Source organism: Danio rerio, chromosome 21 (assembly GCF_052040795.2).
Source record: "Danio rerio strain M-AB ecotype USA chromosome 21, GRCz13ab, whole genome shotgun sequence".
NCBI lineage: Eukaryota > Metazoa > Chordata > Actinopteri > Cypriniformes > Danionidae > Danio > Danio rerio.
Genome location: NC_141041.1, coordinates 14,844,071 through 14,988,249, shown reverse-complemented (window position 1 = coordinate 14,988,249; position 144,179 = coordinate 14,844,071). Strand labels below are relative to the sequence as shown.

Sequence of the window (144,179 nt, the reverse complement as noted above, 5' to 3'; positions counted from 1 at the left end):
GATGGAAGCATCAACATGTATTTAATGAAATACACCAATGCAACCAGACATTTTTTACACGGGAGAGTACTAATGGAAACGTCTAGACCAAATGCAATTGTGTGTGTGTTTTGAACAGTTGTTAAACAAACTGGACGAGTTTGAGGAAGCTGTGAAAAAGATCATGAGAGACGTCAGACTGGACAATGACATCGTCGTCTCTGTTTTTGAGACCAATATCCGTGTGCTCGGGTGAGGCTCATGATGTTTTTGTTTCTTCAATCTTTTTTTAAAATCACACTGCAAATTTTTAAATAATTTAGATGTTGGGCACTAGTTTTTCAGACTATATTGTTCAAGTTGATTGTTTTCAAGGGTATCCATTGAGAAGCGCATCACTGATTAAAGCTCTCCCTGTTCTTGTAGCGGTTTGTTGGGTGCACATGTGATGGCTGATGTTTTGAAGCAGCGTGGACAGAGAATGCAGTGGTACAGAGATGAACTGTTACACATGGCCAAAGAGCTAGGATACCGCCTGCTGCCTGCCTTTAACACCACCAGTGGCCTTCCTTATCCTCGGGTAACATTATGATTATTATTATTATTATTATTATATTTTTTATTATTATTATTAGAAGGTAAAATTCACTGAGATTCAGAGTATTTGACAAACTGATTAAAATAGCGTTTAAACTTCTTTATCTTTACTTTGAATTTTTATTTCAATGACATATTAAAATTATTGTTTTAAAAAGAATTTTTATTGAATAATTAAAAACTAAGGCAAATATAAAACATGTCACACAAGGGTTTTATGGGAGTGCATTGAATTAAATAAAAACATTTGGCATGTACATTTGATCACAAATGCACCTAAAACAATATTGATGTAAAATATTATTACAAGATATAAAAATTATTCATTTTAATATATTCTATTATCTAATCCATTAATTTAATGATTAGGCTGAATATTCAATATCATTACTCTAGACTTGTGTGGTTATTCTACAGAAGTTGTTTTTGTGTGTTCCTTTGGTTTCAGAAGTTGATCTAGTATGTTCAGTTGGTGCCAAAGAAACATTTGTTATTACCCAGGTTGCAAACAATTCTGCCATTTACTTTTTTTTTTTTTCAACATTGTTTATTTGGGATTATACAGTGAATAGAAATTTAAAACAAACTGATTTTATTTGAAACAAAATGCATTATAAATGTTTTACTGTCACTTTTGATTAGCTTAATGCAGGGGTGCCCAAACTCTGTCCTGGAGAGCCAGTGTCCTGCAAAGTTTAGTTACACCCCAATCAGACCCACCTGGGCTAGCTAATCAAGCTCTTACTAGGCTTTCTAGAAACATACATGCAGGTGTGTTGAGGCAAGTTGGAGCTAAAATCTGCAGGACACCGGCTTTCCAGGACCGAGTTCAAGCATCCCTGGCATAATGCATTTTTGTTAAATGAAATTTTATATATTTTTTTTATCTGTCCATCTTTGCACATACTATATACTTAAAATAATTGTAATAACTAGGTACTTACCCCTAACATACCTGAAACCTAACCAGAATAATGACTTTTTATTATTAAGTTCTTTCTCAGGTAGGAACACTGTAAGTTGAACACAAGTGCACTTACTGAAAGAAAAAATACATTTATTATTTTTATTAATATCATTTTGCAGTGAGATCCAATTTTTTATAGGAAAGTTTTCTTCAATTACTTTTACTTTCATTTTTTAAAAACATTTTTCTCCCATATCAGGTAAACTTGCGTTATGGAGTTGTGAACCCACTTTCGCGTACGGGCACCGAGTCTGACACTTGCACTGCTTGTGCCGGGACCTTGATTTTAGAGTTTGCAGCACTTAGTCGAATGTCTGGGGACACGATATTTGAGGTAAACATCCAGCATATTTTTTTAAATTCCTTTTTTAAAGACTTCAGCAGTGAAAGATCTACGCTAAGAAGTTGCTCGACCTTCATCCATTGTAGGAACATGCTAGGAAAGCTATGGACGTCCTCTGGGAAAAGAGACAAAGAGGAAGTGATCTTGTTGGTACTGTGATAAACATCCACAATGGAGACTGGGTTCGCAGAGGTGAGGCCTTGCATTGGCAACATTGCCGTTGCTTTATTTACACAAACAAATCCCACAAAGCTGTTGCACCACATCCAATCCTTTTATTGACACCTATCCACCTTTTTCTACATTTCTTGCATTTCATGATACTTTTTTTCTAGTTATAAATTGCTCTACCAGTCTAGGGAAAGTACTTACAAAATAACTGAAAAAATTACATCAAGATCCAAAACAATGCATAATTTGACTAGTACGCAATTTAGTAGCACCATTGCATTTTACAGAACAATAAGAAGAATTAAGATTCAGGAAAAAAGTGCAAAGAAACAAGTGTCAATGGAAAAAAAAATTAGCCATTTATAAACCACTTCCTAAAATCTCACCTAGTTCTTTTGTTAAAGGTTCTCCTTGCTCATCAAACACACTCGCTCTGTACGCTTGATATTTTAACATTTCATTAGTATCATGGACATATCTGTTGCCAAAGCTCTAATTTAATTTGTTTCTGCAGATTATGCTTCTTTTTGTATTTTCAACACGTCTGTAATATCACTGCAGAAAGACTCCAAAGTTTTGTGGTTATTTATTTGTTCATTCTATAAAAAAAAGTGTAGTTTTAAAGAGGACCTATTATGACCCTTTTTACAAGATGTAAAACAAGTCTCCAAATTCCCTAGTGTGTTTATGTGAAGTTTTAGCTCAAAGTACCCCACTAATAAACTCTTTGAATATGCCCTTTTTAGGCTTTGAGCCTAGTTGGCCATTTTGTTGACTTGCTTTCTTAACCAGCACATTAACCTGCACTATATGCTTTCATAACCAGCGCTATCTCATAACCAGAACATAACCAGCATAATAAACTGCTTATGTTCACAGACTGTTGCCACACAACTGTATTTAAACCTTTTATAAAAGGGATTTTTGCATAATGGGTCATTTTTAATATTGAACGGAGGTATCGTGAGGGAATTAATAAAACATCATTGTACCTAGTAAAAAAAAAAACTCTTTACTGATTGTTTAATATTGTGTTATTTTCTCTCATAAATCTCACAAGCATTATGGGATGTAGAAAAAAGGTAGACTGAGATGATGTTCTGCGTTTCTCATGACAGATAGCGGTGTTGGTGCTGGAATCGACTCTTATTATGAATACTTGATGAAAGCTTATATTCTTCTTGGGGACAAGGTGTACCTTGAGAGATTCAACACAGTACGTGTTCTTTATCTTTCAGAAATAATCAATCCTCTCATTGGTCAAACAGAGCTTGCTTTTACATCTGTTATCTGCTCTCGTGACTTTGACTTTGTCTATTGTGACAGCACTATAGTGCCATTATGAAGTACATCAGCCAACCTCCTTTGCTGCTCAACGTCCACATGCACAATCCCACAGTAAATGTGCGCAGCTGGATGGATTCCTTGCTCGCCTTCTTCCCTGGATTACAGGTTCACTTTTTTGCATCTAAATATAGACACTTTTTAAAAAAAATGTACATGGTGTTAGCAAGGATTTGTTTTGGAGTGTTTATTAGCACACATCCTAAAACTTGACCTCAGTTTAGCTAAGAACTTAAATATGGTTTGTTTTTCCTCCTTTTAGTCAAGCCACCAAGATGAAAATATGTGGGATTGATCTCAACAAGCATGTATAATTAAGATAGTTTTCAAAATAAACTATAAAAGGGATAGCTTACCAAATTCCCACCTAAAATCCACCAATTTTTTTTTTTGCTTACTATTTACTGGGGTTTCCAAACCATATTAAGTTTCTTTTTTGTTCTTAAAAGAGGAAAATACATTTTAAAGAATGTTGTAAACTGGTAGCCACTGATATCCATAGTAGGAAAGGGATACTATGGATGTCAGTGGTTAATTAGAAACGATGCCCTGCCTTGTCAACTCACCAGAAATTGAAATGGTAAAATTGGCAAACGGGAAAATAATAAATACATTTAAAGCCGAATAGAAATAAAAATTAACTAATAAATATTATTAAGACACATACTGTAAGTTAAACTAAAATTAAACTAAAAAAATATATAAAACAAATTCAAAAATATTTACAAAAAAAATATATAACCAATATTAAAAATAACACCACTCATAATATTTCATAAAGGTCCAAAAACTTAAATCAAAAGTTAAGTTTGTAGTCAAATTCAACCTAATACAGTTTTTGTGATTTGTTCTTAAAAATGTACTCATGAAATGTTTTTAAAGCAATAGCTGGCATGGCAGAAAGTTGCATTAGACTCCATTTACTACTTAATGCAAAGAAAATAGCATTAGTAACTCAAAATTCAATGTGAAATTCAAAGTAATTAATCAACTACGTCAAAAATGTCTTTCAGGTTCTGAGAGGAGACTTGAAACCTGCCATCGAGACGCATGAAATGCTTTATCAAGTGACGAAGCAGCACAACTTCCTCCCTGAGGTAATAAACAGACAACTACATCTGCATAAACAACTTTAAACCTAAAAATCTGAGACTATTTTTCAGTACTAATTCTGTATATCCCTTCTGTACGCCCACATAACTGATCCAACAGGCCTTTACCACAGAGTTCAGAGTTCACTGGGGACAGCACCCATTGAGACCAGAGTTTGCTGAGAGCACATACTTTCTTTACAAAGTAAGTTTACTACCAGAAACAGCAGATTAAAAACACCTAATAGGTGTTTTTAACAACCAACAACAGCACATAGATGTGTTTATTGTCACTGACTACGTTTACATGGACATCAGTAATCTAACCATTTGATTTTATCTAAATAAGCAGTAATATTGAGGTGTGGTTATTTGAATGTTCCTTTAATGTTCCCGTTTTATATGTTATAGTACATAGTTCGATTGACGTCATTATGTTACCATTCAGCGATAGTTTTCTCTGGGGTTTCATGCAACAACAGTTCATGTTTGTCAACTTTTCATTCATGCCCCCACGACAGACACTTCAGAGTCAAGGCACTTCATAATTTCTTTCATTTTTATTTCTTCTAGAATCTTTAGCTTAGTCATCGTTTCCTGTTCGCAACCAAAATGTGCTTACTTGCTTGAAGCCATTCTCATTTGTTTATCAAAGAAGTTCTGACAACCCCTGTGTGTGCGTCCTGTTGCAAAATGTAGCAAAAAAGTACAGCAAAACGGTAACAGTTTGATTAGGTGTTTACATATCTATACTGCACTTGAATTTTGTGACTAAAAATGAATTATTAAATAAATATATTAAATATATAGTTTAATTAAGACTTTAGTTGGATTAAGGTCATCAAAAATCTCAGTTTATATGGTAGACCCTTAATCAGACGATTGTCTTATTAAAATCAGAGTATTGGTGTCTATATACTCATTGTGAACGAGCTTAAGGGTCAGAGTTGACTTGTCAAACCAGTTCAAATGTCTACATTCATTATTTTTAAATACCATTTCTGGCCTTGTTTTCTAGGCTACAGGTGATCCGTACTACTTGAAAGTGGGCCAGTCTATAGTGGAGAAGCTGAACGCTCATGCTCGGGTCCCCTGTGGTTTTGCCGCTGTGCAAGATGTGAGAACAGGAACTCATGAGGACAGGTAAGAGTCTGTTATTTGGTCTTATTTTCCCTAATTTCTGTTTAATAAAGAGAAGATTTTTTTTCAACACGTTTCTAAATATAACAGTTTTAATAACTAATTTCTGATATCTTATTTCTTTTATCTTTGCCATGATGACAGTAAATAATATTTTATTAGATATTTTTCAAGATACTACGTGACATTTAAATGCTTAACTAGGTTAATTTGGTTAACTAAGCAGGTTAGGGTAATTAGGCAAGATATTGTATAACGATGGTTTGTTCTGTAGACTATCTAAAAAAATTGCTTAAAGGGGCTAATTTTGACCTTAAAATAGTTTTTAAAAAACTAAACACTGCTTTGTTTCTAGCTAAAATAAAACAAATAGAAAATAGAAAGGAAAAATGTTATAGGAAATACTATGAAAATGCCTTGCTCTGTTCAACATTAGACAATATTTAAAACGATATTTAATAGAAGAGAAATAAATTCACAGAAGGGCTAATAGTTTTGACTTAACTGTACATTAATTAAGGCAAATTCTGTACCGAGACTCAACTACCACAATGTTGCCTGCTGGATCCCTAAACTTTTACACTAGTGCCATTTACACTGCTGCATTTTTGTAGTAAATCAACACTTTTTCTGATCCACTGGTGCTTTTATTGCATTTTATTACTATATAGCTTAAGATGCATGATACGTGACCATTCACGCTCACTGGGTATGCGTATATTTTGCTGACATACAACCTTACAGTCTACCTCTTGTGTGATGGTCATATGATCAGGGCTTGACGAATCAGGAAACGATATAATACAGAAACCCAGAGGTTATGGATAGCCGGGCCTCTGTTTTCACAAGTTTGCATTTCAATACTGAAATTAAACCCCAATGTGTCCAGTCTAAAAACTGAGTGTTTATCGTTTTCAAAACCACCATTTTTGTGGATCGAAGATGTTGGAGTAATGTGGACACAAGATGTAACAAAACGTAGGTCTTTTAAAAAGAAAACCTGTTAGTGTAAACGGTACTTTAGTGGAATTTCTGGTAATTTCAAGTAGTGGTGATTGCAAAACAAATGCCAAATTCCACTTTAGGATATTAAGCCCCTAATTAAACAATATTTATTAAATAAATAGCAAACGAAATGTATAGTATCTTTTATACATGTTTTTATGGATCCAGAAAAATAGTTTTTTATTTTTTTTTTTGTCGAAGGTACATTTAAACAATCTTTTAAAAAGCTCTTTTTAAAATGTAATTAAAATTAAAATGTAAAATTTTTAATCAATTTAAATTGTTCTGAAATATTAGATTTTGGTTAAAGTTGACAGTTAAACGATTGTTTTAATGTATTGCATTTTTCTGAATATAACATTTAAAATGGTAGATTAATTTTAAAGTGCTGCAGTAGTCCAATTGTTTTTGATCTTTGTTTATTTCAAGGATGGACTCTTTCTTCCTGGCTGAGATGTTTAAGTATCTCTACCTGCTGTTCTCAGAGAAGAGTCAGTTGCCTATAGACATTGATGACTATATTTTCACTACTGAGGCTCATTTGCTCCCAGTATCCCTGTCTACAACCCAGCCTTCCTGTCTTACCAATGGCACGGTAAGAGCTCATCATCCCAATTGCTACTAACCTTAAGCAAAGGGAAAAATTAGTATAGTTTTGTTTGTGCTGACATTGTAAATGTTAATTGTCTGTCAAAGCAGTACTGTGAATATTCTACTTCATAGCATCACAAGCAACTGACTTAGTACGGCCGCATGGTAAATTACTCCCAAAATGCCAGTATTGAAGTAGAAACCAAACAGTTAAACATACACTTGTGGAATGCCCTATTTCTAATGTTATCAGACAACAATTTTTATCTGGAGAGACTTTAAATGAAATATTTTTAAACGTGAATCCTTCTAAAATTGCACAATATTTATCAAAAGTAAACCTTAGTTTTAGATTTTTATCTTCTGAATTATCATCATCATTATTATTTATGTATTTTTTTATTTTGTGTATTTTTTGCTGTTGATGACTTAACTTTTTTTTTTTTTTTTTTTTTTACACATTTTTGTTTTTTTTTGGAAAAGTGGTATTTATAAAATGTGGTAAACCTGATCTTTAATTGTTTTTGCCATGACATAGCCATAAAAGCTGATATGGCAATAAGCTTAAAATGCTCTCTCTCTTTCTCTGCACGGTAATCATAATTTAGCAAAATTTGCAATCATATTTGTGAATATAATGTAATGCAATTTTAATAAAATACAATTAATGGGTAATTTGTCAGGGAAGCATGTCTGAGCAGTAGTAAAGCTATTCCAAAAGCCAGGGGGTGCTCTCTCGCAGAAATTGTAAATATGAGATACGAAGAATAGACCTAGAAAATCAAAAATAGAATGGATACAGCTGTGGATATTCTCATCAATATAGCATTGTTGTTACTCTGTTCACCTATAATTATTATTTTTGCATTACTATGAGAGGTAGGTTTAGGATTGGGGTAGGGGTAGACATTAATAAAATTCAATGGGTTATTTAATAAAGTGTAAATAATGTGTCAACTTCCAGCTGCAGCTGTATCCCTTCTAACAACTGATTTTACTGCTTTTATTGATTCAAAGCCACACAACTACAGAATCATCTCACAGATGGATTTGTTTCACACACTCAACTGAGGTTATGAAGCAAGTTTGGAATAAAACCATTAGTTTTGATGTTTAAATGTGATCATCTTTGCATATTTTTAATAATAGCATTGTTTAAATTCAAAATTGAAGGTTTAACATTGGGCTTGTCCTTGTTTAAGGTATTTTGCAACAAGTAGCTACAGGAACTGAAGCTACAGTGGTTATAGGAACTAACCACCATGCCCAGGAATTTCTCGGCACAATTCCTCCAAACTGCACTCTTAGAATTATGACCCAATTCATGCAGTGCAAACATGTAATAAGTAGATTTTTTCCAAATAGTTCTAGGAACTATGACAAAAGTAGTTCCTGTGGTCCAAAAGACAATGAAGAGCTGCTTTAAAGTAGAAAATAAAGAGTCATTCTAAATATTTGAAGGCAACACTGACACATTCATGTTTATCAAACAGGAACCCCAAGCACATCAGGACGATTTGTTTTCATACTCCTGCCCCAGTGCTCAAACCCTGTTTCCCAACAACCCCACGTTCGCCAAGACAATCAGAGATGGATATAAATACCTCACAGGTGTGGGAAGAGCGCAGCAGGCCTCATCTGTCAGGTGGGTCAGATGACACAGAGTCACTGTAGAGAAGCTTGTGCATGAAATAAAGGCTTTATTTCCTCTATTTCTTGAACACAGGGGGATTGAGCTGCCTCTTCATGACACAGGCCTGGAGCCAGTGGAGTTTCTGAAGAGCATGGGCATCTCTCTAACACCCCTTACTGAGCTGGTCTCCGCAAGTCAAGGCTCAGTGCCTCAGGTGACTCTAAAAGAGAATGATGTGTTCGACTAAAGCAGCTAGAAATATTTATATTGACTGTAATATTTACAGGACTAAATGTAGATTTGTCCTCCGATTTAAAGAAAACTCACTGTAATAAATCAAATAAAATAGTTGTTGTTTTCATTATTTTTGAGCCATACAGTAATTTTGATTTGTTTTTTAAAGTGCTTAAAGTCTATTCTTCTCATAAAAAGCTTATTTATTTAATCTAAAATATAGTAAAAACTAAAATATATATTAGTAAATATATATTTTAATGAAATATATTCCTGTGATCCAAAGCTGAGTTCTTTCACATCATTACTCCAGTTTTAAGTGTTGTTTCGAGCACAGGGGCTCTTTATCAGACTCGAAACGTTACACATGTTGTGAGAGCTTTTTAAAGTAATAAATATATATTTTTGGAGCTTTAGTGTTGCATTTTGTGTGCTTTTTTGCATTTTTACAGTTTTAAGTGACACATTATCCTTAAATGTAATTTTTTTTGTAATATGATAATTTACTGAAGAATTAACAACTAAAAAGCCATTAAACAAATAAATATAGTTGAACAAAGGTGCATAAAAAACAGGGATTTGAGTACCTTTTTCTATGATGGATTTATAAATATTTGAATTAGCTTGAATTATTATTATATTTTTTTCAGTTTATTTTAATCTCAGCTTTTGCTTTTAGTAGAGTTGCGTTTTTTGTTGTTGTAATTTTAATACTTTTTAATTATTTAATATATTTATTTGTTTACTAGATTTATAATTCATCTTTTTGGTTTTGTTTTATTTTTATATTAGTTTTAGTAATTTCAGTACTTAAATAATATTTAAAATATATTATTATATTCAGGGTGTCCACAGGGACTTAAATTCTTAGAAATATAGTGTTGTAGGTCTTAAATCATTTTAAACATGTCTTAATTTCCCTTTGTCCAAGTAAAACTACTCAGTCTGGCTGATGCCCAATCACCAATAATCCATCTCTATCTTTTTTTATATTTAAGTTTATTATTTCAAAGAAATACAATTTACAATAGCTGTTTGACATTTTTCAGCAAATGCTCCTAATTAAATTCCCTAATAAGGGAAAGAAAACTAAAGCAACACATCTCTTTACATGATCTACATTAATACAACAACTATTTACAAAAGTAACTGGGCCATTAGAAAAAAATCCTTAGTGTTTAGCCCTGTATAAGTCTAAATTTTATTCACAAGGGTCTTAAAGGAGTCTTAAAAAGTCTTAACTTTGATTTAATGAAACTTGCAGAAACCCCGTATATTATAACTGATTATATTTTGCCTAACTTTAATCTAATATTTATCAGCTTAATTTGAAATGACTAAATTAAAATTGAATAGCTTTAGTTGCCACTAAGAGCAATGGGAACAACTGTTGTCTGTCTGTTGTAGGGATAGTTTACAGTTTAACCCAAAGAATGACCAGTCTGGTAGATGAAGAAGAGCCGGAGTCAGAGATTTAAATAAATAAATCAAGTTTACTGAAGATAGTTTGCAGTTTCATCCGCAGAAGCCAGCTTCAACACTCGCAATCAGTTCCTAGGCCGCTCTGCTTACAATCACCAATCAATAACAATTATACTCTCACATAACATCATTAACTGCGTCATACATATAGGTGTTCAAACCTGATTGGTTAAAACACAGATAAACTAGGAACATTTCTACGTGGGGTTCGTGCGTACAATTCTGAACAATATCTAAACATAAACGTCAGACATCCTTTAGACTGATTAGAGCTGACTTCAGACCTGTGAAATGGATCAACAATCAAATAGAACACACACACACACACAAAGTATAATCTGTTTCTTATCCAAGGCTGACTGTACTGTCAGCCGTCTTTATCGAAACACTGGTTAAAAACTGGTATAATCTACATTCAGGCAGTTATATTCTTACTACACAAAGTCTATCTTGAATAAAAAGTAGAATCACTTTAAAAGATTTAACAGTAAAAATAGCAATGTCACTTTAGACATTTTAGACAGTATTAACTCCTAGAAATAACAATAGAAACAGCTGTTTCCAGTACTCAGCCCTCAGCTCCACTCAAGGTCTCCATGACCTCTGACCTAGTTTGCTGGCTCCTGAAAATAGGTATAAAGAGACAGGCAAATGCACTGAACATTCTTATATTAAGCAATGTGTTAACTTATTCATTAATTAAAATCAATTCACAGTTAAATACTGAGAAACAGGATGATGAAAAGGATAAACGTTGGTCCATGATGAAATGGACTGGAAAACAGAAATCCGAATCCTTCACTGTGATGATCTGTCCTTCTGTATGTCAGTTTATTTATTAATTTATTTCCCAATAGGATTCTCAGAAGGGTGTGTTCAAGCTGAAGCTGGTAGCAGAGGTCAGCCAAACCCCTGAGCACGAGGAAGTGGTGCCACTCATTGTCCAACTCATTTCCCCTCCATTTTTAGGCCGAACTGTCCTTATGGCTGGTCCAGCAAAGTTTGGACTGGATCTCACCAAACAAGAGCACGGGGTAAGCAAGCGTACGGCCACTTCTGATTGCAGGGCACATCAACTTTTTAAACACAATCCTTTTTAGGTGAAAGGACGCATCATGAAGAGTGTTCCCTATACCGCATGTGGACCCATAGAGAACACAGTGGAGCTGCAAGGACATATAGCGCTGGCGTTAAGAGGAGACTGCATGTTTGCTGCTAAAGCACGACGCCTACAGGAAGCAGGAGCCATCGGTGTCATATTCATCGGTGAGATCTAGTAGAGATGCATATTTTGAAACCAGACTTTTTTTTGTTGTTGTTGTTTGTTTTTTTGTTTTGTTTTTTGTAGCGGGGAAAATAAGTATTGAACACATCATGTTTTTTTGGGGGAGCTGATATTTCTAAAGGAGCTGTTGACATAGAATTGAACCGTATTTTGGTAAAAACCCAAACAATACAAATAAAAAAAGAAAACAAAAACAGAAAACAATTTGAAGAATGAGTTATATATAATAACAGTCGAATGACACAAGGAGAAACTACTGAAATGTATGTAACACTTCATATTAAAGGCTTTTTTAATTATGTCAGCTTAAAAACGCCTCTCATAAGGAGAATGAAGTCACATGCATTGCTCAGGTGTGAGGTTTTTTTTTTCCACTGACCCCAACAGAGTGTAAAAATCTTTATGGTTTTTTTGGGTCTCGTCTATTAAATCTGACCTATATTTTGTATTTTCTATTGGATTCAAGTCAGGTGATTTTTCTTTCCCTGAAAGCATTTGAGAGTTTCCTTGGCTGTGTTTTGGATCATTGTCTTGCTGAAATGTCCACTCTGGTTTCATCTTCATCATCCTGCTAATGTAGATGTTGGACTAAAGCAGCTAATGTTCATTTACAATGAGGAAGGGCAGAGAGTTGCTGAAGAACTACTGAGAGATTTAAGCTGCTGTCTGGGCTTTCTTTGCTTTTCTACACCGTCCTTTTTTCATGTGTTCAAAACTTTTTCCCTGCTTCATTTCATTATGCATAACTTAATTTGTAAACTAATTAAATTAGTTTTATATAAATGTATACATATGAAATGTATTTACCTATATATAATGTGTATTTGTGGATTTCTCTGGTTGTTACCAACATCTGGTGAAAATTTTAAGTTAACAGCACCTTTGGAAATGGTGATGTGTTCAATACTTATTTTCCTCGCTGTATATTTGGCTGATCCCTTTCTAGACCTGCACACATTTTTGTAGTACAAAGTGTGTAAACGGAGCATTAAAAGAAGACTGATATACTAACAGACATACTGTACTGGCGGCACAGGCAGAACACAAATAGAAACCCATGATAGATTCTGCAACAGTTTGACAAATTTAACAGTATTGGTCTTTGTTAATTTTATAAAAAATTTAATCAAAAGACTGTATGGATGAGATTTGGGCAGATACAATGGATCCAATTTTATTTATTTATTTTTTTACAAGTTTTCTTATTGCTTAAGTTTAGGCCATCGCTGTGATTTTTTTTTTTTTTTTTATGTTAAAGTCTAAAAAAAATTTAAGAATATAGAGTTGAAAACCAAATTCTTAATCCTTCTTTGAATTTTTTTTCCCAAAAAAAAGTATTAAATTATTTTTTACAGTATTTCTTGTTCTATTTTTCCTCTTTAAAAAAGTCATCTTTATTTAAATTTAGCAAAAAGCATATAATAAACTAGTAAACATGCACTGTCATCATCTCAAATATAAATTGGTATATAGCATATTAAAGCCCTGAGTGTTTGGTTGTGTTTGGTTTTTATACCTCACTTCACTGCGCTTTCATTGACAACATCAGGGTAAAAAAGCTCAAGGAAATGCTGTGAATGCGCCACCTACTGGAAGAAAAAGAATTAATGTTTTTATTGAGCACGTTATTTTTGTTTACACTTACATTTACATTCTTCTTAATGTGTTCCTTACTGTATATTCTGTTTCTCTTAATTATTTATAGGTTTACTTGGTTTACATTGTACTTTAATATTGCTACAAATGCATAAGAATTAGCCAAATTAACCATGGTTTTATTATTTATCCCTAGGCAGATCTTAAAATATTTTGCCTAAAGATGAACAAAGCAATTATAAAATAGACATGCCTATACACAACCAGATTAATATAGGGTGTAAAGACTGGTAGTAGATTAGCATAGACTACTGCCAACATTGTATGTAATGTGACTGCAGTGTTCTAATCTGAATGTGTGTGTTGTTATTGTCCTCATAGATCACAGAGAGGGCAGCAGCAGCGCTGAGACTCCTCTGTTTCAGATGGTTGGAGATGGAGAACCCACTGATGACATCACCGTTCCTCTAGTGTTCCTCTTCAGCAAAGAGGGAGCAACACTTACTGCCGCTCTGCAGGAACATCGCAATGTGGACGTCCTCCTGCTGCCCAAAGAGAGACAACTGGGAAAAGGTGATTTGATCAAACCTCAACTAATCATGATTATAATTTATTTTATTTAATTTTTTTGCAGGAAGCCTATGCTGGCACTTATTAGCAAACATTCATTTATTCATTTTCGTTTCGGCTTAGTCTCTTTATTAATCTGGGGTCACCACAGCGGAATGAACCGTCAACTTATCCAGCATATGTTTTACGCAGTGGATGTCCCTCCAGCTGCAACCCTTTACTGAGTAACACCCATACTCACTCATTTACACATACACTACGGCCAGTTAAGCTTATTCAATTCACCTATAGCGCATGTCTTTGGGCGTGTGGGGGAAACCGGAGCACCCGGAGGAAACCCACACGAACATGGGGAGAACATACAAACTCCACACAGAAATGCCAACTGACCCAATCGAGGCTCGAACCAGCCACCTTTTTGCTGTGAGGCGACAGAGCTACCCATTGCGCTTCTTTTTTTGATTGTAAATGTCCTTACATTAAATTTTTTGTAGAAATATGTAATGAGTAATCATAATGTAAATATGTTTATTGTTATTAATAAGAAGAAGAAATTTACCAATACAAAATGAATGCACTTTAGAATAAACATTTAGCGTTTTTGCCTTTTAATTTCTTTTTGTATTTCCTTATTTTATAATTTAAATTCAATTATAATAATAATAAGAATACAGTCATTTTTGATTTAATAAAAATATTTAATGTTTTAATCATTTTAAAAATAATTTTAGTGTAATTTTATATTGAGATGTGAAGAGATCAGATGCAAAACCCTCTAAATCCATCAGACCTCTTTTCTTGTAAATGATTATTTTCTCTCAGGCTCCTCTGATAAGGTTCAGAAGTTTCATTTTATATGTAATAATATGGTTATTAGCTAGATAATAAAATACCTTTTTTCAAAAATGTCACTTTAGACAATTCTTTGTCTAAAGTGTTTTTAATTCATCCTGTTTTTAAGAAGATATATTTTCTTTTGCGTCAAATCCACGTCTGCTTTTTATGCAAAACCCTCTAAATCCACCTATTGGGACAAGACAGTGTAATTAGTTAAAAAATCAATAAAGATGCAATAAGAATTTTTATTTACCAAACATAAAACACATTGCACAAACCACCTAGAATACATAAATCTGTCAAGCAAGTGGCGGTTCATTCCACTGTGATTAAACCAGGGGAAACGCAGAAGGAAAATGAATGAATGAAATCTGTCAGGTTAATGCATTAATCAATAACATTAAAACAGACATTAATTAAATCCAAAAAACTGTTGTCATTTCTGATATTTGGGATTTGGATTTATTGTAAGTAGAACAATGTAAACATTGTAAACTAAGCTTGGTAGATTCAAATAATGTAGTGTGAAACATTATAAAACATCAATATCATTGCATTGTCCATTAGTACAAAAAGCTTATCAGGCATATAGGTATTATGACGTAATATAAATAATTTATAGTTTTGTACATTTATGTTTATCTTTTAAAAAATAGCTTAAATTGGCAAATAAAACACAAGGTAGGCCTCCTGGGCAAAAATGGATGTCTATGTTAATATTTTAGAAGCTGTCATTCATTCAGTCTCACCATACTTAAGGTCTTGATCCCTTGTTTTTCCTTATAGCATCCATGTGGGATTAAAGAACAGCACCTTTACTCTGTCATGAAACACAGTTGCCGTTTAATATATTGTAAATCGGACTCATTCAAAGTAGTGTCGCTGCGCAAAAAAACGTTATGAATGCATGCTACACTTTGTACAGTGTGTTTTCGATTTCTTATAATGCACCGAGTTTTTTGGTAAGGAATGTTTTCATTTGCCATTCACTGACAGTCGGACAGGCACATGCAGTTCATCAAACTCCATGTTTTAAAATTGAAAGCGGAATAAAGCTTATCAAAGCAGTCGTATCAGTGCACTTTTAGATTGAACACATATGATTCGATTCACGCCTTCTAATTGGTTCTCGGGATGTAAATTTTGCAATCAAAGGCAAGTGGCGTTTAGCAGCTTTTGCCAACAAACTGTTATTTCTGAATAAGCTGACGCTGGGATTGAGATGATTTGAAGCAAATCTATTTGTTGATGGTGTACTACGTGCCTGAAGCATTCACTCAATGTCATTATCTCAGTTTTGGCAGAACTTTTCCATCTGAACTCTTCATATTTAAATAGTAATAATAATAACAATAATAATAAATAATGACACATTTTATCATAATAAATTTTAGCATGTAATTCTTATTTAATGGAACAATTTTATGTATGAATATTATCAATTAAACAAAAGTAATAATATTGATAATTATCATGGTCAAGTGAGGCAGTGGCGCAGTAGGTAGCTCACAGCAAGAAGGTCGCTGGGTCGCTGGTTCGAACCTCGGCTCAGTTAGCGTTTCTGTGTGGAGCTTGCATGTTCTCCCTGCCTTCGCGTGGGTTTCCTCCGGGTGCTCCGGTTTCCCCCACAGTCCAAAGACATGCGGTACAGGTGAATTGGGTTGGCTAAATTGTCCGTAGTGAACCCAGAGATGGGTTGCGGCTGGAAGGGCATCCGCTGCGTAAAAAACTTGCTGGATAAGTTGGCGGTTCATTATGCTGTGGTGACCCCGGATTAATAAAGGGACCAAGCCGACAAGAAAATGAATGAATTATCATGGTCAAATTGAAAATATACAGTAAAATTCCATTTTTAGAATTTACATTTCTCATTTTAATCTAATTTTATTCATTCATTTTCCTTCGGTTTAGTCTCTTCTTTATCAGGGGTCACCACAGCGGAATAAACCGCCAACTATTCTGACATATGTTGGATGCTCTTTTCAGCTGCAACATAATTTTGTTTAAATGTAATAATAATAATAATCATCATAATACTAAACATAATAACAGTTGAAATGATCCTGAATAAAATAAAAGTTGAATAAAAGTTCATTATAAATGTTTGCTTTTAATTTTTCCTGCCATTTTTTTTCCATTTGAACATGTTAATTGCTTAACATATTTGTCTTGTATATTTTACAGAATAATGATACAGGCCCATTTTTGGAGGTGAACTTCAAGTGTTTGTTAACTTTTTACTTCCTCATAGAAAAACCTGAGAAGTTAAACATCAAGTTCCGTTTGGCCAAAGAAGGAGAGCTTGAAGATAGTGAGATGGAAAGCACTACTATCCAGCTCGTCCTGGAGCAAAGCGAAACTGCCACATCTTTACCAGCAGACAACCAGGAGACTTGCACCTTTCCACACAAAGACCCCGAGAGCAGCCCCTGACAGCGGCTCAGACCTGATCACAGTCCTCTTCACACAACACAGGGCTTCGCTCCCTGTCTCTGACCTCAGATCAGCTCTGATCACTTAGCAAAATCTCTGCCAGGCCTGGACTGCACCATCTTAAGTGGGGAACAGAAGTCTTCCTCTGGTAAAGATGGTCTGATCTTGCGGAGCTGGAGCTACACCACAGGTCACAAGTTTGTGATCAGTAGGATTTGTTCACTTTTTAATAATAATCCTATTCTGCTCACCATTTATCTGATCACAAATACAGTAAAATATTATTATAATGTAAAATAAAAGTTGTCTTATTGAATGCTGATTAAAATTTTATTTATTCCTCTGATCCAATGCTGAATTTTCAGTATCATTACTACAGTCTTCAGTGTCACATGATCCCTCAGAAATCATATTATGACCAATTGTTATTGTTACTCATTAAAAATCAGTCATTAAAATTTTTTTTTTTTAATTTTCGGTGTTAAAAACCTTATTTCATGCTTCATTTTTGTTTTGTGGAGACGTCTTTAGAATCTTTTCTGCATATATTTATTTTATGTATTTAACTTTTACTCTTGACCAGTTTAATGATCGCTTAATTAGTAAAGTGTATACATTTCTAAAGATTCTTTTAAATAGTACTGGGTCAGTTTCCACATATAAATATGAAGTGGCCCAACAGTGTTAAACACTAATAATAATAATAATAATAAATGTGGCTAAATTAGGTGGACTTAATTAATTAGGTGAATTTTGATTGGAAATTCCTTTACATTTTAAATATTTTGTAGATAAATTAATGTGTAATCATAATGTAAAGTCTTATATTTATTATTTATTATTGATAATAATAAGAAATTTACCAATAAAAAAAATTCATACAATTTAAAGTAAATGAACATTTTGCTTTTTATTTGGGAATTTACTTGATGTATAATTTTATTATGCGCTATTATTATTATTATTATTATTGGTGCACATTAAAATTAATAATTAGTAATGATGTTTATGATCATCAATGTGGAAAACATTTCATGCTTCATTTTTGTTTTGCGGAAGCTGGGATACATTTTACTTTGTGGAACCTTTTATTTTGGAAAAAAACTGTGCACGTGTGCATATTTATTTTATGTCTTTAACTTTTACTCTTGACCAGTTTAATGTGCGCTTGACTAATAAAGTTAATACATCTCTGATGGTACTTTTAAATAGTACTGGATCAGTTTCCACATATAAATACGAAGCTGCCCAACAGTTTTCAACACTAATGGTAATAATAAATTTGGCGAAATTAGGTGAACTTAAATTTTGATTGTAAAGTTCCTAACATTTTAAATATTTTGTAGATAAATTAAATGTGTAATCATAAGGTAAAGTCTTTTATTTATTATTATTATTAATGATAATAATAACAATAAATTTGCCAATAAAAAAATATACAATTTAAAATAAATTAATATTTTGCTTTTTATTTTTGCATTTGTTTATATTAATGTATCATTTTAATATCAATTATTAATATTGGTGCACATTAAAATTAATTATTAATAAGGTTTTTTAAGATCAAGGTTGCAAACATTTCATGCTTTATTTTTGTTTTGTGGAAACTGGGATACATTTGACTTTTTTAGAACTTTTTATTTTGAAAAAAATCCTGTGTGTGCGCATATTTATTTTGTCTTGAATTTTCACTGTTGAACACTTTAATGAGCGCTTGATTGATAAAGTTAATACATTTCTTACAGTGCTTTTAAATAGTACTGGATCAGTTTCTACAAAAATATGAAGTGGCCCAACTGTTTTTTACACTAATGATAATAATAATAAATGTTTATTGAGCAGCAGATCAGCATATTATAATAATTTCTGAGGGATTTTCTGACGCTGAAGACTGCAGTAATAATGCTGAAAATTCTAATTTAATTACAGAAACTAATAACATTTTTGAAGCAATTTTTTACCATATTTTTAATATAATTAATTGCCTTGGTGACCAAAATAGGTTTATTATAAAAACTTTGAGAACAAAAAAAGAATCATACCAGTCCCAAACGTTTGACCAATAGTGTATATTGATCTACACAGAGTGAGATGGTCATTGCAAGAGATTCTTCTCAATCGTCTACAATTGAAATGCAGTCGCTTTGGGAATTTAAAGTGGTAAACGAAACGCTCACACCAGACTTTTCTTTCATGACTGAACACAAGATCGGTGCATTATTACTATTGTTATTTTTAATTCATCCTCAGAATCTAAGTGGCTTGAAGTCTTAAAACAGGGCTCCCAAGACCAACCCCCACCCTCCCAAAAAACAGTGTTGTAGTCAATACACGGATGTTTAAATGAGAGTGAATGGACCAGAGTTTCAGTGCAGAAACATCAGGGAAATCAGTGATTTATGACTTGAACATGTCTGCATGTGTGCGTGTGTGTGTGTGTGTGTGGAAGGCATATACAGTGGCCTTTATCATTATGTCACAGACTGTGTTTGTTTTATCACGTGCCAATGCTAAATCTGTATGTTTATGTATGTGTATATACAGTTGAAGTCAGAATTATTAGCCCCCCTGAATTATTCACCGCCCTGTTTAATTTTTTCCCTAATTTCTGTTTAACGGAGAGCATATTTTTTCAACACATTTCTAAACATAATTACTCATCTCTAATAACTGATTTATTTTTATCTTTACCATCATGACGACACATAATATTTGACTGGATATTTTTAAGACACTTCTACACAGCTTAAAGTGACATTTAAAGCTTAACTAGGTTAGTTAGGTTAACTAGGCAGGTTAGGGTAATTAGGCAAGTTATTATATAATGATGGTTTGTTCTGGAGACTATTGAAAAAAAAATTAGCCTAAAGGGGCTAATTATTTTGTCCTGAAAATGGTTTTAAAAAATTCTAAACTGCTTTAATTTTAGCCGAAATAAAACAAATAAGACTTTCTCCTGAAGAAAAAATATCAGACATACTGTAAAAATTTCCTTGCTCTGTTAAACATCATTTAATAAATAATAAAAAAAAGAAAAAAAATCAAAGGGGGCTAATAATTCTGACTTCAGCTGTATGTGTGCGCGTTTATTTACAGTCATTGCTTAAAATCAATATTTGGGAAGGTTCATCCAGAAATGAACCTCTATTTTTTGCCAATTTGCTCCAAAACACGAAAAAGAAGATATTTTGAAGAATGTTGAGGGGGAAAAACATGCATTTACTTCTATAGTAGGAACAAAAATGTACTACAGACGTTAATAGCTGTTTTTTCAACATTAGTAAGTAAAATGATGAAAGAATTATCATTTTTGGGGTGAACTATCCCTTTAAGGAAGATTTCTGAGAGACAAACATGAATTGAGATGCATCTGTCATGACAGAAAGACTATATAGGGATATTTACATGTTTTGTGCAATGAGAAGTTGAAAGAATTACAATTAGTCTTGTATGTTTTTCAGTTTTTCTGTTCCACATGCAGCACTTTCACACTGTATGTACATTTTACACAAAATTCATCACTTAATATGGGAATATTTGCATTAATGTTATAATACTAGGAATGTTTGCATTGATTGTTGATTCCAGTGCAAGTTCTCACACAGCCATACTGTAGCTCGGAATTGCAGAAGAGTATTAAATGGTTAAGTCACGTATATGAATGCTTATACCTTCTCCTTATAAGTCTTAATCACGACGAATTACGTTCAAACCTGTGTACCTCTTGTTTCTCAAAGGGCTTTATGACTGATTCACTTCGACGTGTGGCATAATACAGATCAGATAGGATTATATTTATTTCTTAAGATATTTTCTATAGATTACTTGATAAGGTGATGTTTGTTTTAAAGGTCGGGGAAAGCATTTATCGAGGACCAGAGTGATGGAACATGCTGTTGCTGTGACGAGATTTTTTTAATAGTGTCTTTTTAAATTGCTGTTTTGTATTGACTGATGAAATGTTAGTACTTGCCATTAAAATCAACCAAATTGTGACCCTTTTTGGTCTAATATTGTGTTGTGTAAATCACAGATAAAGTCTGTGGACTGAGTACACGCTAAAATTTATTGTTGTGTCTATATTAAAAGTCCCCATACTACTAAGTTCAGTGCGGACAAAGAATGAAAGAGTTTGTGCCCCTCAGTTTTTATAAAGGATTGTTCACTCAAACTGAAAATTCTTTCTGTCATTAATTATTAACACTCCCGTCGTTCCAACCTTCAGAACACACATTTAAATATTTTAAAATATATGACATAGCAAATGTATTGTGAGAATGGCTATATCATGATGAACAGTAATAACAATAATAATTCCTTACATTTCTATAGCACTTTTCTTGGCACTCAAAGCGCTTTACACATAGGGGGAATCTTCTCATCTTCTCATTTTTATGCAAGAAAGAACATTACAAAGATATAATATGAACAAAGAGACAAAGGGTTACATAAATAGAATTCCAACAAATTAAACAAGTTTAAATGATTTACACCAAGAAAGCGTTTTAAATGCAGTGTAATTGTTAGAGTCTTTTAAAGAGTTCACATAAATTTCAAAGTCTTTTCTGAAAATAAAAAGTAAGGGTGTTTCTTTGAAAATTTACATTTATGGATGTAAAATTTTGTTTTAAAAAAAAGCAATAAATCAATAATAAATTTACAATGAGAAGGATCTTCACTCAGAGAGTAACCAAAGAATACAATTTTTTGGGGAAACACAGAAGTTTGGAAATAAGAATTTTTTATGAAATTGGAAAAGTCAATCCAAAACACTTTACAGTAAGTACACTCCCAAAATAAATGGTTTAGAGTTTCATCATATTGAGTACAAAATTAGCATTTAGGGGAAATATTGTTATTAAATTTAACTAGTTTGGTATTTATTGGGTAGCAATCTCCTCATCTACCACCAGTGTAGCATCCACCTGGATGAAGCGACAGCAGCCATTTTCCACCAGACCGCACACCACAGAGAGAGAAGACAGAGTAATGAAGCCAATTATAAATAATATGGGGATGGTTAGGAGGCCATGATGATGGAAAGGGGCCAGTGGGCAAATTTGGCCAGGATGCCGGGGTTAAACCCGTACGCATGCTAATAGGACTTTTAATTTGCCAGTAACCTGGGTTAAGCGCTTCCGGCGAACTGTATGCCAAAGGAAAAATCTGCACGTTTTTAAGGTCTATTTTCTTTAAAAATCAGCGATCTCAACTGGCTGAGTGATATCCGATATGATGTGGGTCTCAGATTGTACTAGAAGCCGTGCATTAAATTACATTTCCCCGCCATGTCTTTATAATATGAGCATTTATTTTACCCCAGTATATAGCGTCTGCGCTATCCTGCCGATTCTGACGGGCGAGTGCGAGTAAAAGGCCATTTGTCTCGTTTTACGCTTGAACAACTAAATGAATGCCAAAGTTTATTTAACTGAATGTATTTTAATTACATTACATAAATGCTGTGAAAGGAACCGTATACAATGGAAAAAACTCACAATAACCGGTCACCGGAAGTTTATAATTATATGTGAACAACACTAGCTCGGCACATACCCAATTATATTCATCTGTCTCCATATTCTACTGCATCCCAGAATATTACACAGCACCAAAAATGTAAAAAAATATATATATTGAATATATTTAATATATTTTTGTGTATGGCCGACGGCTACTCGCCGTGACGCAGATTCCTGAATCTGTGTACTCCAATCAGGTGAGCCCTCTTCAGCGCTCGCCATGACAACGAGACAGCAGTGACGTGCCTTGTAAACATTTGCATCTGCGCTTCTATAAAGCTCGTGTGCTCTCTATCAGCCCTGTCAGTTCGCTCGGTGTTGCTGTTGTACTTGACCAAGGTGAGTTCAATACCGACGGTACGAGTGGAGCCACGCCAATCTCACGAAGTCCGCTTCGTGAAGCTTCACTCGGGCCCGTCTGTGCTGTAGTTCCTTGTGGTTTACGTACATAAACGTAACATCGCAAGGAATATTACGTGTTTGTTGCTCGAAATGTGCCGCCGAGCAACATCCAGTGAATACTGGCACGGCCTGGCGCCCGGTCTTCTCGTGCACTCCCTGGGGCGAGGCGGCCTTTGAGCCCTAGGCAGGGAACAAACAACCCCCGAGGACCCTCAGGGAAACACGGGGGGCCGGTAGTGGGACCTCGCTGCGAGGGTTATGGTGGGTGGGAGTAGCGAGGCCCACTCATCGTCTATTTTAAACTATAGTTTTAAACTTTAGTTTACTATAGTTTGAAATAGACACCATGGTAACTGTTATGATTTAACTTTATGCAAAGAGCTTAGAATGATCAAGAGCAACAGCCCCGGATTCCGCCATTTTGAAGTGAAAGCGATCGGCCGTCCATTGGATCTCATTGCTGTCGCGATGGAAAGCAGCTGCTTTGTTTTTATTTAATTTATTCAAAAGCGTGTTATTGTTTCCCAAATTGTAGAGTGTCGCCTCTTGGTGATTCTATGCTCTTTGCTCTTTGTCTGACTGTTGTAATGTTTTGCTTTGTTTTTCAGCTAAGCTGTTGAGCAAAGAATTACTATTGAAGACAACAGTTGAAGACAACTGCGGGTTATATTCACGAGCACGCGCATTATAATGTTTCCGGGTTGTTTTCTGAAAGTTTTTTCTTGTTTGCATGTCAAACTAAATAAACTAAACTCTTTCTAAACACGTCTCGTGTTTTATTTGTCCTCTACAGCAATGCACTGTCATGTAAGTCTGTTGAATGCATTTGTATGCAACATGGTTTGACAATACAGTAGTCTAACATATAAATGGTTGTTATAAAAGTACCTTCATTAGTCAGGTTTTTATGGTTGTTTCATAACTATATTTATTATTATTATGTATGTTTAAAACCAGCAAATTATACTATATATTTAACATGTCATGAACTTACTGTTATTTTAAAAATTGCTTAATAAAATGTCCTAAGACAAGAATAAGTGTTGTTTTGGTTGTATGTCAACCTACAGTAGGATTTAGGTTGACTACAGCAAGTATAGGCTACACACATCATAGGGAGTTTTTTTAATGTAAAACATCTCTTACTCAAGTACTTTTAGCATGCAAAAGTCAAATTTAAGCATATAAAATACAGTTTCCAACAACAAATTTTTTTTTCTTGTGAAAAAGACCAGTGTGGTGGCAAGGAAAAAAAAAATAATGTCAAGTTATATATATTTATAAAAGAAGTTGAACAAGTTGTCATAATATTTAGTCATTAGATTATGTGACCGCTAGATGGCGCTCAATAAAAAGGAGCGTTCATTTCAAAGGAGCGCTACCCTGTACTAAAATGGCTGTACTAAAATGCTCTGTACTAAAAGGGGGGCATTGCCCCCTCACAAAGAGTTTGTGCCCCCCAGTTTTTATGAAAGATTGTTCACTCAAACTGAAAATTCTTTCTGTCATTAATTATTAACACCCCCGTCGTTCCAACCTTAAATATTTTAAAATATATGACATTGCAATTGAATTATGAGAATGGTGAGATTAAAGCTAGTCCTATAGTCCAGAGATCCGGTCCCGCGTCAGGTTAGGTGCGCCCGTAAATAAAACGCGCACACGGCGATGTAGGCGCACTCAACTCACAAGGGAGAAAAGTGGGTGACATGATAGGAGTAGCTTAATTCATTACATGTTTTGGTTAACTAATTATTTAAACACAACTCTCTTGAGCTCTAAAAGGAAAAAACACATAAGAAATTTGCTGTGAACTTTCTTCCTGGAAAATTTTACTTTCACAAAAATAGGTTCCTTACAAAAATCCATCCTTCCTATGTGAATTAGAACATTTAATTAAACCACTTAGATTAATTGATAATAAGAAATGTGAGCAAATATGATTTCTTGAGCAAAATGATGAGATCTTTCATGCTACTTGAATACTTATCTCTTTTTTTACAGCATTATTTCTTTTAACTTTATAAGTATTTTATTTTGGTTTTGCTCTGTATCGTATGTAATGTGATTATTGTGTGAAAGAACTGTTATTTTTAGTTGTATTATACAGTTTCATGAAATAAAAAAGATAAAAAAAATTTACAGGATTTTAAAAATACAAAAATACAAGACACTGAAGTATTAGAAAATATTAAGCCATTTTTATAAACCCCATCAAATACACGACAACAAATATTTTTAAGTTACTTTAACTTATAAGTTAATTTGTTTTTTTGCATACAAACTTTAACCTGGTATTTTAGTCAGTTTTAATGATGTAAATTGAGATTATTTGAAAAGTTCAACTAAAAACTAACTAATAATGTCAATTAAAGGCAACAATCATTTGTGTTTACAGTGTAGTCGTTTTTATAGCTAGCTTCAGCTAATCCTTTTTAATGATATACTGAAATAAATACCCACCCACATCTTATATGGTCTAAAGTTGAGTAAATTTACAGCAAACTTAAATTGTTTTGGTGAACTTTAACATAATAACGACCCTAGTAGTCTCATTAAAATGACCTGGTATCCCTAATTACAATGAAATTATGCACCTTTAACATTTACGTCAATCATTTTATTTTGAAACCTTTTATTTTGTTACTAACAGAACGCGTCCCTTCACCTGAGCGAAGAAGCACCACGTCAGCGTCATTGCGTCACGAGCTCATTCATCCTTCCGCTGCCGCAGGGATCTCCGCTAATCTGTCCTGTCAATCAACGGAGGTGCCGCTCCTCCTCCTTTTTCCTCCTCCTAAATCTCTCTCCTCTATCTTTAGCTCTGTACCACGGCGGCTTAACGCTCTTTCAGAGTTGACGCTCCCATCTTCATTCGGGCCGGTTTGTTCTCTGTCAGTCGCGTACGTCCAACCGACCTACATCCAGATTTGGGAATGACACCCCGCGGCGTTTATCTGCTGTCCTGGACTTGAAAAGCTCCGTGAAGGATGTTGTTTTCTCCGACCCGGAGCACACGGCGAGCCCGGGCCTCCCTTCTGCTGCCCGGGGTGCTGATCTGCGTTATCCTCGCCGCCGTCGGTGCGAGTGTGCCGGGTAAGTAAGAGTCTGTCTGAGTGACATATGGTGCTCACACAACATCTTTTCTCAGCTGTTTAGTTTGTCATAGCATTTAGGTAAAATATTTAATGTTATTAATACACATTATCTAACTATTTTAAGTAGTTGAAGTGACATTTTAACATATGCTTGATTTAAAAAAAAACTTAAATGGATAGTTCACTCAAAACTGAATGTTTACTATTTAGTCACCTTCAAGTGGTTCCAAACCCTGATGAGCTGTTTCTTCTGTTGAACTTAAAAGAAGATGTTTTAATGAAAGCTGAAAACCTGTAGCCATTGACTTCCATAGTAGGAAAAACAAACATTGGGGTTAAGTTGGTTTTATATTCAAACATTGGGATTTTCACGTTCAATAAAATAGTAAAGTAGAATTTAAATAGGCTGATACAGATGAATTATCACGACATGCTGTTGTGCACACATTGTATTTGTAACTGTAACTAAAAAAACTGATAAACACACTTATCTCTATAGAAGTTCTCTATTAGGGCTGCACAATATATCCTTTCAGCATCGATATTGCAATGTTTAGTCACATCGCAGAATATGCAATGTTGAGTTTGGATTATTATAGTTGATCAGCACCACAATTCAGAATACATAAGATTTGTGGTCACAAAACAGAGTGAAACATTATCCTTTGCATGTGTTTAAAGGCACTTCACAAGAGTTTAAAGCATTCGACTGAAATAATTTCAACTGAATTATTAATATAATGAAGTCTATGCAGTGCTATTTAACATTTTACATTACGTTTGACTATTTAATTTCTGTACATGATGAAAATTGGGTTGACGTCAGAACCCAATGTCCGACGTCAATGTCAAACGTCAGACAAATGTTGTAGTTTTTGTTGCTTTCCAACACAACCTAAGTCTAATGATGTTACAGCTTGACGTTGTGTGGACGTTACAATGATGTCTATTTAACGTTAGATTTTAGTTGCCATACCTGGCAAATAAATGTCAGTATTTGACGTCTATATGACGTTGGATTTTGGTCAATGTCCAACACAACCTAAAATCAGCCAAATATTCACGTCGTTTGATGTTGTTATTGGACATCAAAATAACATTGTCCTCAAATTCCGGCCACCTAAATCGAACATAATATATTTACATATTTACATTTAGTCATTTAGCAGACGCTTTTCTCCAAAGCGACTTACAAATGAGGACAAGGAAGCAATTTACACAACTATACGAGCAACAATGAATAATTGCTATAGGCAAGTTTCAGGTCTGTAAAGTCTAAGAAGGAAAGTATTAGTAGTATTATTATTTTTTTTTTTTTTGGGGTACAGTTAGTGTGATATTCAGAGAGGCAATTGCAGATTAGGAAGTGAAGTGGAGACTAAATAGTTGAGTTTTTAGTCGTTTATTGAAAATAGCGAGTGACTCTGCTGTTCTGATGCAGTTAGGGAGTTCATTATCAATCATCAATATTAATGTCTTATGACGTTGTATGCCTGCTGGGCTGTTTTCATCTCCGGAAAACCATAGCATTTTTGATTTACATTTTTCATTGCTCTATTGCATTTATTTTTGCTTGCAATTTGTTTATTATTTTTCATCCTTGATTCATGATTTTTTCCCTCCATTTTTTTTTTAACGGAGAGATTTTTGTCAACACATTACTAAATTTAAAAGCTAGACCTACATTTCTCAGTAGCGTGGTGATAGCATCGCTATAACTGATTTATTTTATCTTTGCCATGATGACAGTAAATGATATTTTACTAGATATTTTTCAAGACACTTCTATACAGCTTAAAGTGACATTTAAAGGCTTAACTAGGTTAATTAGGTTAACTAGGTTAAGGTAATTTGGCAAGTTATTGTATAACGATGGTTTATTCTGTAGTCTATCGGGAAAAAAATTAGCTTAAAGGGGCTAATAATTTTGTCCTTAAAATGGTGTTTAAAAAATTAAAAACTGCTTTTGTTCCAGCCGAAATAAAACAAATAAGACTTTCTCCTGAAGAAAAAATATTATCAGACATACTGTGAACATTTCCTTGCTCTGTTAAACATAATTTCTCAAATATTTAAAAAAGAAAAAAATGACTCAAAGGGGGCGAATAATTCTGACTTCAAATATACACATAGAATATGTATAAAAATCTCTATTGTTGCTATTCTATTAATATCTATGAGTATATTCTATTAATATCTATGAGTATAGTATACTAGTATGCTAGTTTGAATATTCGGTGTGACTCAAAAATCTATGACTTCAAAAAGTAAGACTTCAAATCAACATTAGCACTATTTAATTAACTGTGAACAATGTTTGATAGTGATCGGCTGCTAATATGATCTCTCTATTTGGAATTTTCAAACAATACTTTTCTGAAATTGTATTAAGAAGGTGAATTTTAAATTTGTGAATATAAAACTAACTAACAGATATGAAAGTCAATGTTTCCAGCTTTCATAATATCATCTTTTGTGTTTAACTGAGAAAGGAAGGAAGGTTTGGAAGAAGTAAAGGGTGAGTAAATGATGATAATTTTTAGTTTTGCGTGAACTATTCATTTCTATACTTGTAGAGTGCTTTAGTTCAGACATGTGGGTTATTTACACTATTGTAGTTGTGCGTGTGATCATGTTTGACAATTAAAATAAACCGGATTCAGACTGTCTGTAAACTTTAATCCGGTTGAACAAGTGGAGAAACAAACACTGAGAATGAAAGGAAAATGTTCCGGAATTCCATTGTTTTCCAAGCTTTTCTGATTTTTATCTATCCAAGTGTTGGTTTAAGGTCAGTGCATCCTTAGGAAATATACTGTATGCTTAAAAGATCTGAATTTTAGATCTGATCTGTATATGAATGTGTTTGCGTACTTTTTTGTTATGATTTGCATTGTAACATACATACACATGGGCGAATCAGTGGCGCAGTAGGTTGTGCCATCGCCTCACAGCAAGAAGGTGCTGGTTCGAGCCTCGGCTCAGTTGGCGTTTCTGTGTGGAGTTTGCATGTTCTCCCTGTGTTCGCGTGGGTTTTCTCCGGGTGCTCCGGTTTCCCCCACAGTCCAAAGTTTGAGTGTGTATGAGTGTGTGTGTGTGAATATGTGTGTGGATGTTTCCCAGAGATGGGTTGCGGCTGGAAGGGCATCCGCTGTGTAAAAACTTGCTGCATAAGTTGGCGGTTCATTCAGCTGTGGCGACCCCAGATTAATAAAGAGACTAAGCCGACAAGAAAATGAATAAATGAATGAATGAATGAATGAATGAACGGATGGATACATACACATTTTGATTTTACACAAGTTAATGTGACAGGGAGAGTGAAAGTTTGACACAAACCATCATTTTTGTTTGGTGGAAGTTTAATATATAATCTTTGCATTTTTCAGCATTTTTTTTTCTCTAAAATTGGTTTTAAATCAATAATTTCTTTTCTTATTAACTTAAAGGTGCAATATCTTACAATAATTTCCAGGGGAAAATGGGGTCTCAGGCAAAAAAGGGTTGGGAACCACTGTGTTAAGGAATTTGTTATGGAAACTAGTCAAGTGATTGAATTGTTCTTTTTCTTCTTTCAAAAGGAAAAAGCTAATAATGCTATTGTTCACTTAAAAAATTAAACATTTGAAATTGGGAGCATTCATTTAAAGCATTTTTCACTAAATCCGTCCATCCATCCATCCATCTATTTATAATTAGAAAATGGCCTTAAGTCAGTCTTTATTGATATTTTTATACTGTAGATGTATTTATTCAAAGCACTCTTATTCAGAATTTGTCCTTTATCAGAAAAACAGCAAGAAAATCCTTATATTTGAACTTAGTGATTGGTCTGTGCCTCAAATGTGTATTGTAGTAGCTGAAGAGGTTCATATAGTGAGCTTGCTTGTGGGATGTGAGTATATAATTATGGAAAACATGAGTAGAAATCATCTGTCCAAACTGGATTTCAGACACCCCCGTGGGAATTACAACAGCTGGACAAAACACTTCCACAATCTCTTTCTCACTCACACACATCCACACTAATTTGATCTTTTCTTATCTCAAGTTTTCCACACGTCTAGAAGCTGACCATGGTGATTTTGTGTCCCTCTTTTACTTCCTTTCTCTTATCTCATCTTCCAGCAACTGGTGTTTACGCATATTTTCCATTGTAAAGTAGATTGTGTTTTTTGTTTTCCAGCATGTGGCTTCTGAAAAGAGCTGCCATGTTTAGCGCGAACTGCCCCTTGGGCTGTTGATTATCTGATTGTGGCAGAATAGCATGTCTTTTTTCACAAAGAAAGAAAGAAAGAAAGATCTGTGGTTAGAGCCGCTAGCCATGCAGTCATTTCACAGCCGGTGACCATAGTGTGTGTTTTTGTTTGTTTGTTTGTTTGTTTGTTTGTGTGTGTGTGTGTGTGTGTGGATAATCAAGCCTGTTTTGCTCAGGTGAACAAAGCAACCTGCAAAGCGGACAAAATTGTTTGTCAAAAAGTAATCTTATATATCTGTGTTTTTTATTATACTTATTTAAGTGTTTGATACTCCTTTCACATTATGAAATCAAGTCACTATAACAGTTTCATCATATTGTATTTGTTTTGAAATGTTATTATACATCGTTTCCTAAAATAATATCAACAGTAATGCATGCTGTAAGAACCCAGGAGGCCCAGGACGTCAACATGACGTCAGATTGACGTTGTACCCCAACGTCGTGGAATATTGTGTAGACGCTACCACTGTGACGTCTATAAGATGTTGGATTTTGGTTGCCATGCCTGATAAATAAATGTCAGCATTTGATGTCAATATGATTCTGGTCACTTTCCAACACAACCTAAAATCAGCCAAATATCAACATCGTTTGACGTTGTTATTGGACGTCAAAATAACGTTGTCCTTAGATGCTGGCTAGATATTGAATTTTGGTCACCTGACGTCACAACCTAAATCTAACCCAATAATAAACGTCTTATGATTGTGTGCCTGCTGGGAAGAGTAATACAATTCAATGCAATATTTAATTAATATATTGTGTTTTTGTAATTTTTATTTTCTGTCAGTCCAATTTGTGTACATCACATTCAGTTTATATGTAACAATACTAGTGGTTTTGAATAATATGTAAAGTTATATTTGTGTGTATATATATATATATATATATGTATATATATATATATATATGTGTGTGTGTATATATATATATATATATATGTATATATATATATATATATATATATATATATATATATATATATATATATATATATATATATATATATATATATATAATTTCTATATTTTTATTTACTTTTATCTTTATTGTCATTTAAGTGATTTTGATTTCAACTTTAACCTTTTTCTTTTGCTTTATAATGTAACTTTTTTTAAAATTTTATAATAAATTAGTTTTATATTCTTAAGTAATTTAATTTTTATTCTACATATTACCAAGATGATTTTGCTTTGCTAACAGTAACAGCTCATCACATTTACTGGTAATCAGCAAATAATTATCCTATAATAGGAAAAATGGCTCATCAAAACAGTTCATCTAGACTCAAGGACTATTTTTATTATTATTTTTTTTTTTGTATATTCAACTCATACAACTTGCACAGAAAACTGAAGTGTATTATGTTTTATCTGTACAGCATGGCTATGTCCTGAGCCCTCTTTTACTTCAATATTATATATTGAATAATTAATTAACTGTTGCCTTCTAATTCTGCTATGGCACAGTCAAATGTTAGGCTGCACTGTAAAAAATGGCCGTGATTTCAACGGTAAAAAATTGTAGAAATGTTACAGTTAAATTTCGTAACCTGGTTAACTGTATGTTTCCTTAATACAGTTGAAGTCGGAATTATTAGCCCCCTTTTGATTTTATTTTATTTTTTTTAATATTTCCCAAATTATTTTTAACAGAGCAAGGAACTTTTCACAGTATGTCTGATAATATTTTTTCTTCTGGAGAAAGTCTTATTTGTTTTATTTCGGCTAGAATAAAAGCAGTTATTAATTTTTTAAACACCATTTTTGGGACACAATTATTAGCCCCTTTAAGCAAATTTTTTTTTCGATAGTCTACAGAACAAACCATCGTTATACAATAACTTGCCTAATTACCCTAACCTGCCTAGTTGACCTTATTAACCTAGTTAAGTCTTTTTATGTCACTTTAAGCTGTATAGAAGTGTCTTGAAAAATATCAAGTAAAATATTATTTACTGTCATCTTGTCAAAGATAAAATAAATCCGTTATTAGAAATAAGTTTTTAAAACTATTATGCTTAGAAATGTGCTGAAACAATCTTCCCTCCATTAAACAGACATTGGTGAAAAAAATAAACAGGGGCGGTAATAATTCAGGGGGCTAATAATTCTGACTTCAACTGTATATACAGCGAATAACCATAAACAGACTTTCCCAGAATTCCCTGCATGGCACATCACTTTTTATCCTTTTTGTTGACATTAATATGGATCTTTTTAGTTGTTTTCCTATCAATATGTACTTTAGAGATTTATGTTACATCTTATGTCGATAAACAATGTTTATTTCATGACTTTAATTTTATGCGTGTTTTCATACTGGTGTTTAGTAGCTGTGTGAATGACACTGAGCGCCTTCTATACACTGATACACTTTTCTGCTAGTGGGGTAAAGTAGTTTGTGATGAGCATTGGATCATTTTGTAACTTTCTCATCACCACCTGCATATGGCTGTGTTAACGTGTCTATCTGTGTAACAAAAGATGTGTAGATGTTGGTAATTCAAAATACAGACATATTACATCTATAAATGAATGAAATACGGTAATTTACTGTAAAAATAAGAAATTACTTTTACGGCTTGTACCGTATTTTTAATGGTAAAATACTGGCAACCACAGCTGCCGTTTTTTACCGTAAATTTTACAGATTTATTTTATATGGTGTAGAAAATAGGCCTTTTAGTTTGTACACAATAACACACCAATCAAAAAAACACTTGAGTGCATTGTTAGGCACTCAAACGTGAAATCCGAAACTTAAAATGCCAGTCCTCTTAAAGGGATAGTTCACCCACTTATTCCAAACCGGTTTGAGGTTGTTGTTTGTGTTTTTTTTTTTTTTTTTTTTTTTTTTTGGTTGAACAAAAGCTATTTTGAGTAATGTTAATTACTAAAACTAACCATTGACTTCCATAGTAACCCCCCCCCATTTTTGTTATCAATGGCTACTGGCTTCAAATATTTTTCAAAATATATCTTGAGAGTGAGTCAATAATAAATACATTTTCAAATTGTGTTTACAGGTACAGCATGACCTGTACAGCATGGATATGTCCTGAGCACTCTTTTATTTCAATATTAAAGCTTGGTTAATTGTTACTTTTTAATTCTCAACACTGAAATGTTAGGCTGGAAAATAGGCCTTTTAGTTTACACAATAACACGCCAATCAAAAAAAACAAACACTTTTGCGCTTGGTTAGGCACTCAAACGTGAAATCCGAAACTTCCTCTTAGTCCTCTTAAAGTTATAGTTTACCCACTTGTTCTAAACTGGTTGGAGTTTTTTATTTTTTTATTTTTTATTTTTTGGAAATCTACAATGGATTTTAGTGGCTACTGGCTTCAAATATTTTTTTAAATAAATCTTCAGAGTGACTTAATTATAAATTCATTTTCAAATTGTGTTGTTTTTATTCAAAGTAGGTCATTAGGCATGAAACTTACACAAAACATGGAAATGTTTTACTTTTTATGTCTCACCTTGAGGTACAGCATGGCTATGTCCTGAGCCTTCCTTTATTTTAATATTAAAGCTTGGTTAATTGTTGCTTTTGGTTATACCATGGTGCAATCAAATGTTAGGCTGAAAAATAGGCCTTTTAGTTTACACAATAACACACCAATCTAAAAAGAAAAAACACTTGAGTGCTTGGTTAGGCACTCAAGAAATCCAAAACTTCCTCTTAAAGGGATCGTTCACCCACTTGTTCTAAACCGGTTTGAGTTTTTTTTTTTTTTTTGTCTTGTTGAGCAGGATATTTTGAATATTATTACTAATACTAACCCTGACTTCCATAGTATTGCCCCCCTATTATGGATATCAATGGCTAGCTTCAAATATTCTTTAAAATGTATCTTCAGAGAGAGCTAATAATGAGTAAATGTTCCAATTTTGGCGAACAGGCTAAAAGCGATATAAGAAAGGGTCCCTGTCATGTCACATAAGTGATAGTCTGTTTTGATTACGCTGCAGTTCTGGCCATGCACAGCTTACTTCATAATGCACTTACATAAGAAGTGTTTGGGTGGTGTGAGGTGTCTCAGCATTGCTCTCTTCGGAGGTGATGGAGTGGATGGAGAAAAGGTTAGCTGTGTTGCTGTGGAAACCGCACAATTGGACCCTGTGCTTGCTGTCCCAGGGGACCGTGAGGATTTGAAGCTCCACACAGATCTGGAAACAGCTTGTTGTTGCCACAATGATGATTTGCAGAGAGCACCAGCTTATCTCTGCGGCAGATCCCTGAATAAGGCCACGTACGGTTAAGAACGAAGCAGCTGTGTCCATTTTATCTGCTAATGGCTTACTGCCTTTACACTTTTTCCACAGCTTCATGGATTTCACTATAGGTTTTTTTAAAGTTTATTTTTTTAAAGTTGAAGTACTTTAGGAATATTACAAACTTTTATTTTGTATTGTTTGTAACTACAATCCCGTAAAACATTGACACAGGCATTGAATTAAATATGATACAAAACTATTTGTTAAAATTTATTAGACTAGATTATTTGGCTATATTTGTAGAGGCAAGTTTAGTTATATAGCACATTTCATACACAATGGTAATTCAAAGTGCTTTACATAAACAAGAATAAAAGAAACAAGAAAATAAAAAAAGATTTAAAGAATTAACATTTTTTTAAAACAGATTAAAATGTGTTTTAAACAGGTTTTAAGGGAATGAAAAAGAAAAGAAAGACATAATAGTGTGATCTGTCGGACACAGCATAGTGCTCATTCAGTAAAGGCACAGCTAAACAGATGTGTTTTCAGTCTGGATTTGAATTTGCCCAATGTTGGAGCACATCTGATCATTTTTGGAAGTTGATTCCAGCAGCGAGGGGCATAGTAGCTGAAGCCCGATTCACCCTGCTTTGACTGAACTCTTGGAATTTTTTAATTGTCCTGATCCTAATGATCTGAGTGATCTATTAGGTTTGTATGTTTAGCATATCTGTAATGTATTGAGGTCACATTTGGTCATTTATAGACGAGTAGTAATACTTTGAAATGTATTCTGAATGTAACTGGGATCCAGTGTAAAGACCTGAGGACAGGTGCCATGTGCTTTTGATTTTTCTGGTTCTGGTCAGAATTCTGACAGCAGCGTTCTGAATGAGCTGCAACTGTCTGACTGTCTTTTTTGGAAGGCCAGTGAAGAGTCCATTACAGTACTACAGTAATCCACCCTGCTGCTGATAAAAGCATAAACAAGTTCTCAGTGGAAACAAAGCATCTAATTCTTGCAATGTTTTTTTTGAGATGATAGTATGCTGATTTACTTACTGCTTTGTTATGATTATTAAAACTCAGATCTGATTCCAGAATCACAAAAAAATTGTTGACCTTATTTTTTGTTGTTTGACCTTTAGAGCCAAGGTACACAGTATATATTAACTTTATAGCAAAATTATCTTGAGTAAGCAGAGATATTTTACTTTGAGACAAACTTGGTAATGTAATTTGCTGTGCATTTTGAAATTGTTATCCATCCAGAACTTTTTTTATGTGATGTTTTTTTTCCCTGTGACACTTTGATTATTACAATTTTCCCAAAGCATCATGGGTAAATTCAATTGGTGTTTATTTTTAAGGTAACTTAGGTGGAAATAGTGCTAACTGAAAGCTTCATCAAAAGCACAAGCCCTCGATTACAGTGTCTTATTGGTGGAATTGCCCTGCTGCATCTTGGGAAATGTAGTTTTCATCACAAATTCCACTCTTAAATACAATTATTTTTAAATTGTTGAAATGATAGCTTGAACAAACATACAATTAACCAAAAACCTCTGAACTCTGTAAACAATAATAATTAAAACAAAGCATATACCACTGATTAACAGCTTTCAGTCTCTGATTGGTGGAATCTGCTTTCACCGGTATATTAATGTAGTTTTTGAAGCACAAATTCCACTGTTTAAGACTGTAATAAGTAAAAAAAAGTTATAGATTTAGCTATAGATTTAAATTATTAGACTTAAATTTAAAGATCAAGCTTTTCAACAATCATTTAATAACCAAAAACGTAACTTTTGAAAGTCTGTAATTGAGTCAATTGAGAAATTGAATGGACTTTTAACCTCCCAAACCTGTCTTTTGCACTGTTTTCTGGTAGGTGAGACATTGTCAGAATGTGTATTTGTAATTCAGGTAAGGCGTGAGTAAACGAACATGAATGTGAACATATTTAAATACATGATGTAAAATCCAAACACACCTTTGAGTGTTCAGTTTCATACAGCAAACATACAGCCTTAAGTCTGAGTACACACTGTGGTTGCCCACTTGATTGCGGAAGGTACATTTAGATCAGCTTAGGCTTTGATCTGTGTACTGTGTTGTACTACTAGGATCCAATGGGTGGTTTTTAATCGCAGAGCTCTTTGATCTTAATGTGGCTATTGAAGGATGTGGTTGTAAATCAGTGGTCAGCTGCACTTCTCTCACTAATGAGGGTGTGTGTGGGACATTATTGTGTTTTTGTTAGTGAAAGTTAGAGACCGGCTTGAAGAAGAGCTTAGATGCTTATCATGAAGCACAATTTGTTGACTTCTGTTTTGCATTTAGATCTGTTTACACTAGGCTTGCACGATATATGATATTGTTGTTGAGTAACTGGTATTCCTTGCAATATATAATTTCCCGTGAGAATTTTTTTGTTAATAAGCCATTTTTAAAATATGATTAAAGGTCCTGTAAAATTAAAATAAAGTTGTTTAGATATCAATATGATATTTTTAAGCTAGTGTGCTCCAAAACAGTGTCAAAATTAGAGTTTAGAAAATGTAAAACTGATGTTAACAGGGGTGGACTGGGACTAAAAATCAGCTCTGGCACTGTAGCCACACTAGACCATATTACCACACTGACACAGCCCTGTCCACACTGGCCCACATATAAAAAAAAAAAGGTCCGGCCCTTCTGGCATTTGCCAGAATTGCCAGATGGCCAGTCCACCCCTGGATGTTAACATGCAAAGCTTTGCAGTTTGTGAGATCATTCATACTTTTCTCATCAAATATTGTCCAATCAAATGCTTTCTAGTATCTGAAATAGGGCTGCATTATATATATAATATCGTTTCAGCATCGATATCGCAATATGTGTGTCCAAAATAGTAACATTGCAGGGTATGTAATGTTAAGGGATTATGGTTGATCAGTACAACAGTTGAGAATACATGAGATTCGTGGAGTCATTGCAAAGTATAACCCTAACAAAGTGAAGCTTGGTCATTTGTGTGTGTTAAAGGCATTTCAAGTGAGTTTAAAGCATTCGGGAACAAAAATTACACTTGCTTGCAATTATTTTTTTATACATGATCCACATCCCAATTTTCTAAACTAAATTCAAGATTTTCTTTGGTCAAATAGAGATATTCAAGTCATCTGGTGAAACTGTATTCATATAACAATATAATGCTGAAAAACAAAATATAACAATATCAGATTTTTCCAATATCATGCAGCCCTAATCTAAAATGTCCTGCACCCTTCAATATACTTCTAGTGCTTTTCATTAGATCTTTCACTGGCAGAGCTGTGAAAAAATGGTAACTCTGTTGGCTGTTTTTTATAAAGGGGAGGAGCTACTATATGCTCCGCCTTGTCTTTAATGTTTAATAAATAAAGCACATTTCAAAGCACCTCACGAGACATTTAATGTGATGATCATACTACAATAAACTTTTTTTTTCTGCTCGTATTGTTATTGGATGAAGATAGAAAAGCCTAATCTGTCCAATATGGATAAACAATGCTTGCAATACTGTAAATGCTTGGTGCATAAAAAAGATTATTACACCTCAATTTGGATATTGCATGCACTCAAAAAGCTTGCTGCTAGATCAAAATACTTACTTAAAATGAGCTTAATCGTTTCATGTTCAATCAACTTAAAATTGTAAAAAAAAAAAAAAAAAAAAAAGTAAGTTAACTTAATCGATTTGCATTGAGACACATGAAGGGATTGTGTGGAACCCAGCATTTTTTACAGTGTATGTATCATTGCGATGATGATCCTTTTTTAATATGTTGTGCAGCCCTAGTTTACATTCCTGTTTATTTTATAATTTTGTATGGAAAATAAATAGTAGGATGGAACAAATATTTATCAAAATGTAGTTAAAATGCTGCCTGTGTGTAATATTTATTACAATATTATATAAACACATTGTAAGTCCAAAAACACTCCAAAAATTTGCTACATTTTCAAACTATTTATTTTAAATGAGTTAAAACAACAGAATTCTTATGTTTTTTTGGGAGTGAACTTCATTGTTTTATGTTCAATCCACTTAAATTTGTACAAATGATTAAGTTAAATTACTTAATTTGTGTTGGGACAACATGTAGGAATGTTATTGTTTTTTTAATACTATGGTAAACTCTAGTCACTTTCTTTCACATGCTACTTCTTTCCTCCCTGTCTTACTCTGCATGCTTTGTACCTAGAAATTCCCACAATCGAATATTTAATTGCTGTAGTATTGAAGTATTCAAATGATCTTACAATCAGCCATTATCAGTTACTCTGTGGAAATGAGCTGCATGCATATTGCATACATATTTTTACTCTCACACATTTATTCAAATGATTAATTAAAAATAGATTGCAAGTATGTCAATGTTAAATTCCATCTCCGTTTAGCACGTTCTATTTGATGAATCCTAAAAGAACAACAAAGCTGTTTTCAGCCAAAAAATAAATGTTTCTTGAAGAGCAAATCCTGACATTAGAATGATTTCTAGTCACATTATGGCACCTACAAATCAGTAAAATAGATTACAGTTTAAAATATAACTGAAATGCATTCTACACTACTATTGTACACTGTAATATTTCACATATTTTGCATTTTTCTTTATCTTACATGAAATAAACGTAGCCTTGTTAATTTCTTGTGAAAATATATACATATTTTATTTACATTTGATCCTTGAGAGTTCCAGCATGTGTGTGTAATATGCAGTCTATTTGCAATGACATATTTCTTCAGCATAGTGGTTTTCAGCCAGACAACGTTGTTTCCATAGTAGCAGAACAGTTGCCCATTCCCATGAAGTTAATAAATACTAAGAGTGAGAAGGAACCAAATGGATGAAAACAGGTGAGTCTATAACTTGCATAACTAGGAGTGCCTTTAAACTAAGACAAAGTATTTTTCAGATAAGGCTGTTGTATTGTAAATTTAAATGCATTTGTTTATGCACAGTGCTGTGGACAAAATATTAAAACCACAAACTATGTCTAAGTTCTTTTTAAGTGATTAAAACAGGTGCAAAAACCTCATAGAATTACACTTAGGGAGAAAAACAAGCTACGTCTAGAGCCTTGAATGTCATCGAAACTTGGCAGCGAGTTTGTTTAACTTGGACCAAGAAGCAGCCAGCCAGAACACTTACTGCATATAAAACTACTGTGAGCCACCTTAGAAAAATTGATAATGGTGTCTATAGACTTAATGTGTTATGGATGCAATTTTTGCATTTTTTAAATGCGTTTAAATGTTCAATAAATGTAAGATCTGAAGTACCTGTATGTTTATCTGCAGCGGTGGAAGAGAGCCAGTTTAAACAGGCAACAGAAGGAGCCCTTAGCTTGACTTTAAGCAGAGCAACAGGAAATCCATACAATGGGAGCTTCCCTTTATCCATCCACACTCTCCTGTTCATGGCATCTCCTGTCACACTGCAAAATTAATCTCACTGGCCACTTTATTAGGTTTGGAACTGCTTAAATGAACTAGGTGAGATATAGGGAAGAATTTTATAACCTATTAAGAGTCAACTGGTTAACTCTGTCACAGTTTTTATTTATTATTGAATCTACTAAATTGTGTACTAGTCAAAATTCAAAAAGTACATGTTGCATGATGGGTCAAAAAAATAATAGAAGAGGTGTTGATTCAGTAAGGTTCTGGAAGACATAACTGAGCAAAGTTTATCTGATTTAAAACTTACACACATTAGTGTAAATGGGGCCTGAAATACTCAAACTAGCCAACAAACACTACACTCGAAAAATTGAATTTGCTGTTTGTTCAAATACTTATTTAAAATGAGTGTTTTTTTTTTTTTTTTTGGGGGGGGGGAAATAACTATTTTATGTTCAATCCACTTAAATTTGCAAAAAACTAACAAGTTAACTCAATTCTTTCATGTTGTCCCAACACAATTCAATTATGTGGAACCCAGTGTTTTTTACAGTGTACGTTCAAATCAAATGTTTTACTTTCTGGTTGAGTTGCTACCATGTGATTGGTTGAAAAAATATTTGTGTTAATGAGCAGTTGTACAGGTGTAACAAAGTGGGCAGTAAATATATCATCCAGTTTTAAAAAACAAAGTGTGCTATACTTTTATTGCTGTTTGACAGGTTTTTTAACATTTGTGGCCACTTGTGATTCACATCCTACCCTATAAAGTAAATGGAAACTGTCAATATTGCCACGTAAGTGTGTCCCTGTTGTCGTGCCGTTGGCTTCCTTCCCGCTCGAGCTGGGTTAATGATTTCTGAGCCAGCAGCAGATGGTTAGAAATATTCATTTTAATCCAGCTTTATGGTGTGCTGATCTTTCTTATGTAATCGCGTGTGCTTTTTTCCTTAGTCCAGAAAATTAAGATGTTTTGATAAAATCTTTTTTTTTTTTTTTACAGGATCATACTTGGTGAAGGTTTTAGTGATGTTTAAGGGAAATTGCACATGTGTTGGGAAACCAAAATGTCAGAACATAGTGTTAACAATAAGTTCAGTTCATTTAAAAATAAAAATAAGAAAGGTGTTGCCATTTGATATTCAAATAGTGTCTTCTTACACGCTCTTCCCACGTTATCGCTGTAAAACTAAGGATGGCCCAGCTTTTTCGTATGATCGTGTTCTATAAGGGTGTGTTTGAGAGTTTAATAAGGTACGGCATCACAGCCTGGTTCGGCAACTTGTCTGTGCAGCTGAGATCTAAAGTAGTTCGTTAAATTCACACTGCCTGGAAAATTATTGGTGTATCAGAGCTGATGTCACTGCAAGATATGTATGAACAGGACGCATTAAGATGTGCTAAACAAATAGTATGTGACACATCACATGTTCTGCACAAGGAGTATGAGTTTTTACCTTCGGGGAAAAGGTTCAGAGTACCTTGCTGTATTAAACAGATATAAAAATTATTTTTATCCTGTGAGCATTAAGCTATTAAATAATAGTGGTGAGAGAGGCATGTAACTTTTATTGAAATACTTATTAGTTTTTTGTATGTTGTATTGTTTTGTCCATGTTTGTGATGACTGCAGCTGAGGGCAAGAGCCCAACACAAATTTCCCTAACTGGGACAATAAAGTTTTACCTTACCTTATACCTTACTTTACTTTACTTTACCTTACCTTAGCTTACCTTACCTCACCTTACCTTACCTTACCTTACCTTACCTTACCTTACCTTACCTTACCTTTTTGAACTGCAGGTTGCAAACCTTGTAATAGTTTACTTGTAACTGTGGGATTTGCTCCTTTCCTGCCCAGTTATGCTCTCACGTCGTATAGCTTAAAGGGGATAATAGTTTTTTCCCTAAAACAATGTTTAAAAATTTAAACTGCTTTTATTCTAGCCAAAATAAAACAAATGAGACTTTCTCCAGAAGAAAAAATATTATCAGACATACTGTGAAAGTTCCTTTGCTCTGTTAAACATCATTTGGGAAATATTTAAAAAAGATGAAAAGAATTCGAAGGAGGCTAATAATTCTGACTTCAACTGTATATTAAACTGTAAAAATAATTCAGTATAACACCTATAATGTTAATAAATAAAATAAAAATAATGTTAACACCTTAATATTATGGGGGCTAATAATTTCTTTTATTTACTTATTTTTTACTGTTAATATTTTTATTTATTTACTCTATCAAACATTTTAGCTATGTACCAAGGATCCTGGCTGAATAATTCAGCTCAACACACCGAAGTTGATCGCAGTGTAGTTTGTAAACCTGTAGCCTCCACATCTCCAGACGCTGCTTGAGTTTGTTTGGCCGTTTGACCGGCTGCCGGTGGGCGTTTAGATAAATCTGCATCTCTCACATCTCACACATGTACAGTTACACCTCATTAGTCAGTTCATCTCAGCTCTCACGACGCCTCTTCCAGATTCAAAAGCAATCTGGTGGTGTTTTATGGAGACTAATGAGCAACGGTAAGGCCTGTGACTGTACTATGATGAGCAGAAATCAATGCACATTAAGTGTTAGGAGGATGACCAACAGCTGATAATGTGTGCTGTTATGATATAATCAGAGATAATGGAACTATTCTGACTATTCTGATCGATATAGAGGCTTTAAGCAGTAAAACACACCACCAACTTGCATTTGAGGATGAAGATATTGGTTTATATGTGCAGAACACTTTGCTGTAGTTTTGTTGATTTCATATCATGTTTCATTGTTTTGGCATACATTCGTCTGTCAGCTGGTAGAAGCTATACAAACCTGGGAGATTATGTGTTGTTGGGTCAGTGCAGTCATGTTACTATCATTTTAAGATAGTTTTTAATGAATTAATACTTCTATTTACAAAAGATGCTTCAAAATAGTTGAATATATAATCAAAAATATCTAGTCAAATATTATTTACTGACCTCATGGCAAAGATAAAAGAAATCAGTTATTAGAAATGAGTTATTGAAAGTATTATGATTAGAAACGTTCCATTCAACAGAAATTGGGGGAAAAATGAACAAAAGGGGCTAATAATTCTGACTTCAACTGTACATAGCATAGTTTCATTTTGTGAAAATGCATTAAAATGGTATTAATCATTTTAAAAAACACTCCATGAAAGTGGTAATTTCACATCATTTTATTTTTATAAAACCTTTGTTTGCCACTAGGAGAGAAATCTTCTGCTTAAGCGTGACATATTTTTATGAATTATTTCCAAGATTAAAGTGGAGATTGTCTTGAAAGTGAGTTTTAATTCTATAACTTTCTATCTTATTTATAAATACAAAGAAAAGGGGAAAACTAGAGTTTCAAAAAATGTAATGGCCTCATCTTTTGTTAATGCAAATGAGCATGCCGTGTTCTGCAGCATTGAAATCAGGAACAATTGGATGTGTGAGTGAATGTTCTCATCCAGACATAATTTAATAATTACATTGACTTGTGAGAGTTAGAGTTAGCTTACAGAATTTACAGGAGCACCCCGACTCTTGCCTCAGTGAAATTGTAATTCTTTCAAGTGATATTGAATGGAGCAACGACATTTTCACAGTATTTCTGATTATATTTTTGCTTCTAGAGAAAGTCTTGTTTTATTTTGCCTGAATATAAAACATTTTAATGTCACTATTAAACAATATAACACAATGCTTATCTAATGCTTTACCTAATTACTATACATACCTAGCTAACCTAATTAACCCAGTTAAGCCTTTAAATCTCACCTTAAGCTGAATACTAGTATCTTGAAAAATATCTAGGATTATGCCCTGCCATCATGGCAAAGATAAAAGAAATCCGTTAACAGAAATGAGTTATTAAAACTAGTATGTTTAGAAATTTGTTGAATAAAAATCTCTGTGAAACAGCTCTTAAGAAAAGAAATGTACAACAAAACCAACAACAAAAAACAGGAAAGCTAAATATTCTTCAGTCGTATATGATTTTGCATTGAGAATACACCTTTACCCTTTTATAACAGCTCTGTATTGTTGCCTGGAAACCCATCACCCTCTAGAAGGCTTTTGTGTTTACAGTATATCAGTGCAAATGAACAACTGGCACAAGTTTGTCTTGTTAGATCTACCATCAGTCTTGATAAAGCCTCTGAGACTGAGTGTTTGTTTGCTGGTACTTCATTGATGCTCATTGATGGAGCGTGTGTCACTTCTGTTGACGTCTGCCAGATGATGTCAGAGTGACGGTCTTGGATCCAGTCATCACAGGACACTCCAGCTGCTCCAAATCAACATCTTTCTTCAAGTGGCTCATTCAGCATCTGGGTCCTATTCATCTCCTCCTGATGGCAATAGCTTTTTGGAGTTATAACATAGCATTTGACGGTGGACCGATCATGATGATGCTGGTATACGGTTTTACAGAGTCTTTTTGTTTGTTTAGTTAGTTTGCTTGTTTTTTAGATGAGCACATTTTTATTGATGTAATTACTGATTTCTCTAAAGCGTGGTTGTTGTTTACTTATGTACATCTTTAGCAATGTTATGTAGAATCTACAGCAACTTACTGTACATCTATTACTCCAGATATACTGTATTTTTATTTACTGCACCATTTGTCTTGCTTTAACGGAGGCCAGCTATAGTGACAGATGCTAATGGCCATGTTCTTTAGCCTCCTTGTCGGAGCAACTGACGACCATGCACAGAATCGCCGGTTCGATCCTAGCTCAGACCGGGTTGGGTGCAATAGGATCGGTGGATGACACATGGGGGCCCGTCCGGGATGGGAGTGACGTTTAGGGGGGTGAGTGTAACAGGGGCCTGCTAGCAAAGTGCAATGCAGGTAAACTTCTCTCTGACCTCTAAAGGTGCTCTAGTGACAGATGCTTGAGGCCTCATTGTTAGAGCAAACAACTCCAGGGCTCAACAATAAGGACTGCCAGATGGCCCGGGGCCAGTGTGCTAGACGCTTGGGCCAGTAGAAAGAATGGTTACAGGCCCAATCGGGCCAGTGCTGCTTGCCACAAAAGTTTACTTTGGCTGCGACTGTCTGTCAATTGTGCGAAAATACAACCTTAGAGTGCTTTCACAGATAGATGTTTGTTTCGGAACCTGTCTCGTTTCCCCCGTTAGCGTGGTTCAGTTGGCATATGTGAATCCCGAAATCGCCCTCTAATCCGTGCCAAATCGATCCATCTAAGATCGCCTGAATGAGATGGTCTCGGCTCGATTGAACTATGGTGCATATCGATTGTAGTGAGAAAGCAATACGATCCAACAAACTACCTTACCAGATTGGGTGCAGTAGGACCAATTGGTTACACATGTATTTACAGTATTGTATATCTTTACTGTAAAATAGTCATTTTCACAACGAAACTTTAAAATACAGTAACATATTGTATAACTGTTTTACAGTAAAATACCGTTTATATTACAGTTAAATACTGTGTAATTTAGATAAAACGTTAACGGTGTCGTGGACAAACACAATTACTTCATCCTCCATAAATAGCAATTCATATTCTCTTCTAAATCAAATTATTTGTTCTTTGTTTCAAGTAATGTGAACTTAATCCAATTAAGTTGAAGTAATGATTTATTTCATTAACTCATTATCTTCAACACTGAGTTCAAAACTCTTCAAATGAGTAGAATTAACTTTCAGTATGTTTTCAGTTAAAACACTGTTTTCTTTTGATAAAGTTGACTGTTGGGTTTTACAGTGTAGAGTTATTTTCATTAGCTAAAATAAATAAATAAATAAATAAAACTAGGACTGGGTGGAAAATAACGCAACACTGAGATCACAGTTTTTTCTTAGTATTGAGACGGTTTTAACAATCTAATGAAGTTATTTGCACTGCAGAGAAGCTTTTGTGGAATGTGAAGTTCCTTTAGATTTTAAATGATCTTCACCATCAATGCCAATAAAGAAATTTTATTTTTACCAACAGCTTTTATTCCAAATATGCTGATGTTTTGCTGTTAAGACATTATTTATAAGTCACATGTCTTTTCTTGAAGCTTTCCACACGCACAGTCTCTATGTGTGTGCATCGTTTCTCCAGCTACTCAATGCAGGTTTCAGGAATTTTCACAACTGCCGTTCCAGCTACTCTGGCAGAAACATTTGCAAGCAATGAAAGATGAAAGAACATTTGACACTGTTAACGATTTTTGTAAATTACACCGTATTTAACTGTTATATAAACTGTATTTTACTGTAGGACAGTTATACAGTATTTTACTGCATTTTAAAGTTGCATTCAGTATATAACAGATTACTTTACAGTAAAGATATTTAATACTGTAAATACATATAAAGCAATATAAATGATGCTGTAAATGCAAATACAGTACTTTTGCTAATTTACTGGCGAACTTCTGCCAGTTAGTTACTGTAGATTCAACAGAAAATTGTTAACAGTGAAATTTTCGGTTAAAGGAGCTATTATGTATAATGTTTGTATTTGTAGACTTTGTAAGCCTTTGCTGGGCTAGCATCTACCATCAATTCCCCGGAAAGATTTACTGTGTTTTCTTTGTCAATCCTCGACTTTTCAGCTGTCTTTTGTATTGTTGCCAATTTCTTGTGTTGTCATGTTATGTGTAGTTTTTAATAACTTTAAATCACTATACGCTGTAAGCGTATACATAAATGAGCCGTTTTTTGTATTTTGTGATTCATGTTTTATTTTTGATTTTTTCCCTACCTTTTATTTATGTTTTTAAATTGCATTATGGGACCTTGATCTTTCTTCCAACAATTTTTTTACCTTGAAAAGTTCAAAAAAGTGACTTTTATTAACATTTTTAATCATTTAAAGTGATATATTGTCTGAGTTGGTGATGTATATTATGAAATAAAACCTATATTATGATATAAAAAGCACATTTTCTGTTATTTGACAGACTTATTTCTCATACATTTATATTTTTCAAACTTCTAAAATGTCAATAAAAGTTTCAGAGTTGAATTTTCAACATTAGAATCCGGCAGAGCTGAGATAAACGTCCCATTATGCAATTCACAACCGTAAATAAGCAGAAAACAATCATTGTGAATCACAAAAATACGGAAACTGCTTATTAACAAACCGTTTTTACAGTGTACTTTAGATGGACGTGTAGCAACTAATACTAAAATAACACTGATCCACATAAATTCAGACACACACACACCTGCCACTGACCCAGTTTCCTTCTCTAGTTGAAAGCCAAGCTCCCCGCAGAGAGCATTAGACTGAAATATGAGGGATTTATAGAGAACAGGAGAAACTATCATTGAAGAGATTATGATTGCGATTGTGGGCTGATTTGAGTCATTGGAGCTTGTTTGTGTTGATGACGGTTTTTGAGTTTCTTGAGTGATTGAGAGTCAGTCAAGGATACGAGACATGTGGAATTCAATAGCATTGATGTCACTGAGTACTTGAATTACTCTTTATATTGAATGTTTTTGGAGTCTGAAAGGAGTATTCAGGTTTTTTAGAAGTTAAGCTCTGTCAATTGAATGCTTTTGCGTCAAATCTAAAAAAACATTACGACCTTGCATGGTTTATAAAGTGGCAGGGTTTATGAGCTTCACATGATGGTAGTAAGTTGACGTTAATAGATAAACACTGCCATTCACATGATTTTGATTTGTTGGTAAGATTTTTGATGATGAAATAGAAGTGAAAAATATGATGCATACTTAGAATTGTAATTTTTCTTGCAATAATTACTTTATTCTTGCATTTGTATTTATTTTTGTATGTGTTGGGAAAAGTGCACAAAGAAATTGTTAGATAATAGTAAGGCTTCTGAGTTGGTCTTGTAATTCTAAACTTTTATTTTCATGATTCAGATTTTTGTTCCTTTAAAATTAATTTTCTTAAGCTTCTCTAGCTTGCTAGGCTGCATTTATTTGTTTATTTGATCAGAAATGTAGCAAAAATGTTAATATTATAGATTATTTTTACAGTTATCTTGTATATATCTTTTCACATTTTCTTTTCATTCCTGTTTTATCACATTTTAATGTAATTTAATGTCAACATTGCTGCATTTATTCATTAAATTGTTCAGAAATGCAGCAAAAAAGGTAATATTATAAAATATTTTACCATATATACCGCACTATTTGTGTCTTTCTTTCTTGTCTTTTTCCATTCCTTCTAAACCTGTTTTAACACATTTAAATAAAATTATTTTTAATAAATAGTTTTTATTATATTTTATTCGCTGTTGTTTTTATTTCTTATACTTGTATTTTATGTTTTTTTTATTCTTGTTTATGTAAAGCACTTTCTATTAGCATTGTGTATGAACTGTGCTATATTAATTAACTTGCCTTGCATATACAGTATACTGTATTTTTTTAATAAATATTTTGTTTCCTTTTTAATGGCAAAGCTGGATTTTAAGCATTGTTATTCCATTCTTCGGTGTCTCATGATTTTTTAGAAATCAGAAACTAAAATATTTTAAATATATGCACTCTTTTAGTGATTTTTTGATTAAAAGAAAAGAACAGAAGAACTGCATTGATTTCCTTTTTCAATGAAAACAACTTTTTTTTTATACATGTTTTTAATTATTTGTTCTCTCAGAAAAAAATGGTACAATTTTACCAAAGAAGGTACAAATCCATGTCAGTGGGGCAGTAACTTTTTATGGAACAGATTTGTACCTTAAGACAAGGAAACAAATTTGTACCTTGACATGATTTGTACATTGACATGATTTGTACCATTGTACCACTTTGTACATTAACAGTGTCAAATGTGTTCCTTCAAGAACTATTAAAAGGCATTTTGCTATATTCAAAATGCACAAATTTCTTTACAGTAATTATAAAACAATTATTATTATTTAGTTTTTTGTGTGAATGCACCTTCATTTACAATAAAGAATAAAAATCTCTTTAACATAAAACAAAAGATAAAATGTTTGCTAAAAATTTCACACTTTTCACAAAAATGTTACAGGATCACATTTTTAGTTTCACAATACTAAACAGTCTGCATGAACACTTTACATATGCAGGACTTTTGCCAGCTCAAGTGCGTTGTGGAAAGTAAACTACAAAAGGTGCGGATATCAATAATGAAAATGTATTCATCTGAATTTTCTTGCCAAATGTAAATTAAAAATGCCTTTAATGTTTAGTTTACATTACGTATAGTTTTGTTTTACCAGTTGTTTTGTTTTATAGAACTTAATTATGAATATGATATGCTTTTAAATGATGATTCATGTTTTAATATGGAAATTATTTATAAATTCACTTTGCCTTTCCAGTCATATTTATTTTCATAGATATTGTGATAAAGAAAGAGTTGTCCAACACTAATGTACCTTTTTTAAGAACAATTGTGTACTTTTATTTAAATTTTACCATAAAAGGTACAGAACAGTATCATAAGAAGTCTCTTCTCTACCATATGTTGTAATATTCTCTACCTGCAGAAGTCAGGTGAATAAACCCAGGAGTGACCTCAGAGGAAGTTTTGTGGATGAATTTTAATGATAACATTGGGAACAACACTTCCTTCACCTGCCATTAACACCTGCTATACTAATGCATAATGATAAGGCTATTAATGAATACATAAACACATGACGTCCAGTGCTTCAGAGTTGTACATACTAAAACAGTCTAAGCCCTTTTTATTCATTCAGCCTGTCTTTTCTTCTTTTGTTTTTCAGCAAAGTGCCCTGATCACATAGAGTGTGCCAGAAGGGGGCGTCACTTCTGCAAGCCTGGCTCCTCCAACTGCGGCCCCTGCCTCATCCCACTGGAGGAGGATCAAATGGGACATTGTGTGGTTCGCAGTGTACGATATGCAGCTCAGTCCCGTGGTATGAGCACTTGCACACTCCACACAACACACACACACACACACACACACACACACCTCCTGGACATTGTGTCATGATTTAATTTGTGCATGTTTTCTAATGAAGTCAGACAACAGTGTTCATTTGTAGGTGGACGTTTCAAACAAAAGATTAAAGTTATAAATAAATTTTTTATTAAAAATAATATGGCAATGAAAAATCAGAAATGTGATATTTAAACTGAATAGAGATGTGAAAAATAGTCAATAAAAAGGTATTTGTTATTAATTTAGAGTTACTTTTCTCAAATTATGCACAATGTGAGTTTATTGGGTTTCTCACAATTTTGGCTATTTTTGTAGATCTCAGAATTTTCAGTTGCAAAATCATCATTTTTAACTGTAAATCAGGCTTTAATACGGAGACAAAGACTTTAATAAGGCACATGATGCTGGGAAAATAGGGTGGATGGAAGCAATCTGATTGAAAGGAAAATATTTATATTTTTTAGGTTTTTTTTTTTTTAGTTTCACAAACACTTCCTGTTCACTTCATTGATGTAAACCAGGGGTCACCAATCCTGCTTCTAGAGGGTTGGTGTCCCTGCAGGGTTTAGCTCCATCTTGCCTCAACACACCTGCCTGGATGTCTCAAGTATACCTAGCAAGACCTTGATTAGCTTGTTCAGGTGTGTTTGATTAGGGTTGGAGTTAAAATCTGCCGGAGAACTGGCCCTCCAGGAACAAGTTTGGCGACCACTGATGTAAACCATACCGTTTTTGCTGAGATTCTCCTGTATTTTGTCATTCTATCCCACTATCATCCTATCATTAATGTATTTTCCCATATTTCTCCCATATTTTTAATCTTAAATGAATGTTTAAATTAATATAAAAGTGTCTGCATTCAATTTCTTCCCATAAAAGCTGTGCGTCAATCATCGCCCTTCCTATGCAACCTCTGAATCAGCAAATGCATGTAAAAGCACTGACTGAAGAACGCGATCCATATGATCATAGATCAGCTTCTGTACATGTCATTTAAAGAGAAGCTAAAGTGCAGAATTCCGGTGTATGTTTAAATGGACAAATACACTTATAATATGTAAACGTCTGACCTGCATGTTTTATTTTCAACACAACTCATTTTCTCTTCAATGAGCACAAACAGTTACTGAAGTAATCGAATGCTTTCATTAGCCTATAGATCAGTGCATTCGTCAGTGCACACCAAAACTGCCAGTAATACTGTAAATTTTACAGCAGTTTTTTTACAGTGTGATGTTGATGGTTTACACTGCAGATGCTCTCCTCATCTGCTTTCTCTGCTCTCTGGGTTTACTGCTGACTGTATTATGCTTAATCTCAATCTCTGCTCGTGTGGCAGAGGCACATGACTCAGTTTAATCAGTCTGATAGTAAGCTGCATGTGTGCTGCGCGTGCGTGTGTGTGTCTGTGGCCTTGGCTTTAATGTAATTCCATCTGAGCTCTTCAGAAAGAAAGAGCACCCATTTTGTGCTAGTAAGTACGTTACTAATATTGCAATTAAATATCTATACTTTCTTTATATTGATCCTTCTTCATTCTTCACATGCACTTCAAATAAAAAAAGGATATACAATTATTTATTAATATTAAATCTAGAAAAAAAAACTATTTGATAAAAATCTCTATTATGGGTGTGTAATAATGAACCGCCAACTTATCCAGCATATGTTTCACGCAGCGGATGCCCTTCTTGCTGCAACCCAACACTGGGAAACACCCATACAAACTCTTTCACACACTTACACTACAGACAATATGCAAACCCCACACTGAAATGCCTTCTGACTGATGAGGCTTGATCCAGTGACCTTCTTGCCGTGAGGAGATCGTGCTACCCACTGTGCCACCGTGACCCCACGGTTGAGTATCAGTATTAAGAAAATAATAGTATTTAATACATAAAATAATAATGGTCAAATTAATTATATATGGATGTTAACAAGTGTGGGTACTAAGTTTATTCATTCATTTTCCTTTAGCTTAGTCCCTTATTTATCACCACAGCAAAATGAACCGCCAACTATTCCAGCATATGTTTTACAGAGTAGATGCCCTTCTGGCCGCAACCCAGTTCTGGGAAAAGTATACTAAACACATAATGCAAAAGATGTTTTAATAACAAGCTTTAATTAGTTTGTTGTCTTTCTTACTTTCTTTTTTCTACACTATTTTTTCCTGTAAAGAGAATTTCAGTTATATACACACACACACACACACACACACACACATAAAAAAATCATAATTTAATCATAATCATAATACTTGTTCCAAAACGATTTGAGAGTCTTTTGTTTACTGGTCACAAAAACAACAACAACAAATAAACAAACAAACAAACAAACAAACAAACAAACAAATAAATAAATAAATAAATACATACATTTTAAAAATAAATTAAATGTAATAAATAAATAAATAAATAATTTTTTTTTTTTTTGACAAATCTGAAAATGCCAACCATTGGCTTCTTTATTTTTTTTAAAATTATCTTATGCAGGGTTTCTGCAGGTTTCACAAAGTTAAATTTAAGACTTTTAAAAACATTTTTAAGACCATTATGACGAAAATTTTAGACATATACAGGGCTAAATGCTAAGGATTTTTTCAAAAATCTTCAAATGTATTTTGAAGACAACAGACAAGTTTCATTTCACGCTATTGATTTTTGTGCAGCCAGATCTTTTGTGTATCTAATAATATCTTCAAAAACAAGCTTGTGAATATTCTTATTACGGAGAACGACTGATCGTATCAGCTAAACATTAGCTTGATTTTAAAAGAAGTTCTGCCTCATATCTTTACCTCTGTCTTTTCAGACACTTTGCAGGACAGATTAAAAGGTAGTGAATGTTAGACCAAGGTGGAACCTGCTGTTAAAGAGTTTACTGATCAAACAGTCTTTGTCTTCAGTCCCTTTATTATTGTTATCCGTGAACATCACTAGGAGTTTCAAAGAATAACTGCATTTTATTAGGATTTTTGTAACACTATAATTCTTTTGAGACCATGGTTTTCCAGCACTTGAGTTTGGGCCAAATTGACATGGTATTTAACAGCCGAAGCGTCTGCGACTAATCATCATCCGGCTATGTAGGTCAGCAGTCTAGCACTCAGTTAACATCCAGAAAGAGAGAGAGGGAGAGAGACAACAGAGATCAGGACATCAGAACATAAACACTATTCTAATTTTAACACCTCTATGACAGGGTTACACATCACTTTAATTCATTCATTCATTTTCCTTCGGCTTAGTACCTTACTTATAACGGGTTGCCACAGCGGATGAACCACCAACTATTCCTACATAGATTTCACACAGCAGATGCCCATCCAGCCCCAAGCCAATACTGGGAAAGTTATAAATCACATTACTGACTGAAATAGCATGACTGGTATTTGTGCTTGCTAGTAGTTGCTAGTTGCTTATGTCTTTGAATCAAATTTAAGAATTTGATGTATTTTATTATTATTTTTTGTAGGATTTATGTTTGCGTATTTTTTTAATTTGTATATCTGCACTCAATTATCCAGGGGCGCCTCCAAGGGGTGGCCAGGGGTGGCCACGGCCACCCCTCGGTAAACTCTGGCCACCCCTGTGGCCACCCCTTTGGCCACCCCAATATAATTTTGCGGTTGACATTATTGATTTAAATGAACTTATAAATTCCCAATATTTAGATAGATAAATAAATAAATAAATAAATAAATAAAATGCAGTCACTAAATTATTGTTGGTGTTACTGACGTAGCTCTCCCCCTCTGGTTCAATGCTGGTGAAAGCAAACTGACGCATGCGCGCGGAAAACCATTCCCGCGCGCCTCACGCACTCCTGTGTGAATCCCGGTTGGTTGTTTGCATGCACGCCGACATAATAGGCACCGCTCATGCGCCGTGAAACCGGAGTAACAGCCTTTTGTGTAGAAGTGTCGGCACGCAGCGAGTTTTGAAAGACGGTTAAAGTTTATATAATATGATGATGATGATGATGATGTTACTTTCACTAAGCATGCCTTTAAAGCAGAAAGAAGGGATAATGAGTCAGGGAGGTAAGACTTCATAACATGATTTATCAGCCATGATCTGGTCTAAGACCACAGATAATTCTATAATACATTTTTTGTATTCTTTAGAATTGTCATAATTAATTTTCATGCAAAAGGTTTCTTAAGTGATGTTGGCATATCACTCCAGTTGTTGTTTTCCAATAATATTTAGGACTGATTTCTGTTATTTTTTCAGAATATTAATTGTATATTAATATTATTTGTATTTGTTTAGAATAAATATAAATACATTGTTATATTTATTGAATAACAAATCTAACAATTCAAGAGAGGTGGGGGTGTATGGGTGGTTCGCCCAGGGTGTCATTTAAACTAGAACCACCACTACCCTCCCCGATCGTCCTTGACAGCACGCACACACCTTCAATAGACAGCAATGGCAATTTAATATTTACCTTAAGCTACAGTATATCAATAGAAGAAGCTGCATTAATAAAATGGTTCAAAAAGCAATATGGATAAATAATATTATTAGGTATAGTGAGTGTGTATAATGCCTTTTGTTCAGTTTGTTCATTTGTTTGGGTAATTAATAAACTCATTATTCTTTCATTCATTTTCTTTTCGGCTTAGTCCCTTTATTAATCCAGGGTCACCACAGCAGAATGAACCGCCAACTTATCTAGCACATTTTTACACAGCGGATGCCCTTCCAGCTGCAACCCATCACTGGGAATAATAAACTCATTAATCTTCATTAATTTTAGACATGGCATATCATGATGTACAATAAAGGCACGTAAAAAAAGAAGTTATTTATACAGTATATGAAAAGTGTTTTTAAACTAAACATAGATTTTTATTTGGTTTGCACATGTACTTGCTGAATTATTTCAAAGAATGAATTGCAATATTTCAAGTAGAATTAATTAAATGAATAAAACTACATTATTTCATTTACCAGAAACAAAAATATAACATTACACTGAATTCATTATTTTTTGTGTGTGCCACCCCAAGATTTGGTGCGGCCTCTTCTGGCCACCCCTAAGAAAATTTTCTGGGGGCGCCACTGCAATTATCTGATTAATGCCTGAAGGCTTGTATTCACTGATTGGTGCACTTACTAAAGACGCCACTAGACGGCAGCATAATAGTGTTCAAAACTAATTTTAAGCCAGTTTTAAAGGGATAGTTCCCCAAAATAAAAATTTACTTGGCATTTGGTCACCCTTAGGTGGTTTCAAACCCTCAACGAGTTTCTTTTTACTGTTAAACTTAAAGAAAAAAGAAGATATTTTAAAGAATGTTGGAAAACAATAACAACTGACTCATAGGATATTTAAAAAAAATAAAGAAGCCAATGGTTGGCGTTTTCAGAATTTTAAAATAATATATTATTTATTTATGTATTTATTTATTTATTTATTTATTTGTTTGTCCGTAACTGTCCCTTTAAGGCAAAAAGGCCACATTTAAGTTACTAAAAATGCAAAGGGTCACACACTAATATTTGCATCTTAAGATTTGTTGTTTACAAATCAATATTTGTTGTTTTACTGCGTTTTTACGATTGCAGTTGAATATCTAGCTAGATCTTGCTAGTCTTTAATGCTTTTCCGATGAAATGGCACTGAACATGAACATAATCTAAATACATTTCAGCAGTAAAATGGATTTAGAATTGCATTGTGTAGTATTGCCATAGTTTTAATGCAAAAAAAGGCATCAAAATGCAAAAAGAACAACAATTTTGATCAAGAGTGATGATAATAATAGACATTTGAAGAAAACTGGAAACAGCATTTGTAAAATTCAGCTTTTAATTTCATAATTGACTTATCATTTAGGTATCTGTATATGAACGATACATAAAAGAGTGAAGAAAAGTCTTATTCCTTCATCTGAAAGTTTAAAATAACGACAGCGTTTATTTGCTTTCAGTTTATAAAGCATTGAAAGTTTGATAAAATAAATAAAATAAAATAAAAATAAAATTTAGTTTTTACACATAAATAACACAAAAATAAAGTATTTTTAAAGGCTGAGTAAATGTATGACATTCACCATTCACTTCCATTACAAAGCTGACAAGTATATTATTGAATACAACTCTAATTATAATTCTTTTGTGTAAATGAAGAAAGATATACATCTATGGTTTGATGGTTTGTAAAGTAGGGTATAATTATCATTTTTGTTGCGCTGTTCCTTTAAGAATGAACCCATCAGCAAGATCATACATGTGGCTATTATTGCACATGACACTACACAAATTGTAGCATAAGAAAATACAAAAAGTAGCATAATCTTAATCTTTGTACCTGTGTATATATATATCAACTCATGTCATACTAGTTTGAATATTTTCTAGGTAGAAATGCAATAGCATGTAAAACACTGGAGCTTGTTTTCTGATCTTGCAGCACTTGCTGAGTCATAACTGGATTGTTCGTTTTGTAAAGTGTAGATTTACAGGGCGGCTGGTGCAGATGGTTTGTCCCGCCTCTCTGGCACCTGCTGTGGCAGGACGGGGGTGTTGGTGGTGTCACATCAGTCTTGTTCCAGCAGGCAGATGGCCAGTCATCTGTAGACCAAACACACCTTCATTACAATAAACTTTCCCTTTTCTTGTAGCTCCCGCCTGTCAGCACTTTCAATACACTGCAGAATAAAGAGAGAGAGTCGATAATCAAGATTACGCTCGCTGTATATAGGGTTCATCACATCATCTCATCACCTAACACTCTCAAATCAGCCTGGTATATATTTTTGTGTGTGTATAGAACAGTGTATTCAATTATTATCTGAATAATATATTAATTATTGATGATATTTAGTATTCTTTGCATGTGGATATTATTTGTGGAAGATTCTATATTGTTTTGTTGACTGTAAATTGTATTATCTAGCTTATACTGGATGATGTACTTAATATTGTGTTATTAAGTATACTATTAATATTATGATATTTTAAATAATGTATTTGGTTATTAAACATAATTAACTTTACTAAACTTCTACACTAGAACTGATTGTTGTCATTAATATTTATGGTTAATGATTTTTTGTTTGTTAGAGGCTAACAGACTAGAGCTGGTTGACATAATAAAATATATTATAAATGTAAATACAGTATAAAGTGACAAGTTATATATAAAGTGTATGTGTGTGTGTGTCTATATATATATATATATATATATATATATATATATATATATATATATATATATATATATATATATATATATACATATATATATATACATATATATATACATATATACATATATATATATATATATATATATATATATATATATATATATACATATATACATATATACATATATATATATATATATATATATATATATATATATATATATATATATATATATATATATATATATATATATATATATGTATATATATGTATATAAATATATATATATAATTAGGGATATATATTAATCCGTTTTTTGTTTTTTTACCTTACCAAATTTGTAAAGATCGCAGAAAGATTACCTTTCATGTTATTCAAATGACATGTATGAAAGCATTTAGGTTTTCCTGTAAAATAGAATGATGACAGAAGAAGTTGTGGTAGGTTATTCGGGATGTGGTGGGTTTCTTAGGTTATTAAATGTGTTTTCTGTCACTACTTGTTTAGCCTGCATTTATGCATTGACTGTAAGCTGCACGATTAATTATTAAAAGATCAGGATTTCAACACCCACACAACATAAATTATAAATGATAGTAAATTGAAAATTTTTATTCAGAAAAATGTATTTTTATTCAGCTGATTATTTCATCATTATATTTGTTAATAAAATTACAGGTTCTAAGATCTGTCTGTTAAACAGTTCTGTTTTGGTAATAAAAGGAAAGCAAATTACATTTGTTTCCTCCTCTTTATGGCTGATCCGAAAAATGGTCTGATACGTGACTAAAAAACCATAATGTGATCCAAACCATGAGATTTGTGATGTGTTACACCACTATACATACATGCATACATATATACTATTATCATATTAACCATGGCTGATAAATATTAATAACATAATCACAACCAGGCCAGTCATCAATGCTAAATTATATTAACAATATCGACACACACATCCTATAAATGGTTGATATAATTCATATCAGTATTTTAAGTACATTATGTTGTCTACTAATACTTAAGCAACTAGGCCTGGATGACAATGAGTTTGTTGATATTGGCTAACCGGTACTGAGTAATGTATTGAATATTTATGAAATTAGAGCTATTATAAAGCTAAATACTAAAACTGGGCAATATTTATTAAATAAATATTGTTTATAAAATGTTATGCTTGTTACTACATACTTTTTTTATTGAATTATCATTACATTGATTACAGACGTGTTTCCCAGTGATGGGTTGCAGCTAGAGGGGCATATATGCGTTAAACATATGCTGGATAAGTTGGCGGTTCATTCCGCTGTGGCGACTCCAGATTAATAAAAGGAATCAGAAAATGAATGAATGATTACAGGAGTGCTAGGTTAAAAATATTGTAGCAGTAACTTTTATTAAAAATGTCAACACTGATTGATTCCTTTTTATGATTCCTTGAGTCTTTTGATTTAGCATTATGATTCACTAATTCAACAATCACAGTTTATTCTGAACATTCAGTGAGTGTGTGTGTTGTTCTCTGGTGCGTGAAAGATAACGAGCATCCCATCGACCACACATACACTCACACACAAACACACCCACACACACTCAGACCGTTGCCGAGGAGGACGATTCTCCATAGTCTTGGAATGCAGATTACTGTCTGGACAAGAGAACCATTAAACCATGTGCTGCCTTTGTGTTGCTTTTAGAGCGTGTCAAACAAACAACAGCCTGGCACACTCTCACTGTCAGGACACACACAGCCCAGTCAGCACACTTCAGCACATTAGAAACTGGAGGGTTTGTGGATTTACACAATATACTCTCTTTGCAGTTATTACTTGCAAGTTCTCTTCAAAATGAAAAATCTGCCACGTTTATTCACTATCATGTCATTCCAATACCATAAATATTTTGGAATATCTTTGAAACATAAATGCAAATGTGTTTAATCACGTTTGAGAGGTTCTTCCATCACACTTTTGAGACTGTGTTTGCCCAAAACTCAAATAATGCGTTAAGAGATTCCTTCAGGAAAATAATATGTATGAATTAGTCGGTTTAATCCATGTTTTATGAAATATAACCAGCTTTCAAACAAAGTAACAGACCACTTTAAAGCTATTATCATTTCTTTGGATTAGCCATTAAAATGTAATAGGTTATTTTAAATAAGAATATTGTTTGGGGCATTTATTTGCAGAAATTTGCAATACTTACCCCTAATGTCTCAAGACATGGAATTGTTTATACATGCAAATAAGTGCTCTAAATAATAATAATCTTATTTTGAAATTTTGATCATGTCATAAGTAAAGCACAAATGAACATTTTAGTCAAAACACATACATATTAATGGGAAATCAGGAGAGCTGATTATAACTTTAAAGTGGTCTCTGTTTTAACATTTCTCAGCAAACATAAACAGAAGCTCAACCATCTATACTTGCTTGGCATGAGAAAGCAAGGGTCCGATCATACACCCGGCGCAATTCGGCGCAAGGCGTGATGCAATTGTTGTTTGCTAGTTCAGCTCGGCGCAAGAGTCGTTTTGACGTTCTGCACCATGCTGTTTAAATAGCAAATGCATTTGCGCTCATGTGCGCCCATAGGCATTCTGATCTAAAAAAGGAGGCGTGTTGAGGCGCATTGCTGGCGCATTGCTATTTTGAGGAACTTAAATAGACGGTTCAATAGACCAGATCAAAGCCGGTCTATTGTCCAGCGCAGAGCACGTTAGTTGTCGCCTTGCTTACACACTGCTTAATACACACAGGGTGTACAGCAATACGCAAATTTCTAGCCTGCATAAGTATAAAAACCATACTTTCATGCCTTCTTCATCTCAGGGGGCTTTTTCAGTTTATTCATAACAATTTGCTTTTAAATAATGTTATTATAATTAGCAGTATTATTTATTATATGCATATTTATATTTGTTTTATTAAAAAGAAGCTTAGATTTGTCCACCTGTCAGGTTTTAGACCATATGGGGCACAGCATGTGTATTTGGATATAACTCCGGTTTTTGACCACACTTCATTATTATTGTTCATTTATTCCTTTGCTGGAAATTAGAACTGAAATTAGAAATTGTTTTGAAACGAATCTTTGCGCTTAACAAACTAAATTAATTATGTATAGGCTAATGGATGTCTGTGCATACAACATGTTTCCTTATCCACGAGAGTGAAAGTTAAAGTAAACAATGAGGAGTCTCATCTCTCATTCTTGCGCTGCAGATGTTCTGTTTAACTGTTTTCTCACTAGTGAAGCGCTCAATTTTTCCACTTACAAAGTGTGCCATGTAAATAGCAAATGCGCTGTGGCACCGCATAACTTGCTCTTAAAGGGAATGGGAGACAAGACTCTAGCTGCGTCCCAAATGGCACACTATACACTATGCACTCATGCACTATGTACTTATGCACTTACACACTCAACAGGATAGTATATGTATGTAGTGTCGTCCCAAATGGCACACTAATGTGTTTTTACTAAGCGGAAATTCAAACCGTTTCCCTGATGACGTTTGACGGTCGCCAAATCATTGAAATAAACGACCGAATTATCAGATAATACCTGCCGTGAGTATTGCTGCATTCACCATCGGGAGGCGCTAAAATCACTCTCGTAGGAGAATTTTGCTTTCACCATCAAAAATAAATAAAGTTATTCAACATGTGCGTCTGATAGCTCCGCCCCTTCCACTACGTAAGCAAACCTGTGGTCGTTGAGTGCGTGAAGTGTCCATCATTACACACTTCATTTTAGCGGCTGAATGAGTGCATCATCCGGGTAATTAAAGTGCACTTATTATTTTTAGAGTTTTCAGTGTGAACACACTACTTATTCTATTTATACTACAAAATGGCATATAATAGTGCATAAGTATGCGATTTGGGACGCAGCTTTTGATTGGCTTATTCTTAAAACACACCTATAACTCATTAAGAGAATAAGCTCAACCCTGTAAGACCATGGGCCACGACGCAAAGTGGATTTTTCCATCCTTAAAATAGCAAAAGTGGATTCTGACTCACCCTTAATGCATTTGCGCCCTGCGCTTCATACTTTGCGTATGGATCGTCAAAATAGAGCTCCAAATCTCACTGGTTCCTATGGAATGGCAAAAGTACCACATTATGTGTAAGAATGAATTTGTTTGGTTCTTGTGCAATCTCATAAGTGCCACAAAACCCTTAAGAATGAATCTCATTGGTTCATGTGGAATCACGAAAGTGCCACATTACTCGTAAGACTGAATCTCACTGGGTGTTTTAAAATCTCTAAAGTGCTACATCACTTGCGAGAATGAGTGTCATTGGTTCTTGTGGAATGTCAAAAGTGCCACATCACTTGCAAGATTGAATCTTATTGTTTTTTTTAACATTTCAAAAGTGCCACATTACTTGCAAGCATGAATCTAATTGGTTTTCATGCATCAAAAGATTAAATGTTTGAGCTTCTGTGACTAAACTTGAATGTTGTAAACCAGTAGTTTCCAATAGTCTCTAGTAGTGTTGAAAACCTTGATTAGTTGGATCAGCTGTGTTCGATTAGGGTTGGAGCAAAACTGTGCAGAGCTGTGGCCCTCCAAGAATTGAGTTTGAGACCATTTTTGTAAACATTGATGATCAATGTTTGTATGTAAATCACCATATGATAGGATTATGTCTCTTCTGAAGACTTGTCTTGCATTTAACTTTTCAATTCATATATAAACCAGTTTAATGTGGTCATGTCATTGGCCCTTGAACATTTCTTGCTTGTTGCCAAACTATTTCATAACTGTCACAAGATGCAATTCAATCATAACTCTACGTTAAAACAGCCATCTTAATGTTATTTATCAATATCAGGGCATTTTTGGAGTCTCAGAAGCTATGGTAATGAAAAATGTAAAAGAGGAAACACTTTAGGACCATTGGTATTGTTTTTACATCCCTCAAAATGTTCTATCCATATTTTATGTTCATAATAGTAATGTTTTTAATTGTCACAGTTTTGGATAAACAGACCTCTCAGTTTTGAACAACTGACTGAATTTAGACTTTGTTTCTGTTCGAATGTTAAACAAAATTCTTCTTCTTTGGAAAGTAATTATGGTGAGTGAATGATGACAGAATTTTCATCTCAGTGTGAAGTGACCTTTCAACTCTTGACATTTTAACCTTTTGTGCATGTTCAATGACCGTAATCTTGTAGTATTTTTAGCACCATCCACGACGCTGTTATTTTTTTTCACCATATCCTGTCTTTCCTCCACAGATCCAGTGGCCCCACTCTCTGGCATTGATGAAGAAATCGACTTTCTGTCCTCCGTCATCACCAAGCAGCAGTTGTCGGAAAGCAAGCTCTCAGGTTTGAACCATTCACTCTTCAGAGCTGTGTGGTTTTGGTTCGTGGTGTTGGACAGCGGTTATAGCGGTCATGACTCAAAGAAAACCCTTGCGAATGCTCCACTGCATCGTGATGTGTGAAGTTTCACACTGAATATGCTGAACTTCTTAAACATGACAAATAACGATAAAATCAGATTGCTGAAACCTTTGCCGCTTTTTTAACAGTGGAAAGACACTGCAAACAAGAATGAAAGATAAGAAATGAACTGTGTTCGATAAATAGAAGGTCTGAACCATATATACATCTATTTATTTAGATTTTGTGAATTTATAATAAAATTCAGTAGTTGTTTCTGACAGATTTTGGGGTGTTTTGCTGTATTGTCAAAAACAATTATAAAATATGTTGCATTTTGCAGTGCTTTTATTTGCGAAAACAGTTTAATATCGTCATTTTTTACTGTATTTATTTAAAAATGAAATGAAATGCTTGTTCTAATTTATTAAATGAATTTTTTTGTCTTTTCTCTCTCTGTCTCTTCCCCTCCTCTTCAGACTCTGCACCACAGTCTCCTCCGCAAGTACAGTTGAAGCAGAAAAGTCTTCATAAAACCACAACTGTTGAACCAATGACTGCCAGTCCTACAGCACCAACACACACTACAAACTCCTCCAACCGCCACGGGCCAGTCATCTCCCCAAATCCATCCAGGGACAGCCTGCTAGTCTGTACGTCTGCTTTTCTCAATTTACCAAAACCATAGTATAATGACCATGATAATAAGCCATATTTTATAGCCCTTTTCCACCAAGGCAGTTTGAGCGCTGATGGTTCAGAGTCTAGTTTCAAATGTTTTACATCCCAAAGCACCAGATCTTAACAAGGGGTGAGTTTCCCAAACAACGATGTAACTTGCGGCTGAACTATCATAGTAGGATGCGTTGTTTGGGAAAAGAACGATGTAGTGACGAGTGTTTCCCAAAACCCGTAGTTTCTCTGTCACAGATTCATCGTTTGAAACATGTTAGTAAAACGCCCATAATAATGCTCTAAACGGGGTGGAGTAACTAATTTCTACACGCATTTTTAAAAATTCAATATTAGTTTTGGTAAAAACATGCACTCGCTTTCCATATTTATTGAAATATATATGTAAATTGCACATATAGGGCCTATGTTTCCTTTACAAATATTATTGAGAATATTCATAGTCTATTCTAAATTAACATAAAATCACTTACAAAGCTAACACATATTCTAAGCTCATATATAAAACTTTTGAATAAATAAATAAATATTGAGGCTATTTATTTAAAAAAAATGAAATTTAATATTTATTATTTATTAGGAAATGAAAAAATCATACTTTAAATAATAAAATTAGTGATGATTAGTGTTGTGAGGATGATCATGATGGTGATGATGATGATGATAAGGACGATTATTATTATTATTATTTTTTAAGTAGGATATTGTTTTTATTTTTTTTGAAGTCTACTTTTAAAATTTGACACATGCAAGCCAATGCAGAAAGTTCTAACCAACAGGCTCATGTCATATACAGTACAGATACTTAATAAATAACCTAATATAATTTAAAAGCATTAGTGTATGCTATGTTTTTGGTTTTCACAAGCTTTGGAGACGCAATGTAAATTCCGCTTTTAAATGATAAGTCACGTATAACTTTAATTACGAGTAGGCCCGCCCGGGATCTGCGCGCAGAAGTGTTCAAAATGACATCAATGTTTTGAAAGTGCACTGCGAAGGGAGCACAACTGTAAACATGAAGATCACTAAAATTGAACTTTAAAAATGCATTGAAAGCAAATTACACCTAAGAGTGATGACTTTGTTTTTTTAATAATTCCAAGTTTAAATGTTAGAATGTTCTAAACGAATAGGGCATAGGAGGGATAACTGGGAATAGAAGAACACAGCCAGGAACTGTGTTTCTAACTACAGATCCAGAGGTGTAGTTGCAAGCATAGATGTTTGCGAATGTTCGTTTGAATGATGGATTTGGGAAATGCCAAATCAACAAACTATTTTTGTAACGACACAACATGCAACCTTAGTTGGCTAACAAAAAAAGCGCACCCCAGGAAAAGTGGTTTCCACCAAAACATTGCTGCTGTAGAAGCACCATTCCAGTTGAAATTTAGTTAGGACAAAAACAAATAAAGCAGAAAATGCTGCCTATCACTTCGAAACCAGCTGACCAAAACAAAATAAGTTAACATTAAATATTGAACTGTAATGCTAATATCATGTCAGAAATACCCATTATTATATGACTCCCAAAACCAAAATATGGCAGTTAATCATGCAAAATAGGGGCTCTTTAAAAGTTAAAAATGTAAAAATGCTAAATCTGTTATCTGATTAACAGTGAGTTTCCTTATTATATACAGTGAATAACTGACTAAAGTGAATACATTGACTTTCCCAGAAATATTACATTATAAAAAAGTATGAAATATATTACAGGTAATATATTTACTGTGTAGCTCCATGTTAAACTCACTGGAAGCAGAACTAGCTATATTTTTTGTTCTGCCGTAACTATATAAACTAAATTCATATATCAGATGTCTGACTTTCTTAATGATGTTTTTCCAATCATGGTAAACAATTTCCAATATTGGGCATCTGTGCAAATTGTAGTCTGTTTCCTGTTCTTAGCTGACAGGAGTGGCACCCGTTGTGGTCTTCTGCTGTTGTATCCAATTCGCCCCAAGGTTGCCATGTAATTCTCTGATGAAAAAATTTGTGTTAATGAGCAGTTGGACAGGTGAACCTAATAAAGTGGCCGGTGAGTGTATATTAAATGAATAGGTTGTGGAATATTTTGGGGGACACTCATGAGAATATTTGCCATGCATTGTTGCATGCCACGATTGGTCAGTCATGCATGGACATAAACATTGGCCAGTGCATCTCAATATCAGCACCAAAGCAACAGCCCAGAAAGAGAGAGATAAGCAGCTTTACTTGTGAGTGGGTGTACATGGCTCCTGAATAACATAAGAGTGAAATAGTGGATTTTGTCATTTTTGTATTTTATTTTAACCCGTCAAAAAAAGAAGTAATGTCACGTAAAAGGTGTTAAAAGCTAAACACTTTTTTTGGAAGATTTAATAAAATGTGTTTTCAAACAAAAAAGCCCCTTTCACACAGTGATACCAGATAATTAAATAAATATAAACAATAATTAATAAAATATCAGCAAAATTACTGAAACGACTTCACCGGTACATTCAAAAAAGCTCCGTTCACACAGGCAAGGACGTTCTGGAATTTTTCCGGACAGGACTATTCACACATCTATTTCAAAATACAGGGAAATTCTGACATCATTAATCAAAAATAAGCTCTAAACAGCCACATATGTATTAAACATTAAGGGCGTCCGTCTTTTTCTTGATGGTTTCACTTTTATCTAAAACTTTAGCATTCATGTAGCTGTTTTTGCCCAAAAGACAGACCAAATAACTATGAAAAAATCTGCTAATGTTAATATTCGAAAGCAGAGGTGCTAACCGCAGCTAAAAAACAGCTTGGTTTACACGACATTGCACATTCTGGTGGATATTATGAACAACATCACTGAAAAGATATGGACGAACACTTTTGCATGTCGTGATGTACATTCGAGTTTGGCTTCAAGTTGTGAGATACTTTTTAAAAGGAAAGACTACCAGTGTTGTAGGCTAACGTTACTCAGATCTCTCTCACAGGAGTGCTCCTTCACGTGCACGTGCCTCACAGAGAGCTGGCAGGTAAACTCACAGCGGTTTATCATAAGCATTTTATCCATACATTTTTCCACAGTTGGCGCTGTGATGGAACATAGAAATGTTATCTGACTGACAAGCAGCAGCTAAATGTGTCTGGAGAAGGATATATAGTCATTTATAAACAGCGTGGATGTGAATTCATCTGATTGGCTGGAGTAGGCGTTCTAGATATGAACGCATTCTTTCCGGCAATTTTCCTTCTGCGTTCAGACAGAATTCCGGCAAATTATCTGTAATTTTACAACTTTTCTTTTCGGAACATTGTCGGAACAAATGTACCGGTATTTTCAAAAAGGGCCTGTAGACTAAAGCCTACTACACTGTAAAAAAATATCTGTTAATGAACAGCTTCTGTATTTTGTGATACACAAGTGTTTTTCATTTATTTGCGGTTGTGAATTGCAATGTGAGACGTTTATCTCTGCTCTGTCGACATTTGATGCTGAAAATTCAAATCTACAGTTTAATAAAGTAACTTTTATTGACATGTTAGTATTTTTATATGATATCAAGTATAAATAAATAATATATAGAGAAATATACAATTCTGTAAAATAACAGAAAATATACTGGCAGTTTATTACAAGGTCTTTGTACTATAATATACAACAATAACCCAGATAATATATCACTTTAAACCAGAGCCCAAAGTAGTGCCCACTGGCCAAAGTTGGCCCATTGTAACCTTTGATTTGGCCCACTATCCCAATTTATATGATAGTGAGAATGATGGAGAGGGTTGTGGTGAATGCCTTTAAACATAGAGATCGTCGTTTCTAATTTGATGTGACATTTTTTGTTAGTTGAGGTCCCTTTCATCGCTGCTTGCAGCTTTAAATTGTTAGTTTTATTGCTGAGCTTCCAAAAAAAGCTAACTGAAAAGAAAATGAATAAATGAATTAAATTAATCAGATTTTTTAAAATATATAAATACTGACATTCAACAGACAGAGGACTATGCAGAAGACATTAGTGAGCAAATCAAGGCAAACGCTAGTGTAATTCTGTTATAAATGAGATTGTTTTGTTTTTACTGTAATAAGTTCACTATAAAATGTAAAAACTGTAATATCGTAACTGTATTAGTTAATATAAAGTAATGTTTTCTAGTCATTTTGAGATATTATTAAATAAATTAGGAATTTACCTGTGGCAACTATATTTACTTAATCAAGTTTGGTTTTGGTCTTTTGTAAGGAAAAGTTTGGGCACCCCTGCTTTAAACGATTAAAAATATTATATAAGTGATATACAACACCAACCCAGACAATACAACACTTTAAATTATTACAAATGTCAATAAAAGTTGTTAGAAGACAGCTAATGGTCCAATATTGCAATTCAAAAGCATAAATAAATAGGGAAAAATAAAAACATGAATCCAAAATATTGAAACAGATATTTTTACAGTGTAGTCAAAAGGCTGCATGCTGGTTTTGAATTAGTCACTGCAGCCATTTAAAGACATGTCACATGTTTGACTGTAATATACTTTGCAGTGCACAAAGGCAGCTTAAGAGAAAAAAAAATCAACCATTGTTACATTTCAGTTGAAATGGAGCTCTGTAGAAAATGGTAGTGCTTTATTAAGGTTATCTAATGGTCATCTAGTCTTATCAAGTGCAAGTTCCTCATCTCATGTATGATATACACTTTTGCTGCTAATGCATCACCTTATTCACACAACAGCAGCCTACTTTTTGGTGCAAAAAGGTGTCATTCAAAGAAGAAAAATGACATTTACTTTTTTAAAAATATAGTGAAGAAAAAGTAAAAGATGCTATTATCTTTGATAGTACAATTATAAAGTGGCCAGATATATACTAAGGTATTGTAACTAATTATTTTTAGTTACCAATACCCCAATACTTTACACCCATGTGACTTTACACCCATTTTAGCATGTGTAAATGTAAACCAGTTAGAGACTAAGAATCAGTAATAGCACTACCTCAGAACTAGCTTTCTGTTCATGCTGGAGGAAAAGGGATATTCTCAGTGAATGTATTCACTTCAGAGCCATCATAAGTGACAAAGTGACAGCTACAGAAAAGCATTTCTGTCTTTTATTTAATTAACACTTTACAATGGTGACTTAATAGGTTTTTAAATATAATAATAACTAATAAGGTGAGTTAGCTCAAGATGCTAACCTCAAATCAAATGCTACATTGGATGTTCAAAACAGAATTGTATGTATTTTTTAGCAAATTATGGTTTTTAGAAGGGGAACGAGAGGATTCACTGAAATATCACAATAACAGATAAATAATTAATCTGCTGTTAGTGTATGCAAAACAATCAAATTAATAAGAGAATAATGACATCCCTCAATGTCTTTCACAGTTTCCCGCCAGAATAAGTGACATCACATGGAGCAAGTCACATGCTATGTCTATCAGCGATTTGAAGATTGTTGTGCCTTTTTTTAAAACTGATGTGTCCAGAACGGAGGGACAAATGAAAAATGTATTTTTTATACAGCTGGGAAAATAAGTATTGAACACGCCTCCTTTTTTCCTCAGAAAACATATTTCTAAAGGTGCTGTTAACTTCAAATTTTCACAAGATGTTGATAACAATCAAATATATCCGTATATGCAAAGAAACTAATCTAATTAGTTTACAAATGAAGTTCTGTATAATAAAAAGAAATGAGACAGAGAGAAGTATTGAACACATGAAGAAAGGGAGGTTTAAAAAGGCAGTGAAAGCCCAGACAGCAGCCAAAATCTCTCAGTTGTTATTCAGCAACCCGTTCTCATCATAATAAATATTAGCTGCTTCAGTCCAACATCTATATTAGCAGGATGATGAAGATGAAACCAGGGTGGACATTTCAGCAAGACAATGATCCAAAACACAGCCAAGAAAACTCTCAAATGCTTTCAGAGAAAGTAAATCAAGCTGTAGAATGGCCCAACTAATCACCTGTCTTGAATCAATAGAAAATACAAAATAAAGATCAGATTTGGTTGACGAAAAAGGCTCTTTTTTGTTGTTTTTTATTTTTATGTTATAATTTGGGTTTTTACCGAAATCTGGTTCAGTTTCATGTTAACGGCTCCTTTAGTAATATTATTACTAGGAATAAACATGACTTGTTTAATACTTATTTTCCCCTCGCTGTAGCTGAAAGTACAATAATTCACAAAACGGATATTTTATACAAATGTTTATTTACCTCAGTAGAGTAAACAAGGATGAAAATAAGACTTAATAATAATTGAAGTTGAATGTATGATTCAAGAGACTGTGACAGTCATAAATAGGCATGGTGGTAGTTTTAAAGTTACTATTTTGTATTTTAAGACCCTAAATACACATACTGTACAAAACAATTTGCTACTCTGCCTATAGGTAGCACTGTCCCAGATCTTCATCGCTTCAGCAGACTTTGACCTGGTTCCCTCCAAATCTCAAACAATTTGAAAATCATTTCTCGAAATTCCCCCTGTTTTGCTTGGCCTAAATCTCTGACAAAGATGACATTTTGAAGAAATGCCTGTCACAAGATGTTTAGAGTTTTCTGATGTTACGCCGCAAGCGCCTCTCAGTTATCCGCAATCCACAAATTGACACACTTCATACACATGCTGTCGTCCTATTAAAGTGCAGTTGAAGTGCAATATTCTGTGTGTGACAACCCTACTCATAGCTTGTTTTCTCTTTCTCTCTTTCTCTTTTATTATTTTGTGTTTTTGTAGTGATGATATCTTTATGCATTATTGTGGGGGCGATGGCACTTATCCTTGTTACCGTCTGCTGGGTCAGGTAAGAGGAATGTTTTTGCTTCTTTGTATTATTATTATTATTATTATTATTATTATTATTTATATCTATTTAAAGAAAAAAATATTGCCTTTCTAATTCGAAACCTCCAGTGTTTATTTCTGAAAAGATGCATTGAAAAATAGTCTGATCTAAGAAACTTGTAAGAGTTTAAGTTTTTTTAAGTTACATTTTAAGTTACATTTATTAATAATAAATGATGGATGGACAGACAGACAGACAGACAGACAGACAGACAGCTAGATGGACATATAGACAGACGGATCGATGGATGGATGGATGGATGGATGGAGAGATAGATGGGCATATAGACAGACAGATGGATGGATGGACATATAGATAGATGGACATATTGATGCTCATCTAAATGGTCATATAGATGCACGGATGGATGGATGGATAAACAGATAGATGGACACAAATGGACATATATGATGGACATAAAGACAGATAGATAGACAGACAGACTGATAGACGGATGGATGGATGGATGGACGGATGGATAAATAGATGGACAGATAGATGGGCATGTAGACAGACTGATGGATGGACATATAGATAGATGGACATATAGATGGACATGGATGCCCACATAGATGGACAGACAGACAGACAAATAGGTAGATGGATGGATGCATAGCTAGATGGACAGATAGATGGGCATATTGATAGACAGATGGATGGATAGATAGATATAAAGATAGATGGACAGGTGCTCATATAGATGCACATATAGATAGTCAGACAGACAGACAGATCGATGGATCGATCATGTAATTTTTTATTATTTTTTTTAAATATCCTCTTGTTTGTTAGTTTACTCTGTTGAGTAATATTCCCTTCTCTCATATAATTGTATCAGTATGACCTTTACTATCTTATATTATAAATGAACAGTTTATATCCTTTTTGTACATTTTCTAGAATAATACCATGTTTTATAAACAAATCTAAAACTTTTTTCCTCCAGATTACAGAGAGAAACTCGTCTGGCTCAGAAGGTCGATTATCCGGCGTTTCAGGAAGCAGCCAACCGCAATAATACTTCTGTAAGAGCATTCACATGAATGCAACTTCACACATACAAAAAAAAAAATAATTATTATTTTAATATTTGTCTTTACAACAATTACCTCTCTATGTTTTAGTCTGGGGATAAAACCCTGGCTCACAGCGCTCAGATGTACCACTACCAGCACCAGAAACAACAGATGCTCTCTATGGAGAAGTAAGCCCTTATATTTAGTGTAGTCAACATTATGCATACATCTCTGAATGCTGACTAATAATAAATGTAAAAATACACTCAGTGTTCCTTGCTCATTTCCTTCCTTCTTATTTGCTTCTACTTTCTTATATGGATACTTTCATATATGGATACAGATATTTGCTACTACTTTCATATACTTTTCATATTCAGTTAAACATCCTTCGCTTCAGGGGCGGACTGGCCATCTGGCAATTCTGGCAAATGCCAGAAGGGCTGGACCATTTTTTAAATGTGGGCCTGTATGCTATTTTTTATTTTAAAATTTTTTATAATCATTGCTTTTACATTCAGGTAGTTTTTGTTTCTTGCTAAATGTGAATATTATGATGATGATGATGATGATAATAGTAATAATAATAAATGTTAAGCATTAGACCAATCGGCAATGGCTAGCTGGTTTAGAGATAGGCCGACCCAATCAGAGGTTACGCGTACATAATCAAAATCTGGCAAGAATGTCAAACAAACTGTAGGTGCAACACAAGCTAATTGTCAGAGATGGACCGTAAAGGCAGTGCTAAAAAGCTCAGAGAAACTTAAAAATTGCTCTAAAATCAGACGTTGCCAAATGCATAAAATTAACTGAAATAGTCTTGAAAGGGGGCAGCACAATGGGTAGCGCTGTCGCCTCACAGCAAAAAGGTCAAAGGTTCGAGCTTCGGCAGGGTCAGTTGTTGTTTCTGTGTGGAGTTTGCATGTTCGCGTGGGTTTCCTCCCGGTTTCCCTCACAAGTCCAAACACAAAATAAATATCTATTAAATATCTATTACATATGGTACTGCTCATATTATTTCACCATCTGTACACCAATAAAAGTAGTGAATGTGCGTGTCCGAGGGTGGGGGTGTGTCGGTGTGATAATGTGGGCAGGTGTGGCTACAGTGCCAGGGCTGATTTTTTGTCACAGTCCGCCCCTGCTTCACTTGATACAAATCATGCTAAAAGTACAAGTTAAGCTCCATTACCTGAGTCTGTGACAGTATGTTTAGCTTAGTTTTACTTAAATATATCTTCCATTTCTTCTTTTATATATATATAATCATGGTCATAATGCATTTACAAAGAAAATGCATTTTAACTTAGCAAGTCAAGTTTTTAGAGGATTTAAATACCCAAATATTAGAAACATAAACGTAATTTTTCATGACTTATAATAGTATTTGGATTGGATAAAAGGTTGTTTTTATTCAATGTAAATGTGTGTTGTGTCGTGTGCATTTCTGTTATGATTATGCAAGTGTTATGACAAAGTTAATGAATATCGGTGTGCTCTGAAAGTCTAAGACTGATTTGTTGACTAAACTTTTGCATGCAGGTGACATTTGTTGTATTGGTTGTAAATGTTGCTATAATTCGTTTTGTTTTGACCACAGACATAAAGCAGAGCCTAAAGTCTCCGAGTCTGGAGGTCATTCAGATGAGGAGACCGAGGAGGGAGATTTTACTGTGTACGAATGCCCTGGACTCGCACCGGTGCGTCAAACGTCTCTTACTTTCACTTATTTGTGACTAAATTAACCCATTCACTGTATATGTAATTAAAATAATTTATCATTTATTTATTTATTATTACTTTCATTTCTTTAAAAAAAAAAAAGTATCTTATGCACACATCTTTAAGTGACTCCTTTTGCTTTGTGTGTGTGTATTTTATGTGCAGCATGTGTGTTTTTATTTATTTATAAATATATATACACACACACACTTATATGTATATCAAGTTTAGATATTGTGTTTTGTAGTATTAAAACTTGCATCTTTGCTAAACAAAATCAAAAAAATACAAATATTGCTGTATTATTTGTATTTTATTGGTTTTCCTTAGCAAAAATGCTATTTTTAAAACTACAAAACACAACATCTAAACTCATCTGAGGTCTTAAAACACAACTGTATTTCTATTCTAGAAAATGATTTTTTTATTTTAAGCATTTTTCTCAAAATCTTAAGCATTTCTTGGACAAATTTTTTTCAAATTACAGTATTTTTAGTAATTTAGTTTTTATTATTTGGACTAATTTGAATGTAGTATTTATTATTATTTTTTTTTGAAGTAACAACATAGGTTTATTGCGCTTTTAACAACAATAACACTGTTTTGAAGTCAACATATTTCAGTTTCATATGGTTCATGTGAAGAAAACACTTGTACTATAAAACACTGAATATTTGAGCTTAGGTCATTAAAAACAAAACAAAAAAACTGTTTCAAATATAATGAAAATTCTTAAAACAGAAGTAAAAAAAATAAGTAAATAAAATAAGATTATTTTAATTAAATGCAATCACCTTTCCATCGTTATCAAAAGAGTCAAAGAATATTAGAGTACTATTACGTGTATGAGTACACTGCAATATCGATGCTGAGATGATACATTGTGCAACCCTAGTTTTTGCTATGAAAAACAGTGTGGACTGCTCTGTAGTCCACAAAACTGCACCAATCTTTCTTTGTTGGAATCAAATCAGCTAAGAAAAAATTGTTCTTTTAATTTTTTATTTCACCTTCAACTCAAGCTTGCAACACAGGCTCACTTGGAAAAATTGCCCTGGGATACATTTTTGGGAACCGAGAAATATGTGCATGTGGATACATATGCATTTTGTGTGTAAAACGGGGAAGAACTTAATTCCATATAGATGATTTTTTGATGGTTCATAGATGAAGAATGGTGTTAAACTTAGGGCGTAGAGTAGACCAAACCTGGGTCTAAGTCCGGCGAATGGAAGTTCCAGAAAACAGGTAAAACAAAACCCCAAAAAAGATGTAGTAGATACAAGCGGCCCTTATGGCTTTTCTCTTCTCTCTTGGTTCGGTTGGGTTTTGGGAAGGAGTTGTGTGGGTCAGTCGGTAAATATACACAGCGCCCTCTGGTAGGTTTTCTAGAAATGGCACATATGAGAATTAGAATTAGAAATCTTTTTTGTCCACACAAGTGAAATTTTGTCTTTGGCCTCACAAAATGTTACTAAAACATCACCAAACATCCCAAATACAAAACCGAAACACAAAGCACCAATACAAAAAAAAAAAAAACTTGCCCTAGTAATGTACTTGAGATTGTCAAAAATGTACACGCTGCCCTCTAGTGGATTTGTGAAAACAAATACTGCAAGAAGACATAGCCCCAGTACATATTTCTCGATTCTCAAAAAATGTATCCCTGGGCACATATTTCCAATGAGCCGGGGTTGCAAACTTTTAAAAAATCAGATGGCAAAGTGAGTCTTTTGTGGCTGTTCAGAATCATTTAAGTGTTTACACTACAAAAACAATCTGATCTGATGCATTTTAAACTCTTCTGGAAGTAATGTAAAGTAAACAGCATTCGCACTTGTTTACAGCATCATCCATTTGTACTCAGATCAACAAAACCTCATCTCAACACCAGATGTAAACAAGGCCTTGTTGTTTTGTTTTCTCCACAGACTGGAGAGATGGAAGTGAAAAACCCGCTGTTTGACGACTCCACCTTACATACCCAGAAAAATCACAAGTGACCTGGACACACACACAAACACACATACGCAATGATACTTTTACCATAGCCTGAACACACCTAAAAACATTCCTTCATAGGGTGAAGCTAATCTGTTGCACCACATATATATTCACACTGACACAAAATAAATGACTGTTTATTTTTTGAGCTGACGTCCAGACCCTCAGAACAAACTGAAAATACACACAAACTTATTGATGCTAAATGAAGAAACTGAAGGTATATGAATGAATGATTGGGTAAATACGGCAGTGGACTAAGGAATAGTTCACACAAAATGAAATTATTAATGGTTCCTTACCTTTATTAGCTTTTACATCCATTGAACACAAAAGAAGATACTTTGAAGAATGTTGAAAATTCAAGACATCCATATTAGAGAAAAATAAAAATGTTTACAGCATACTTTAAAAATATATTCTCTTGTGTTCAAAAGGCACAAACATTTGGAACAAATGGAGTAAATGATTACAGATTTCGATTTTTTTTTTTTTTGGGGTGGACCATCGCTTTAAATGTTTTTCTTTATCTCAGATCTGGAGTCTGGAGTTTTCACTCGCTATCTTTTTATGTCATTTCTCTTTTTAAAATCATTCCTCTTCATAGTCATATTAGAGATACGAGATTTGGGCGAAATGTCCCTTTTTTTAAAGCAGTGTTTGTGACTTTGGGTTGACCTGCCTCTGAAAGCACTTCTGATGATGATGATGATGATGATGATGATGATGATGATGATGATGTTGATGATTGTGTATGAAGAAATACACAGTGCTCGCTCACACATTTGTGTTCTTGTCTTTCCTTATCTGTTTTACTTTCTTTTTGTCCACTTTTCGGGGCTATTATTTATTATTGCTAATCTAAAACAACCTTTTTTGGGAGATTAGGGATAGATGAATGTCATTTCTCCTTTTTGTATGTTCATAAAGTCTTTGTTTTTTCTCTCTTTCCTTTTTCCTCCTTTGTATTCTTCTATAAATATGAATTTTATCTGCTGATATGAAAGGTTATGTCAGGGGATGAAATACTAGATATACCGAAAAACCAAGAGATGTTGAGGTTCCTGTGCTCAAGTCACTTTAGTGTAAATAAATAAATAAACTTATTACTAAATGTATTAGTATTTTCTTGTGTGTGTGTGTGTGTGTGTTTGATCAGTAAGTGGACACTGTTTTAAACTTGTTAAAATAATGATTCTAACTAAACTAAAATTACTCATTTGGTCATTTTGATTAAGCTTAAAATAATTTTAAGAAACTAGCAGTGTGTGCCTGCCTGCCTGCCTGCCTGCTGTGTGTGTGTGTGTTTGTGTGTGTCTGTCTCCTGTGTGTGTGATTGTCTGTCGGTCTTCTATGTGTGTTTGTATGTCTGTCTCCATGTCTGTGAGTGTCTGTCTCCTTACTCTCTTTCTCTCTCAATTCAATTCAATAGTTGCTTTATTGGCATGACAAATGTATTGCCAAAGCATTTATAAAGTTTACATAAAAAAGAACATGCGAATATAATAAAAAAAACACACATAGTCGTAAAAAATTAAATGTATATAAATCAAATAATTAAATAAAACCATAATCTCTCTCTCTCTCTCTCTCTCTCTCTCTCTCTTTCTCAATGCAATGAAATTCAATTCAATTCAATAATATAAAATATATGAAGAGTTCAGATACAAAAACCCCTAAGTGCTGCCTGAAATTTCCATCAAAAATGAGGATTTTTCTCAGCCTCCTTTGTTTATGCTGAGATATTGTAAGTGTAAAAATAAAAGGGGGCTAATAATTCAAGGGGGCTAATAATTCTGACTTCAACTTTAAAAAATAATACATATATAACATATATATAAAAATAATTATTTTTATATATAATAATAATAATTTTATATATATATATATATATATATATATATATATATATATATGTGTGTGTGTGTGTGTGTGTGTGTATATATACACACACACACACACACATATATATATATATATATATATATATATATATATATATATATATATATATATATATATATATATATATAAACTATAGTATATAAACTATAGTATATAGTTTTTGAAACTTCATTGTGACAGAATTTTCAATATGTCATCAATTGATTCTTAGTCAGTATTCCCAAGATTTATTCAGTTTTCTTCAGCTTACTCCCTTTATCCATCAAGGGTCACCACAGCGGAATGAACCGCCAACTATTCCAGCATATGTTTTACACAGAAGATGCCCTTCAATCTGCAACAGAGTTCTGGAAAACATCCATACACACTCATTCACACTACGGCCAATTTAGCTTATTCAATTCACCTATAGCGCATGTCTTTGGACTGGGGAAAACCAGAGCACCAGGAGGGAACATGCAAACTCCACACATAAATGCCAACCGGTCCAGCCAGGGCTCAAACCAACGACCTACTTGCTGTGAGGCAACAGTGCTAACCACTGAGCCACCATGTCACAACATTTTTATTTATTTTTTGCTATATAAATGGCATAATACTGCTATTTTAGTATCTTCTGTAAGTCATAGTGCATAAATTAATAATAATTTAAACTGAACACATTCAAAAGTACCAAACATATATTGACAATTACATGTATTCGATCAAATTTAATCATTAAATGTGATCACAGGTATTGTATCAGAATCTCAGGGAGTTTGATGATCAGACCTGTGTATGTGTGTCTTTGTTTGTTTATCTCTTGATGTTTGTTTTAGGTTGGAGGTTTAGTAAAGTGAGCGTCCCCCAGCTTAACTGCCCCATGAGGTGTGGTTGAGAGGAGCCTGAGAGCCATTAAAGGCCATTGAGGTTGTGAATGGTGAGGAAGGCGGCCATAGGCTCTGGAGCTGGACACGCTCGTCAGCAGGGTGTCAAGAGAGCCATCAAAAGCCCATCGAACAGGTTGTAGAAGTCAATGGGCCAAAAGACCTGCTTATCAGATACTAAAAGCTAACCATCACTGCTATGTCTGTGAAGGAGGGGGAAGGGCTTAAAAGCTTTACTCTGTTTATTTTATTTTATGTATTTTTTTTTTTTTGTTTGTTTCATTATTTTATTGACTTTTTTCTTTTGTTTTATTTTATTGTATTTTTGTTTTATTTTTTATGTTTTGTATCTTGTTTTGTTTTATTGTTTGTTTTGCTTTATTCATTTATTTATTATTTTTATTCTATTTTATGATTTTTTATTTTTTTTATTAAATTTTATTTTATTTTATTTTTTTATTTTGTTTTGTTTTATTTTATCATTTTATTTTATTTTTTGTTTTGCTTTATTTTATTTTATGTATATTTTATTTCATTTTATTATATTATTTTATTTGTTTGTTTTATTTTATTTCATTTTATGTTTTACATTTTTTTAAATTTTGTTTTGTTTTATTTTATTTTATCTTATTTTATTTTGATGCATTTAAACAACAAATTCATTAAACAGATATATTTATTAAAATAGTAATTTAAACATTAAACATATTTAGAAATTGAAATATAATACAATTAAATGCTCTCTACATTTGACCGGTAGTGTACTCTAGATTAATCAGTACCAAAGACAGAACTAGAACTAATCTAAAAAAATAAAAATAAAAACTTGATAACAGTACACCAAATCAATATTCATAAAAATTCATAATGTATTTTTAATAATACATGCAACCATTTTAATAAACAGGAAAAATCAAGACATAAACATTAAAAATATCAAATTTAGTTTGTATTTTGTTGTTTGTATTTTTTTTTCATTCAAATACATACTTTTTCTACTCCTAAAGATGTTAGGTGATCAAACAAAAACAAAATATTACCTATTTTCACTGAGAAATGGGTAACAATGTTCATTTTCAACAGGGCTGTCCTCATTTATTTTGAGCACTGTATATTTTCATGATACTAGTCTTTTATTTTTTAATTAAATTAATTTGTAAAAATTTTATTAATTTATTTTAATCTATTTTATTAAGTAGTGTTACTGTTAACTTTTATTGTCCCCTTTTTGTGGTGATTTTGTTCTGCAGCATAATAGATTTACAACACATACAGTTGAAGTCAGAATTATTAGCCCCCTTTTGATTTTTTTTTTCTTTTTTAAATATTTCCCAAATTATTTTTAACAGGGCAAGGGAATTTTCACAGTATTTCCGATAATATTATTTCTTCTGGAGAAAGTCTTATTTGTTTTATTTCAGCTAGAATAAAAGCAGTTTAAAAGATGAAAAATAAAAAAATTCTGGACAAAATTATTAGCCCCTTTAAGCTACCCCCCCCCAACCCCCCGCCACCCATATACAGAACAAACCATCAGAATAGAATAACTTGTTATAGAATAACAAGTTATAGAATAACTTGCCTAATTACCCTAACCTGCATAGTCAACCTAATTAACCCAGTTAAGCCTTTAAACGTCACTTTTAGCTGTATAGAAGTGTCTAGAAAAATATCAAGTCAAATATTATTTACTGTCATCACGGCACAGATAAAATAAATCAGTTATTAGAAATGAGTTATTAAAACTATTATGTTTAGAAATGTGCTGAAACAATCTTCCCTCCATTAAACAGAAATTGGGGAAAAAAATAAACAGGGGCGCTAATAATTCAGGGGGGCTAATAATTCTGACTTTAACTGTAAATCACACCACACACTTAAGACAAACATTAAACGACAGTAATAGTAGGGATGTCCCTATCAGGTTCTTTTGCCCAAAGTGATGTCATGCTGCACGCATTGCTGTTTCTGTGTGAAGTCAAGAAAGAGGTCTAACTCTGTGCCACCGCATAACTATTGAGGTGTTAAAAAATTATGAGAATATATATATATATATATATATATATATATATATATATATATATATATATATATATATATATATATATATAAATATACAGTTGAAGTCAGAATTATTCGCCTCCTTCAAATTTTTTTCTTCTTTTTAAAATATTTTCAAAATGATGTTTAACAGAGCAAGGGAATTTTCACTGTATGGCTGATAAAATCTTTTCTTCTGGAAAAAGCCTTATTTGTTTTATTTCGGCTAGAAAAAATGCAGAATTTTTTTAAACACCATTTTAGGAACAAAATTATTATTAGTTCTAAGCAATTTTTTTTCTTAATAGTCTACAGAACAAACCATAGTTATACAATAACTTGCCCAATTACCCTAACTCGCCTTGTTACCCTAATTAACCTAGTGAAGCCTTTAAATGTCACTTTAAGTATAGAAATATCTAGTAAAATATTACTTACTGTCATCATGACAAAGATAAAATAAATCCATTATTAAAAATGAGTTATTAAAACTATTATGTTTAGAAATGTGTTGAAGAAATCTGCTCTCCATTAAATAGAAATTGGGTAAAAAATTCAGGGGGGCTAATAATTCTGACTTCAACTGTAATATATATATATATATATATATATATATATATATATATATATATATATATATATATATATATATATATATATATATATATATATATATATATATATTCATAATTTTTTTACACCTCTATAGTTATGCGATGGCACAGAGTTAGACCTCTTGCTTGACTTCACACAGAAACAGCAATGCGTGCAGCATGACATCACTTTGGGCAAAAGACACACGCATATATATATTCAAGTCCTAATCGCTAATCGGGAGGTAACATCTGATCCAGAACCAGTCTGAAACTGCATGATCAGGTCCATTTCTGATCACGTGATCGGATATGAGCATCCGTAATTAATAGTACTACAAACAGCAGCTACTTCTTCCCATTACAATTCAGCAAATCAGTAGTACTTGTTCATTAACTACACATAATCATACCACTGCCTTTTAATTAAATATTAAACTTTATTTAATAAAATCTAGTTCCCAGTAAGGAATTCATCTCATTTTCCTTTTAACTAAATAACAAAATTGAACATTATCTCGAATTAAAATAAAAAACCATTTAAAGTGTCCTAATAAATCTGTAGGGAAGTGCTGTTGTTGTTTTTGGTCTTGTTTTCCACCAAAAATAATTCAGTGTAATGAAATCCCAATCCCAATAGAACAGTGGATTAAAATCCCAGTCTTTTTAAATCCCCCTAAATATCAACACTCTTCAAGTTTTCTCAAATTGATCTCGAAATGGACACCACCTGCAAAATAAAAAGCAGAGGCACCTGAGATTGTTTTGCGTTTTAATCCTGGTCCTCCTGGGTCTTGTGTCACATCTCTGTCCACTTTCTCCTCCTCTGTTCGCACTTTACATAACAATTCCCACCCAAGTCCATGGGCCACACAATGGGTTTGATGTCTTTTAAAGGCTTTGACGGGCCCCGGGGCCTCCTGTGTGTCCTCTGTGCTCATCTTTGTAAGCCGGAGAGATGGAAAGCTCTGTTGTGACCGGCAGTTTCTGATGGGCAGAGTGTGTTTGAAGGCAGGGGGTTGATTGTTCATGATCTGAGTTACACTGATGCTGCTTGAGCGTGTGTGTCTGAGTGTGTGTGCCTTTATTCCACTATTAGTACACTGAAAAAAAATGATTCATTAGATTTACTAAAGTGTTTTTTAGGTAATGTTGCAAATTATTTATATGTGCTGAATTTAGATAAACAAATTAAGTTTAGTAATGTTTAATTTGTTGAAATTCAACCCATACACACTGTTTGCAACCACTTACCATAAGAAAGATTTTTAAATCGTACTTGAATAATTTTTTCCAGTGTACAAAAAGTCTCCATAAGTATAGCAATACCAGTCAGTTATTAATATAGCAGAAATCACAAACCCCATAAAACACACAGAATTGGGTGTTTTGAAAATGTTAACATGCAGGATGTGCACTAAAATGTCTGTGGGGTCCTAAAATGTCTTAAAATATCACTGGAATGTTATATTGTAGGTCTCACATCATTTTAAGCAGGTCTTAATTTTCCTCTGTCTAAGTAAAGCTGCCCTTTATATTAATAAAAGAAATATATTTGAGTATTTTATTGCAAACAGATACATTTTACAATTGCCATTTGGCATTTTTACAGTAATTTCTCCAAATTAAATTCCCCATAGGGAAAAAAACTTAAGTCTTCATGATAATGACAGAGCAACATATCACTTTACATGATACATTATACTTATTCAATTTGGACCAAAAGCCAACAAATGTATATTTTTGATTTTGTCATTGTCTCTGTAATTTTGTTTTTACAATGTTAAAAAAACTAAATAATTAAATGTTATGTTGAAAAAGTCGACACAACTAGATGTTTCTTGTTTTGACATATTAAAATACGTCACTAAGAATTAGTGAATTAGAACTAGATTTTTTTCATGTGTTTGGCAACCGATCAGGTCATAAGAAAAATTAATAGTGTTTAGCTCTGTATACGTTAAAAATGTCATTCATAACGATGTTAAAAGAGTCTTAAAAAGTCTTAAATTTGACTTGATGCAATCTGCAGAAACCCTGAAAGAATATAATCAAGTCTAAACTAAAAAAAAAAAAACATTGCCCAAATTTGTAAGTTGAACCCATTCAATTTTACAAGGTATTTTAACTTGAATAAAATAAGCTGAAGTAAAACATCAGGTTGAACTTTGTTTAACTTAAAAATAATAAGCTGAAACCTAATTAACTTTCTAATTAAGTTAAAGTAAAGGTACTTTGTTACTTTAACTTAATTTTCTAATTAAGCTAAAGTGGCGTAAAAACATAAGTTGTCATTTTTTATAATCCCTGTGTGTATCGCAAGTTGAATAAACATGTAATCTGTATTAACTATTGTGTCTATTTTAATACTACATTTAGATGTATTACCATCCCGTACATATTCTTTAGGTACGACTAATTCATTACATGCTATTTTTTCTTCATTAAATATTAGTATTCATTCATTAAATAACTATTAAATAGACACTAGTAGGCTACTCAATCATAAAGTACTAGTACTTATTCATAAAATAATATCTATTAAACAGATACTTATTTTTATTGTTGTAATTAATAACATTCACATAGATACCTCAAGGGTACATATTAGTACCTAAAAAGTACAAAAGTGTACCTTTTAAAATTTGTAGATACAAATATTTGCTTTTGAGGTACCAATATAGACCCTTTAAGTACAAATATGTATCTTTTAAAAAGGTACCACCCCTGTGCAGCTCTCATACTTTTTTTTCCGAAAGTGTATAATCACTGTTGAAATAAGTGCTAATATCTAATGAAAATGTTGTCTACTGGTATCTAGTATTTCATGTATCTGCGAGAAATAAAAAATAGCAAATATACGTGTAGGCTACATAACTAATGAATAAGTAGGCCTACTGTTTAGTAAGTTTCTATGCTATTGGCCTAGCTCATTGAATGATTATGGCATCTACTTTAAAGTTACTATTGCTAATAAAATATTCTGGGTTCAACACAAATTAAGCTAACTTAATTGTTTTTACGATTTTAAGTGGATTGTAGGGGAGCGCGGGCACAAAGTAACGCTGGGTAAAATGTAACAGAGTTTTAAGGTATTTGCTTAGGGTTAACCATGGCATGCTTCCAAAGTTTTCACCACAGTATCGGCACACGTCTTCCTTCCAATTTTTTTAAATATTTGGCGAAATTTGGATGAGAAACACAGAACAAATAGTTTTGCAGAATAAAAGTATTTTTATTAGTCTATATTTTTTATTATTTTTTTAATCTGTGAACGTATAAATCTAATATTGTTGTGATTACTATTTTCTAGGCTAAAAGATGAAGCCACTTTGAAAGATGTAAAATCACAGTGACTGCTAGTCAGTTTTGAGAAAAACATGACACAGCGGGGTTAGTTAAGTGTTACAATTCTGTTGGACACCAATCAAACCAACACAATATTTTTTTTTTACATTTTGAGTGTAATGTGAACTTTTTAAATATATATTTTTAATTGCAAATATTTTAATAGAACAAAATACATTGTATTGCTAATAATGCAAATAAATGCATTGTATGATAATGGATAATAATGCAAATATATTCAAATATGTTTATCCAATAGAAAAATACATAAATAAACACGCTGTGCTGTGTAGAATAAAAAGAAATTAGCTACTGAGTAAAAACTATTTAAAGTGAACTGAATTTAAATTAATTGTGTGAAATCTGTCTTTTTAAGCATGTGTTACAACTCTCTGTCTGTTACAACTTGCCCCGCAGGTGAGGTAAATAGTAACATTTTTACCTCTGGCACTTTTGCCAATACTGCACAGAAACCATAGGTCCAGCGATCAGACAACCAGTGCTCATTTGTAGGAGAGGCTTGTGTGTTGCTAGTAAAAAAAAAATTGTTTGTCTAACCCCATTACTTTTTTCATTATTTGGCCAAAAACAAAAAATGTTACTTTGTGCCCTGCTCTTCCCAACATAAAACAACTAGGTTGTCCCACACACAAAAAAAAACTTAAGAATTGTTTTTCAACTCATTTAAAATAAGTAGTTTGAACAAGCAGCAAAAGACTTCTTTTTTTTTACTGTAATTCTTTATGAAAAACATGTACGGTTTATACAGTGAATGCTAAAGCGGCTTGCCATATGTGATTCTATCGAAGAACTAAAATAGTGTGTTAAGATCATTTCACGCATTGACTGCCCTCACTCAAATGCATGTCTGGTTATTTCTAGAACAGACTTTGGCCTGGTCGGTGAAACTTACCAGCAGTGTTTGTTTCAGAGTAGGAGGAGGAGGGGGACAGGGGCGGAATCAAAGGCTTGCGGCTTATTGTTCGGTTCTGAAAGGCAGCTAATGGCCGGCCATCGCTACTCTGGATCTGGAAGCGACGGGGGGCCTCGGGCTCTTCTGGCACAAAGCCTCCCCCTCCACTTTCCTGCGGCGCGTCTTCCTGCTGCAATCTGCACCGATCGGCCCGGTCGGGGGTGCACAGCTGTATCGATGCGTCTCGTGGAGCTCCTACAACTGTAAACAAGGCGCATTGAAAGAAAAAAAGGAGCAAGCACGCTAACTGGTCCCGACTGGCTATGGCCTATGCAAATAGCCTTTATTTAAAATGTACACTGTAAAACAGTGGTTTCAACTTAAATGTAGGTAAATAATGACTATTTTAGCCTAATTATAGGCATAATCCAAACATCTCAAACTCAATGTTTGCTGATTGTTCAAACTACTACTTTAAAATGAGCTGAAACAACACATTTCTTTAGGGTTTTTTGGGGACAACTTAATTAATTTTCCTTCAATCCGATTACATTTGTGAAAACGAATTAATTCCTTCATGTTTGACCAACACAAACCGATTGTGTGAAAATCAGCATTTTAAACAGATGATTTGGATGATCCACTGAAAAAATCTTCAAAGATGATATCTTGGATTTACCAAATTATTTTAAGTTAAGTGCTGGTAAAAATTTATTTGGGCTGAATTTAAACAAACAAATTAAGTTTAACATTACTATATTTATTTTAACTAAATCTGAGCAAATTCAACACGTATAAATTGTTTGCAACAATTTTGAAAAATTAGATCTCTAAAAAATGTATGCTTATGCATATTCAAAAAAAAACTGAAAATAAGGTAATAAAGATAATTTATTTATCTTGTGTTATTGATTGTCTTGTGTAGCTATTACAACCTATGATAGGCCTATTAGCATCTCCTGCTAAATTCCTATTTAGCTTGTCTACTACATCATTTCTTCTTTATAATAGCCTAAATGAAAAAATAAATAAAAATCAGATTAATTGTGGTTTTAATAGAACGAATAGATAAAGTTTTTGTAAACTTTACACATTTTCTAAATCAGAAAATACATCATTCATTTATTTTACATGTTTGTGCAATTGGCTTTATTGTGTCCTATGATTAAAAAAAAACAAACACTGAACATTACATCATGAAATTTGATTACATTTTATTAAATCTATTAATTTATAATTGAATGTACACTGAAAAAATAAGTCTGCAAAATTGTTGCACTTTATGTGTTGAATTTAAACAAATGAATAAATTTTATATTGTTCAACTTAATTTGTTTGTTTAAATTCAACCCAAAATAATTGTTTACAACCACTTAACTTAAAAAAAATCCACGTAATCATCGTTGAATAATGGTGCACTTTAAAGAATCCATAAAATTGGATCCCATTATGCTGTATACATATGAAGGAATTTTCTGTTTTGTGTTAAACAGAATGCTGTATATATATATTGATTCAACCTTTTATATATAGTTTTTAAGGATGTTTTATATGTATTTTCATTTTGTATTGCATGCTGTCTTCTGGGGTTTGCAGCCAAATTCACCAATTTGCAAGCAATTTTATTTTGGCATGTAAAATGGTTTGATTTATTTTTCAGTATTTTCTTTCTCACTGATAAATTTACATTAGAACTAAGTTTTCCACATCACAGCATTGTTCTCTTTATTTTCCAAACACTCTTGCGTGTATAAACGGCTCCTATCAGCGATTCAACAAGCAGCGTGAAGGTGGGAGATGTGACGCTTGTAATCCAATTGCTTATCAGCAACAGACAAACATTTCACCTTTTATTTGTCACTCCTGGTCAAAAAGAACAGCAAAAATGCAAGTGAAAGCATTTAGATCTACTGTACTTTTTTCCTGATCCACTTTGTTTAATAGCTTATAGGCTTCATTTAATAAAATCTAAATGTGGAAAAGTGAGTTTTCACGTTGCGCATATTGCATAAGTGTTTTCCCACGGATGTCAAGAATTTTAATATCAAGGACAGCTCATTAAGTGCATATTACTGAAACAAAGTTTACATAATGTGGCATGAATATAAAATACATGAATTTGCATTGTAAATACTCGAAATATGCATAAGAGGGCAGGAATGACAAAATGACGGTGATTGTTATGCATTTTTATATTCGTTTTTAAAGAGGTTAGTGAGGTTAATCTATTTTTATTTGGACTTTTATAAGATGCAAATCTATACAGATACACCTCGCATTCCCAAACATGTCCTCGCCCAATAAGAAAACCAAGTTCATTCACAAATTCACTGTCAGCTGTAGCTTATTGTCTTGGGTGGCCAATGGGAGAGGAGTTGGTTCAGACCCCTGCCTCCAACTCCGATTGATTAGCAAAACCTGTGTGGGCCAGGATCAGAGCTGAGATTGGGAAGAGTTGGAGGTGGTGAATTATTGGCCCATTCTGATTGATGGCCGCCACACAAGGACTGCGCACATTTCCACACAGGCTGATACTGAGACGCGCAATCTGAGTGTAGTCTGTTTGGATCATCCTGGGATGGAGCAACTGATCGACGTTTATTGATTATCAAACCAGCAGTCTTTACGCTTTCTTGTTTGAAATCTCAACAACCTTTTTAGCGGAAAGATGACGGAGAGAGCGCAGAGCCCAACAGCAGCAGACTGCAGACCCTATGAGGTCAACAGGGCCATGTATCCTCAAGCCGCGGGCCTGGATGGACTTGGCGGAGCGTCCTTGCAGTTTGCGCACGGTATGCTTCAGGATCCAAGTCTGATTTTTAACAAGGCCCATTTCAACGGAATCACCCCCGCGACAGCCCAGACCTTCTTTCCATTTTCAGGCGATTTTAAAACGAACGATTTGCAAGGTGGCGACTTTACGCAGCCCAAACACTGGTACCCGTTTGCGGCCCCCGAGTTTACTGGGCAGGTTGCAGGAGCGACGGCCGCCACTCAGCCGGCGAACATCAGCCCTCCTATCGGCGAGACTAGAGAGCAAATTAAGATGCCATCTGAGGTCAAAACCGAGAAAGATGTTGAAGAATACGGGAATGAAGAAAACAAGCCGCCGTCACAATATCACCTCACCGCTGGAACATCTTCCATCCCCACGGGGGTGAACTACTACACGCCATGGAACCCTAATTTCTGGCCTGGACTGTCCCAAATTACGGCCCAAGCTAATATTTCCCAAGCTCCCCCGACTCCCTCCGCTTCATCCCCATCTCTGTCTCCGTCTCCTCCTGGAAATGGGTTCGGAAGCCCAGGATTTTTTAGCGGAGGCACCGCGCAAAACATTCCCTCAGCTCAAGCGCAAAGTGCACCCCGGAGCAGTGGGTCCTCCAGTGGAGGATGCAGTGATTCTGAGGAAGAGGTGAGGTTTTGCTTTTAGTTTTATACTATTGCTTTAGCGTGAACGCAACTTGATAGTTTTGCAATTAACGTCTTCTTTTAAGGAGACTCTGACTACTGAAGATTTGGAGCAGTTTGCGAAAGAGCTCAAACACAAGCGCATCACTCTGGGCTTCACGCAGGCAGATGTGGGACTCGCGCTTGGAAACTTGTATGGTGAGTTCATGGTCTCAAACGGTTTCAGTAATTGTATATGAAGTTGTTTAAACTTTTAACAGGTTGTGTTTTCTGTTTAAGGCAAAATGTTCAGTCAGACGACAATCTGCCGCTTTGAGGCTCTCCAACTTAGTTTCAAGAACATGTGCAAACTGAAGCCGCTGCTGCAGAGGTGGTTGAACGAGGCCGAAAACTCCGAGAACCCTCAGGATGTGAGTACACTTCATAACAACAGGGGGCGCTAACTGCCGACGGCCTGTCAATGAACTTGTGCGTTATGTGCTAGCAGTTTCCTGTGCATCCTGAGTGCGTTTGGATTGTGTGCGTGTTTCACATAGCTACTGTGTTTTTAGTATTGTTATGAGTGTTTTACAAACTGTATTTGGTACCTGATGCAGTAGGCTATAGCATTAATTTCATCGTGGGGTGTTTATTCCTGTTCATTTAACCAGTTTAACAATGAGCTAAATTCCAATTTGAATAACACTGTATACTGTGTCATACAAAATAATGTAGGAATGTTTTTTTGATCAGTAAATTACACAACACCAGGTTATATATGAAGTTCAGATGAAAAAGCCTCTAAATGCCACCTATTTTTTTTTCTGTAAATTAAAAAAAAATTTTAACCTCCTTTGTTCATCTATTTCCTGATGGAAAAAAATCTGGCTTAAACCAGCCCAAGATGCAGGTCCGTGGGCAGATGGGGGGTTCAGGTGGTTCTAAAGACCCACCTCTCAATGACAAAGGTCCAGAATCTACATGAGCTCATTTGTCCTATTTTGGCTGCCACACCATCATAAACGGAGAAAATAAAAAATGCTTTAAGACCAAGCCGAATCCTCTGTTGACCGTCACATCAGTGCAACTTTAGCTAATCAGTTTTGGCCAATGCAAGCTTATTTTTCATCAGTCCAACATCCAGTTGAGCAAGAAAATATACAATCTGATGTAAGTGGGGTCATCTTTCACTACTGTAATATTTTTAAATGGGGAAAACCTTTTACAAGTAACTTTTATTCTAAATCTTTGACCTTGTGTGTCACACCAAATCTTTGGTGTGAAGCACCAAAAGTGGCCCATATTAAAACTGATTTGAATACTAATTTGCCTATTGTTATCCTTGAATTTATTTGTTTTACAATGGCTGGAAAAATCAAAGTGCTTTTATTTTTAATGTCATTTTTATTATTCAAATGGCCAAATTCTGCCTGAGGAGATGGAATGTGCTGGCCAGTGTATTTACCTAATAAGTAACTATCGGCTACAGTGTTTAATTTAAAACTTTAACAGATTCCTTTTTTTCTATTGATAAATGTAATTTGCATTTTAAAAAAGTGTTTTTATTAATATTTAATTTTTTAATATTAATTTAAACCTCTTAATTAAATAGAAAATGAGGCGAATAACTGCTAAAAGGTCCAAATTTTGCTAAAAAAAATGAAAAAAAAAAAAAAAAACACATTTTCACCAGGCTGGCTACATGCCTGAGATGGTTAGCTGGTTTTAGCTGGTCAACCAGCCTGGTTTTTGAGAGGTTTTGACCCTTTCCAGACTGGTTTTAGCCAATTCCACCCTGGTCTTATCTGGTCAGGCTGGGAAATGACCAGCTAAAACCAGTTTGACCAGATTAGACAGGCTGGGAATCCAGCTTTGACCAGCTTAAATTAGGTTGGTTAGGCTGGTTATAGCTGGTCATTTTCCAGTCTGACTGTATGGAAATGGCCAAAACTCTGAAGCCAGGCTGGTCGAACAGAGAAAACCAGCCAACCATCTAAGGCTGGTTTAAGCAGTTTTTTTTTTCTTTTTTTTTTTTCTTTTTTTTTAACAGGGTTCATTTAAAATGCAACGAAAAGAACCCATTCGTTGCCTTATTAGTAAAGTTACTGAACCTACCTGAGAAATTTTGATTTAAGAATTTTAGATGCCATTTAGAGTTTTTTGCATCTGAACTCTTGACATTTAGCAGTTGTAAAATACATTTAAAGTCACCATTCAATTTCTAGTGTGGAGGTTGAATGTCTCATAATGAAACCCTTATGCACATCAAACACAAACTGTGAAAAAATGTTTTGGTATAATACTCTTAAGTGTATGACAATGTTGAGTGGTCTACATTTTCTCACACGAGAAAACAAATCCTCACACTAGCATATCAAGTATATTTGTTGTACAGGCTATAATCAAACAAATGACCACTTATTGCATTGATTGGCCAACAACATAAATGATTCCATGTACTTGCAAAAAATTTATTTGTTGCTCTTAACCTTTCATTTTATCAAAAGATTTATGTCAAACAAGCTTTAATTTTGAGCTTAATGTTATTTCAATTTATCTTTCAGATGTACAAAATTGAACGGGTGTTTGTCGACACGCGAAAAAGAAAACGGAGGACCAGCTTGGAAGGCACAGTCCGTTCTGCTCTAGAGTCGTACTTCGTGAAGTGCCCCAAACCCAACACTCTGGAGATAACGCACATATCGGATGATCTAGGCCTGGAGAGAGATGTAAGCACGCCTCAAAGTCTGTGAAGCATTTTTCACCTTCTAGAAGCTGTTTGACTTTAACAATGTGCTTTTCTCTAGGTAGTGCGTGTATGGTTCTGCAACCGTAGACAGAAGGGAAAGCGTCTAGCTTTGCCCTTTGATGACGAGTGTGTTGAAGCACAGTATTACGAGCAGAGTCCACCACCTCCACCCCACATGGGTGGCACTGTGCTCCCAGGTCAAGGCTATCCTGGACCAGCCCATCCTGGAGGAGCCCCTGCCTTATACATGCCATCCCTCCACCGACCAGATGTCTTCAAAAACGGCTTGCACCCTGGTTTGGTGGGTCATCTCACCAGCTAACTTGCTCCAGGTGCTCACTAAAGTTTATAGAAAAGCTCCAAGCCAAGCTATGGATCAAATCAGCCATGCTTATTATTCTTTAATTTTTTTTTGTAACACTGCATCTGTTCATTTGGTTCTTTCCATACGTGCCTTGAGACACTTTATTGTTTAGTGTCTGGTTTTGACCATTCACACTAGCAACCTGATGGATTATTGTGTTATGAGTGCTTTGTTGAACTACTGCGTTTGCACATGAAGTCATAGGCTCATCATTTTTATAGTTGTTTTTAACAATGTTTGCTCATGTATCGGTTTTTATGTACATATATTTGTCTTAAACGTTTGATATTTGATGATTTACCAAAGTATATTTCCATATTTGTCTCCATAACTTTGTAGTTTTCTCGTATTTGTGTGAACTGGCAGCAAATTCAAGACTTGATGAAATTTAAATTTGACTTTCTTTTTTCCTTTTTTTTTTTTTTTAATTTTAATGACGTGATGGATTTTTTTTTTATTACGATTTGGAGAACTTTTATCAAATGATTTGACAAGAACATTAGTCACTGTTCTTTTTCACCTCTCTAAATGCTTGCACTCTCCCATCTCCAAGTGAAATGCCTCTAGATGTACTCTTTATCAGGGTGGTTATACATAAATATGCTGCCAGTTTGAAAGCCTCTCTGTGGAGGTCATGTGCCTTATCTTTCAATGTCTCAATTCATGCATGCTCACCCGCAGTAAATTAAAGCCATATTTGATAATTTATTGAAACTCTGCTCTTGTCAACTCTTACAATAACTTTTAGGTAGCAATTAAAACATTTTTCTTTAACAGTCACTTTTGTGTTTCGCATCTGTTTCAAGCAGGTTAGTACCTTGGTGTTATAACTGGTTTCGGTTCAGGACTTCCTTAGCAGGCACAGGACGTCAACATGATGTCAGTTTGAGGTTGTACCCCTTCATGGCACATTGCATTTTGTTTGGAAATGAAAATCGGTTGACATCAGAATCCAACATTGGACAGACATTGTAGTTTGGTTACTTTGCAACACAACCTAAAGCTAAATGTCAACCTCTAATGATGTTACAGTTTGACGTTGTGTGGACGTTACCACTATGATGTCTATCAGGGGCCTGTTTCAGTAAGGAGGTTCAAACAACTCAGAGTTTAAACTTGAACTCTGAGTTGATTTACCGAGAGGTTAAAAACTCTGAGTTTTCGGTTTCAGAACAGCTGATCTGAGTTGGGTCAATCAACTTTGAGTAGACCAACTCAGAGTTAAGCGCGCACACCGTGACTATAAAAAGGCATTATCAATGGAGCGCAGACATTACGAGTGACTATGGCAATATCTTATAAAAGAGATCACCATTTCTTTCTCCAGCTGAACTTGATGTTCTCATGCAAAGTTATAGCAAATATGAGTGTATATATTTGAAAAGAAGCAACCATCAGTGAAGAAGAGACAGTTAGCGTGGGAAAACAGCTGCTCAAGTTAATGCCTAATTTCACTTTTTAAGTATTTAAATATTTAAGTATAATAAAATAAGTAATGTAATTTGTGACGTTTATATTTTTTTCTGAACTTTTTTATACATTTATTAGTTTTAAATGATTTAACAGTTCACTTGTGTGTCTGCCTTTTTTATTGATCAAGTGATAGAGGTTAATATAACATTTAGAAGGTAAGCAGTACTAAAAATACTTTTTAGAAAGAATAATCCATTAATCTAGTTACAGTGCATGTCGAAGGTGAATTTAATTTAATTATTTATTTAAAAAGGATAAGCCATTCTAGTACAGTTCTTCTGTGTGTGACTAAAATGTAGGCAATATGTTTCCATCCAAATATATTACATAAATTTATGTGCAAAACTGGAATATTGCATAAAAGATGCAAATAAAATTCCATCCAACGAGTCAAAGAGAAAAAAATTGTCACTTCCTGATTAAACTGGCACCAAATGTCAACAGTACAAACAGAATTTACTGTGGTAGAAGAAGCTGCGTCAATTAATTCTTTATTTAGTCTAATTAATGTACTTGCGCCTCGATGTCAGAAGACAATGCTGAAACACAATGAACACGTGGGGGCGTCTGAAGCCATGAGACGCGGAGACTCTTGACACGCACCAGACGTTCGGAGGTAATTAATAATATACAATAATACTGAAACAGTTAAGGCATTTTAGAATGACTAAAACAATATTTAAGACATGTTACAGTGTGCTCAGCCTGCTGGTTTGTCCATTTACACACATTTTCAATATCATATGATCATGATCTTTTTTTTAATGTACATACTGTAATTTGTTCAGTAAAAGAACAAAGAACGTAGTTTATGTGCACATTTTCTATCGAATAAAAGTTTATCCTACTCAGTTATGCACATTTTTTATACATATTTTAAAAAGTTATGTGCATCATGACGTTTCTATCAATCGTTTTTATGCACGTATTCAAAATAAGCATTAAAATAGGTGGGTGGAAACGTATTTCTAAGGCGAGAACTACTGCTTCATCTTTAAAAAAGGGGAGGAGACAGACAGAAACTCTGAGTTTAGAGAATAAAACCTGCTTCTGACCAGGTTAGATTCACAGAGTAAGTTACCACAGTAACTGACTCTGAGTTAAAGTTACCTCTCTTTCAGAAACAGGCTTGACTTACCCTGCTTTCTCGAGTTTAACAAACCTGCCATTTTGAAACGGAAAACCCAGAGTTTCTCTCATTTCAGGGTTAAAATACTCTGAGTTTTCAGTTAACCTCCTTTCTGAAACAGGCCCCAGATGTTGGCTTTTGGTTGCCATACCTGATGAAAAAATGTCAATATGACGTTGGTTTAAGACTTTAGCTCAATGTTGGATTTTGGTCCCTTTCAACAAGAACATGAAATCAACAAAACGTCAACGTCATTTCACGTAATCATTGGACTTCAAAATAACATTTTCCTTAGAAGCTGGTGACCTGAATCTAACCTAATATAAATGTCCTATGACATTGTGTGTCTGCTAATTTAAGTCACTAAAAATATTGCTGGTACTTCAATTTTAGCTGAAACAAACCAGCATTGTTTTAATTCTTGTATATAAAGTTATAATTTAGTTAGGAACTATTATTTAATGTCATAAAAGTGAAAAATAAACTAACAAACAAGCATCGCTACTGGAAAAAAAAACAGCTTAAATTGACCTAGGCTGGTTGAGTGGTTTTAGCTGGTTCTAGAGAGGTTTTGGTCACTTCCAGCCTCTGGGACATGACCTATTTCATAAGTCAACATAAGCTTGACCAGCCTAGCCAGGCTGAGAGCCCAGTCAAAACCAGCTATGTCCAGCTAAAACCAGCCTGACCAGGCTGGAAAAGGCTGGAAACCTGCCTGTATCGTCAACCAGCTAAAACCAGCTTAGGCTGGTTTAAGTAGTTTTTTTTTTCAGTAGGGATAATATTCACTACAAAAAAGTTTGGTAAACCAAAGTTACAGGTCCTCCAGGTTGGGGGTTGAGCACAGGCCAAATGAACCACTTCATAAGAATTACGAAAAAAAAAAGTAAAGAAACCCCAACATTTTGATGCTAAATATCAACTTCGATGTAAACAGCCCTGGGAGTAAGTAAACCAAAGTTACAGTCTCACTTGAGGTCATGGGTCTATGAAATCAACTAAACATGCTAATTTCTGAGCACTAGCAAAAATTCCATCATGCGAAAATGGGTTCATAAATGGTCAGTAATCCGGCCATGGTACATTTTAAAGAACAAAATTATAATTCAATCATATTTCTGTATCAACTAAGTTTGCAGTTACCAAAGTTGGAAGCTACGTCATCATGAATCATTCTCTTGAAGGCATTGAGTCAGGTTGGTGCTGAGGGCTTTTCTTATTTATAATAATTTTAGCTTAGGATAATCACACAAAGGTGGTATATTAAAAACAGGTCAGGTTTCTTGTGTTTTTTTTTTACAGGTGACAACAGAAAGGTAAACTTAAACCATTTAAGGGGTGGGGGTTGGGTTGGTTTGGAAGACTCACAGTGACAGTTTTACCCAATGCGAACAATTATTTTTCATAAGTCCACATCCAGCTGTGCAAGAAAACATACGATTTGATGTAAGAGAAGTCTTCTTTCCCTACTGTATTGTTTTTAGAAAACATTTTACAAGTGACATTTATTCTAGATATTGGACCTTGTTCTTGAAAATGACCAATAAGAAGCTGTGAAGCACCAAAAGTGGCTCATATTAAAATAAATTTGAATACTATTTTGGCTATTGTTGTTACTTGACAGTTTGTTATTTGTCTAATAAAATACAATGTATTTTAACAATAAATATTATTTCTCATTACTTTATTCTACATTTTTTAGGAAATATTTTTGGTACATCAAAGTGTGATGAACATCCGACAAGCCAATTCAGCTAAAAATATAGGTTCTAGTGCTTAAAATTCAGTATTTAAATCTCTTAATTAAATAGAAAATGAGGCGTGTAACTGCAAAAAGGTCCACTTTTTTCAGAAAAAAAGAACTACCCCTTTCACCAGGCTGGCTACGAGCCTCAAGTATGACTTCAAAACAAACAGCACTATTTAGATGACTGAACCAGGGGTGGATATTTTTTATTTTTATTTTTTTCATATGTATTGTTTTTTAAATGTAGGCAGCTTTTATCTCTTGCGAGACTTGAATATTATGATGATGATGATGGTGATAATAGTAAGAATAATAGTAAATGTTAAGCATTGGCTCAATCAGCAACAACCGGCTGGTTTCGAAATGAGCCGACCCAATCTGAGGTTACGCAGACGTAATGTAAATCTGGCAAGAATGTCAAACAAACAGTAAGTGCAACACAAGCTAATTGTCAGAGATGGACCATAAAAAGGGATAGGCAGTCAAGTCAGACATTGCCAAATACATAAAATTTACTGAACTAGTCTCAAAAGGGGGTAGTGCAGTGGCGCAGTAGGTAGCTGTCACCTCACAGCATGAAAGTCGCTAGTTTGAGCCTCATCTAGGTCAGTTGGTGTTTCTGTGTAGAGTTTGCATGTTCGCGTGGGTTTCCTTCTGGTTTCCTTCACAAGGCCAAACACATGCTATAGGTGAATTGGGTAGGCCAATTGGGAATTGGGTAACCCAGTAATGGGTTGCAGCTTTAAGGGCATCCACTGTGTAAAACATATGCTGAATAAGTTGGCGATTCCCAGATTAATAAAGGGACTAAGCCGAAAAGTAAATTAATTACATAATTGCATATACAAATGTGTTGTTTTTCTTTCAGTCACATACATTAAATGTTTAAATATCTCTTAAATAGGTACTGCTTACATAATTTTACCATCTGTACACCAATATAGGTTGTGAATGTGCGTGTCTTTGGGTGGGGCTGTGTCGGTGTGGTAATGTGGGCTGGTGTGGCTACAATGCCAGGGCTGATTTTTAGTCCCTGTCTGCTCCTGGACTGAACAATGTTGTACTTTGACTGCTAATATGATTTCACTATTTAGAATTAGCAAAGGATATTTTTCTGAAATTATTTTTAATGGGACAGTCTCAATGTGAATATAAAACCAACATTACCTCAATGAATAAATAGAGTAAATATATAATTTTTGAGTAAAGAAAAACAGAAATATATATATATATATATATATATATATATAAAGAAAAACAGTATGAAAAGTATCGCGTCTCAGATAATCGCAGATAATCTACTGTTCAACCGCGGAACAATATCAATGAAACGTCTTGTAAACTGTGCTACGTTGCATATTAGCCTACATTTACATTGAGCAAATCACACTTTAGACACAGCACAATATTTAACTTAAGTTAAAAAGGAACCATTTTAAATTTGATAACATGTAAATTTTTCCTTAGATTGTTAATGATTTGAGGATGACTTGAAGTCAAATTTTTCTGAAACATGAATTCTTAATTGGACACAACTTTCGTCAACAACAACGTGAAAGAGTGTTTAACAACCTATATGCAATGGATATTTTTAGTTCTGTTTGATGTTAGCGTTTTTTTCCATGTCAGCTCTTGAAATGAATTACCCACCTGTTTTTTTTTATTTATTTATTTTTTTTAATTATTATTGTTAAAACTGAGGTTTCAGTAGCTCTGCGTTCATGTTTGTTCCGTTGTTTGAGAGTTGCTGTTGGCCACAGGCAGAACCCGCTTGTTGACAGGAAAGGAAGCCGTTTTTAGTACTTTGTGGTTTCAGTTTGGCACTCTGACCTCTGCAGTGATGACTTTTTGCACATATTTTGCACATGCTGGTGCTCGCCAACGCTTTTTATACAAATGTGTGAGACAGCTTCATGTAAAGCATTCACATTTTTTACATTCCCACTGTTGGACGTTTGACCATTGCATTCATGTCCTCAATGTAGATCAGCTTTCAAACCCAAAGAAATTCTCCACATTTCCCATTTTAAGCACAAAATCTGTTCTCTGTTGCAATCTAAAATGGCTCATTACACATTCATTTTCACTTCATTGTCCTGTTTGTAGATTTTTCCTTAAAGGTTTTGTCGTTCGGTTGTTTTTCTTTGTATAAAGGGGGTATTTAAATGTTAACCCTAAATTACACTTTAGCGTTTAAACATCCTAAGACTGCTATTGATGCCAATTCGAATGCATAATATTCATTCATTCATTTTTTTTGGCTTATTTCCCTTATTCATCATGGGTTGCCACAGCGGAATGAACCGCCAACCTATCCAGCATATGTTTACACAGCAGATGCCCTTCCAGCTGCAACACAGTACTGGGAAACGCTCATACACACACACACACACACACACACACAAACACACACTACAGCCAATTTAGTTTATTTAATTCACCTATAGCGCATGTCTTTGGACTGTGGCGTATACTGGAGCACTCAGAGGAAACCCATGCGAACAGGGGGATAACATGCAAACTGACTCAGCCGGGACTTGTGCCAGCGGTTTTCTGGCTGTGTTGCCTTGTGTTTTCTGGATTGCATTGTTCTCAAAATACAATGGAAGAATGTAAAAATTTAATAACATTCAATTGATTTAAATCAACTAAAATGTATGATTTAATGGAGGAAAATGCATCAAGCCCCATCCTTAAATATACCTGTCACTGGGATTTTCATACACGTAAAACCAGATGAAGGATTAAATTGAAGTGAATCTGCTACTTATTTAACAAAAAAGTTAAATAGTATCAAATTTTATTTAAAAAAAAAAAACAAACAAACTTGCATTTATATTCACTCACCGGCCACTTTATTAGGTATACCTGTTCAACTGCTCGTTAACGCAAATTTATAATCAGCCAATCAAATGGCAGCAACTCAATGAGTTTAGACAGGTATACATGATCAAGGCGGTCTGCAATTCAAACTGAGCATCAGAATTGGAAAGGAAGACAATTCAAGTGACTTTGAACGTGTGCCAGATGGGCTGGCCTGAGTATTTCAGAAACTGCTGATCTTCAGGGATTTTCATGCACAACCATCTCTAGGCTTTAAAGAGAATGGTCCAAAAAAGAATATCCAGTGAGCTGCTGTTTTGTGGGCGCAAATGCCTTGTTAAAGCCAGAGGTCAGAGGAGAATGGTCAGACTGGTTTAAGCTAATAGAAGAGCAACAGTAACTCGTTGCAACCGAGAGCATCTCTGAACGCACAACACGTCCAACCTTGAGGCGGATGGGCTACAGCAGCAGAAGACCACACCAGTGCCCCTCCTGTCAGCTAAGAATAAGAGGCTACAATTCGCACAGGCTCACTAAAATTGAACAATAGAAAATTGGAAAAACATTGCCTGGTTTGATGGGTATCCATTTCTGCTGCGACATTTGGACAGTATTATGCTATAATGTCAATATGGACCAAAATCTCTGAGGAAATATTTTCAGTAACTTGTTAAGTCTATGCCATGAAGGATTAGGGCAGTTCTAAAGGCAAAAGGGGTCCAACCCGGTACTAGAAAGTTGTACCTAATAAAGTGGCCGGTGTGTATATATGTCTATGAATTTTGTTTTTGCAATTTTCATGCACATTTTAATCAATCCCCTGCTCTCACATTTCTCAGCATCTCGCATTTACAAAAACAAAAACATTTTCATATTAAATGTGAACGTCCTCTTAAAATACCAGATGCCCATTACCAAGCTCCTAAATCCCCATAAACCTTTTGAGCTGGAAATTGTCCATTAATGGGACAGATATTACACAGTCTCTCCCTCCAGTCTGTATATAGTTTAACCACATACTTCTTTTGCCAGCTAAAATATTCATTATACTTCTCTGGATCTTTAATCAGGCCTCTCAGATACTCACTCAGGGCCTTAACGGATTTAAAATCATCAACATGGATGAAGGATTTCGGAGGTGTGACGGCTTCGTAGTCTGTACGAGGTGGTCCAAGCACTACAGGAACCGTCCTGGCCTGGAAAGCGTTTCTCCAAAGCTTCTCTGTGATGTAATGTGGAGACTGTACATTCTCAAAGGCTAGGTAGAAATAACACCGGGAGATTGTTGGGAGCAGCGCCTCTTTCGGGAGGGGTTTTTGGCCAAAACTCCCATACAATTGCACGTTTAGGCTTTTGGTCAGCTCCTGGAACACTTCGCTCCTTTTGTGCCATTTCTTATAGTTGCTAATCACCCAACAGGCTTCGTACCTCTTACTTTTTGGGACGATAACATCTAATCCTGGATTTGTCCTCAACAATAGCTTCCCATAGGGAACAGTAATGTCAGCTCCAGGATGATACGACATGGTCAGGTTGAAAATGTTCTTGAATGGTGACAGATTTCCATTGTTTTGAGGAGCTTCTAAAGAAAGCCAAACCCACCTCTGTTTGGCGGGTCGATAAAGATGCAGTGGAAGCTGCTGTTTGTGGAACATCAGTTCAAAATTATGAAAGACCACCAGATCAGCGCTCTCATATAGAGTTTGATTGTCCACTAATATGCATCCAGAGATGTTGTAGTCCCTCAGACACACGTCTCCTGTAAGATTGTAGCGCATGCCGAATGGCCAATGCCACAACAGGATGGTGATGTTGTTTGTGAATGATGCATTGCTGCTGTTTAGATGCTGTTCACCAATTAATGGCAGTAAACTGTAGATGAGGCTGGCGGTCAGGAGGCAAATGAAGAGGGGTAGAAATTGCCTTTTTGTCCACCTTGCAATGTATCTTATGTTGTAGCTCATAAGCATGCTGTGGAAGTAGAAGAAGCGGGCATTAGTGTGTTGTTTTGTTTGTTTGTTTTGATGAATGTCAAAGTGTGGTTAGTGGTCAGTATCCATGTCATTTTCTTCCTTCCTGTGGATGATGCGAGCATCCAGTAGAGGGAGTGAGTCTGGATTCTCAACCAGAATCCCTAGTCTGGACATTTTCTGTGCATGTAGATCCAACCGGTTGTTATTGCAAAATTAAGAGAGACACGAGCTGGATTTAGTGTTTGTTGTAGTAAATAAAGTAAATAAATGAATGCAATATCGTAACACGTATCATATCGTAACACGTATCGTAATTCATGGATATAACTAACCATCGACTAACACTACAAGCTTAATAAATGACTAATTAGCTGTTTATTAATGGTTAATACAGTAGAAGTTGGGTTTGGGGTACGGTTAGGGATGCAGAATAAGTTAATACTTCATAACTAATGAACAGTTAATATCTTAATAATAGACAGTTAATAAGCTAGTAGTTAATAGCTTGAATTGTGACCTGAACTTCAAAAGTGTTGCCAAAAACATTATTAAAAACTATTGTAAAAAACATTATTAAAAACTATTGAAAATAACATTATTAAAAACTATTGTAAAACTATTCAAATTGTTTTTGAGCCACATCTGGCCAATCAGAATCTAGAAAGCCGTGTAATAATTTGACATGAACACAAACTTAACGCATAATGAAATACAAATAATTATAGTTATTTGAATTCTTTTAATAAGTGTTATGTATTATTTGAATACTTAGTATTTATTAATAACCACTGATTTTACTTTGGTTTTATTTGGTTCTGGTGGAATTACCAGTTTTGTTATTGTTTACACAATTAGAAGTTCTATAATAATACAAAATAATATTAGAAGTAATAATTAGTTTGTAATGTCATAAAGTATAAGCTTAGAATTAAAGTTGAAGTCAAAATTATTAGCCGCCCTAAATTATTAGCCCTCTTATTAACACCCCCCCCCCCATTTCTGTTTATGTTGAAGGTAAATAATATTTGACTAGATATTTTTTCAAAAAACTTCTATACAGCTTAAAGGGAAATTTAAAGGCTTGACTAGGTTAATTAGGTTAACTAGGAAGGTTAGAGTAATTTGGCAAGTTATTTTATAACAATGGTTTGTTCTGTAGACTATCGAAAAAAATATATAGCTTAAACGGGCTTATAATTTTGACCTTAAAATGGTTTTAAAAAATGAAAAACTGCTTTATTCTAGCCGAAATAAAGCAATTAAGACTTTACGCAGAAGAAAAAATATTATCAGACAAACTGTGAAAATTTCCTTGCTCTGTTCAGCTTAAATAAACAGAGACACCCTTTGCTCGCACAAATCAGTAAATTATTGGTGACCAATCAGAGATCTTTGTTTTTGTCTAATACTGTACTTAAAGACAATATTCAGATCAAACATTTATTTATTCATTTATTTATAAAAAACAAAACAGTGTAATGAATACAAATGCAAGTCTAATTTTCATATTTTTGTGAGTTTTTACTCTACTAATTTTAATTTAGGTGATGCGGTGGCGCAGATGCTAGCATGATTGCCTCACAGCAAGAAGGTTGCTGGTACGAGCCTTTTCTGTGTGGAGTTTGCATGTTCCCCCCTTGTTCGCGTAGGTTTCCACCGGTTTCCCCCACAGTCCAAAGACACGTGCTATAGGTTAATATACTAAAATTGACTGTAGCATATGTGTGTGAATGAGTGTGTATGGATGTTTCCCAGTGATGGGTTGCAACTGGAAGGGCATCCGCTCCATAAAACATGTGCTGGATAAGTTGGTGGTTCATTCTGCTGTAGCGACCCCTGATTAATACTAAGCCAAAAAGAAAATGAATGATTAAATGAATTAACTAACATTTGCAATAATCCGAAGACTGTAGAATACACTTTAAGGGGCTTTGATGAGACATCTATTTTGTGTATTATTTGTAATTTCAGTAATAAAAATAATTATTTTGTGTTTGTCGCTACATTCTGGTCAACTTTTTTTACATTGATCATAAAAGGGCTCACTAATCTGAAAAGCACTTAAAGAAAAAGCATGTGACCTGCTACAAGTGATTTCACATCATCTGGCGGAAAACTTTGGAAGGCATTAAGGCATGTCATTTATTGTTCTCATTAATTTGTACACACATTTAACAAGACTGTCATGCTTTTAACGCTTCAGTTGTTAAAGTCATTTAAAGAATGACTCATTTAAATAATGGTTTACACCACGAAGCATTGTTGGTTTACAGAAAAATTAAACAAAATCCTGTTCCACTACTACACTTGATTTTGGTTTTATTGTAAAAAAAAAAAAACGTGTTAAATGAGAATCTGAAACATTTGATGTCATACTTCTAAAAATAAAGATGATTTAATATTCAAAAATGTTTTATTTTGATCATTTTTAAAATAAATTGGTCTTACACTTCATTTTTTCCGATTTTTAATATTATATAAGCTCAATACTTTTACCATAACCGACATATCAACCATTTGGTAGAGGTTTTAGAAATTATGGGATGTGTTGAAAAAAAAAATGCATTAAGTATGTTAACTAGCGACATTAGTAGTTAAAAAATGCAATCCAAACATGTTTTTCTTGGTGGGGTAATTACAGGGTTAAGGATGTTTTAACAAAGTGACACCAGGCAAAAATGTAGAATTGTTATCCTTATTTAATTTATGTATTCATTTGTTTGTTGTTTTTAGTTGTATATTTATTACTAGAATTTTCTTACCATGAAAATAGCCTTGGTTGCTGACATGGCATTAAATAAAAAATACATTACATTACATTCATTTTGTACAAAACATTGATATAGAATAAGGAGATTAATTGTATGTCAACTCTGTTACGTTTACTTTCTGAAAACTATAATATGATTAATATACATACAATACACTTTTAGGCATTTCATGTGGTTTCTGGTTTGAGGTTAGCTTCTTGAGGCAATGCACAAAATGTTGTATTGTCAACTCTGTTAGTGGTTTAAAAAGTTTAAAAATGATTTAAACAAGGATTAGTACCAGAATCAAATGTTTCACATCACATTTAAGCATTGTTTTACATCAATGATGCATTTGATTTACTTTAAATGATACATGTCATTCTAGTTTGAGGAAAATGAATGGAAAATGATAGAAATGCTGTTCTTAAATGCACAATTGTGCTGTGCTAAAAATCCAAATGACTTAATACTACATATATGTATATATATATATATACTTTTTCTTACCTGTGTCTTTGAGGAACAAGTCTTGTGGGTCAGACCGCAGCTGTCGAGTCACAGCTGTTGAGAAAGAAAGTCAAGTAAAAAGTAAGGTGGAGCGCCGATCTGTCATTAAATGATTTGAGATTCGCTCTTGTAGGAAACAAGCATTTCCTGGATACTTTTTTTATTCATCCACCCTTCCACGTGTCTTGCTTTAGTTTTGCATTGCCTCTTGATAAAACATCCACTTCTGTCACGTCAAAATTAAATCAAATTCAGAAATGCCATGAAACATTGAAAAAGCCATTAAAAACCATTCTGAAGTCAGTTTTGAATTGCACAACCAGAATGCAAATCAGACAGTAGATCAAATACCTCAGTATCAAATAGATCCAGACCGTAAAAAATGCAACACACCTCCATTTTAATAAACCACTGCTATGTTGAGTTTACCACTCAAGGTGGCTTTTAAGTTGTTAGCATTTATTTTTACAAGTAAAAATTTGGTTTTAAGTCTAGGATGTGTAGAAGTGTAAAGCAATAACATTTAAAGTTATGTGTGTATATCAGTGTGTGTATCAGTGTCTGCGGATGTGGATTCTGAACTGTATTTGCGTTGAGATTCTGCAGTTTCGCTGGGGGAGGAAGTGAAGTTTATGAAACTTCAGTTCTCGCTCAAAACATTTGTCTTCTCCTTGCCGCTGCTTTTGGTTTTCTTTAAATAGAGAAGTGACATGTTGCTAAACTGTCAAATGCCCCCGGAGAACAAAGAAATGTTGAAATATCCTCATATGACTGGTTCCTGAAAACTTCTTTTGACCTTTGAAATTTTGATGCTTGAAAACACCGTTTGATCTTTGAAATTGGGGGTTTTAAGCATTAAAAGTGTTTCTTGATACATTAGAATTTGTCGAATTTTTTTTATATGTCAATAATTTTTACAATGATTTATGTCCTACTGTATAGACTAAAAAAAATGATTACTGCTGCTTGTTCAAACTACCTGTTCAAAATTAGCTGAAACAACTTCTTTGGCCAATTTATTTGCTTTATGTTCGGTCCACTTAAATTTATAAACCATTAATTTAACTTTTTTTTGTGTTGGGGCAACATGAAAGAATTGTGTTGCTCCAACTACCTGGTTAGGCGATACGTAGTTCCCAGCATGCTTTGCATAGGAGGATTGAATTAAGACAGGGAAATGTTGACAATAAAAGTAATATTGGGTGTTTAAAGTTAATAGAAAGACTTGTTAGAGTTTAATCTTCACTTTAAATTGAAGATTTAGAAGAGTTTCATTAAATGCTTTTAAGTTTTAAGATTACCGCCTTGCAGAAGCACCCATGCTTTAAGTGTTGGTAGCTTTATTAGCAACTTTAAAAAAACTTTAGGATAACTTTAAATAAAACTAAGAGACTTTAAAAAAGTGTAACACATATTAGACATACATAAAATTATCAGATCTTTGAGTTTAAGTTAAATAAAAATACAAATGTATTTAAACTTTTATTTGATCAAATCAAGTTGGACCAACTCAATTGCAATTCATTGTGTAATTATTTTTAGTTGGTGCTAAACAAATTGATTGGATAGGAAACCCTGCCCTTAATTAAATTAAGTTCATCCAATGAGCTTTTTTTTGAGTGTATGTTTAAAAAAAAATCATTCATTCATTCATTCATTCATTCATTCATTCATTCATTCATTCATTCATTCATTCATTCATTCATTCATTCATTCATTTTCATTTTCAATTACTTTACTCGATCTGCCGCTTTTCTGGGGCCGGGTCACGTGGTCAGTCTTAGGAGAGAACCCCAGACTTCCCTCTCCCCAGACACTTCCTCCAGCTCCTCTGGGGGGATCTTGAGGCGTTTCCAGGCTAGCCGAGAGACATAGTACCTACAGCGTGTCCTGGGTCTTCCCCGAGGCCTTCTCCCGGTGGGACATGCCTGGTACACCTCCCTAGGTAGGCGTCCAGGAGGCATCCGAAACAGATGCCCGAGCCACCTCAGCAGACCTCTCTCGATTTGGAGGAGCAGCGGCTCTACTCCGAGCTTTTCCCGGGTGACAGAGCTCCTCACCCTATCCATAAGAGTGCTCCCTGCCACCCTTCGAAGGAAACTCATTTCAGCCGCTTGTATCCGAGATCTTGTCATGTCGGTCATGACCCAAAGCTCATGACCATAGGTGAGAGTGGGAACGTAGATTGACCGGTAAATCAAGAGCTTTGCCTTTCGGCTCAGCTTCTTCTTCACCACAACCGACCGGTACATCGACCGCTGCACCAATCCGCCTGACAATCTCACGTTCCATCCTTCCCTCACTTGTGAACAAACCTCGACATACTTAAACTCCTCCACCTGGGGTAAGGACTTTCCTCCTACCTGGAGATGGCAAACCACCTTTTTCCGGTGAAGCACCATGGCCTCGGACTTGGAGGTGCTGATTCTCATCCCAGCCGCGTCACACTCGGCAGCAAACCGCCCCAGAGCATGCTGAAGGTCCATGTTCGATGAAGCCAACAGAACAACATCGATTGCGAATAACAGAGATGAAATCTTGTGGTCCCCCGAATCAAACCCCCTCCAGCCCAAGGCTGCGCCTTGAAATTCTGTCCATAAAAATTATGAATAGAATTGGTGACAAGGGGCAGCCCTGCCAGAGTCCAACATGCACTGGAAACAAGTGTGACTTATTGCCAGCAATGCGAACCAAACTCCTGCTCTGTTCATACAGGGATGAGACGGCCCTCAACAGATCGCCTCTAACCCCATACTCCCCGAGCACCCACCACAGAATGCCACAAGGGACACGATCGAATGCCTTCTCCAAGTCCACAAAACACATGTGGACTGGTTGGGCCTTCTCCCATGAACCCTCGAGCACCCTGGTGAGAGTATAAAGCTGGTCCAGTGTACCACAGCCCGGACAAAACATTTAATCATTCATTTATTTATATTATTTTTGGCTTAGTCCCTTTATTAATCAGTGGTCGCCACAGCTGAACGAACCAGCAACTTATCCAGCATATGTTTTACACCTCTATGCAATTCATTTATGTGGGGAAAACCAGATCACCTGGAGGAAACCCACATGAACACAGGGAGAACATGCAAACTCCACACAGAAATGCCAACTGACCCAGCTGGGACTCAAACCAGCGACCTTCTTGCTGTGTAAAATTAAAATAAAAAGATTTCCTCATCCACTATTAATTGATTAACAATTAGTTATTTAAGAATAAAGCACTTCATTGTTACTTCATTGTTACTTCATTGTTACTTAGTTTGAATTGCGCATGCTCGAGTGACGTCACTGGCGTCACTGTCTCCGTTCGGTCACACACTGTGTGCTTGAAGTTTGGACTTGCTATTTACTCGCAATTTAAATCTTAATCATTAAATTCTTCCTCATTCGCTAAGTATTTGTCTCTCCTACTTAGGGTGACCAAACCCTTAATACATTTATACAAACAAAGCTGCTTTAAAAACGATCTGTCCCTCGAGCATCCGCCTGTTGTTTGTAGCTTTAGCCTGCTAGCGCCGCTGGTCAGCTAAAGCTACCGACCTCTTTGACCATACACTTTTGACTTACTGGCTTTGCTCTTTACCCCGTAAAATGTCGCTTCCGTCTCTGTCCTTGTGTGCAGGAGAAGCATCGATGGAGGCGTTGGAGCTGGAGCTGGAAGAAGTGGAGTCCCAGATACGTGCGCTGGTGGTAAGACGGTCGCGGCTACGGGAACGGCTCCTCGCCGTACCTAATGCTAAGGCCGTCTCATCACCTAAGGTACGTGGAAATTACAACCACATCATTCCCTCTACCTCAACCCCACGTCCTTCTCTGTCCAGGCCCAGCGCACCCGGGGCGCGGCTCAGCCAGGCGTCGTTCACGCCGACACCCGGCTACCACGGCGCCTGGGTGCAGCCGCGCAAGGTACTGCCCAGATCCCGGGGCAGAACGTCTCCGCCTGTGTTCGAGATCTCCACGGAGAACCGCTTCTCCCCTCTCCGCGAGTCGGGTCCCGATGTGGCCATCATCGGTGACTCGATCGTTCGTCACGTCCGTGCCGCCTCCTCAAAAGGTAATAAAGTACGTACTTTCTGCTTTCCTGGTGCCCGTGTGAAAAATATTTCTACACAGATTCCAACCATCCTGGGCGCTGCCGAGAGCCCTGGTGCCGTTGTCCTCCACGTGGGGACAAACGACACCGGGCTCCGGCAGTCGGAGATCCTGAAGAAGGACTTCAGGAGCCTGATCGAGACGGTTCGACGCACCTCGCCCGCCACGCAGATCATCGTTTCTGGGCCGCTTCCTACCTACCGCCGAGGAAATGAAAGGTTCAGTAGACTTTTAGCTTTGAATGAATGGCTAATAACATGGTGTAAAGAACAGAAATTGCTCTTTGCTAATAACTGGAATCTTTTCTGGGAGCGTCCTAGGCTCTTCCGTCCTGACGGCCTGCACCCCAGTCGAGCCGGAGCTGAACTCCTGTCGGACAACATCTCCAGACTACTTCGCACCATCTGACTAGCAGGTAAAAATTCACAAAATTCACACTATAGCCACCTAGACTCTTGTTCACCCCACTTAAACATCAGTAACGCATATCTGGCGAATCCTATAGAGACTGTGTCTGTTCCTCGTATTATTAGATTAAGAAATAAACGTACTGTGTGCTCCAGGAAAAATCTAGTAAGAATCAAACCAGAAAAACCAGTAGAAAGTGAAAATACAAATTTCGTAAAACTTGGTCTCCTAAACATCAGGTCACTTGCACCTAAAGCACTTATCATTAATGAAATAATAACAGAAAACAATCTTAATGCACTCTGTCTCACTGAAACCTGGCTGAAACAAAATGACTATATTAGCTTAAATGAAGCAACTCCTCCAGGATTCTTATATAAACATGAGGCTCGTCAAACTGGTCGTGGTGGTGGAGTTGCATCAATCTTTAGTGATTTCCTTAATATTAAACAGAGAAACGGACTTATGTTTAGCTCCTTTGAAGTATTATCGCTTAATGTTCAGCTTCCAGATACTATACAAAAACCTATGTTATCTCTCGCTTTAATCACCATATATAGACCCCCAGGACCCTATGTCAAATTTCTAAAAGAATTTTCTTTTTTTATTTCTGACTTACTAGTCAAAACTGATAAAATGCTAATTGTAGGTGACTTTAACATCCACATAGATGACGCTAATGATACATTAGGGCTCGCGTTTATGGATTTAATACACTCACTTGGGATAAAGCAAAACGTTGTGGGTCCAACCCATCGCTTAAAGCATACATTAGATCTAATTCTGTCTTATGGAATCGAGGTTATTGACGTAGACATTATACCACAAAGTGATGATATTACAGATCACTACCTCTTACTATATAAGCTGTGTTTACCTGAAATCAGCAAACCCGCTCCAATACTCCGCCCTAGTAGAACTATTGTTCCGTCAACTAAAGATGAATTTATCAATAACTTACCTGATCTTTCTCTATTTCGTAATGCACCCGCAAACTCAAATGATCTTGATGTAGTAACCAGCAGTATGGATGCCATCTTTACTAGCACACTAAATACTGTGGCACCCATCAAATTAAAAAAGGCTAGAGAGATTAAAACTATACCATGGTATAATAGTCATACTCGTGCGCTCAAAACAGCAACCCGCGCCCTGGAACGTAAATGGAAAAAAACTAATTTAGAGGTCTTTAGAATTGCGTACAAAGACAGTATGTCCAGCTATAGGAGGGCTCTAAAATCTGCCAGGACCGAGCACCTGCGCAAACTGATAGAAAATAATCATAACAATCCTAGATTTTTATTTAACACCATCTCTAAATTAGCTAATAATCGGTCATCCTTGGAACAAACTACTCCACCGCAAATTAGTAGTGATGACTTCATGAATTTTTTCAGTAATAAAATAGAAGGCTTTAGACAAAAAATAGGAGATGCCAAACTTTCTGCACCGGCTTATACTCCAAATCCTGTAAATATTTCATTAAATCATAATAATAACCTACACTGCTTCAAAATCATAGAACATGAAGAGTTAGTAAAAATTATAAATAGCTCTAAACCAGCTACGTGTATGCTGGACTCAATTCCAACAAAATTACTGAAAGAGCTGCTACCTGCTATAGGAGAACCTCTTCTTAACATTATCAACTCTTCTTTATCTATAGGCCATGTTCCAAACTCTTACAAGCTAGCTGTTATTAAGCCTATTATTAAGAAACCACAACTAGACACCAACAACTTAGCTAACTATAGGCCTATTTCAAATCTTCCATTTATGTCTAAAATACTAGAAAAAGTTGTTTCCGCTCAATTATGCTCTTATCTGCAGACGAACAATATTTTTGAAGTGTTTCAGTCAGGTTTCAGGGCTCACCACAGTACAGAAACCGCCTTAGTGAAAATAACCAACGATTTACTCTTAGCTGCTGACCGAGGGTGCGTCTCGCTATTAGTTTTACTCGATCTTAGTGCGGCATTTGATACCATTGACCACAATATCCTCATAAATCGTTTAAAGTCTACAGGTGTCCAGGGACAGGCTCTACAATGGTTTAAGTCATACTTAACTGACCGCTACCAGTTTGTAAATCTTAATGGACAGCCTTCACAAATCTGCCCAGTAAAGTATGGGGTGCCTCAAGGATCAGTTTTAGGCCCTTTACTGTTTACAATTTATATGCTACCTATGGGAGACATTATTAGAAGACATGGGATCAGCTTTCACTGCTATGCAGATGATACTCAATTATATATTTCCACTAAACCTGACGAGACGTCTGAACTTTCTAAACTAACTGAGTGTATCAAAGATATCAAAGACTGGATGACCAACAATTTTCTTCTCTTAAACTCAGACAAAACAGAATTATTACTTATTGGGCCTAAATCTTGCACACAGCAGAACTCGCAACTCAATTTACAATTAGAGGGATACAAAGTTAGCTTTAGCTCTACTATAAAAGATTTGGGTGTCATATTAGACAGCAATCTAACTTTTAAAAACCATATATCCCATGTCACAAAAACTGCCTTCTTTCATCTGAGAAATATCGCTAAATTACGAAATATGCTATCCATCTCAGATGCAGAAAAGCTAGTCCATGCTTTTATGACTTCGAGACTGGATTACTGTAATGCTCTATTTGCTGGCTGCCCAGCATCCTCTATTAACAAACTTCAATTAGTACAAAATGCAGCTGCCAGAGTTCTGACCAGGTCCAGAAAATATGATCATATAACCCCAATTTTATCCTCCTTACACTGGCTGCCTGTTAAATTTCGTATTGAATTTAAAATATTACTTCTCACCTATAAAGCTCTAAATAATCTAGCTCCTGTTTATCTAACCAACCTTCTGTCTCGCTACGAACCAACTCGCTCCTTAAGATCTCAAAATTCAGGGCTTCTGGTAGTACCTAGAATAGCAAAATCAAGTAAAGGAGGTCGAGCCTTCTCTTTCATGGCTCCTACACTCTGGAATAGCCTTCCTGGTAATGTCCGAGGCTCAGACACACTCTCCCAGTTCAAAACTAGATTAAAGACCTATCTGTTTAGTAAAGCATACACTCAGTGCATCACCTAGCGGGTTCCACACTGGCTTCTACATCTTGCTTATATACACTATGAACAGCAGCTACGCTAATTATTCTCTTTATTCTCTATTTTCACCTGGGGATACTCATCCCGAGGTCCTCAGATTAGGCGGAGTCACTGATTGGATCCAAGACCAGCGACGTGATGATCCCAAGGATTTCATATTCGGGACCAGGCCATATCCTGAGCTGCTGCTGCGCTGATGGTCATGGGGAGTGGAGAACATGAGTCTGATTCCAGCGACGCTCCAGGGACAGACGAGTCTTCATTGAGGCCATCTTCCAGCATAAACCACGGCGAATGAATTTCTGCACAAGACTTTTGGCCAGCGGAGAAATTAAAATGGTCGTGCCCAACTGAGTCTGGTTCTCTCAAGGTTTTTTTTCTTCACTCCCATCAGGTGAAGTTTTTTTTCCCTCTCCGCTGTCGCCACTGCCTCGCATGGTTCAGGATTGGTAGAGCTACGCATCGATGAATTTGCTCTTCAGTGTTTGAACTCTCAGTAATGATTAAATCACACTGAACAGAGCTAAACTGAACTGAACTGAACTTAAACACTAAAACCTGAACCACACTGTTCCAGTTACTATGACCATTTATGTGAAGCTGCTTTGACACAATCTACATTGTAAAAGCGCTATACAAATAAAGCTGAATTGAATTGAATTGAATTGAGTTTAGGTTCATTAAATAATATGAATCAATACAACAATATATTTTTGATTGTTAGTTATCAAATCTTATTGTTAAGTGTTAGCTACAAAATGCTCTTTCAGCGCTTCATATTTCTCATATAATGTTTTCAGGATAATCTCTAATTTCTTATTTATGACCTTTGCATTTGTTTGGTTTTAGAAAAGCATTGCATAGATCAGCTAAAGATATCAGCTGAGCCGAGTACAAACTGCTGATGTTAGTTGACTAACATGTTTTTTTCTGACGAATGTGATTGACCAATGTTTTCTTTCGAAATTTAGCCCACACAAACTTATCCTTGTTTAAAATAACACAAGATCATGACTAAGCCCACAAGAAATCTGCGTGCTCAGAAATCTGCAGATTTCCATACATTTTTAAACCAATCTTTAAATCTATTTGTGATACTTGTGTAAATGTGTGTAAATTTATATTTATTCAGATTTTTAAATTTATTTCAGCAATAATTTTGACTAATATGAAAATGTTCATACAGTACAGTTTGAAAAGTAATATTTTCTGTCTTTTTGAAGATATTTGAGAAACTTGCTTCGTTTACCAAATAAGTGGCTCTAATTGGATTTTCATTGTAAACAAAATAAAAGTTAAAAACATAAGATTTTTTATTCGAATATATTAAGTTTTTACGATACCAAAATCATGCATAAATCCGCAGATTTTGTTTTAAAATTTTTTGCACAGAAATAGCAACAAATGTTCGAAGATTCTTTGTTGAGGTGGCATGGTGGCGCAGTTGGTAGCGCTGTCACCACACAGCAAGAAGGTCACTGGTTTGAGCCTTGACTGGATCAGTTGGCATTTCTGTGTGGAGGTTGTGTGTTCATGTGGGTTTCCTCAAGGTGCTTTGATTTCCCCCACAGTCCAAAGACATGTGGTACAGGTGAATTGTGTAAGCTAAATTGTCTAAAGTGTATGTGTGTGTGAATGAGTGTGTATGGGTGTTTCCCAGTAATGTGCTGCATGTGGAAGGGCATCTGCTGCGTCAAACATGTGCTGGACAATTTGGCGGTTCATTCCGCTCTGGTGACCCCTGATTAATAAAGGGACTAAGCCGAAAAGAAAATGAATGTGTGTGTGAATGAGTTAGTATGGGTGTTTCCCAGTGATGTGTTGAAGCTGGAAGGGCATCCATTGGGTAAAACATGTGCTGGATGAGTTTGTGGGTCATTCCGCTGTGTGGCGACCCTATATAAAAAAGGAGACTAAGCTAAAAAGAAAATGAATGAATGAATGAATGAATGAATGAATGAATGAATGAGTCTGGCTTTATCTGACTTATGGCATCATTTGTGATATCTAGGGGGGTCATCTGAGTGCAGTTTTGGACCCCAGTAACTTTAAATTCATGAGGAAAAACAGATAAAACTCATATGGAGACAAAGTGGTTCTGTAAAGATGTTTCATTTTGTTTTTCCTGTATTGATTGTAAAAAGTACCATCTTACGCAAGCTCGACGCTAGATGGCAGTGTTTGTTTTTCAAAGAGAACAGCTACAGCCACGTGTTCACAAGACGGTAATTTGTTTACATTCATATTTGGAATGTTCTAGATGTTAGAATGGTTTAGATTGAACCGTTCGAGGATGATTAAATACTTTATTATTATTATTATTAATATAGACATGAAGAGAATTAGTATTCCTCTGCATAACAGTTGTGGTGAGTGTTTCTCTCAAAATTGTAAGAATAAATAATACAGTTTTCATTTTTGCGGGACAGAAATTATCGTTGAGTGACAGTATGAATGTATTTTTTTGTATGTCTAAGCAACTAAAATAGATTATTAAGTTGTCTTACATTGATACGAATATATAGTGATGCAAATCAGACGGCTGTAATATGTACTATATTATTTCATAGATTTATTGTTTAAGCACATATTTACTGTTTAATTGTTATGTGACAACATACATATTGCTTTGTGGTTGTTTATTAGTACGCAAATCACATTAATATAAGTCTAAATGCCAATATTAGAGGTCCTTTAACTCTACTCCTTATACCTAAACAAAGCTACTAAAAGTATAAATAAGCAGTAAGTAGGAGTTTACATCTTATTCAAGCACATAAAAAAGTAGCCTACTTTAATAGTATTTTCTTTACGACAGTTGTGGTCGAAACCAAGTTGCCAAAGTATTATTGTGACGTTATGATTATTATGCTTGGCATCTATAATTACTCTGGTCATTTTTGTAAGGGGCGATGCCATAATTGTCTTTTTTAGATTAAAACAAGTTTAGCTGACGTAGCTTTAATCACTAATTGTTTAATGACTCAGACTATTTCGAACAAAAGCAGTGTTGTGATTTAGTACATTCATTCTCTATGCTAACATGTGCTAGCTTGTTAAATCGACATACCTGTAATACGCCTATTCAACAGTCATGTTCTTGAAATTATAAGTTTGGCTTATTTGACAAATAGTTCATCTACTAACGAAACTAAAAATTGAAGCTCTTTACCATGTTTTTACATTGAGCAGCATGTTTTTTTCTTCTTGGTGTGGTTGCAACATTCAATAGAGTTTGAAACAATAAGCATTCAAACGAATGGTTTTTCAGGCACAGACAAATGCTATGTCACACCTCATACATAGTAAATCAATCACTATGTTTTGACTCTTCCTTAACTGAAGTATTTTCACTGTCACTCAAATTCCACAGATCAAGGGTCAGAGTACTTCAACACTGATCAATGCAACAACAATCTAAAGTACCGTTACAGTTTTGACATCACATAAAATTAACAATACAACCATATCCTCAGAATAAACGGTTTGCATAATACATTTTTAAATTAAGTTGTTACCATTTTTGATTGTTTTGAAGTGCACTTTTATTCAAGTCAATTCAATTAATCTTTATTTCTATAGCGCTTTTACAATGTAGATCATGTCAACGTAGCTTAACATAGAAGTTCTAGAAAATTGAAACTGTCTGTCCAGTTTATAGAGTTGAAGTTCAGTTTAGTAGTGTACCGGTAGTTAAGTTTTCATTGCTGAAAGTCCAAACACTACATAGCAAATCCATCGATGCGCAGCTCCACAAGTCCCAAAACCAAGCGACCTAGTGACGACTGGTGAGGTACAAACCTTCACCAATTGACGAAGTGAAGGAAAAAAAGCCTCGAGAGAAACCGGGCTCAGTTGGGCAGGACCATTTCTCTGATCAAACTTCTTGTGCAGAGCTGCAGTCTAGGCACTGGAGGCTGGATGTCCATCGTGGAGAAGCTGCAGGTGTGAGTAGGTTACCACCGGTGGTTCAGGTTGGTCCTCGGGATCAGTGCAGAGACTTATCTGTCATTGGGGTCTTTCAAGAATCAGTCTCAAGCTTTCTTCCACAGCATCTGCTCAGGATACAGCCTGGTCTAGGAATATGGCAACAAAAAAAGTATTGTTCCTATGTTAGGTTTGGGCTATAAAATCGGTATCAATATTTATTAACAGCATGAAGTTTTAGTATGAAGCGCTATAGTTTTATCAATATGTGACTGCTGAGCACTCACCTTGAAAGGAATGCCATTTCCAATGCAGGCGTGCGACTGGCACAATGCACATATGAGAGCGACGCACACATGTTGTGCAAGTGGCCCACATGTGATGCATGACGGGCGCATTCACCAAGTTGAAAACATCTGAACTTATCTGAATGCTGCGAGTGCACCGCGATTTATAAGTAGAACTAACCAATCTGCTTCATACTTTGTATGGAATATAAACATTTCAGTAATAACGGCAGACTAATTACCTTAGACAAACACAGCACACCCAAACACTGCAGTGCCTTTTTACTTTTCTCCATAAACTTGCATCAGAGCTGCAGCAAAGGTTTGTCCATTTGTCATCCTCTGAGGAAACGGTGGATGATTGCCTAGTTACGAGAGACGTCAGGGGAGCACGAGCCCAAAGTCCATTGTAAATGGTCAAGGAATCCACGCATGCGCACTTGTCACTTCAGGTCAGAATAACAACATATGCGAAAACGAGTGCTGTGGCTAGCATCAGTGTGGAGATTGTAAATAAAAAAGGATGTCGCCAGAGTGGCTTTTTGGTTTCTTTTCTTGTTCATCCCAGCTCCCCATCTGAAAGATTTTTAGCATAGTGGTAATGTAGTCATACAACTTCACAATTTGTAATGTTGCTGTATGTATTTGAATAAAGATGGCTGGTTCCTTTACTTGAAAGCTCTGATTTGATTATCATAATTTGTGTTGTTGACAGAGTTTGAGGTTTACTGTATCATTGTTGTTCACACTTAAAGTTTGCTTTCTTTGTTCAGTATTTACGCTTTACCATTGCACACGCTTTGTAACATTTTATTTATCAAGTTTAAGAGTGTCTTTAACACTTATGTTTATTTTATTATAAAGAGATGAGATATTTTGTATAAATATTTTTGTTTTTGACTTTTAAAACTGTTTGCCTTAGTAATGTTGGTAAATTAAAATAAAGTGGTTAAATAAAAAAAATTATAATAATATTCCTAAATGTATTGCTAAAAAAATGAAATATTTATCGATATTGAATGATATGAAACATGATATTGTGATTTTTTTTTTTTTTTTTTGCAATATTGCTCAGCCCTACCCTATGTAAACCCCCAAAAATGATTTTGTGAAATGTTTTCATGTTCAGTCTATACACTGCATTTTTAGTCATATTTGGCAATTGGGGTCAATTATTGTCTGTATGTGGAATTTTTCAGCAATGCAAAGAAAAAGAAGTTTAGTTTTTAGTACATACTAATAATCAGAATTTCTTTTATATTTCTCATATCTGGTTTAAATCTCAGATTTTTCCATATCTTCCATTTCTGATTTTTGTCGTTTTGTTATAATATTTTGTCTGTTTAAAGTGTGACAGTCACTGACAACCATTTACTTTCATTGTAAATTGAAACTGAATATGCACTCAAACAATTCCTTTATATGTTTGGAACAACACAACGCTCTGTTAATGACAACAGATGTTTTATTTTAGGATAAACTTGGGTAAAAACACGCTGTGACTGTACTGGAATGATGGGAGTAGGACAGAACTGAGCAGTTTGGAGAGAAACTCACTATGACTAAAGCAGCAGAGAATGAAGGAAGATACAGGTTGGACAGGTTCGGCCAGTGGGCTGGTATTCTGAACACTCAAGACCAATGGGGTGTGGTGGGAGTTTGGCTTCTCAAAGGAAATGATAGAAACTGTGGTTGGGAGAGGAAGAAGAAAAATCGCTGCTTTTATCAGCATCGAAAAAGTTTAATTCTTCAGAGATCGATTAGACGAAGCATCAAAGCTTGAACTCGTGAGGTGAAGTGGACTCTAATAAGACTCTGAGCTGGACTGATGTAAACTGACCTCATTCTCCTGAGATCCTGGGAAACTGAGACACCGCAGAAAAAAGGAGGTATTGGAGAACCAAAGATGGCTGAAGCTGCAAAGATTGAACTTTTTGTCAAGGTACACTTTCTTGTGGTTATTTGGCTTAGTTTGATTTTTTAGAGCTTAAAAGTGTATCTGTTTTGATCTAATCTCTTTCCTCAAAATGTTTGTGCCTCCTATCATTCCTATGACATAACCATGTCTGTTGGTTGAAAACTGGTCTTGCTGAATTTACCACTAATGATAGCATCTCTAAGTTGTGTAAAGGTGAAATTATTTTAAGTAAAAAACAAATTAACAATTTCCTTCAATGTTTCAAACATTTTGAAAAAGTAGTTGCATGCTGTACTTTCAGTAAATTCTAACAGTTTTAACAGTGTGATTTCTAAATGTTGTCTTTAGGCAAGCGATGATGGTGAAAGTGTTGGTAACTGTCCGTTTTGTCAGCGACTCTTTATGATACTCTGGCTGAAAGGAGTCAACTTCACCCTCACCACTGTGGACATGAAGAGGTGAGAGATGCTGACATCAGGATGGCAATACTTCTTTGGTTCACAGTGAAATCGCTACTCTCCAAATTAGCTTTGTTAATGTAAATATTGGGATCTGTAGAATGCCTTTCTTTTTATATGCAGTAAAACTCATCTATCCACAAGAGGTGTGTTGTTCACGCGGCTATTACGCGCGAAAAGTGCAATTTATCTGTGCGTTCCGCGTCTGGTGTGAACACAGCATTAAACTGGTTTTGTAATTCCTTCAGTCGTATTAGCAATTCTACAAGCAGGATTTGAACCAGTCTCTGGCTTTGGGGCATGCTTCATAATATGGTTAAGAGCATAGCTTCTATCATCAGTCACAAGTATGCTTTTTATGGTCAGGAGACTGATGTTTACCTCTACAGCTCTTAATAGCTGGCCTGTTAAACTCGCCTCTGTTAACCTCACTCCCATCTAGGTCACGGCACCATTTTTTTTCAATGGATGGATTCTAGATCAGATTCAAACCAGAATTTCAGGCACATGAATGGATGCCAAAAGGGATGTTAATGACCATCATTTTTTAGCGTCCCTCTTAAGGCAAAGGGAATCTAATAAGGGCCATGGCACCAATTAAACCCCTCCTGTACTTGCTGTTCTAAAAGTGGGATTTGACCTGCATTGCTTGCACTGGAGGCTGGCATGTTAACAAGATGTCTAAGACAAGCTGACCTCTGTTACAATTTTCATATGTGGATAAAAATGGTCTGGCTGCAGCCTGAGTGCACGTGCATGCTCAGACAATGTGTACCCAACCCCCTCCTAAAGCTACCCCTCATAGTAATGTCACTAGCTCTATTGAGTGCATGACTATTGGAGAGAGTACAACTGGAAGGGTGAAACTGTTGCCGTGACCCTGATATAAGTGAGGTTTAGGGGAATGGGTATAGTAGAAGTCTGCTTGTTATAATGTAAATATTGGGATCTGTAGAATGCCTTTTTCTTTAGATGCAGTAAAAGACTGATCCCACTTATCTATCCAGATGACGTGTTGAAAAAGTCTTAAACTGGTTTTGTAATCCCTTCAGTCATACTTGCAATTCTTCAAAGTAGGATTCAAACCAGTGTCTCTGGCTTTGGGAGTGAGGTTTAGGGGAATGGGAATAGTAGAGGTCTGCTGGCAAGAGCTGTGTAGGTAGACTTCCCTGGCCTCAAAAGGTGCATTAGATACCAGTCTCACTAAGCCAGACCACAGACTGACAGCTGAAGGTCTGGGAACTTTGGCCACTTTGAATGGTCAAATATTCATTCATGAACATTTTTAAAAGCTAAAAAAAAAGAAAATCAGTAGGACATGTTTGTAGACTAAGACTGAAATGAACAGTTTCCAGAGGGTACTGGTAAAGATTGCTTGACCCCCAGAAATAGTGTGCCATATGCATCCAACATTTAGCAACAGGTCTATTAGCGGTGTTAGGCATGACATCTAAGGCTGAGACTTATTTGCTAGTAACTCTAGAGGCAATGGTTTATAGCTTCTTTGTTAGGAAAAAGTTATTGCAAGACAAAAATACATGAGCGGAATATTTCCCTTTCTGTTGTCATTTCAGAATGAGGAAGTCCTCGTTCTAAACACTTGGTGTGCTATGAAAATGCAAATTCAGAGGTGTAAAAATGCATGTTGTTTTGAGGAAATGTGTTTTGAATGGAATTATAATTTTTTTTTAACGTATCAGGTTTTCTATGTTTTATAAAATGGGTTTTGCTTTTTACACTGGAAGTTATGATTTGGTATATTCAATCTACTGTAAGTACTCTGTTAATGTATACATATACAACTGTTAATGTGTAGTTTCATTATTTATTTATGTTGTCTTTCTTGCTAGAGCTCCAGAGGTATTAAAGGACCTGGCTCCAGGTTCTCAGCCCCCTTTCCTCATTTATAATGGAGAGGTGCGCACTGACACCAACAAGATTGAGGAGTTTCTGGAAGACACCCTTGCTCCCCCACAGTGAGTGTGCAAATAAAATGCATGAAATATACAGTAATGTGTCTTATGTTTTGTATAAAATACCACTATTTGTTCCACTTTAAATCAAACATTTGACAACGTAAATAGAAAGCAGGAATTGTCTATAAAGTATTTATTTATTTATTTATTTTTCATTACAGATATCCCAAGTTATGCTGCCGCTATAAGGAGTCTAACACGGCAGGCGATGACATCTTTCATAAATTCTCTGCATATATCAAAAATCCCAATCCTGGACTCAATGACAGTAAGGGTCACCCTTCTCTGAAGCTTTTTATCCAGTTAAAACTGTAGTTTGTGATCCAAGGCAGTGAACCTCAGAAACACTTTGTGCTTAAAATATGGAGACTGTCACTTCAAACGTATTTGTAAAATCTAGAAATAGAAAGATAGATAGATGTAACAATAAATATAATGATGGATGGATGGATGGATGGATGGATGAAAATGCCAATAGATGGTTGGATAAATGGATGTCAATAAATATAACAATAGTTTTATAGATAGATAAATGGTTAGATGGATGGACATGCCAATCAATGTATGTATGTATGAATGTGTCAAATGAATGGATAGTTGTCTATAAATAGATAAATGGGTAGATTGATAGATGGATGTCAATAAATATAACGGACGGACGGACAGCCAGACGGACGGATTGGATAGACAGACAGACAGACAGATAGACAGACAGATAGACAGACAGATAGATAGATAGATAGATAGATAGATAGATAGATAGATAGATAGATAGATAGATAGATAGATAGATAGAAAAGAAAGAAAGATGTAACAATGAAAGAATGGATTGATTAGAATGTCATCACTTTAATGTTGAATCTTTCAGTGCTGGAGAAGAAGTTTCTAAAGAGCTTGATGAAGTTGGATCAGTACCTGTTAACTCCCCTTCCTCATGAACTGGACCAGAATCCAGAGTTATCGACGTCCACTAGACACTACCTGGACGGAAATGCACTCTCTCTTGCTGACTGCAACCTGCTTCCAAAACTACACATCGTCAAGGTCATTTTTCCCACCCCTTAGACAATAAATGCATTCAATTTGAAAATTATAGAGCTGATATAGTTAATTTTAATTACTGGTCATTAAACTTCATCTTGCTTAAAGATCTCAATTCTTTATCGACTTTTTAGGTGGTGTGCAAAAAGTACAGAGGTTTTGAGATTCCTGCAGAGCTAAAAGGCCTTTCAAAGTATTTGGACAAAGCATACAAGGAGGATGTTTTCCACCTGACGTGCCCCAAAGACAAGGAGATCCTTCTTGCCTACAGTTCAGTGGCCAAATATCTTAACAAGTAGAACTGGACTTCAAAGAGGGCGGAGGACAAAGAGTGTGTGGACTTTTTTTTTTTTTTTTTTGTAAATCTTTTCTTGTGTTTGCTCCAAAAACAGCCTTCAATATGTATGCTCTTAATGGGAATCATTATGTATGGGTGGGGGTTGTTTTTGTTAGTTTTTCATTTAAAAACCACAACTTGTGAATATCAGATGCCTGCCCTGCTTGTTGCTGCCATTTTTAGTATTTAAAAGTGTGTCGCTTGTGTCTGTGGTTTTGATGGCTTGCGTTTGTATGATAGCCACTCATTTAGAAACATCTGCGAATGTTGTCTTTAAAGGCCATATGAAATGAGACATGTAATTGGTTTGAAATTCTACCCCATGAGAAAAAAATAAGACAAAGCACTAGACAACTTCTACAAGGATGTTATTGATTTCAGGTGGCATTATTGTTTATAAGGATCTTCTCTTGTAACGTCCAGTGTGTATGAAACATCATGCAAACAAATAAAATTGCTATAAAAGATCAGAGATATGTTTGATTGTCTTTGGTTGAGCTAACAAAGGCAAAAATGGATAGTGAAATTACTTTTCTTTTGTCAAAAATACAAAAATAATAGGTCTAGTTATATTGTATATATGAAAAAATGATATGCTGTTAAACAATTACTATAATAATAATATGAAAGTAACAAATGCATAGAATTTAAGGCACTGCTGATCTACTGAGATTTTCAATCCCAACCACCTCTAGGGTTTACAGAGAATGGTCCGAAAACAGAGAAAATATACAGTGAGCAGCAGTTCTGGTGGGCAAATGCCTTGTTGATGCCAGAGGTCAGAGGAGAATGGCTACACTGGTTCGAGATTATAGAAAGGCAACAGTAACACAAATAACCACGTTACAACCGAGCTATGCAGAAGAGCATCTCTGAAGCGTCACAACACGTCAAACCTTGAGGCAGATGGGCTACAGCAGCAGAAAATAACATCGGGGGCCACTCCTGTCAGCTAAGAACAGGAAACTGAGTTCGCACAGGCTCACCAAAATTGGACAATAGAAGATTGGAAAAACATTGCCTGGTCTGATCAGTCTCGATTTCTGATTTCTTCGGATAGTAGGGTGAGGGTCAGAATTTGGCATCAACGACATGAAAGCATGGATCCATCCTGCCTTCTATCAACGGTTCAGGCTGGTGGTGTTGGTGTAATGATGTGGGGGATATTTTCTTGGCACACTTTGGGCCCATAAGTACCAACTGAGCATTGTGTCAGCAGCCTACCAGAGTATTGCTGCTGACCATGTCCAGCCCTTTATGACTACAGTGTACCCTTCTTCTGATTGTCACTTCTAGCAGGGTAACGTGCCATGTCATAAAGCTTGAATCACCCTAGACTGGTTTCTTCTTCAATCCAATAGAGCACCTTTGGGATGTGGTGGAAGGGGAGATTCACATCATGGATGGACAGTTAACAAATCTGCAGGAACTGCATGACGCTATCACTTAATATGGACCAAAATCTCTGAGGAATATTTCCAGTATCTTGTTAAATCTATGCCATGAAGCATTCAGGCAGTTCTGAAGGCAAAAGGAGGTCCAACCCGTTATAAGTAAGGTGTACCTAATAAAGCGGCAAAAGAGTGTATTTTGTAAATATGTAAAAAAAATTTATTATTTTTGATTATAATTAAGCTTTTTTGAATAATCGTTTGACAAGCACTAGACATTTTTTTTACAGATGACAAAATAATATCATGACGGTTAATCATTTTGTATAATTATCACCAAAGGTGGCATTAATAGCTGAATGTTACTTTGTTTTTTTAATTACAGTAGCATTTTAAAGATCTGCATAATTATCGGTACACATTCACTATCTATGTGTGTTGTTTTGCATTTATACCAAATACGATTAATCAAACAACAGCAATTCTGATTGGACTCTTGATATTATTTGCAACCAATGAAATCGCACGTCACTGCCAAGCGAAGGACTGTCAAGGCGACAGCAGAGATTTGATTTCATGGGGCGAAAAAAGAAGCTCTCAAAGTTTGCGAAGGAGTGAGATGTGTGTGGAAATGGCAAGAAAGTGACCCGGCCGGCAGCTGTGCCATAAACCAATGCTTTAAAACGGAATTATTCAGCACCAGTCTTCAATTTCGCTGTCTTAAGTGAGTAAACTACTGTATGCTAGCTAATTAGCATTTCACTCTGTCACGTATAAACCACCTGCTAAAGAGCTGTTTTGTAAGATATTTTTGCTTTATTGGTATATTTGTGCAGCTGCTCTGAAAATAATCCATAATTATTGTCAGTTTATAAAGGTTATCATGTTTGTTTAAATTTTAAATGGCTTCAACGCCCATAAAGCTAATGCATGTCGTCACTTACTCAATGACAACAAACACTGAATCATATTTGCCTAGCATGAGTATTTTCCATCGGGTTATCTTAAGAAATATGTTAAGCTCAGTTTAAACAGAAGTTCGTCTGTCAACACTTTGCAGTTCAGACCTGTTGATATTTCTTGAATGTATGACCGCTTGTTGGCATGTTTTAAAAACTAAATTCTCTTCTTTTTAGAAATGGGAGAAGAGGATGAAGGTCTTTGCCTGTATCCTGTAAGTATCAAGCGTTTCTATCATTTGTTTGTTTGAACATGGGAATATATAATCAGAAGTTTTTGCAGTCTTTTGATCGTTTGTTAATCAAACCTGGATCATTGAAAACGAACAGCACGTTGTTATTCATAAATATGTTTGGAATGACATTAGTTTAAGTTAATGTATTTTCATTATTCATTACAAAGAGGAGTGCTGGATTAGTTGTTGAAGTTTTTTTTTTTTTTTGCTCAAAGGGGAAGTGCTGTTGTATTTTTGTTCAAGACCGGAAAAACCTGAACAAATTCTGGCCCCTTTTAATCTTGTTTGAGTTCAAAGTTATGGCTTGGATTTAAAAATAAATAAAATAAATAAATAATCATGAATTCAAAGAAACCCCAGCATGAGCAAAACTGCATTGTTCTGTGTAATGTGTAAATAAATTCATAGTGTCTGCGAGTTTGAAGTTTTTTTTTTTTAAGCAAAAAAGTTATAAGTACAAAAATGTATTTTTTAAAATTTGAAGCTTTGTTAATAAAATGTGTGCTGACTATAAATGTGTGTCCAATATAAATGTGCTTTTAGAAAATTTCTGACATTTTTATGATTTTTTTACTCTGTGTGAAGAGCTGCTTACACCAAGCATTCTAACGATAAAGACATTCTTCTAAAAATCATTCTGAATGTGAAACAAACAACTGCAGAGTACAGACCACGGCTGTAACAATAAACAATATAGAAAAAGAAACTGAAAAATACTATATTGTTGGGATCATTTTCAGAACGTTTTTCTTTTTTAGCTAATGATAAAATACTGACAGTCAATCAGAATCCATGTTAGAAATATAAAGGGCAATATTTAAAATACAGATGACATTGTGGAAAAAGCTCTCAGCTTTATGTTAATCTATTTTCTATGTTAAGAAAAATAGTTTTTTACCATGGGAGGAAATTATTACAATTATCATGGAACCAAGCCAGGCTAGCGAACTGAAGTATAAAAATAAAAGCACCTCAGGTATTATGTTTCGGCCTCGTTGTGTTTTCTCCTGTGAAAATCCTTGGGGAAATAACTAGTGTCATTTTTAGTGTTGGTTTTGTGTTGTTTACGTGTTAGTGTCATATTTATTGACACATCCATCTATCCATCCCATCTATCTATTGACCCATCCCTCCACACGTCTGTCTGTCTGACTGTTTAGTGTTAGTATGTTTTTAGTGGGTTTTAAGTTATGGCATCCAAAATAAAAGTTTGTCTTGACATAACCTGTGTGTGTGTGTGTTATGGATATTTATTATGTGTGTACATATAAATAAACACATACATGGATATGTTTTTATGTATGATGCAAATTATATATAAATTTAAATACCTATGTAGCTAAATCGTTTTGTTTTATCATATATACATAATAAGTATATCTAATACACAAACATATATTCTGTCAGCACTCAATGATAAGAATTACACATAATTTTTTCTGTAACAACCAGTACAGCGAAGAGACTGCAACATTAAAATATGATGCTAAAAAAACATCTGTTTCTAACGCCTTGGAAGCAGACATTTAAGTGATGTTTTGTACAGTTTGTTTGCAATAAAATACCTACATATTTTCTATACTGCTACTTTTATTAACATTTTAAATATTTAAATTGTAGATTGGCTGATTTTTTGACACATTATTTAAAATATGTGGCTAAGAAATAGCTGTTAACTTTAAAAAAAAAAAATTTTTTTGTGGGGCCAGTGAAAATATTGGAGAGGCAAGTAAAAATCTGAACCACTGGTGCGATCGGGCCAGTGGAAAATTTTTTTAGCATTGACCCTTGAATGTGAAAACAAACTTTTATTTTGGATGCCATTAATCATGATTTTTTTTTGCCCTGCACTAGTTGTTTTAATTCAACTACACGTATATTGCGATTGCTAAATTCATTGTTTGACTAGATAGATTATATGGACTCCTGTTGGTTACAAGTGGTAATTTTTTTTTGCATTAATTACATTAATTATAATAGGTGTGTGATTCTATATTGGTGTCTTTCCTCAGGCTATTGGGAGTGACATTCGTTCTCGCCTGCAGCAGTTTGTGGAGGAGAGAATGCAGACTACTATGGTACACAACACAAATTTATCAACGTGTTCCCTAATGAATCCAGTCTGGTATATTTCTCTATAATAGCATTTAGTGCAAGGGGAAGGTGATGAGACTGACTCCAATCACATGTGCAGATAATGTGAAGTGATATAGATATTTGTTTAATCGTATTCGGGTTGATGCACCCATGTTGACTTTTTATTCCTTCTGGTATTGTTGCTAAAAGTATATGCTCTATTACAAGTTTTGATGAAAGGGAAATCAAAAGTCCAGTAGTAGAACACAACAGTTTTTATGTAATAAATATCCTATTTTTTACTTTCTGTGACTTCTGTGTTGTCTGTTGCAGCTGACTGGTGTATTGATCGGGGCTGCGGTGGCTGTGTGTCTAATAGGAATCACTGTGCTGCTCCTCTACCGCAGATATAAACATGCGAGTACGTTTCACCTCTTGTCCAAAATGCATGCTGTCTGAAGAGCTTGATTTTGCATTGTGTTATTTTAGCTTGTTGCTTTGTTCTGAATGTGTTTCATGTGGTTGTTTGCTACTTTTTAATAGATTGTTGAAACATGCAGTTAGCAATAATATTGTGAAAGAACACTGCAAATGATTATGCAAGTAAAGCAACTTTAAATTGAGTTTTCTAACTTGAGTTTTCAGCATAATAATCTTTCGTGTTGACTCCTATTATGCATTCAAAATCTGTACTGTTTCTAGATTTCATATCTGTTTTATATCAATTAACAGCAGTTGTAAAATAGTCATAGTTAAATAAAAAAAATTAAACGATTATATTGTGTCTTATGTGTAATTTAATTACATAATTTATTAATACATAATACATATTTCAAAGCTTTTGAATTTGTCAATTTAAATATCGATGAGAAATATTTTAGTTAAATAAATCATTGCTTAAAAAAAATGTCAAAATTTTTTAGATGTACTGTAAAAAAACGCTAAACATTGTGCAGAAGTTTTAGTTTTGACACTTGCATACCTTAAAGACGCCTCTTATATGGAGAATAAGGTCATGTGAATTGCTCAGGTGTGAGTTTTTCACACTTCAACAGAGTGTAAAAATCTTGATGGTTTTGTGGGTCTCGTCTATTAAATCTGATCGTTAATTTATACTTTCTATTAGATTTAAGTCAGGTGATTGGCTGGGCCATTCTACGGCTCAATTTTCTTTTTCTGAAACCATTTGAGAGTTCCCTTGACTGTGTTTTGGATCATTGTCTTGCTAAAATTTTCACCCTGGTTTCATCTTCATCATCCTGATAAAGTAGATGTTAGACTTAAGCAACTACAATGAGGAATGGCAAAGGGTTGCTGAATAACTACTGAGAGATTTCAGCTGCTGTCTGCGCTTTCACTGCCTTTCTACACTTCCCTTTCTTCATGTGTTCAATACTTTTCCCTTGTGTCATTTAATTTGAATACACATAACTTCATTTGTAAACTAATTAGTTTGTTTTCTTTGCATATATGGATTTATTTGGTTGTTACCAACATCTGGTGAAAACTCAAGTCCACAGCACCTTTACAAATATGTTTTCTGAGAAAAGTGGAGGCATGTTGAATACTTATTTCCCCCTTTGTTTTGGGTCCAAAATGACCCAAACACTAAATGCTGAATCCTTAAAAAAAGTTGTATATTTTGAGGGTCATAAAGCATGTGTTCCACTAAAAATTTGCTGATAAATTTCCTCAGGGTCAACAAAGATTAAATTGTATTACGAGGGCCGACACTTGATTCATAGTCATTGTAATGCAGATTTTTTTTCATGTAGATGCAATGAGTGTATTTAAAGCATCCTTGTTGAATTATAACTATTATTTTTAACATTTAACTGATAGTGTATGTTTACAGTAAGTCAGTGGAACGCCATTATGCATCTGCTTGTGTGTGTGTTTTAAGGTCAGGAGGCTGGGGTTCCTCGCTATCGCTTCAGAAAAAGAGATAAAGTGCTCTTTTACGGCAGGAAAATCATGAGAAAGGTGAGTCCATTCTCACTTAATTCTATTTGCTCGCTTGTGATTTGCACTGTTTAGCTGCTGATTAATAGTCACTTTTCCAGTACAGAAGATAAATAGCCGAGGGGTCATACTCTGACTCTGCTGAGACTTGCACCGCAAATAGTCATTTATAGGTGTAATTAAAATGTACATAATCACCTTCAACCTCAGACTTCCTCCACTGAGTGTGGCAAGTGTCAAATGACTATCCTGTATGTGTGGCACTGTATGACTAACAGCCTGATGTATGTGTGTGTGTGTGTGTATATATATATATATATATATATATATATATATATATATATATATATATATATATATATATATATATATATATATATATATATATATATATATATACACATACTCTCCATTAGGGTTGTAACAATATACCGGTATGACGGTTTACCACGATTTGAACGTGCACGATTATCATACCATGAACAATTGCATATCAACGGTTTTAACCCTTAAAGACCGAGACAGCCGCCCGCGGCTAAAAATAAGTATTGCTCTTAAATGTTTAATAACTTTTGATCCGCTGATCCGATTCATACAATTCAAAGATTGGCATAAAGAAGAGAATCTCTGCTTTCCAGTGCTGTATCACATAACATTCGCGGACTTTCAGAGGCTCCGGAATCAGTGCGGTTACGTCATCAACATTTGACAACGCTGATTTGATAAAGAAACGCTCGTCACTGTGTCTCCGGACAAATCAGACATGATACATTGATGCATTGTCCCTCCTCCATGCCCAGATTGGTTCAAACTCGCTATATCACAACCAATAAGCATAGGTTTCGCGTTTGTTTGTGGACCAAGCTTTTTGAACAACACGGAATGAGAGATAGGCATACATTTATGCGCGGCTAAATAAAACGCAAAAAAAAAAGTTTTGCATGAAATAATTCTCATACTAAGTACTTTTGCATGCACAGCAGCACAGAAACATGACAAAACAGTGACACAGCAAAGACGAACTGCTGCTCTTGCTGTTTTCAAAAGACGCAAATGAAGATGCAGCTGTTTGTCTGCATTGCAGACAACCATATCCAAATCCATATCGATAGACAACCATATCCATGCTGGCACATAAAACCTAAGGATGTTCCATATTGAATCTAGTTTCGTTATGTAACTATTTATAGTATAGTAAATATTTATATCTATTTTTTACTGAGGATTTGCACCATGTTTATTTGGACTTTATTTGGACTTTGACACATTATTTATTATTTTCTTATTTTTATTTGTTCATTGTAAGTGGTGTTGTTTATAGTAACTAAAAATATATTATTTGGAAAAAGTCAAATTTGCTTCACTGTTCTATTATTTTGTAACATTTGTAACATACCGTATACCGCGAAACCGTCAAACCGTGGTATTGTTTTAGACGATTATCATACCGTGAAAAATTCATACCGTTACAACCCTACTCTCCATCCTCCTCTGGTTTTCTTCCATTTGCTATCTCTCAGGTCCAGACCTTGTCCTCCACACCAACCTCTACTTTGGTGTCTAAGCAGCGCTCTCGGAAAAGACCTAAAGTTCTAAGTATAGCTCGCAGGTATGTTTAGGTTCACAAATTTTACAGAGCATATGCCATCTTGTTTTATTACCCGCACAGTTTAAAGGGTCACAGACATTTTTAAGGTGTTAACAGATGTACATTGGTGGCACATTGATAAAGCAGTAATATAGCAGTTATCTTTCGGATAAGACGTTAAACCGAGGTCCTGACTCTCTGTGGTCATTAAAAATCCCATGAAACTTCTAGTGAAAGAGCAGGGATGTAACCCCGGTGTCCTGGCCAAAGTCCCTCTATCGGCCTTTAAGATCATGGCCTCCCAATCAACCCCATCCACCAAATTGGCTCCATCACTGTCTCTTCACTCCACCAATAGCTGGTGTGTGGTGAGCGCACTGGTGCCGTTGTCCTGTGGCAGCCGTCACATCATCCAAGTGGATGCTGCACACTGGTGGTGGTATGGAGAGACCCCCCCTTATGATTGTGAAGCGCTGTGGGTGTATGGCCATACACAATAAATGCGCTATATAAATACACATTACATTAAAGTAATAGGACTGTTTGGGATAATTAAATTCATTTTTCTGGTTTGAAAAGCAAATCTCATCGTGAAATATAATGTATATGCGTTCATTCGGAGTAGTGATTGGCCAACATGACTGGAGTGTACATAATCTGATATTGAGCATTTCAATGCATTTTATGCTGATCCGAACAGCTGATCCGATCCATTCATTGTGCACAATTTTGAATAATACAGGGTTCATACAGTCATAAAAAAATGGAAAAGTCATGAAATTTTGACATGGTATTTTCCAGGGCTGGAAAAGTTTTGGAAAAATCCACAAATTATTGTAAAAGTCACTTGACACAGAGGAACATAATAGCCTGCTGCCACTTAGCGTTTCAGTAGTGTTTTTGCAGAGCAACACAAACAGCGTGCAGAAGTATGAATGCATTAAGTGGTTCATACTAAGCACAAGGTAGGCGGCCGATCACTCAACGCAGAAGTACTGCATAAATCAGCCTTAAACGTGCTTCCTAGACAAGATGTGCATGACAGTCACAGCTTTGCACAAACACATTTGTGATTTTAAATTTAATGAATTACCCAGCCCTACCCTTTTCCAATTAACCATCCCCATATATTTACTAAGTGTATACTGAAACTCAGAACAACTATAATTATTAGCTTAGCATCACTCCCCATCTCACCGGTGTGTGTGTGTGGTTGCATTGCCAGTGTGCAAACAAGCAGTTTTATGTGCATAATGGAACTTCCATTTTTATGCAATCCATTACTTCATTCAAAAAACACTGCTGAAACAAAAGGGTTTCATGACACTTTAAAGGGATGGTTCACACAAAACTGGGAATTCTGTAATCATTTACTCACCTTTTTCTTGTTTTAAACCTTTATGAGTGTCCTTCTTTCTGTTGAACACAAAAGAAGATGTTTTGAAAAATGCTGAAAACCGATAACCATTGACTTCCAAGGAATTTGTTTTTCCTTCTATCAAAGTCACTAGTTAGTAATACAATGTAATGTGCATTTATATAGCGCAATCATGTGGGGGGCTTCTAGTTTATGATAAAGTTTGAAACAACAGGTAAAAGTGAGCAAATAGTGACAAGTTTCATTTTTGAGTGAATTATCTCTAAGATTGTGTTTTATTGTGTGAATGTCTAAGTCCATCCTATCAGAATGATTATTTTTTTGAATCCTTATGTGATCCTTTTGTGTCCTGCAGGATCTTGCGTATCAGAAAGGAGCCGCCTACTTTGCAGCCTAAGGAACCCCCTCCCTCTCTCCTGGAGGCAGATCTCACTGAGTTTGATGTGCAGAACTCAAACCTGCCCTCAGAAGTGCTGTACATGCTCAAGAACGTCAGGTTGCACACCTCTGACTCACTCAATCACAGCCCAACTGCATACAGACCACATTATCTTTTTTAGTCTGATAAAATGTTGCTTGTTAATCCTTTTTAGGGTTCTTGGTCATTTTGAGAAGCCTTTGTTTTTGGAGCTGTGTCGGCACATGGTGTTTGTGGAGCTGCAGGAGGGAGAGGGGCTCTTCAAACCGGGGGATGATGACGACAGCATTTATGTGGTTCAGGATGGAAGGCTGGAGCTTTGCATTCTTGAGATTGTAAGGATGAGCCATACAAGTATATATTTTTCTCCATTAGAGCACAAACTTAAGCAATGTCAGTTAAATTTTGCATCAACTGCATTCACCTTGACACTTTGCACACTTTGGTTTACTTTGTTAGCCTGTTGAGTACGGGGTTAAGGCTGTGATTAGCCTAGTTTAACCAATGTTTTTGAGAGAGATTTCTTTAATGACATATTAAGTCCGTTTACATCTAGATTTAAATGGTGTGCTTTATCTGTCTGATTCCCGCTGAACTGGACGGGTTGTGTGACGTTTGATTCTGGGGACATTCTGGGTGCTGGGTTTGCGTGTTGTGCTGTGAGATCCTTGCCTGATAGTGGAAACATGACATGATTTTGCTTAGACAGGATTTTCTTTGGGAAAAACACTGAATACTTCATTACCTGCGACTCGTTTGTGTTTTGACCACTTGTGTTTGGTTGTATACTATATCAATAAAGTGTTTAGTCTTTTAAAAACTCTGTTGTAATACATTGAACCACTAAGCATTGTTCTTATGACGTTTTTCTACAGGAGGAAAATGCAAATTACTTCCAAATATTCAAAAATAGTCTGTGTTGATAAATGCAAGGCTATTCATGAAATCCACGCATTAAACTGCTTCAACAACGCTTCAGATGACTGTTCTATAGCCTACAGCTAATCAATCTGTCAGATTCTGGAGTGCATTACAGGTCTAAAGAAAAATATAAATGATCTTAAGTAAATATCTATAAATACATTTATAGATATGGTATACAAATATGTAATTTCACTCACCTGCGAAATGGAAGCAACTTGAACGGTTTGTGAGCACAATTTGGTCAGCAGCATGGTTATTGTAGGAAATAATTCTAAAAGGAAATTGACCGTAAAGCCACATAAAACAAAACAAAACAAAAATACGATGTATTTGCCAAGTTCAGTGACTGATCAACTGGAGTCAGCTGAGGTGACGAGACAGCGAGCAACGAGACTTAGCTGTTACTCAAGTGGCCACGCCCTTAAATAGGCAGACTTTAATATAATGTAATAAAAAATAAACGGATGAGTTGTAAACAATATCACCCCCCTCACAGTTGTCATGAAGAGTAATATTATCTAAATGCACTGAAACCATCGTTTGTACCGGTCTGTAAACATATTGTTATCAGCTTCAAAAATTACCAATTTAACATTGTAGTCAGAAAACATCTGGAGTTCCTGGAGCCAGCCCCCAAAGGCCAGTCGATGAACTGCAGTTTTAGTTACTTCCGTATTGGCTTCCCGAGGAAGAGCAGGAGGTTGCCACTTGCTTGAAATTTTGGTCCATCAAACATTTATACAACAATTATCAGTAAAAAATACAATATAAAAACAATACATACAAAAGTAAAATAGTAATAGATTAATAGAATAAATAAATAATACCAAAAATAGATACATATAAAAATATATTTAAAATAAATAAAAAAAAATACAGACATTATTATTATTATTATTATTATTATTATTATTATTATTATAATAAGCAGGTTCAGACAGAATCTTCTGACAGTTTTTGATATTTCTGCACAAGATTGTGTAAAAAATAAAATAAAAATATGCTAATTCATGTAGAAGGATTTTGAGAGTATAACTGAAAGCATAACACTTAAAATAAAAAAAGTTATAACTTTTTGACTTATTTACGATTTACAACGCAAATTCAATTAGAACCACTTTATCTACCAAAAGACAGAAAATTTTACTTTCTAAACTAAAAATAAAAATAAATAAATAAATGCATAATCTGTTGATTTCTGCAGATTCTGTGTATGCCTATGAAATTTTACACTCATGCTCATATCTAAAAAAAGAAAATGCATATTTTAATTTAAATGTGAATGTGTTTTTTAATTCAATATATGATATATGGGAGTGTGATTTGCTAAGGTTTGCGGAAATTACTGGTATTTGCCCTATTGTTGAATGCACTTAAGAAAACATTTTACGCTCATGTTGTTAGTAGATTAACATAGATAACATAGCCGGTTATCTTCTGCATGATTAGGATCTGATTTGCACTGTGATATGGCTTGCGTTCAACGGCGTAAATATGCCCCCTGGCCTGCCAAAAAAAATGTTATAGGTTCAAACCCCACAGCAGTTGATTCATGAACAATCATCATAATATCCTTGATTAAAATACTTAACCTCTGGTAACTCCACAAGGTCTGTCCCTGCAATAAATTCCCTGTAGGTCACTTTGAAGAACTGTCTGCTAAATGGCAAATGAGTAATTAAGCTTAGTGCCCCACTAAAGTTGTTCGGTTCTTCTTTTTTTATGCGTGTGTGTCTTTCAGGATGGCACAGAGCTTGTGGTGAAGGACGTGCTGCCTGGCGACAGCGTTCACAGTCTACTCAGCATCCTAGATATCATTACGGTAAGTTCTCTGTCTGCCTTCATGATGACTTCTCTGGCTCCAGTGCATTGAGATTAATTTAAGGCCTGTCCTGTTTCTCCAGGGTTATCCAGCTCCTTATAAGACCGTGTCTGCTCGTGCGGCAGTCAGGTCTACAATATTGCGTCTGCCTGCCTCAGCTTTCCAGTCAGTGTTTGAGAAATACCCAGAGACGTTAGTGAGGGTCATACAGGTACTGAACTCTGCCATGGCGGTCTGCATCAGTGTGACCTCTGCCTTGCTCAACATCTGTCTAAGCCACTGTGTAACAACATGGCATATTCTTCACCTCTTCTTCCCCCTGAAGTAGAATGAGTTTTTTTTTTCTGTGTCCTCTCACTTAAATTAATTTGGTCCATGTAGAAATAGAAAAACATCCTAATTGAAATGATGAAACGCTTTGAAGTAATAAGGATTTAAAAAGTCATTAAAATATTTAAAGTGTAAATCTATAGTATCTGATCTATCTAACATTGCAGAACATGTATGGCACACAAATTGCAGAAATGTGTAGATCTTCCTTTATTAATGACTTGGACCAGGTCAATTTAAGGCTTTTTAATCCTTATGACAAAACTGCCTTGGAGTGTTTCATATTTTCATATTTGATATTTACCTCAAATTAGCCAAAGAGTACCAGTGGCTTTTTGTAGAGTTCAAAGGAGCACTGCTAGCTCCTGTTGTTTTTAAAGAAAGTTAAACATTTTGTCCTGGTTTGCTTAGTTTTCAGACTTTTATTTTTTAGACAGACCTTAAAGATACTCACACAAAAATAGGTCTTATTATGTATATTTTGCAACATAACTTGCAACATACAACTTCTCCTTTTTTTCTTTTTCTTGTTCTTCTCCTCGTTCTCCTTCCCCTTATAATGAGCAATAATAGTTAAATGGTCTGTTTTTTTTTTAAAGTACAAAGCTACTCTGAAAAAAATGCAGTGAACAGTCTGCATCAGGTTTTCACTTGCTGGTAAATTTCACCAAAACATACCACTCTGGAAAATAACACATCGAATTAAACACGTTTTTGAAGTAATATTTTCTTGAAAAACATGCTCTGGTAAATGTAATTATTTTTGACACCATCTATTACTACAACTAATTATCATTGATATTATTGACTGAACAAAATTCTATACATTCATTCATTCATTCATTCCTTTTCTTGTCGGCTTAGTCCCTTTATTAATCCGGGGTCGCCACAGCGGAATAAACCGCCAACTTATCCAGCAAGTTTTTACGCAGCGAATGCCCTTCCAGCCGCAACCCGTCTCTGGGAAACATCCACACAAACATTCACACACACACTCATACACTACGGACAATTTAGCCTACCCAATTCACCTGTACCGCATGTCTTTGGACTTTGGGGGAAACCGGAGCACCCGGAGGAAACCCACGCGAAGGCAGGGAGAACATGCAAACTCCACACAGAAACGTGTGGAGACGCCACCTGAGCCGAGGTTCGAACCAGCGACCTTCTTGCTGTGAGGCGACAGCACTATCCACTGCACCACTGCCTCGCCAAAATTCTATACATTTCTACTAAATAAATCAAAAGTTATTTGTATTTTTGTTATAACTGTATCTAGAAAATAGATTATATTATGTGCAACTTGGAAATTCGATAATAGTTTTAAGCTTAAATGACAGCTATTTTACCCCTTTTACAAGATGTAAGATAAGCCTTTTAGAAAATTTATTTGGAATGTGATTTAATTTAATAATAAGAATACATTTTATTTATATTGCGCTTTAAGACCCAAAGCACTTACAAGACAGTAAAAAACAACAAAGCACAGTAAAACAATAAAGAATACAGTAAAAAAAACACAGTAAGAATAAAAAAGATATCACAAATTAAAAACTGTCCTAAAAAGAGGAGTTTAAAGTAGCTTCTTACAACAGTCCAAGGAACCAAGTTTGGGTGCACGGTAAGAGAATGCCCTACCTCCCATGGTGCTGAATTTCAGGCTGTATGGCAAATAAAGTAATTATTTCAAAAAGGTTTAATGATTTTCTTCAGGCACTGTGTATATATACACACAAATAAACAATGCATCACACATCTTTATATGTCAAAATATCAAGCACATTTTTAATCTTGATATGGCTCATTTAACTGCATAGACATTGGGGTAGTATTAGCACAATCTCAAACTGTAATTCAAGTAAGTAATTATAGCAATTATAGTAATTACCAAGGCTGACAGCATTAATTCATGTCTCATTTCTGTCTGTTTAGATAATCATGGTGCGCCTTCAGAGAGTCACATTCCTGGCGCTTCACAACTACCTGGGACTGACGACCGAGCTTTTCAATCAGGTTGGGGAAAAAATACACACGTACACATCTCAGCGTTATTGCTTTTAAGATCACCCACACTCTCTATCACTTCTAAAATATGTGCTTTCCCACACACACACACACACACACACACACACACACACTCAGTGTTATTTCATGCTACGTTACCCCCATCGGCATAATCACTCCTGCGCTGGAGCTGTAAAACTCAGCTAGATTGAATAACATGGATCATAAGACCTCGGCTTTCATTTAAAGGACAGAGACTTTAGCGCCCCGGTGGGTGAAAATCTCCCATCAGCCATCACTGTGTCACAGCGCAGCCCCTCCACATGCGTAACTCTTCTTCTCCTCAAAGCGCAGGCAGAGGCCTAGGGAGTTGTTTTCTGTTTTGATTTAAGAAGTACTTTTCGCTTATGCTGTGAATTTGAGTGCTCTCCCATCAGCTATAAATACAAGTTAGTCCTGTCAGGAGGCAAGGTTATGTGGCAGCGCAGCATAAACTCTTTGCACTTCTCAGATTTTTCTGCTTTGTTCAGCTTTCATTGTGTTTTTTTTTATTTATTTTTTTAGGATAGGGATGAATTTAAAGGGGTAGTTTATCCAAAACTGAAAAATTATGAAAAAGGTCATCATTTACTCAACTTCTTTTAGTTTTTTTTCTGTTCAACACAAAAAAAATTACTTTGAAAAATGCTGGAAACCGGTAACCATTCACTTCCATAGTATTTGTTTTTTCCACAATGGAAGTCAATAGTTACAGACTTTTTTTTTGTAATTTTTTTTTTATAATATATATATTTTTTCAACATAAAAAGGAAACTTAACAGTTAGATTTCTTTGATGTAAATAATTTTTGTTTTGCTGTTTGTTTCATAGGGGTTATTTACAGTTTTAACCCAAAGAATGCGCAGTCTATCATGAAGAAGAACTGGAGTCAGCCATTCATTCATTCATTTTCTTTTTGGCTTAGTCCCTTTATTAATCCGGGCTTGCCACAGCGGAATGAACCGCCAACTTATCCAGCACGTTTTTTAGCAGCGGATGCCCCTTCAGCTGCAACCCATCTCTGGGAAAAGAGTCAGAGATTCAAATAAATAAATAAAGTTTACTAAAGATAGTTTGCAGTTTAATCAGCAGAAGCCAGCTTCAACACTCGCAACGAGTTCCTAGGCCGCTCTGCTTAAAATCACCAATCAATAACAATTATACTCTCACATAACGTGATTAACTGCATCATACATATAGGTGTTATTACCTGATTGGATAAAACACAGATAGACAAGGAAAATTTCCAAGTGGGTGCGTTTGTACAATTCTGAACAATATCTTAAGCATATATTTGTAAGACATCCACTAGTATGTTTTGAGCTGATTCCAGACCTGTGAAACAGATCAACAATCATATAGAACACACACACTCTTAAAGTACAATCTGTTTCTTACCCAAAGCTGAGTGTACTCTGAGCCGTCTTTATCAAAACTGGTTAAAAACCGGTATAATCTACATTCAGGCAGTTATATCCTTACTACACAAAGTCTATCTTGAATAAAAAGTAGAATCACTTTAAAAAAATTAACCGTAAAAATAGCTAAATAACTTTAGGCATTTTTGGATAGGATTAACTCATAGAAATAACAATAGAAACAGCTTTTTCCAGTCCTCAGCCCTTTAGTTCTACTGAAGTCTCCGTGACCTCTGATCTAATTTGGTGGCTCCTGAAAATAGTTACAGAGAGAGGCAGGCAAATGCACTGAACATTCTTATATTAAGCAATGTGTTTACTTTATTCTTTATTCAATAATCATCTCTATTACAAATAATGAGAAACAGAATGATGAGAAAAGGATAAACAATTTAAAATCTAAATTTAAAGTCAAAATCTACAAAAAGCAGCTACAGAAAAATACTTTATTACACAGAAAGGTATAGGGTACAGTAGCCATACTTTATTTTTTCCAGAAGTTGCTTGTAAATCGTTTTTTGGATATATTCAAAGAAAACCTATAGAAGCTCCAAAACAATTTGGTTAGCGTCAATTTTTAAAATATTTCTGTTTTCTGTTTTGCAAAAGAAAGATTCAACACAAGTTGAATAAATGATGACTATTTATTATTAGTTTTAATATACTTTTATTTATCGAATTTTTGCATTTAGTTTTTTTTTTTTTTATAAAATATCTTATGATTTAATTGAATTTGTATAGTGTTTTTTATTTGTTCATGATTCGTTCAAATGACCAATATATTTTGCAGTGAGGTCAACTGCTATTTATTTGAGTGGTCTAATGAATCATTGTTCATCTCCTTAATTTATTCAAGTCCCAGATTCATTTAGAAAGTAGACGATCAGTAGTGTATTATTCAGAGACACAGTTCTCTTGTGGCTTTATGGGCAGTCTTTTTTTAATACTGTGTCTACAATTCATTAATTTCATTAATTTTCCAGCTTAGTCCCTTATTTATCAGCGGTCACTACAGTGGAATAAACCACCAACCATTCCTGCATATGTTACACAGAGGATACCCTTCTAGCTGCAGCACAGTACTAAGAAACACCTATAAACTCTCGTATTCACACACGTACACTACGACCAGTTTAGTTCATATAGTTCACCTGTAGCGCATGTTTTTGAACTGTGGGGGAAACCGGAGCACTTGGAGGAAACCCACGCCAACACGAAGAGAACATGAAAACTCCACACAGAAATGCCAACTGACCCAGCCAGGGCTCAAACCAGCAAACTTCTTGCTGTGAGGTGACAGTGCTAACCACTGTGCCGCCTGTGTCTACAGTATAACAGATTCTACTTTTTTTTTTTTTTTAATTAGGCAATACAGGTTTATTGAATTATTTATTTTATTTATTTATTTTTTTTTCTTCTTCAGTCAGTCGATGACTTGCTTTGAACCAGTAACATTGTGTCAGATGCCTGTGCATATTTGTGTGTGTAGGAAAGACAAGCAGTGCCGCTGTTCACCGTTAACAGTGTGCTTTCTGAGGGAAGTCCCAGCAGAGTCGCACGCAGACCACACTTACAGACACAACATGAAGACGAGCTCCTGCAGGGCTCCACTGAGCACTTGACTGACTCTGGTATGCATCTTACAATGCTGAATTGAATCCCCTTAATTATTGCAGACTAATATTACAGATGTTTGATTAAATATGTTAAAGAAAATATCCCTTGCATTTTCAATTTAGACTTTTTTTTGTAAGAATAGGTTTTACTCCAGGACTCCTAAGGTGTGCCAAGGCCTTTCACAACAGAGATTTACTGGACAGGTGTGTTTTGTTAGTAATATAAATGTCTCATTGCAGATGGGGGGCAAGCTGGTTCATATGAAAGCACATCCACAGTCGCACGCAGGTTTCGCTCTGTGTCAATGCCTGTTGAGAGCTCAGGTAATGGTTCACACTTTTGTCAGCTTCTTATTTAATCCACACAGGACAATGTTTACAAATACAAAATAACTTTAGTACTTTGTATAAGCTTTTTTTTTTATGCACTAAATAAAAAATAAAAAGATTTATTGCTTTTCATCCCAAAATTCTATTTTTTCCCTAATACATGCATGCATGCATGCATGCATGCATGCATACATACATACATACATACATACATGCATACATACATACATACATACATACATACATATATATAAATAAACAAATTGTTCTTTGTGTTCTGCAGTTGTGTTATTAATCTAGAATTGTGGAATAAACTTGTAATTCTGACTCTCATAATTGTGTTTTTATATACTTGGTAATATATATTTGAATTTTTCTCACAATTAAGAGTAAAAAACTCAGAATTTTGTGTGTATATGTGATAGTTCTTGCAATTTTTCAGTGTAATTTAGACTTGTTTTTTGCAATTAGAAGTATATATCTCATAGTTGTCTTAATAACTATCAAATACATTGTATATGTCAGCATATGAGATATAAACTTTTAGTTGTGAGGAAAAAAAGTCAAAATTGTTAATAGAAAATCAAATTTACCTTTTTTTATCTATTGACCATTAATAGAAGAAACTTCCAATCTGAACTAAACATACAATCTGGTTTGTGTGTTTGTAAAGGAGTGACAGGGAATGACCTAAACATGGCCTACGAAAGAGCCAGAGTCACTATAGATGATCCTCCATCCACTTCTGTCATTCACAAGGTGTTTTTTTCCCCTTAATCTGTTTCTCATTCTCAATAACTCCTCATATTAAGACATTTGTTTTTGCGATCTACAGTCTATTTTGAAGAAGAGTGTGACCATGCAGCACGCTCCGTCCGCTGTGATTCACTACACAGACAATGCACCACACTCTGACGTTCCTCCTAGTAAAGTGGGTGCCATTTTCCAAGCCGCCAAGAAGGATCTACTAGGGATTATTCCACTGCAGGTTAAAATTTGTGAGATATGGGCTCATGGTTTATGTATGTTCAGATGGATTTATTGCGTGTGTTGGATGTTTTTTTTTTATTATTGGTGCTGTGTGTCCAGGACCCCAGTTTGCTGGAGGGCAGAGTGACGCTCCATCAAGTTAAAGCTGGATCTGTGGTAGCTCGCCAAGGAGATCAGGTCAGACAACATGCAGCATGTGCATATGAAACAGATATGAATCAGAATCTAGTCAGGTGAATGACGGTCTGATGACTACATGGGCGGCAACTTCACTAATGTAGAATTACATAGGGATGCATGCAAAATGAGCTGGCTTTCAAGGAGGCATCATTTTACTATTTTAAGTGCTTTTTGTCATGCAGCCTCATATCATAAATCACGCCATGTTCATTTATTTAGCCCAAGAAGAACTGGGCCATTGAGTCTGGTTTCACCCCAGGATTTATTCTTACATTCTGTCACCTAATGGAGATTGAGTTGGGTTTAAAGGCTATGTGAGGCAGAGTTTGCTGTGATTTTTATTTCAGTATGTTGATGCACTTCCAGCTGAAACAAAATGTTAAGTAGGGGCGGTGCTTCATTTTTGTGCATCATTCTCTTGTAGCAAATTAAAAATAAGGACTGATTCACAGCGAATGGATCTTTGCTTCTAAAAACGCTTGACGTGACGTGCAAAGAGTTCTGAAAAATCATACTTGTGTAAAAGTGCAAGTAGAGTAAAACTATCTTGTACATTTTACTCAAAATTATGACATTTGTGTGTGTGTGTGTGTTTCTTTTAGGAAGTGAGTGTTCAGTTTGTGATCTCGGGCACGTTGCATGTATACCAGCGGATGATTGACCGAGAGGAGGACACATGTCTGTTCGTGGCTCACCCAGGAGAGCTGGTGGGTCAGTTGGCAGTACTGACTGGAGAACCTCTTATCTTCTCTGTACGGGCACATCGCGACTGCAGCTTCCTATCCATCTCTAAAACACACTTCTATGAGTAGGTTTGCAGTCCATTTCTAATGTTAGTGCAGGTTTTGTGCTGCGTTCATTCTTAGCTGTCCGACATCACCATTGCCATTACTCTCCTGCCTGCCCGAATTACTGGAATGTACCACTATTTAAAATATTATGTCAATATTAACATCTATGTTAAGCTGCGTTGACGCAATCTACATTGTAAAAAGTCTCTCCAAGTACCACCATAATGATGAGGCAGATTAATTTCAATTATTAAAAATGTATTTTTTTATTGTCAGCCACTTTAAGCATTTTAAATAGTTTTAATAACAACATTGTACTGTGCTTATAGGTAAAAAAAATCAATAAATAAAAAGTCATCATTTAAAATGTGCTTTTGAAAGTTAATTAACATGGAAGGCTACTGTTCTTAAAGTAAAAAGAAAACTGCTGTACTTGAATGTAAAGTATTAACAAATAGTAAGCTATTCATCAAAACCTGGAAATGTTGCTTGGACCTCATAAACATGCTTTATGTCATGATATTCATATGCGATCTTCAGGGGTCTGTTCTTCGTACATGGATTACTCAGTTAGCTGGATTTGGATATTGACGATTTGACATGATCCAGGATCGTTTCGTTCTCCAAAGCTGATCCGAGAGTTGTTGTCATAGCAACAGTTCTGCTAGGTCAAACCTGATCGGGAGCAGGTTCAATTCATATAAACAGGATTAGATCGGCTTAGTTCAAGCAAAGATAATACAGAAAGTATTTTCCGAATTCTGATATTTTCTTACAGTAGTAGTTATATACACTTGGGAAAATGGTACATATTTCTTAACTATATACATATAAAGTTATAGTTATTAATAAAATAAATAAAGTTATACATATTAATAAAACTTAAGCAATCTGCACCCTCGAAATGACAGTACAAAGATTGCCACCTGGTGGTGCAAAGAGAAAACTTATTGATATGAACTTTTTAGATCGCTTTAGTACAAGTTGTGTATAATAGGAATGCAATATGTCACTTTTTTTTAAAGCAATAACACATTTATGCAGTCATAAACATGTTTTGATAGTTAATATGCCGGTGTTTTGATGCTTCACAAAAGTTGCAGACGCCTTTACCAATATGAAAATGCTTTTGTAAACAACCAGTTATTGTTTACACCGATTAAAAAACGGCTACTATTATAAAGAAAATCTTTTCTAAATGTAGAACTAAATGCATTGATTTGCATTGAAATACATGATGAATACACTTGACACATGAAAGTGTAAAGCCTGCGCAGCTCACAACAAATGTGGAAGGTTATCGCGTGTCATATTTAACAAACCGTTTACTGCTAATTTGATGTAATTTTGCTCACATGGATAATTGAATATTAATCAGATGATGTCATTACGCTGCAGTGCCGTCAGCCAATCGTTGCATTGCTGATCATGATTTCGAGGATCAATAGATCTGTCCTTCACAACACACGCAGCAATCTCAGATAAGTTTATCCAGACATTCTAATCTGATTCGCGAACTTGTTTGAAGAACTTGTTTGCGTAAACCAATCAAAAGCCATAATAATAAACGCTTCTTAAGTGTATTAGAATGATTTACGAAGAATCAACAACTGGAGCAATGACAGCATTTTGATCACTTGAATCAATCAGATTTTCAAGTAGGGCTGCACGATATTGAAACAAATGACATTGCGATATTTTTTATTTTTTTGCGATATGAATATAATTTCATAAGATGATTATTTTTAAAAAAATTCTTAATATTATTTTGATTGGGATGATTGTGTAGGAGACTGCATCTGCATAAAATTGACTTAATAAACTAAAGCACTGATGAAAACAACAGAACAAAGCTCAAAGTGAAATAAATAGTGCTTTATGGTTTTCGGTGTAGTCTGTACTGAGGAACAGAAATTCAGTTATTAAATCTAAAACAACACTGTAAACTCTTAATTTTGGTTAAGCAGTTCTTTTTTTGCTAAAGTGGAAGACTTTATAATTTCTTGTTGGGCTGCACGTACTTGTAGAGCTTTGGCAAAAACTGACATTGCAATGTCTTGTATTTCTGAGAATTATATATTGCGATTTTTATTATTATTTTTTTTTATTATTTTTTTTTTATTTATTTATTATTTTTTAATTTTTTTATTTTTTATATGATTTAAAATAACTCTTTGGGATTTACTATGACCGGGAGTGTATATGCATAAAATAAAATTTAAAAAAAAGAAGCATAAATTAATACATTAGAACAAACACACAAATGAAATAGACAGTGTTTTATTTTTTCTAAAAGTCTAACAGTATTAAGGTACAGTAATAAAATAATCAAAAATAAAACAATAACAAACTGCAAACAATAGTCAACATTTGATGTGGATCAAAACCACCACAACATTCAGAGTTTTCATAAACTGTTCAAAAACACCCCACTCATTTTGATCATCTTTCTTTGGTCTTCTTTAGATCTTGACTACTGTATCTTCCTTGTATAAATAAATAAAATTAGTCTACTAATTTGATCATATCTTATGCCCAAATGGTTTAAATTATAATTTGAATTTCAACTCAATGTTGCAGATAAAGTGATGTAACT

At 34.8% G+C, this 144,179-nt stretch overlaps 7 protein-coding genes and 1 long non-coding RNA gene across 12 annotated transcripts in view; 6 read left to right on the top strand and 2 right to left on the bottom strand.

Annotated features, from left to right (window-relative positions):
• Window positions 1-17,770, top strand: part of si:ch211-282j22.3 — a 23,150-nt gene extending 5,380 nt beyond the window's left edge. The window contains exons 5-20 of one of the 2 annotated variants that reach the window (XM_087300933.1): window positions 119-231; window positions 406-559; window positions 1,743-1,877; window positions 1,973-2,078; window positions 3,176-3,273; window positions 3,384-3,509; window positions 4,415-4,498; window positions 4,614-4,697; window positions 5,511-5,635; window positions 7,067-7,232; window positions 8,722-8,873; window positions 8,955-9,075; window positions 11,435-11,611; window positions 11,678-11,843; window positions 13,840-14,031; window positions 17,117-17,770. In XM_087300933.1, the coding sequence (XP_087157059.1) occupies window positions 119-231; window positions 406-559; window positions 1,743-1,877; window positions 1,973-2,078; window positions 3,176-3,273; window positions 3,384-3,509; window positions 4,415-4,498; window positions 4,614-4,697; window positions 5,511-5,635; window positions 7,067-7,232; window positions 8,722-8,873; window positions 8,955-9,075; window positions 11,435-11,611; window positions 11,678-11,843; window positions 13,840-14,031; window positions 17,117-17,298 (2,181 nt within the window). In that variant the 3' untranslated portion in view covers window positions 17,299-17,770. Of the gene's footprint in view, window positions 1-118; window positions 232-405; window positions 560-1,742; window positions 1,878-1,972; window positions 2,079-3,175; window positions 3,274-3,383; window positions 3,510-4,414; window positions 4,499-4,613; window positions 4,698-5,510; window positions 5,636-7,066; window positions 7,233-8,721; window positions 8,874-8,954; window positions 9,076-11,434; window positions 11,612-11,677; window positions 11,844-13,839; window positions 14,032-17,049 lie in introns of both variants that reach the window. The other variant, XM_087300934.1, reaches the window with a different exon arrangement.
• An 8,329-nt stretch (window positions 17,771-26,099) lies between these two features.
• npdc1a (neural proliferation, differentiation and control, 1a) lies at window positions 26,100-75,171 on the top strand. The gene is given in 9 exon segments (NM_001128783.1): window positions 26,100-26,318; window positions 49,956-50,108; window positions 62,569-62,661; window positions 63,198-63,371; window positions 70,151-70,217; window positions 71,206-71,284; window positions 71,384-71,463; window positions 72,879-72,978; window positions 74,935-75,171. Coding segments are annotated over 9 exon segments (924 nt in total). The 5' UTR covers window positions 26,100-26,212; the 3' UTR covers window positions 75,007-75,171.
• LOC147838798 (uncharacterized) lies at window positions 73,986-84,951 on the bottom strand. The gene is made up of 3 exons (XR_015520123.1): window positions 84,673-84,951; window positions 81,166-81,398; window positions 73,986-74,388 (listed from the first exon to the last, which is right to left on the bottom strand). It is a non-coding gene; the product is annotated as an uncharacterized LOC147838798 (long non-coding RNA).
• Window positions 84,952-87,107: 2,156 nt separating this feature from the next.
• On the top strand, window positions 87,108-91,955 carry pou5f3 (POU domain, class 5, transcription factor 3). Of its 4 annotated transcripts, none has more exons than XM_087299143.1 (5): window positions 87,108-88,087; window positions 88,173-88,281; window positions 88,363-88,493; window positions 90,627-90,791; window positions 90,874-91,955. In XM_087299143.1, exons 1-5 carry the CDS (start codon window positions 87,341-87,343, stop codon window positions 90,916-90,918), a joined length of 1,197 nt encoding a protein of 398 aa, XP_087155269.1. In that variant the 5' UTR covers window positions 87,108-87,340; the 3' UTR covers window positions 90,919-91,955.
• Window positions 91,956-99,136: 7,181 nt separating this feature from the next.
• On the bottom strand, window positions 99,137-103,661 carry fut7 (fucosyltransferase 7 (alpha (1,3) fucosyltransferase)). The gene is given in 2 exon segments (NM_001037390.3): window positions 99,137-100,318; window positions 103,581-103,661. A coding segment is annotated over 1 exon segment (1,059 nt). The 5' UTR covers window position 100,318; window positions 103,581-103,661; the 3' UTR covers window positions 99,137-99,258.
• Window positions 103,662-106,867: 3,206 nt separating this feature from the next.
• On the top strand, window positions 106,868-111,541 carry LOC147838797 (uncharacterized). The gene is made up of 2 exons (XM_087300920.1): window positions 106,868-107,896; window positions 107,999-111,541. The coding sequence occupies exons 1-2, from the start codon at window positions 107,178-107,180 to the stop codon at window positions 108,084-108,086; spliced, it is 807 nt and encodes a 268-aa protein (XP_087157046.1). The 5' UTR covers window positions 106,868-107,177; the 3' UTR covers window positions 108,087-111,541.
• Window positions 111,542-117,084: 5,543 nt separating this feature from the next.
• Window positions 117,085-121,603, top strand: clic3 (CLIC family member 3). Its single transcript, NM_199524.1, is given in 6 exon segments — window positions 117,085-117,343; window positions 117,668-117,777; window positions 119,628-119,753; window positions 119,915-120,021; window positions 120,622-120,797; window positions 120,929-121,603. Coding segments are annotated over 6 exon segments (720 nt in total). The 5' UTR covers window positions 117,085-117,307; the 3' UTR covers window positions 121,094-121,603.
• Window positions 121,604-123,052: 1,449 nt separating this feature from the next.
• Window positions 123,053-134,344, top strand: pnpla7a (patatin-like phospholipase domain containing 7a). Its single transcript, NM_001080655.1, is given in 10 exon segments — window positions 123,053-123,246; window positions 123,659-123,696; window positions 125,730-125,795; window positions 126,127-126,214; window positions 127,697-127,776; window positions 129,276-129,364; window positions 131,077-131,217; window positions 131,315-131,474; window positions 133,805-133,885; window positions 133,968-134,344. Coding segments are annotated over 9 exon segments (987 nt in total). The 5' UTR covers window positions 123,053-123,246; window positions 123,659-123,660; the 3' UTR covers window positions 134,214-134,344.
• The last annotated feature ends 9,835 nt before the right edge of the window (window positions 134,345-144,179 follow it).

Coding starts and splice junctions, on each gene's coding strand:
- pou5f3 (XM_087299141.1), top strand. CDS start 87,341: ATGACGGAGAGAGCGCAGAGCCCAACAGCAGCAGACTGCAGACCCTAT. Junction 88,088..88,172: donor GCAGTGATTCTGAGGAAGAG/GTGAGGTTTTGC, acceptor TCTTTTAAGGAG/ACTCTGACTACTGAAGATTT. Junction 88,494..90,626: donor ACTCCGAGAACCCTCAGGAT/GTGAGTACACTT, acceptor TTTATCTTTCAG/ATGTACAAAATTGAACGGGT.
- LOC147838797 (XM_087300920.1), top strand. CDS start 107,178: ATGTCGCTTCCGTCTCTGTCCTTGTGTGCAGGAGAAGCATCGATGGAG. Junction 107,897..107,998: donor TACCGCCGAGGAAATGAAAG/GTTCAGTAGACT, acceptor GGAGCGTCCTAG/GCTCTTCCGTCCTGACGGCC.